General features: G+C 43.9%; 1 protein-coding gene and 2 long non-coding RNA genes across 3 annotated transcripts; all 3 read left to right on the top strand.

The window, feature by feature from the left end:
• Positions 1-31364: 31364 nt before the first annotated feature.
• LOC117560055 lies at positions 31365-35455 on the top strand. Its single transcript, XR_004571109.1, has 2 exons — positions 31365-31638; positions 34812-35455. It is a non-coding gene; the product is annotated as an uncharacterized LOC117560055 (long non-coding RNA).
• Positions 31692-32178, top strand: LOC117560054. Its single transcript, XR_004571108.1, has 2 exons — positions 31692-31747; positions 31838-32178. It is a non-coding gene; the product is annotated as an uncharacterized LOC117560054 (long non-coding RNA).
• Positions 35456-46786: 11331 nt separating the features above from the next.
• On the top strand, positions 46787-112089 carry LOC117560058 (next to BRCA1 gene 1 protein-like). The gene is given in 24 exon segments (XM_034236808.1): positions 46787-46997; positions 58384-58446; positions 60705-60723; positions 60812-60834; positions 61867-62055; positions 64946-64990; positions 64992-65024; positions 65105-65352; positions 68950-69075; positions 75988-76194; positions 76702-76861; positions 77485-77568; positions 77655-77840; positions 77977-78090; positions 80670-80745; positions 81005-81115; positions 83604-83780; positions 84912-85190; positions 93524-93710; positions 94489-94740; positions 96278-96363; positions 103417-103489; positions 107896-107989; positions 110651-112089. Coding segments are annotated over 24 exon segments (3108 nt in total). The 5' UTR covers positions 46787-46895; the 3' UTR covers positions 110825-112089.
• Positions 112090-144179: the final 32090 nt, after the last annotated feature.

Here is a 144179-nt window from a genome sequence, read left to right as displayed (position 1 = left end):
TGATCTGGCTTGAAGTGTGTGTTTTGCTTCGTTCACTGCTGCATCACAGCGGGAGGAGCTGCAGGTGAGCAGAGCTGCGTTTCTCCGTCCTGTCAGATTAGACTTCACTCGCATTTATGTCCATATCGAGAAAAAGATAAATAATCTGAATTCAGTGTGCAGTTTACTTTGACGCTGGGGTGAGCAGCAGAGGCGGGGCTATTGCGTCATCATTATCAGAAAATGATCGTATAGGGCATAATAACGGAAACGTTGGACCCCCCAGAGCGCTGCGTATGCCGGTCTATCCACCTCGGGACCAGTTATGGTTACCGTAGTCGTTTACTGCCATATTCTGTCATCCTAGTGTGGCCGAACGGTCTATATGACACAAAACTGTAACGGAAACTACCGTATGCGTCCTCGTGGGGCCGGCGCCTATAACTAAACTCAGCAATGACAGACATGATTTTGCTATGCTTAGGAATAAAGTGGTGAATAAAATAAGAAAAGCAAAGGAACATTTTCTCTTGACCATAATACAAAAAACAATAGGTTATTCTAAAAAAACTACTTTTAAATTAAATGGAAGGCTCAAAGAAGACTGCCTTCCGTCTTTCCAGGGGTGTCAATGATCAATCCAGGGACCATTGCTATTTTCATTATAAATCAATGATCTCTTCTGACATTCCCCAAATACCTCTATATTATTCTGTAATCTAAGTGTTCTTTATTACTGTTCTTGTATTGGTATATTTCAATTTTTCACAAATAGTTTGACTTGGTTGAAACCGTTTTGCATTTCTGCTGTCATTCCTGACTGACCCGTAACTGTCACGGTCACATCGAAAGTAACAAACATTCTCCCCACCCACACACAAGCCACCCTGAGGCAAGCTGTTATAGATCACAACTTGACACACTGGTGCAACTTGTTTCCATCACGGTTTCTGGAGCACAGGCAGTATCAGACAAATAAAGAGCTTTTTGTACATTAAAGAATGGAAACATTAGAAGACACAGTAGAAGCACACAATCTGAATATTAACCTGAACATGAGCAGAATATGTCCTTTTTAACTTCTTACTATATATTTATATTCTGTAAAAAACGTCTCAATGTATGGAATCAACTAGGGATGTGTCACAGTGTTATTTATTAATTAGGACATGTCTTTTTGAACATGAAGACATCTATGGAATTTGACAATACATAGGTTTGAAATTTGTTTTCTTAAAAATATGTTTTTTTCTCTGATTCTAGTTTCATTTGATATCATCTATATTCTGAAGATCTTGGAACCGAAGGGATTTTTCGCATCTCATTCACAGTTTGATTTACAGAGCATGTTATTCATGATAAAGACCTGAATACAATCATTTTTCCGTTGGCCGTTGACACCAGCTATCACTGTCACTGGAAACGTACGTTTTATGGGCTTTTTTTTAACAATGTCATCACATGATTCCTTCTGATATTATTGCAGATCTACTGTAAGCTAGCTAGCTAATGTAGCTAACCTAGTCATCTGAAATATACTGACAAACACTTACAGTTATGAAACAGACTAACTCTGCCAACAGAGACAGTTGGCTAATTATAATCCTGAACGTCATCAAGCACTCCGGTCCCAGCTGTGTGCGTCACTTTTTAAGTCTGTTGTGTTTAGGCTTCTTGCAGCATTTATTTTTTATTTGCCGCGTTTTTTTCATGCAGAACTTTTAGTAAACGATGCGCGTGCTTTGTTAAATTGGTGAATGTTTTCTAAAATATGTGCATATGTTTTGAAATTGGTGAAGGTGTTTCTTAATTTGCATGTGTTTTGGAACATCGTTTTTTTAATGGCATCTTTTTAAAAGTTTCTCCTAATGGAAGTGTTTTGGTTCAATGTAACGTGTCAGTAACCATAGGCAAGGCAAGGCAAGTTTATTTATATAGCACCTTTCAACACAAGGCAATTCAAAGTGCTTTACAAAAATGAAAGACATTAAGAAAATGGCATTTAAAATCAGTCATTAAAAAGCAAAGATAATAAAATAATCAGCGCTAACATTTATACGTTCTGCCTTGGCTCCAAAAACCATTACCTCAGTTCAATCAGGAGAGACGTGATGTATGAGTACATGTTTATTATCGGGACACATGATATGCGGGAATAGTGATTGACGTATTACAACAAGTAACTGTAATGATGTTTTGGCGATTAGGCCCCGGGTTTGCAGGATGATCATTCAGGAGGGAAAGAACCGCTCTGATGAACCCCCCGGGGTCTAGACACTGGTGGTGGTGATAGTAGTTCAGTCCGATCTGAAGAGAGAAGGTTTAGCTTGGCCCTGTATTTAGGAGACAGGAGGCGAAGGGGTGGAGGAGGGTTGTGCGTTGACACCTGAAATGACAACTGACAGGAAGGGGAGAGCAGATTTAAAGAGGTTAGCAGGTGCAATGATTGGCTAGCCGGGGCGTAATGCCCCTGATCACTTATTGAAATAACGTGTGACACCCGATGATGTTGTCTTCCTGATTGAACTTACGCTGAGCTACATTTCAATCAGGAGAGACGTGATGTATGAGTACATGTTTATTATCGGGACACATGATATGCGGGAATAGTGATTGACGTATTACAACAAGTAACTGTAATGATGTTTTGGCGATTAGGCCCCGGGTTTGCAGGATGAAAATTCAGGAGGGAAAGAACCGCTCTGATGAACCCCCAAAAGAAGTGAAGTATGAAGTACGGAGCTGTGAGCAATCCTTACCTTGCGGCTGGCTGCGGAGATCTATGGATGAAAAGAGAGATTAACATGGGGACATGATGAGCGCCGGAATCGCTTCCGGGTTGCGGGGTTAGACATGCGCGGGCCCACTGGCCGCAACCTGCACTGCGGGGTTAACATGACGCAGACCCACTGGCCGCAACCTGCCCTTGCAGTGTTAAACCTAAGCGCGGACCTGTGTCCGCAACCTGCGCCCGCAGGGTTAAACCTAAGCGCGGACCTGTGTCCGCAACCTGCGCCCGCAGGGTTAAACCTAAACGCGGACCTGTGTCCGCAACCTGCACCCGCAGGGTTAAACCTAAGCGCGGACCTGTGTCCGCAACCTGCACCCGCAGGGTTAAACCTAAGCGCGGACCTGTGTCTGCAACCTGCACCCGCAGGGTTAAACCTAAGCGCGGACCTGTGTCCGCAACCTGCACCCGCAGGGTTAAACCTAAGCGCGGACCTGTGTCCGCAACCTGCGCCCGCAGGGTTAAACCTAAGCGCGGACCTGTGTCCGCAACCTGCGCCCGCAGGCTTAAACCTAAGCGCGGACCTGTGTCCGCAACCTGCACCCGCAGGGTTAAACCTAAGCGCGGACCTGTGTCCGCAACCTGCACCCGCAGGGTTAAACCTAAGCGCGGACCTGTGTCCGCAACGTGACTCGGACCCACGTTCGCAACCTGCACTTGCAGGATTAGCATACGCAGATCCGGAGTCATAGCCTGACAGATACGGAACCGTAGACACGTATACATGCTGACGTGTTACCACCACCAGTTATAGGTATATTTACCATCTTTTAGTGTTTGAGGGACCTTTGGATAGCCAGCACGGCACTGATGTCCGGGCGGATGTAGGATGTAAAGGCAGAGGAGGACCATCGTCCGAGTTGTTGCAGGGATGAGGATGAGACGCCTTGATTAGCAGCGGAGGTAGCTGCGCCTATCCTGAACGAATGCCCCGAGAATAATTGGGGCGATAGCCGGATCTAATGAGAACTTGCTTTAAATAGATATTGAACTGTCGTTGAGTTAAAGGACAATTCCCTGAGATAAGGAATAATGGTGAGAGAGGATTAGAGGTAAGTCTAGGCTGTAGAAATTTGATCATGGATTTATAAGGGCAGAACTGGGAGTCGATGCGGGCGGCGATGACGGACAGCGCCGCCGCATTTGAAATGTTTAAGATATAAGCTAAAGTGGCTAGCGTGAAAGGATATGTCAGAAAAGCTGACGTCTCGATTGGAATCGAATGTAAGGGAAGCTGTGGTAAATTCACCTGGTCTGAGAAAGGCATAAAAGCTAGGAGAAATAAAGCGTCGAGTAGCGCATTGATATAAGGGGAGAATAACCCACTTCTAAGTTTGGAGAGCATGAGGCGTAAAGTGGAGAGTGTAATAGGGCGTCTCCGGTCTAAGACGGGGGTAGAAGTTCTAATGAGACCTTTGAGGATGAGTTTGACTGACTGGTTTGCGAACAGGCTGGGAAAGCCGGGATCGGAAAACGTTAAACTGCACTCCTGCTAAGAGGCCCCGGATGCTTTTTAGATTGACTTCTTCTTTCGAGGTGTTAGATCCAGCGAGTGTGATAATAAATGTGTAGAAATAGTGGAAATCTGAGTGTGCCGCTATGCGGATGATCTCATGCAGATGTCCCCCCCAAAACGGAGGATGTGCGGTGCACGTCCTTAAGTCGGGGAAAACGCGGTCGTCGTGAGGCCGACTGACGCCACGTCCAGGAAACGGGAGATGATGGCGTGCCGAAGAATATCCGCATGTGAAGTACGGTTGCCCGATGAGGAAGAGCAACTGTCGTTGAAGACGTTTATGTGGATGCACGCAGTTTGGTTAGAGGAACGTTAATACCATGAGCTTGATGTGATGCCTAGGAACTCCAAGTGTGTGACTGGGCCTATAGTTCCTCATGATTAGGAACGCTGTGCTCCTGGAGGATTATCTTCTTCTTTCTTCTTCTCTTTTCCCAGTTGAGCGGAGTTATAGGTTAGTAATGTTGTATTTGAACACTAGATGCGTAAAGGCAACGTATTTTCTCCATTCCTGTTCATGTGTCTTCTCGCAATTATCACTGGCCCCGTGTATCTCGTAATCGATATAACCGGCTTGCTCTCATCTATCCCACATGCTCCACTGAGATCCAACATCTAGTTTCAGGTGGCCTGTGGAACTGCCAGTCAGCTGTTCCTAAGGCTGACTACATCTCTGGCTACGCCTCCCTGCAGTCTCTGGATTTCCTTGCTCTCACTGAGACCTGGATTACTCCATCCAACACATCCACCCCAGCAGCTCTCTCCACAGCATATTCCTTCTCCCATACACCCAGAACAACTGGCAGAGGAGGTGGCACTGGTCTCCTGCTCTCTCCCAAATGGAGCTTTCCCCTCTTCAAGCTACCTAACTTCACTCCTTCCACCTTTGAATTCCATGCCGTCACAGTAACCCATCCTATACAGCTAACCATTGTTGTTCTCTACCGTCCACCAGGCGCCTTGGGGGACTTCTTGGAGGAATTAGATAATCTCCTCTCACACATCCCTGAAACTGGCCCTCCCGCTGTACTTCTCGGAGACTTCAACCTCCAGACGGGGAAGATAGACGAACTAACCTCTCTGTTAACCGCCTTTGCTTTCTCACTGTCTCCGTCCCCACCGACTCATAAAGCTGGCAATGTCCTTGATCTCATATTCTCAAGGAACTGCGCTACTTCTAACCTCTCTGTAAACCCGCTCCACACATCCGATAACTTCTTCATTTCATTCTCTCTATCCCTTTTTAAACATAACAAACTAATCTCTTCTCATCCTGCACTTGTCCGCCGTAACCTTCGCTCCCTCTCCCCCTCTACCTTTGCCTCGTCGGTGCTCTCAGCCCTCCCTTCCTCTGACTCGTTCCAACTCCTGCCTCCAAACTCTGCTGCAGAAACTCTCCTCTCTACTCTCTCATCCACTCTGGACTCGCTCTGTCCTCTCACATCTCGGCAGGCTCGTCAGTCCCCTCCTGCTCCCTGGCTAAATGATGCACTGCGTGCTAATAGAACCGTCCTTAGGGCAGCAGAGCGGAAATGGTGGAAATCCAAACACCGTGACGACCTCCTAACCTATCAAGCTCTCCTCTCCTCTTTCTCTGCTTCGATCTCTCAGGCAAAAAGCACTTTCTTTCAAGATAAGATCCAATCTTCCTATTCCAATCCCAAAAAACTATTTTCCATCTTCTCCACCCTCTTGGACCCTCCAAAAGCTCCTCCCCCCTCCTCACTTCTGTCAAGCGACTTTGTTACCCACTTTGAAAAAAAGGTTGATGATATTCGCTCTTCTTTTTCTGACTCACCTTTACTCACCGCTGGGTCACCAGACCCTCCTTCCACCAACACACTTACCTCCTTTTCCCCTCTCTCTCCAAGTGAGGTTCTTACCCTCATTACCTCTGCCCGCCCTACCACCTGTCCTCTGGACCCTATCCCTTCAAACCTCCTTCAGACTATCGCTCCTGATATTCTACCGTTTCTCACCCATTTCATCAACACTTCTCTAACTTCTGGTCACTTTCCAAACAGTCTCAAGGAGGCAAGAGTAAACCCTCTCCTAAAGAAACCCACTCTCAACCCGTCTGATGTTATAAACTACAGGCCTGTCTCTCTCCTCCCGTTCCTGTCTAAATCACTTGAACGCGCTGTCTTTAAACAACTCTCCTGTTATCTCAATCAGAACAACCTTCTGGATCCGCACCAGTCTTGTTTCAAGGCAGGTCACTCCACAGAAACTGCTCTCATTGCTGTCACGGAGGAACTGCACACTGCCAAAACTGCATCCCTCTCTTCTGTCATCATCCTGTTGGACCTGTCTGCTGCATTCGACACGGTGAATCATCAGATCCTCCTTCGCACTCTCCAAAAACTTGGAGTTTCAGGCTCTGCACTTTCCCTCCTCACCTCATACCTGAAAGACCGTACCTACAGGGTGACTTGGAGAGGGTCTGAGTCTGACCCTTGTCAATTAACTACGGGGGTCCCTCAGGGCTCTGTTCTTGGTCCCCTCCTCTTCTCCCTGTACACAAACTCGCTCGGATCAGTCATTAGCCCGCATGGTTTTTCTTACCACTGCTACGCTGATGACACCCAATTAATTCTGTCCTTTCCCCGCTCAGAGACCCAGGTCGTCGCACGCATCTCTGCTTGTCTAGCTGACATCTCTCAGTGGATGTCTGGTCACCACCTCAAGCTCAACCTTGACAAGACTGAGTTGCTCTTCCTTCCGGGAAAAGATTGTCCCACTCTTGACCTAACAATCAACATCGGCACCTCAGTTGTTTCCCCGACTCAGACTGCAAGGAATCTGGGTGTGACCCTAGATAACAACCTGTCCTTCACTGCAAACATCGCTGCTACAACCCGTTGCTGCAGATACACGCTTTACAACATCAGGAAGATACGTCCCCAGCTGACACAGAAAGCGACTCAGGTTCTGGTCCAGGCTCTCGTCATCTCACGCCTAGACTACTGCAACTCCCTCCTGGCTGGTCTACCTGCATGTGCCATCCGACCTCTGCAGCTCATCCAGAATGCAGCGGCTCGTCTGGTCTTCAACCTTCCTAAATGTTCCCACACTACTCCGCTCCTACGCTCGCTTCACTGGCTTCCGGTAAATGCTAGAATCCACTTCAAGACACTGGTACTTGCTTACCATGCTGCGAATGGATCTGGCCCTTCGTACATCCAGGACATGGTTAAACCGTACACCCCAGCGCGTGCACTCCGCTCTGCATCAGCCAAACGACTCGCTGCGCCCTCGCTGCGAGGGGGACCCAAGTTCCCAACGGCGAAAACACGTGGGTTTGCTGTCCTGGCTCCAGGATGGTGGAATGAGCTCCCCATTGACATCAGGACGGCAGATAGCTTGCACATCTTCCGGCGCAAACTGAAAACTCATCTCTTTCGACTCCACTTCGAGCGATAGAACTATTAACGAAGCACTTTTATACTAATAAAGGACTGGCTTTTCTAAAGCCAGTTGAGTAGCACTTGAAATGTTTTTGCTCTATGAAACCTGATGTACTTATATGATTCTGTTTTCTTCAAGTTGTATTTTGTTGGACGAACGCACTTATTGTAAGTCGCTTTGGATAAAAGCGTCAGCTAAATGCAATGTAATGTAATGTAGTGTAATGAGGAGATCTCCCTGAGCAGTGGGTGATTTGAACTGGGGAGAGACAGCTATTAATATTATTTACCCGAATAGCCGGTGCACACGTAGTTTCTCCTTACTTGGCTGCCGCTTAAGGCTGAAGAGTTCCGCTGAACGATGATGGGAACTTTAAAGCGCGTCGTTAATATCTGCTTTGAAGAGCCAGCCTTGGCCTGCACACTATTAAGATTACATTATCTCCGTGTGTAGACAGGGGGAAACATTGACCTTTGTCATCGAGATTGCCCTGAGCCTTTAACAAAACGTATTAAATAATCTGATGACAGACTGTAAACAGAATAGCTGAAATTTTAACAAACTAAATAACTCAGTTACCTCTAATCATTAACCCATGTTTGTATAATGTAGTTAACTCCGTGTGTTGCTGCTAGCATACATAACACCTGACGTGGAAACGTTACTCGTGGATGGGGCTACAGAGCTGCTAAAAAGACGGTCGAATCCGGTACATTCCTCCGTCTGCATGCGGTGCACTTTTGCTAAATGTTTAGACAAATTGCTCGTGCGCCCTTACATGCTGAACTCTTATTGCACTTATGGTAACAAGTATTCTCCACATCGGAGCGCGTTCTCTCCGCCATCTCCGCAGTGTGCTCCGCTGCATGTAGCAGCTGCGTGTGTGTAAACTGCCCCGCCCCCTCGCACACAGACGGGGGAGAGATCTCGTCTGATCGAAAATACATCATAGACGCATTTGTTGTCTTGCATATTAGAAACGAGTTGGCGACACTAAGACTGCGATATAATGTTTTTTTAGCAATAATACATGACATATTTTATAAATGTCTCCGGTACCGATAAAAGCCCAATACGTTGGAATTTAACGGCGCGTAAAACACACGTGATGACGTCACCAATGAATCGACGACTGAAAGAGTTGGTAACTAATTTGGTAATCGATTAAGTCGATTAGTTGTTGCACCCCTACTGCCGAGGAGATGTTGTTGTCGCAAATCCAGCCGTTGGTGCAACGGGAAACGGAATATTTCTTAGTGGAGAAGAAAGAGAGAAAAAATACGATCATTCAGTCAATAATCATTAAATTAATATTGGGAGTGAATTCCTAATTTATTTAGTATCTGGTCGTGTCATAAACAGGATAATGTGCAGCGACTTGGTCATTGAGGAAAAGAAGCCCTACGAAACGCCATTTATTTCAGGTAACACTGTGTTGAAGCTTGAAACTGCGTTAGTTACTGAGCATTGTAATGGGTAGTAATTACCCGAACTGCATTAGTAATGCAAGTAATACGTTACTGAACTCCATACTGTAACACTTTACACCCAACGCTGCCTGCTGGGACTTACCTAACCCTGAACTAAAGGTAGCAATGCATAGTGTTGAATTTCCTGTCGGCTCCCAGACCGTAGTCGAGGAAACGGGGGGGATGACTCTCTGTCGTCTCCCAGGGCAGAAGCAACACGCTTCGGGTTCAATAACCCATTTATCGGAGATACTGGAGAGAGGCGAGCTCTTCTTGGGAGGTCGTTGCATTTATTTAGCTCTTCTGTTTCGCAAGATCACAGACCTTCCTTTTTCTGCTGCCTCGTTATTTCTAGAAAACATGTATCCCGCTCGCTCTACCATACCATGCCCGCGCACACAGGCACGCGCCACACCCCTCTCTTAAAGGGGTAGCGATCTCACTCTGGATGACCCGAATGTCATAACGATATACGAAACATCTCGTGAATTTGTTGCAACTGCCTCTTGCCAGCGCTACCCTGACGCCTGTTTTAGAGGTGAGGCGCAGGAGGAGGAAGTAGCTTCAATGAGATGTAGCTTACGCCCTGCCTGCCTGCAGGAGGGGTTGTGGTTGAAGCCGATGGGTAAAGCTTCGCATGCGATGAGGACCCGTTCCGCGTGAAGCCGGAAGTGCCGCATTTGAGCGGCCCTGATGCCGGTGATGCCCTTTTGAGAGACTGAAGGCGTGCGTCAATTGTTTGCGTGAAGTAGCCCATTTCCATTAGCCGGAGGAACTTCCGTGGAGCCCGATTTTCTTGTCTTTTCCTCCCGCGTCCGGGTTTGCGGGGCGGCCGGCTGAAACCGCTAGCCGACTGGGGGACGCCGCCTGTAGTTTAATCCGCAAGACTGCGGAGCTGATGAATAATGCCTGGAGCTGGGACGAAGCCCTGCTGCTGCTTGTGCGTTGACACCTGAAATGACAACTGACAGGAAGGGGAGAGCAGATTTAAAGAGGTTAGCAGGTGCAATGATTGGCTAGCCGGGGCGTAATGCCCCTGATCACTTATTGAAATAACGTGTGACACCCGATGATGTTGTCTTCCTGATTGAACTTACACTGAGCTACATTTTTATCTTTGTTTAATTGGAGAAAGTTCTGACACATCCAGTCATTGATTTGTTCAATGCACTTACTCAGTGTTTGAATTGGAGAATAGTCTCCTGCTGAAATGGTTATGTAAATGTGTGTGTCATCCGCATAGCTATGGTAACTTATTTTGTAGTTTTTCATTATCTGAGCCAGTGGTAGCATGTAGATGTTAAAGAGAAGAGGCCCCAAGATGGAGCCTTGAGGTACCCCACATGTCATATTTCTCAACTCAGATGTGTATTTACCTATAGAAACAAAGTTTCCGAAAGTCCCACCCAGTTTTCTAGTCGGTCGAGTAATATGTTGTGGTCAAGAGTGTGAAACGCAGCACTGAGATCTAATAATACTAGCACTAAAGTTCTGCCACTGTCTGTGTTTAAGTGGATGTCATTGAATACCTTTACAAGAGCAGTCTCAGTGCTGTGGTTTGGACAAAAGCCTGACTGGAACACATCCAAACAGTTATTTAAATGCAATAAATTACTCAACTGTTGAAAAACAACTTTTTCAATAATTGTACCTAGAAATGGCAGGCTTGATATGGGCCTGTATATCACGATCTGTCTGTGTTTTATTTTTGTCCTGTGTAGATCTGTCTTTTTGGTTTTCTGTTTTAGTTTGAAAAGTGTTCAACCCCTGTCTTGTCTGTTGCTTCCTGTCTCTGTGTTCCCTCCTGCCTGATTACCCGATTGTGTTCACCTTGTGCTCCTGTGTGTTCTCCTCCCTCCTCACCTGTGTCTTGTTTGTTTGATTAGTCCTGTGTGCATTCAGGTTCTGCTTTTTCTGGTAGTTGTTGTGAGATCCTTGTTGTTGTTGACTGTGTTCACGTGGGAGAGAGTTCTGGGGGGTATACTACGAAGCAGGATTTTCGCTTAGCCGGCTAAATTCAGGGAAAACTCCGGCTTTCCGATCCTACGAAGCTGGTTCTCTTTTTAGCAGGCTAGATCTCCATGGTAACTTATGCTTAGCGGGTAACCTGGTCGGGACCAGGTTAGGTTGCAGGCTAAGAGCTCAACTCAGTGAAAGCACTGCCTGCTGACCAATCAGAGCTCAATGTGCTGAGTTTAAAGCGATCAAGTCATATTACAGGAGAAAGGAAATACAGAAAAGCTGCCGTCGCAGGAAAGACGGCCGGCAAAAATCACCGACTGTGTGAACGTGAACATTAATAGATATCACCTCCCATCTTCAGAGCAATCTGACTATTATAACATTAGCGTTAAGAAAGCTTACTTAAATATCTGCCACAACATAAGTAACCGGATCAGAGTGACATTAAGTACAGTCCGCGGCATATCACTTCATAATGTATCATATATTTCCTTATCTGAGTCAGCTGAGCCGTATCTGGCCGTGCAACACTCACAGTGTCACATACTGTATGCAGAAGTATTATTTTAAGCAACACATTAAGTTGACGAAACACTCGAGACAAATGTAATTAAAGTCAGATCGTGTTTTAGACGGGGCAGTGATATCATAAACCTGTTCATGTACGCATTCAAATGCTTTTTCTTTTGCCAGCTGTATTCACCTTGCAGGTGCACACTATGTGGCTTTTATCCTAGATAAAGTGTTTAAGTCATGGATGTTTAAAGTGTAACTTCTTCATTTTTGACTAGTATTAAAGTTCACTTTTCATTCAGGAAGTATGACGCTGCGCTGTCAGTGCGCTTCTCCATGTTTGTGATTGGTCGAATGCTCCAAATACCACCCCTTTCATGTGAACGTGCACCTAACTAGATAGGACACGGCTGGCTTGAGCGATCTACTTGATAACCAGCGTCGTAGTACAGTTTAGCGAGAGCGCGTATGTTTTGGATTAGGCCAACCGGCTAACTCAAACATATCCAGGTTAGGTTGAACCAGCTTCGTAGTATAGGCCCCTGCTCTGTATGTTACTTGTAGCCTTAAAATAAAGGTATTTTCTGTTAGACCTGCATTTGGGTCCTGCCTGCTTCGCTCAACCCTGACACTGTAATTGTTCATTACTGAAGCATCTAGATTATTCTTTTTTAAGAGCGGCTTAATGACTGCAGTTTCCAGGGCCTGTGGAAAAACACCTGAGTGAAGAGACTTGTTTACTATATGAAGTAGATTAGGGCCCTGTACTACGAAGCCGGTTCAACATAACCTGGATATGTTTAAGTTAGCCGGTTGGCCTAATCCAAAACATACGCGCTCTCGCTAAACGGTCCTACGATGCAGGTTATCAAGTGGATCGCTCAAGCCAGCCATGCCCTATCTAGTTAGGTGCGCGTTCACATGAAAGGGGTGGTATTTGAAGCATTCGACCAATCACAAACATGGAGAAGCGCACTGACAGCGCAGCGTCATACTTCCTGAATGAAAAGTGAACTTTTATATTTCAATCAGGAGAGACGTAATGTATGGGATACATGTTTATTATCGGTCACATTATATAAATGAAACATAATGATGACAGTTTATAACAAGGGAATGAAATGGTGTTTGGCGATTAGGCCCAGGTTTTGTAGGATATCATTCGGGAAGGGAAAGAACCGTTTCCGATGAACCCCCCTGGGTCTAGACACTGGTGATGGTGATAAGTGGTTAGGTCCGGTTGGAAGGGAGGAGGTTAAGCTTGGCCCTGAGTTAAAAGCAGGAGGCGAAGGGGTGGAGGAGGGTTGCGCGTTGGCACCTGAAAGACAGCTGATAGAAAAGGGGAGAGCATCTATATAGAGGGATTAACAGGTGCAATAATTAGGCTTGTGAATGGAGGGAAGTGATAGGTTGGCTAAGGAGTGGCGCTCCCTGTCATCTAGTGAAGGGAGCGAGTATTGCCATGACGTGCAATACGGAGTGATAGGTCTTCCTGTCTGAACTTGCGCTGAGCTTCATTTCAATCAGGAGAGACGTAATGTATGGGATACATGTTTATTATCGGTCACATTATATAAATGAAACATAATAATGACAGTTTATAACAAGGGAATTAAATGGTGTTTGGCGATTAGGCCCAGGTTTTGTAGGATATCATTCGGGAAGGGAAAGAACCGTTTCCGATGAACCCCCAAAAGAAGTGAAGTATGAAGTACTGAACGTGAAGAAATCTTACTGTGTGGGATGCAGTGGAAATCTATGGATGAAATGAGAGGTTAATACATGTGGGGATTTAGGCGTACTGATGCCTCCCAGGCATCCTTCCTGGACGTACAGGGCTTCCTGGATGTACAGGGCATCCTGGACATACAGGGCGTCCCGGACATACAGGGCTTCCCGTTGTGCAGGAATATCATTCGGGAAGGGAGAACCGATCCGATGAATCCCCAAAAGAATGAAATATAATGAAATGAGATGTACTGGGTTTCTTACCTTACGAGCTAGCTGCGGTGGTTTATGGATATAATTAGAGAATTATACGGGGACAGAGAAGACATGATATTGCCTAGCGAAGGACTAAGAGCGGGATAATGCATGGATGGACTTGTCCTGGCTCACGCGAGCCTCAGACCCTTCCGGTCAAACATGAAAATAAAATGCGTGGATGTCACATCCTGGCTCACAAGCCTGAGACCCTTCCGGCCAAACATGAAAAGTAAAAACCCTTCCGGTCAAACATGAAATAAAAATGCGTGGATGTGTAATCCTGGCTCACAAGCCTGGGACCCTTCCGGTCAAACATGAAAATAAAATGCGTGGATGTCACATCCTGGCTCACAAGCCTGGGACCCTTCCGGTCAAACATGATAAAATGCGTGGATGTCACATCCTGGCTCACAAACCTGGGACCCTTCCGGTCAAACATGAAAATAAAATGCGTGGTAGTCATGTCCTGGCTCACTCAAGCCGGAGACCCTTCGGTCAGAACACGTGGAACGTGACTTGAAATAACCATGTAACAGGACAGGACCTGTAATGTAAACGTGCCCGTGATCTTAGATTGATGATGCAATAGAATCCAGATAGAAACATGACGATGATATGTGAGCTGATATGCTAATGACACCACCACCAGTTATATGCATGATTACCAAAGTTTATTATTTATTTTTAATTTTTTTTATAATATCATATGCATTTTGTATCTATTTTTTTTTATTGATTAATAAAAAAAAAAAAAAATAAGAATGTGTTTGAAGCCCAAAGGGGAGATAGTTCTAAGAGCACGGGATCCGGGTGAGTAGATGAGATGCTGCTAAGCGAGTGATGTTAGGGAGTGGAGGGGTGAATGATCAGAAGAAACTCCCGCCATGTGGTTTCTGAAGCAGGGCGGGGATTTTAGGCCGGCTGCGCCTGGGACATACGGACCTCGGATGAGCATCGTTGCAGGCGCTGCAGATATGGAGGAAATAGCAGTTTGGGTAAGTGCAGACATTTTCGTTGAAGTTACTGCATATCTGCTTGTCTTGCCAGCGCTGCCCCTGACTGCCTTGTCTATTATCTGAAGTCTGAAAAGTGTGGGGGGGGGTGGGCTCTGCATGCGGAGAGAGGCACTGAAGGGCAGAATTGGGCGAGGTGGCCCTGAGCACCGCAGCTGTTGCACGACATGACTTGGTGGCCGCCTGTGGACATGACGAGCAGCTCCGTGTCCAGTATGGACCAGTCCAGGCGGATGTTGGAGTGTGCAATGTGAAGCGCTGCTTTACATGAGAAGCTCTTGTGGTAGGAGTAAAATACGTTTTTTCCGTATTTCAGAAAAAGGTCGCCGATCAGAGCAAGATAGGCATTGAGCTCTTGCCTTCTTTCCGGGTAGACGGAGCATATGACGTAACGGTATAGGCCGAAAGCAACGGGGGTCTGCTGCCTTGAATACGGCGGTGATGCTTCCCCCTGTGGCGATGGATTTATCGCACTCCGGGGACGGCAGGATGAGGCTAACTAGGTTAATGTCCTTCCCGTCGAGTATTTTTGCCCGAAGCCGGGGGGAAATATTCGCCGTTTGGGGAATGTAAGACCTACCGGAAAGAGTGACTGGGAGGGCGGAAGCCAGGGAATGAGGGGAGGCTACACTGTGAGGGGATGTAGGGGCTTGGACCGGCATTAACCCCGGCGGCGCCATGGCAGGAAGCGTAGCCCTGTGAGTTGATGAAGTGGAGGCTCTGGCTGCTGCCCTTTCCATAGACTGAAGGCGAGCGTCGATTTGTTGCATGGATTTGGCCAGGGATTGCAGGGTGTTGGCCAAGCTGGTACTGTATCTATGGGCCCAGGCTGGTTTAAGGTGCTTCCGGGCTGGTCAGCGATGGGGCGAGCCTGGGAGGAAGTTATTTTTTTGGACGGATGAGCTCCTGGGGGGGGGCGACTTCCTTGTCCTTTTACCCCCGCGGCCGCGCCCAGGTCTGTCGGAGGGGCCGACTGGAGCTGCTGGCGTGAGCTGGGGAACGGCGCCTGCTACTTGGTCTGAGAGCTCGCGAAGCTGGGATAGAGTAAGACCTGGGGCTGGGGAAATGCCCTTCTGCTGCAGTTGAAGAGTGAGGAGATCTGCCTCTGCTGTATGTGAGCTGCTGCTGGAACCCGCACGGGTGCTCGAGCGCCGGTAGCTTGAGGAAGGGGAAGCTGCCTCGGGCGGAGCGTCAGGGCTGGGATTGAGATCCTCCTGGAAGAGTTCGTCCTCGGAATCGTCCGAATTGGACATCTTTGAGGTTAGATTTATCGTACGCGGAGGTTTGTTTGCACTACCATTGCGCGTTGGCACCTGAAAGACAGCTGATAGAAAAGGGGAGAGCATATATAGAGGGATTAACAGGTGCAATAATTAGGCTTGTGAATGGAGGGAAGTGATAGGTTGGCTAAGGAGTGGCGCTCCCTGTCATCTAGTGAAGGGAGCGAGTATTGCCATGATGTGCAATACGGAGTGATAGGTCTTCCTGTCTGAACTTGCGCTGAGCTACATTAGTCAAATATGAAGACGTTAAACTTTAAACATCCATGACTTAAACACTTTATCCAGGATCAAAGCCACATAGCTGCACCTGCAAGGTGAATACAGCTGGTAAAAGAAAAAGCGTTTGAATGCGTTCATTAACAGGTTTATGATATCACTGCCCCATCTAAGACACGATCTGACTTTAATTACATTTTACTCGAGTGTTTCGTCAACTTAATGTGTTGCTTAAAATAATACTTCTGTATACAGTATGTGACACTGTGAGTGTTGCACGGCCAGATACGGCTCAAGAAGCTGACTCAGATAAGGAAATATATGATACATTATGATGTGATATGATATGATATGAATGATAATGGGACACATCGACGTCTGCACTCACAGTGCCGCGGACTGTACTTAATGTTACTCTGATCCGGTTACTTATGTTGTGGCAGATATTTAAGTAAGCTTTCTTAACGCTAATGTTATAATAGTCAGATTGCTCTGAAGATGGGAGGGGATATTCTATTAATTTTCACGTTCACACAGTCAGTTGATTTTTACCGGCCGTCTTTCCAGCAACGGCAGTTTTTCTGTATTTCCTCTATCCTGTAATATGACTTGATCGCTTTAAACTCCGCACACGGAGCTCTGATTGGTCAGCAGGCGGTGCTTTCACTGAGTTGATCTCTTAGCCTGCAACCTAACCTGCTCCGGAGCAGGTTAGCTGCTCAGCATAAGTTACCATGGAGATCTAGCCCGCTAAAAAGAGAACCAGCGTCGTAGGACCGGAAACCCCGAGTTTTCCCTGAAGTTAGCCGGCTAAGCGAAAATCCTGCTTCGTAGTACAGGCCTCTGAGGCCATGCAATGAAAAACATTTTTGAAAAAGCCTGTTGGTATAATATCAAGGCAGCAGGAAGAGGATTTCAGAAGTTGAATAATGTCCTCCAGGTCTTTATCATTAATCTGATGGAATTGTGTCATGGTGTTTGAATTGATTTGAAATGGACATAGGAACAACACATTTGCTGTTCCTGATGCAGAGGCCCTGGCTGCTTGTCTGATTTTCTGAATTGAAGAAGGAGGCAAAGTCATTGCATGCCCTGGTGGATAGAAGTTCAGAGGTCTTAGTTAGTCTGTCAACGGTAGCAAACAAGGCACGTGCGTTGTTTTTGGTAATGATGTCAAAGAAGAAAGACTGTCGGGCATTTTTCAATTCCAAATTATAAAGGCCAAGTCTCTCTTTATAAATGTCAAAGTGAACCTGGAGATTTGTTTCTCGCCACCTGCGTTCAGCTTTTCGACATTCTCTTTTTTCTGTTTTCACGGTCATGGCCTTTCTCCATGGAGATATTTTCTTCCCAGTCACTTCCTTTACCTTAGTTGGAGCAATGGCATCTATAACATTTTTATTTTTTGAATTCAAATGATCTACTAGCTCATTTACTGAGATGTTAGCAGGGGCAAGTGTGGAAGAAAAATTATGAGTAAACATTTCCCTAGTATTTTCAGTTAAATATCGCTTTGTGGTTACCTCTTTTTGAACATTTTTGTGAACAGAAATAGAGCTCTCAAAGAAAACACAGGAATGGTCAGAGAGTGCAACATCAGTCACCACAACCTTAGAGATATTCAGACCCTTTGAGATAATTAAGTCCAGAGTGTGCCCCTTATTGTGCGTGGGCTCCATCACATGCTGAGTCAGTCCATAGCTATCAAGAACACAAAACAGTTATTTAGCCCCTCTGTCCTGGGGGTTGTCAACATGGATGTTAAAATCACCAACAATGACTAGACGGCCTTACGTCTTTCCAGGGGTGTCAAGGATCAATCCAGGGACCATTGCTATTTTCATTATAAATCAATGATCTGTTCTGACATTCCCAAATACCTCTATATTATTCTGTAATCTAAGTGTTCTTTATTACTGTTCTTGTATTGGTATATTTCAATTTTTCACAAATAGTTTGACTTGGTTGAAACCGTTTTGCATTTCTGCTGTCATTCCTGACTGACCCGTAACTGTCACGGTCACATCGAAAGTAACAAACATTCTCCCCACCCACACACAAGCCACCCTGAGGCAAGCTGTTATAAATCACAACTTGACACACAGGTGCAACTTGTTTCCATCACGGTTTCTGGAGCACAGGCAGTATCAGACAAATAAAGAGCTTTTTGTACATTAAAGAATGGAAACATTAGAAGACACAGTAGAAGCACACAATCTGAATATTAACCTGAACATGAGCAGAATATGTCCTTTTTAACTTCTTACTATATATTTATATTCTGTAAAAAACGTCTCAATGTATGGAATCAACTAGGGATGTGTCACAGTGTTATTTATTAATTAGGACATGTCTTTTTGAACATGAAGACATCTATGGAATTTGACAATACATAGGTTTGAAATTTGTTTTCTTAAAAATATGTTTTTTTCTCTGATTCTAGTTTCATTTGATATCATCTATATTCTGAAGATCTTGGAACCGAAGGGATTTTTCGCATCTCATTCACAGTTTGATTTACAGAGCATGTTATTCATGATAAAGACCTGAATACAATCATTTTTCCGTTGGCCGTTGACACCAGCTATCACTGTCACTGGAAACGTACGTTTTATGGGCTTTTTTTTTAACAATGTCTGTCATCACATGATTCCTTCTGATATTATTGCAGATCTACTGTAAGCTAGCTAGCTAATGTAGCTAACCTAGTCATCTGAAATATACTGACAAACAATTACAGTTATGAAACAGACTAACTCTGCCAACAGAGACAGTTGGCTAATTATAATCCTGAACGTCATCAAGCACTCCGGTCCCAGCTGTGTGCGTCACTTTTTAAGTCTGTTGTGTTTAGGCTTCTTGCAGCATTTATTTTTTATTTGCCGCGTTTTTTTTATGCAGAAAGTTTAGTAAACGCTGCACGTGCTTCGGTAAATTACATTACATTACATTGTATTTAGCTGACGCTTTTATCCAAAACGATTTACAATAAGTGCATTCGACCAAGAAGATACACATTTGAAGAAAACAGAATCATATACAGTTGCAAGAAAAAGTATGTGAACCCTTTGGAATTACCTGGATTTCTGCATAAGTTGGTCATAAAATGTGTTCTGATCTTCAACTAAGTCACAACAATAGACAAACACAGTCTGCTTAAACTAATACCACACCAACAATTATATGTTTTCATGTTTTTATTGAACACACCATATAAACATTCACAGTGCAGGGTGGAAAAAGTATGTGAACCCCTAGGCTAAAGACTTCTTCAAGAGCTCATTGGAGTCAGGAGTCAGCCAACCTGGAGTCCAATCAATGAGACGAGATTGGAGGTGTTGGTTAAAGCTGCCCTGCCCTATAAAAAATACACACCAGTTTTGAATTTGCTATTCTTAAGAAGCATTGCCAGATGTGAACCATGCCTCGCACAAAAGAGCTCTCAGAAGACCTACGATTAAGAATTGTTGACTTGCATAAAGCTGGAAAGGGTTACAAAAGTATCTCTAAAAGCCTTGATGTTCATCAGTCAGTAAGACAAATTGTCTATATATGGAGAAAGTTCAGCACTGTTGCTACTCTCCCTAGGAGTGGCCGTCCTGTAAAGATGACTGCAAGAGCACAGCGCAGAATGCTCAATGAGGTGAAGAAGAATCCTAGAGTGTCAGCTAGAGACTTAAAGAAATCTCTGGCACATGCTAACATCTCTGTTGACGAATCTACGATACGTAAAACACTGAACAAGAATGGAGTTCATGGGAGGACACCACGGAGGAAGCCACTGCTGTACAGAAAAAACATTGCTGCACCTTTGAAGTTTGCAGAAGAGCACCTGGGTGCAGAGTCCTGCATCGGGTCGGGTACCCGCTTTTTTCCGGGTTCGGTTCTGGGTAAAACAAAGATGATGCGGGTCGGGTCGTGGGTATTGCATAATAAATATATTAAAATAATAATAATTTAGTTTAATGTTTAAATCCTCAGACCTCTCCCCCGCGGGACCGCGCATAATCATAACCTCTGCAGCGCATCAATCTGCTGCTGTGCACGCCACATTCTAAATGGCTGAGGTGAAGCTCTCTAGCGGAGAATACAGCATTTTCAATAACACTTCCTCAAGAGCGAAATGCAACGTCTGGAGGCTTTTGATTCCTAGATGGAGAAAATAACCAACATCCCACGCTTTTTGAGACAAATATGCAACTGCGTGTGTTAATAATTGCACGTTTTCACTGCTCATATATATGCGGGTTTGGGTCGGGTTGCGGATCTTGTGCCGACGGGTCGGGTCGGGTTGCAGAACTAATTGGCAATATGTGCGGGTAGCGGGGCGGGTTCGGTATTGCACGTCGCGGGTGCGGGGCGGGAGCGGGTCTTGAAAATCAGACCCGTGCAGGACTCTGCCTGGGTGTTCCACAGCACTACATTACATTACATTACATTGCATTTAGCTGACGCTTTTATCCAAAGCGACTTACAATAAGTGCATTCGACCAGGAAGACACAACCTTGAAGAAAACAGAATCATATAAGTACATCAGGTTTCATAGAGCCAAACATTTCAAGTGCTACTCAACTGGCTTTAGATAAGCCAGTCCTTTATTAGTATAAAAGTGCTTCGTTAATAGTTCTATCGCTCGAAGTGGAGTCGAAAGAGATGAGTTTTCAGTTTGCGCCGGAAGATGTGCAAGCTATCTGCCGTCCTGATGTCAATGGGGAGCTCATTCCACCATCCTGGAGCCAGGACAGCAAACCCACGTGTTTTCGCCGATGGGAACTTGGGTCCCCCTCGCAGTGAGGGTGCAGCGAGTCGTTTGGCTGATGCAGAGCGTAGTGCACGCGCTGGGGTGTACGGTTTAACCATGTCCTGGATGTACGAAGGGCCAGATCCATTCGCAGCATGGTAAGCAAGTACCAGTGTCTTGAAGTGGATTCTAGCAGTTACCGGAAGCCAGTGAAGGGAGCGGAGGAGCGGAGTGGTGTGGGAAAATTTAGGAAGGTTGAAGACCAGACGAGCCGCTGCATTCTGGATGAGCTGCAGAGGTCGGATGGCACATGCAGGTAGACCAGCCAGGAGGGAGTTGCAGTAGTCTAGGCGTGAGATGACGAGAGCCTGGACCAGAACCTGAGTCGCTTTCTGTGTCAGCTGGGGACGTATCTTCCTGATGTTGTAAAGCGTGTATCTGCAGCAATGGGTTGTAGCAGCGATGTTTGCAGTGAAGGACAGGTTGTTATCTAGGGTCACACCCAGATTCCTTGCAGTCTGAGTCGGGGAAACAACTGAGGTGCCGATGTTGATTGTTAGGTAAAGAGTGGGACAATCTTTTCCCGGAAGGAAGAGCAGCTCAGTCTTGTCAAGGTTGAGCTTGAGGTGATGAGCAGACATCCACTGAGAGATGTCAGCTAGACAAGCAGAGATGCGTGCGACGACCTGGGTCTCTGAGCGGGGAAAGGACAGAATTAATTGGGTGTCGTCAGCGTAGCAGTGGTAAGAAAAACCATGTGGGCTAATGACAGATCCGAGCGAGTTTGTGTACAGGGAGAAGAGGAGGGGACCAAGAACAGAGCCCTGAGGGACCCCTGTAGTTAATTGACAAGGGTCGGACTCAGACCCTCTCCAAGTCACCCTGTAGGTACGGTCTTTCAGGTATGAGGTGAGGAGGGAAAGTGCAGAGCCTGAAACTCCAAGTTTTTGGAGAGTGCGAAGGAGGATCTGATGATTCACCGTGTCGAATTCAGCAGACAGGTCCAACAGGATGATGACAGAGGAGAGGGATGCAGTTTTGGCAGTGTGCAGTTCCTCCGTGACAGCAATGAGAGCAGTTTCTGTGGAGTGACCTGCCTTGAAACCAGACTGGTGCGGATCCAGAAGGTTGTTCTGATTGAGATAACAGGAGAGTTGTTTAAAGACAGCGCGTTCAAGTGATTTAGACAGGAACGGGAGGAGAGAGACAGGCCTGTAGTTTATAACATCAGACGGGTTGAGAGTGGGTTTCTTTAGGAGAGGGTTTACTCTTGCCTCCTTGAGACTGTTTGCAAAGTGACCAGAAGTTAGAGAAGTGTTGATGAAATGGGAGAGAAACGGTAGAATATCAGGAGCGATAGTCTGAATGAGGTTTGAAGGGATAGGGTCCAGAGGACAGGTGGTAGGGCGGGCAGAGGTAATGAGGGTAAGAACCTCACTTGGAGAGAGAGGGGAAAAGGAGGTAAGTGTGTCGGTGGAAGGAGGGTCTGGTGACCCAGCGGTGAGTAAAGGTGAGTCAGAAAAAGAAGAGCGAATATCATCAACCTTTTTTTCAAAGTGGGTAACAAAGTCACTTGACAGAAGTGAGGAGGGGGGAGGGGCTTTTGGAGGGTCCAAGAGGGTGGAGAAGATGGAAAATAGTTTTTTAGGATTGGAATAGGAAGATTGGATCTTATCTTGAAAGAAAGTGCTTTTTGCCTGAGAGATTGAAGCAGAGAAAGAGGAGAGGAGAGCCTGATAGGTTAGGAGGTCGTCACGGTGTTTGGATTTCCACCGTTTCCGCTCTGCTGCCCTAAGGACGGTTCTATTAGCACGCAGTGCATCATTTAGCCAGGGAGCAGGAGGGGACTGACGAGCCTGCCTCCTCCTATCACAATAAGAGGCAGCTGCAAGGTCATACACAGTTCAGAGCCACACATGATATCAGTGCATTAAAACAACCCAAAGAGTGGAGAAAACAGTATTTCTCCAACATATCCCTCCTGTTTATACTACGGAATAACATAGAACTTGGAAAAATACAAATGATTATAAAAGATAACAAATTCATAAACAAAAGTACCCAAACGGCTGAGGTAGGTAGATTGTATAGGCACATGTTTTAATGTAATCCGAATGGATGCCATGGCCTAATTATTTCTCTGTACATCGTCAGTTTCTATCACTCAGACCCGTTACTGTTTCCCTGGTCTTTAAATTCTACTGGGTTCTGTTGGTTTCTTCACTGGTTTGAGACAAGTGCCCTTATTGGAATCACCTCCCTTTGTAGCCAGACTTCACCATAGTAGAGGCGAGTTTCTGTCTTTAGGTTTAAACAGCTTCACAGTCAGGTGTATCCAGGAGGCCACTCTAACTGCAGTCGGTGTAGACAGGAGTGCTTGGTAGGGACCCTCCCACTTGGGCGAGTGCCAGCTCTTCCTCTTTATCGCTCTGGTGAACACTCACTCTCCTGGTTTCACTGTCTGTGTAGAGTCAGGTACTTCCTGTGCAGAGAGGACAATAACATTTGTGATCTATTTTCTTCTCAAAATGTTTGCCATATATTCTGCTGTGTTTTCACTCATACACTCGTCCTCTCTTACAAATGGTTTTAACTCAGGCAGATAATATGGTCTTCCATATAACATTTCAAAAGGTGATAGCCCTCTAGCACTAGGTAGGATGTGCATGCTTAGCATCACTGGTGCTAAGCATCTCATCCATGTTTTCCCTGTCTCGGCCATCATCTTCTTCAGTTTAGCTTTTACTGTACCATTATTTATTTCTATCAACCCTGCTGATTGTGGATGATAAGAACAATGTCGTTTTAATTGTATTCCAAATACAGCTGTCAAATCCTGAATTATTTAATTTACAAAGTGTGTGCCATTATCACTATAGATCTTTTCCGGAATTCCAAAACGTGGGATTATGTGATTTGTCAAAAAAAAACTTCAATCCATTTTGAGTACATGTCAATGATTGTTAGACAATATTTCATTCCCTCATATTTATTTAGTTCAATAAAGTCCATGCAAATGTGCTGAAACGGATACTGGCTCCGGTATGTTACCTCTCTTTGGTTTGAACTGTCCCTGAGGGTTATACTGTGCACACACAGAACAAGCTAAAGAAAATGTTTAGAGTAGTTTGTAAAGCCATAGGCTGTGAATATCTTCTGTATTTCTTCCACCATCCCCACTGTTGAGCCGTGGTCCAACCCATGGCTCAATATAGCTGCATATCGAAATAAGCTATTTGGTAATACAAATTTGCCTTCTGTACTTTCCCACAACCCCTCTTTATTCTGTGTACACAACTTCTTCTTCCAGTATATATTTTCTTTGTCGGGTGCATTCACTTGCATGTCTTTTAGGATGTCATGATCAATGTGTTCCATATTTTCCCTATATTCCCTGTGGAAATTGGGTCCGTCCCTGTAGTGTGTGCTGCACATTTACAGACCGCCACTCTCTTAGGGAGTTGTACTGCATCCAAAAGTGATAGGATCAAATATTTATGTGTAATAGGTTTGTTTGTGGATGTTACCATCCCCCTATTTTTCCATTGTTGTGCAAACACATGTATACATGAATAAGCATAGTTGCTGACTGTATACATGTTAACTGTCTTCCCTTTACCCAGCTTGCATGCCTCTGTTAGTGTGATTAGTTCTGCTGCCTGTGCTGATAAGTGAGACGGCAATGTTGCGCCCTTGAGCAGTTTCGTCTGTGTCACTACAGCATAACCTGTTGCATTAGTTCCATCAAGATTCCTCTTTCATGAACCGTCAACATACATCGTTATGTCTGCATCGGGGAAGGGAATGTCCGTCAGGTCTGTCCTTGGTAACACTCTGTTCTCAGTTTCTGCGATACAGTCATGTGGCTCCCCATCTATCTCTACTGGCAGTAGTGTAGCTGGATTTAAAGTAGTACATCTCTCGATAGTAAGATTTGGTTGTGATAACAATGTAGCCATGCATGCTAAATGTCTAGCTGGTGACATATAGGTTTGTTTATTTTGTAACAATAGTACGGACACTGCGTGAGTTACTTTTAGAGTCAAGGATCTAAAAAGCACTATTGTTGCAGATGCCTGTACTGCCATGGAGGCTGCTATTACTGCTTGTAAACAAATGGGCATTGCTCGAGCTATGGTGTCCAACTGTGAGGAGTAAAATGCCACTGGTCTATTTTACCCCCCATGTAGTTGAGTGAGTACTGACGTCATAAATCCATTCTTACAATCTGCTGTCTGAAGAAACGGTTTTGCATAATCTGGTTACATCTATTCCCATTACTTTTAAGGTAACAATTGGTTTCTCTACGTGAGTCAGCATTAATTCAACTGTACCTAATTCTAAAATCTCCACTTCCTCATCGGATGAGCTGATAGACGCGTTATCTGAACTTGCTTCTGTGTCACCGTCAAGGTCTGAGTCATTTTGTCTTAGGTCATCTTGATTTGGGTTATCTTGTTTTGTAGTTGTTTCTGTTGTTTGACTTTCTACGTTAACCTTTTTCATCTGTTCAGGGTCTATGTTTGTGTGTGATAATACATGACCTGATTTTGCAGATGCACTTGGCTCTAGTCATGCCTTCTCCACCCAGTCCTCCGTTCCTTCCTGTGGCCTCTTTGCTCTGCAGTCGTTTTCCCAATGTCCTAATTTGCCACACAAAAAGCAACTTCCCACCGGGAATTTTCCTCCTCCCCGCCCTCCACCTCGTGCCCCACCTCGCCCTCCACCTCGTGCCCCACCTCGCCTTCCACCTCGTGCCCCACCTCGCCTTCCACCTCGTGCCCCACCTCGCCCTCCACCTCGTGCCCCACCTCGCCCTCCACCTCGTCCGTCCCTTCCGCCACGGCCCCGTCCACACCCTCTTTGATCACCTCGGAAAAGCAATTCAACAGAACATACATCAGAAGTGTAATCATCAGATTCATCCTGTGTTAAAAACACGGCAGTTTGCTTTTGTTTCTTTTGTTTCTTTGTTTGCCAATTTCACCCCATTCAGTTTAAATGCCCCCCTTAGAAAATCAGTCACATTCCCTGATATATTCATAACTGGCATAACGGGCATTCTGAATGTCTTACCTGACCGTGTGTTGCTGGGTTCCTCCCTCATGCCGGCTGTTCTCTGCGCGGGAGCATGAGGGTCGGTGTGTGGAAGTAGTTGGTAGGGCGGAGCGGGTGGCCAAGGCAGCGGAGTAGGTGGACGAGCAGCGGGGTGAGACGAGCAGGAGGCCACGGGTCCGAGGAGATCCCCGGGGTGTTGAGCTTGTAAATGGTTTTCATCTATCCATCGCTCCTGCATCACAGCAGGTCCCACAGGAGGGAGATACGGAGGAGGGGGCTGGCGGCGTCTGCATATCACTTGATCGTCAAGTTTCTCCAGTTTCTCGGAATAAGGGAGATTAGGATACAAGTTATACAAAACCTCATTTTCTGATTTCTTCTTTTCTGATTCTAATTTCTCTTTTTCTGATTTAGCTGTTTCCTCAGCATTTTCCCTTTCTCTTCCTTGCTTCGGCTAACCACATCATAGCCCCTAATAAATCCTCTTCTTCCTCCCTTTTTCCATTCCCATTACATTTGTTCTCGATGCTATCAATCATTTGTTGGCATTCCTCTACCACTAACCTCCATTGGAAGTCGTATTTATTTTGCCACTTTTTAATCTCTTCACACTCATTCTATGCGATCATCTGCATCCATTTAGCATCTCCTGATAAGATGACTATGTCTGTTTCTATCTTCTTCCCACGGGTCTTGCTGCAGCATGAACCCATGATTAGACTTCTATAGTTTTCCCCAAAACTAAGTAAAAATCACAACGGTTTTAGCAAAACCCAGAAAACTAAACTGTCAAAGTTTTCCCCAAAACTAGGTAAAATGCTCATAGCTGTACCTCGTACTATAAGCTCACAATAGTTGTTAGCAAAACTAAGAAAACTAAACTGTCCTAGTTTTCCCCAAAACTAAGAAAATACCCATAGCCGTACTTAGTCACCCACTATAAAATAGCCGTACCTTGTATCCAGGGCCGCCCCTGGCCAACTTTGTAAGATGAGGCCCCCCCCCCCCCCTCCCAACCGACAGGAGTGAAAAAAAAATGTTTGGAAACAAAGTAGGCTACTTTGTAAATATAATTCCTGTTTATTATTATTATCAACACAATTACTTTTTTATACAGTGAGGTAAATGGTAAATGTGCATGTATATCGTTCAGTATTTGTTTAGAGGTGACTACGTCTGCATTTCCTGCCAAATACTAGCCTCAAACAGATTAAAATATAATGAATGCAAATAAACTACTTCTACTAATAATAATAATAATAATCAAAATATATTCAATAATATAAATATATTATTTTATTATAATATCGTTGTAATATAGTCAAGATAAAACATGCTTATGACATGCTCAAAACTGATATTTCTTAAATCTGTATTCAAATGTAGTTCCCTCTGTCAGCAATGTATCAACAACTACACACACATTTCTATCAGTATTTCTCTGTGTTGTGGTTGACATGATGATGACGACTGTTAGGAGTTAAGGGGAGAGGCTAAGCGTCACCATGAAATGTGCAAATTGACATAAAAATGAATAAAAGGGGAAAAAATGCTCCATGTATTTTAGGCTGTAAACTTTAACTGTTACATAAGCCAACTAGACAGACAGTGTATCACTCTTCCTCCTGTACATTAGCAGATAAAAGGCATAACATACTTGAATGAATGGTAAATAAAGAATGCTGGAAATAACTGCATCTCCATTAGCCTATATGCTCTGCAGAGACTGCCTTCTTCATGTCCTGAATTGCAGCTGATGTTTTAATATGGCAATTGGCAATTTGACTTATACAACATTCGCAAGTTGTACATTTGACTCATACAATAACCCACCTTCGAGTGATGCTCTAGTTTCTTCATGTTTTGTGCGCCGGACAGAAACTGTCTTTTCACCGACATCTCTTCACCTGCACTAGTGGCCGTATCAAAGCCGTGATTGGTCAGATGTGGATTCATTGCAACGGTGTCGGGTTACAGACGTGCTCCCCTTGTCCCCTCTCACTCTCACTCTCGCGGGGGGTGCACGGAGAACTGAGCAGAGAACTGCACACAGCAGCTGAGGCCCTCTGGTCGGGGCCCCCTGCGCAAGGCGGGGCCCCATGCAGCCTGCGTGATTGGCCTGTAGGGAGGGGCGGCCCTGCTTGTATCCTACTATAAAGTCACACAATAGTTTTAGTAAAACTAAGAAAATGTGCCCTATAGTCCACCCACGAACTATAAGATCCTTTAGTTTTTTAAGAAACTAAAAAAACTGGCCTCATAGTTTGAACCACAAACTACTTATACCCAAGGCCTCTAGTTTGAAACCACAAACCATTTAAAAGTACTTTAGATAAGTTTACCTGTGTCTTTCTAGGACTTTTTTGGTATCCTTCCGTGAACCAAGGGGTTGAAACCAAAACGGTGCCTGTATTGACTTTCTCTCCTGTGTCGGTAGTTCAAGGATCCGTCACTCCTCTCCTCTCCAGCGTAACCTGGCCCCCCTATTTACTAAATTGTTTCTTTGTAAAGGAAACAAGGTAGGGGTCTTTTCTAAGAGTCTCTTGACTCCCTGTGCACAGTGTCAGGCTCGTTTGCCCGGAGAAAAAAGGAGATCTTGGATCCGGCTCGAAGGACCAATATGTTAGAAAAAATATCACTCGACACCAGGTTGAGAATCAATGATCAGGTAACTAATTTATTCTTGCAAGAAGGAGCAGAGTTAAATCACATACAAAGGATATGGGTTAACTCATATAGTCCAAAACACAGGAGATAACAACAAAGTCGTAAATCGAGGTGGCGCTAATATCAGCCGCGGGTGTCAGAAAGTCGGGTCATCTGCGATGGGTCATCTGTGACGTCTTCTGGAAAGAGTCACACACTTCCTTCACGCTTCATAGAAATGAGATATTTAGGGGACAGCAAGTCTGTCTTCTCATAAATATCAACAACCTGAAATGCCCTGCCTCCTCCTATCACAAGAAGAGGCAGCTGCAAGGTCATACACAGTTCAGAGCCACACATGATATCAGTGCATTAAAACAACCCAAAGAGTGGACAAAACAGTATTTCTCCAACACAGGCTGAAGCAGACTCTGTGAGGGCCCTTTATAAACAGAACCTAGTCCAAACCATTCAACTGAATGAGCTACTCATTAAAAAAACAAAGTTGGAGGTGGACAAATTTGACAGAGAAAGACAGGTAATTTTGTAACATTCGGTAATTTATTTTCAAGTCAAATGAAAGGTGCATAATAGGGGTGTAACGCAAGGCCGGACTGGGACAATAAGTCAGGCTGGGAATTATACACCCAGCCAGGCCACTACCAGTTTTTTGTGCCATTTTGCTGGATTTATTCGTCAACTTTTACAGCGTTCCTGCCCATAGTGATAGCCCTCTAAATCTACTACCCAAAAATAAACATATGGACATGGGTTACTATTTTTAAAAATGTGCAAATTTATTTAGGAACCTATGTGAACATATTTTAAGTGGGGGTGGACCTCAAATCCTATAGGGGGGTCCGGGGGCATTCTCCTCGGTAAGATTTTTTTTTTAATGTTGGACTTAAATGCATCAATCTGGTGCATTTTGAGGGGGAAATAAAGAGAGAGACTACACCCATATGAAACAGAACTGTATACATTTAAATAATCATAAAATCATAAGTACATGGCCATAACCAATAACATACTATATCCAATATGAAAAAACATTGAAACTTGTTTATTTATTTGTTTTTGGTTCATTTATAGTTGTGAGTGTGTCTGTGCTCCTGAACCAGCCTCTCCTGTCTCCCTCCTCTGCCCCTGCTCCTCTTTGAGGCAGCAGCAAAGACTAGTTTTAGCTCTCAACAAGTTTTAATAGTTTATCTTACCTTTTTTCACCTAGTTAACGTTTTTATTTTTATTATTCATGCATATTTTACTAATCACTCCCCCCTCAAATGGAAATATGTGTTACATAAATGGTGACCAAACCGTTTGAGACCCACTGAGATAACTTAGACTAAGTTAACTATCTAAGCACTCAGAGAATCCTTTACCTCACCTGAGCTGAAGTTATCAGTCTCTCAGTCTGACAGCAGAGGACTCTCCCTCCACCTTGTTGTTGAAAAAGCTCCTTATATACGTTAGCGCAGCTAGCTAGCACCAGATGCTAACAACAACAATACACGTAACCGGTGCGTGCGCTTTATCTCACTCGCTCGCGCCACACATACACTAACACACACCCTCCCGAGCTTGAATGACACACAGAGACCAATCAAGGGCATTAGTATGATCTGTATGAAAGTGGCTATGTCGGCAGGCCACATCATGTAGACAGCCAGTCACCCTCTGTGAGGCAGAGTCAGACCCACATTTGCGCAGCGTTGCGTTCACAATACATACATAAAAAAAAAAAATCCTCAAGCCAGCAGGCCACTTAGCAGGCCAGGCCATCGGGAAACCTCCCGGTCCTCCCGATGGCCAGTCCGGGCCTGGTGTAACGGTATCCGTATTCGTCCCATACCGTCGCGGTTCGGACGTCACGGTTCGGCACATGCAGTCACACGGCGAATGCGCCTTTTTTTACGAGTGGGAAAAAAGTCTGTCACTCAGGGCAGTATTACACTAGATATAATCCAGGGGGCGGTATTGCGCCTAAAAGCCAGCCGCCCGTAAATAACAAATGAAGAACAAGAACAAAACACAACAAAACGAACACAATACATGAAGAAGAAAAGTTAGTGGCTAATATGGCGAGTTCACACAACACACAGGAGCTAGAAGACCCACCTGCTTCTTTTAAATCAGGTGTGTGGGAACATTTCGGATTCCCTGTGGACTACATTGAAACTGGTTTGTGGCCCTTGTAGGATACGGGGTCATCAGGAAAGGCTGGCAGGCATAACCCCTGTCCCCGAGCAGCACTCCACTGAAGAGCCGTGAAGATAAAGGAACATTTCCATGAGTATACTGTTAGAGTTTATTGAAGGATAAAAATGTGTTTTCATAAACTGTGTTTTCATAATGTATTCTCATTTGCTGTGTTACAAAATGTGTTGATGGAGGAACAAAGCATAGTCTGTTTAAAATGACACACATACACACACACACAGATTCACATGACTGAGAGACACAAGATCCACACGAACAAATAAGGCGTTGGTCAAGACCACATGATTGTCTCATGTTACTGTATTGTTGAAATAAAAGGACTGCACTGAGAGGAGGCGAGTGGGAGTCGGTTAGAGAGTTGGTTCTCCTAGCTGAGAGTTGGTTCTCCTAGCTGAGGGCCGATTCTCCTAGCTGGGAGTTGGTTAAGGAGTGGACATGGCATATGTCACTCGCCGATTCTCCTAGCTGGGAGTTGGTTAAGGAGTTGACATGACATGTCCCTCGCTGATTCTCCTTGCAGCAAGTAAACTGGAAACATGAGTCCTGTTATCTTTGTTCACTGGGTTTTGGTATATTTGAACCGAGATGGGGTTTACTCTTACAAAGTAATATAGATACCCCACATTAATTGGTCCTTCGAGCCGGATTCCAATACATCGTGACGGGAAGGAGGAGGGAAAAGACACGCCGCAAGTCTGTCGACAGCCGGGATCATCAGCCGACCCCGAGAAAGACCCGGGACGCAGAATTCGTGGCCGGGCCGGTGCTTATATGTCCAACCTCCCTCATCCTCGGCACGATTGACGGAATCCAACCGGACCAGTGACCACAGATAACGGGTAAGATAAAAGTTGATATACATGGTTTCTCCACCATTTAAGGAGGTAGAGAAGGCTTCTCCGCCATTTAAGGAGGATTGACGTGTCTTTGGGTACACTTATGAGAAAGGTTTCTCCGCCGTTAAGGAGGTTGATAAAACGTTGATTGAGAAAGGTTTCTCCGCCGTTAACGAGGTTGATAAAACGTTGATTGAGAAAGGTTTCTCCGCCGTTAAGGAGGTTGATAAAACGTTGATTGAGAAAGGTTTCTCCGCCGTTAAGGAGGTTGATAAAACGTTGATAGAGAAAGGCTACTCCGCCGTTAAGGAGGTTGATAAAACGTTGATAGAGAAAGGCTACTCCGCCTAGGAGGAGGATCGACGTGCCTTTGGGTACACTTATGAATGATTGAGTGAAAGCAGTGTGTAAAAGTGTCACCAAGTGGAATCAGCGCACAGAGTGGAAACCTAACGGTGATAACAAAAACTCTGTGGTCTGTTGAAGTACACTAGTGGTGAATTAGGAATTAGGTTCTGACCGGCACGTTGTCCAGTAGGAACACCAAGCAGTAAGAGAATTAAGCGACAAATTGAGAGCGATAGTGGAAGAACACAAAGCGCAGGAACAAAGAATAAAAAGAAAGCCCTCCTTTTTTCTTCACAGCTTTCCTCTAATTGCTGAAGCAGCAGTATGACTGCTTGTGCTTCTTCTCAAAATGCCTCAAAAATGGCTGCTGAGCATTGAATTTAAAACAAGGAGTGAATAATCAACGACTGGTCTGAAGTTGGAGTGAATAACATTGAAAATTAATAGATCAATGTGTCGTAGATATTTAAATAAATAAGAAACTATAATTTGTCATTTTTAGCATAGTTTTTGTGGGATGCAGTTACGTCACATTGTGGTTTTCATGAGAAGTTTTGAGAACTGATTGTTACTATTGCATTGCATTGTGAATTTTGTGGTATTTGTCATTAGGTAGTTTTTGTAATATCATTAGTAGACATTAATTGTGTTTATGAAGAAAGTGTAAGTAAACAGGAGGGATCTGTTCATGTTTAAACATGACAGAGGTGCTGCACGAGGCTAAAAGCACACTGTTGGCTAAACACAGAGAGGTGATTGATGAGAGAAGCTTGTGCAGGAGCAGCTGCAGGGCACAGAGAGAGAGAGACAGGAGAAGTAGATGTTTTGAAGAGTTCAGAGAGAGTACAACTTATATAAAGTGAACTACTAGTCTGAAGAATGTTATATTGTTTTGTGAGTAAAACATGAAGTAAAAATATATCTACTAGATATAAGGACAACATGCAGCAACCCAGATCAAAGAAAAAAATACATAAGAAAGCGTCAGCATCAGCTTTCTTCATAGGAGAAGATGGGGAAGAAAATCAGATTTTCTTTGTGGGACCAGGACAGGGGAGAGGCGGGTTTAACAGAGGACGAGGGAATGGTAGAGGAACAGGCAGAGGCAGAGGAGGAGGCAGAAACGCAGAAGGAAAATTCCTCTGCTACAGGTGCGGAAAGGAGGGGCACATGGCGAGGGACTGTGAGGAACAGATACCACAGAACAAAGAAGGGGGACAAAAGGGACAGTACAAAGACGAAAGACATGGCCCCCCCCCCCTTCACATAACCTACATAGTTATGACAACTGACTAGACGTAGAAAAGGAAGAAGAGGACGTCCACACACATCACATTGACCTTTCTGAAGTATTACTGAATCTGTCAGACAACAGTATTAAACCTACCAGGACAATCGAAATAAATGGGGAAAAATTAGAATTCTTATGTGACAGCGGTGCAGACTCATCAGTAGTGAACAAAGAAGTCCAAAGAATGTGGCCACCAACTGGCACTATGTTTGTAAAATCAGCAAATGGACACATAAATCAGAGGTCGATTTCAAAGCCACTTTTTATGGAAGATAGAAGGTCAGGCCTCCAGGCATCCCTTAAATTTGTGTTCATCTCAAACTGCCCTGTCAATTTGCTAGGGAGAGACGGCATGGAAATGTTAAAAATCAGTGTAGTACCAGTCAAAGGGGGAATGCGAGCAGTAGGGCCCGGAGAAAAGGTGGAAGACCAGGTCTTCCTTCAAAAATCCATAAACACCCCCAACTACTACTGGTCACTAGACATGCCACAACCTGACGTGACAAACACAGGTGAACACCTGTTAACACTATTCACCCCACAACATGGCCAAGAAGTAATGAAACCTGACGCATTGCACGTTACACTAAAGTACAAGAACACCCCTGGTCCAGACAAAGACTATGATGTGCTCGTGCATCGACTGACACCACAGAGGGTAGTGTTCCACTCGATGTATGCAAACCAACACGGGGATGTTGTAATTGACGCTAGGGTCCCATCAACCACTGCCTTGATAATGGAACCAGGTTCCACGCCACACATATCAGTAGCTAGGGGCCCAGGGACTTCATGGAGAGACTTAGGTTTATTAGTGGCTAGAGGTAACAGGATAACAAAATGGACAGATGACAAAAACGGTTGGCAAACTGGAGGCGGGTTAAAGCGCAAACTCTAGGGTTTACCCTAGTGATGACACCACGCGCCCACCTAGACGACCCTGAACAACAATGATGTATGCTAAGTGAAGAGGCCTTAGAGGTCCTGAAAACGGTGCCGCCATGCGTATGGTCACAAGGAAAATGTGATGTAGGTCGCATGGTGAACGCAAAACCTGTACATGTTAGACCAAAAACTAACCACAGACCCTGAGGGAACATTCAGAATAAACAACAAGATAGTACTCCCTGTTAGTCTCTACAAAACAGCAGCTCATTTGAGTCATGGGCCGTGCCATGTGTCAACAGGAGGGGATGGTGACAATAATAAATTAACACTTTCATACATACAACTACATTACATTTTCTAAAAACTTTTGTAGAGCCTGTGTAGTATGTTGCAGACACAATGCTCAAGGCAATGAGCGACCACAGAGAGGAAAGTAGAAACATGCATGAGAATCACACCCACGGCAAAAGGGTTGTCTCCCTTTGAGATCATAACAGGAAGGCAATTCAGATTACCAATCACAGACGAGGTGAGGGAGGAGGATGATGCTGAGGCAGAGACTACATTAGCTGAATGGATGAGCAGACTCTTCAGAAGTAATGAGATAGCTCGAACAAATAACCTGCCAGACATTTCTACTCCCTTGCAGGACACTCGAGTGCAGACTGGTGACCAGGTCCTCGTGAAAGTGATTAAGAGGAAGCATTGGCACTGTCCACGGTGGGACGGTCCCTACACGGTACTGCTGACAACACCGACTGCACTAAAAATCGCCGAAAGAACTACGTGGATACATCAGAGCCACTGCAAAAAGATAATACCTCTCCAACTTAACGACGGATAAGTGGTGGAAGTCCGGCTACAAAGGGCGGTGTTTCATTAGGAAATACTGGTCTCAACCCCGGTGAAGAAAACAACAGAACCACTATCACAACTAGACTTTGTTGGGAAAGGTGTTGTGTGTAGTGACCCTGCTGGGTCTGACGCTAATGACTATAAAGACACTGTAACCAGCTAGTAATTATGAAAAACAGGAGGGAATGTTAGAGTTTATTGAAGGATAAAAATGTGTTTTCATAAACTGTGTTTTCATAATGTATTCTCATTTGCTGTGTTACAAAATGTGTTGATGGAGGAACAAAGCATAGTCTGTTTAAAATGACACACATACACACACACACAGATTCACATGACTGAGAGACACAAGATCCACACGAACAAATAAGGCGTTGGTCAAGACCACATGATTGTCTCATGTTACTGTATTGTTGAAATAAAAGGACTGCACTGAGAGGAGGCGAGTGGGAGTCGGTTAGAGAGTTGGTTCTCCTAGCTGAGAGTTGGTTCTCCTAGCTGAGGGCCGATTCTCCTAGCTGGCAGTTGGTTAAGGAGTTGACATGACATGTCACTCGCTGATTCTCCTTGCAGCAAGTAAACTGGAAACATGAGTCCTGTTATCTTTGTTCACTGGGTTTTGGTATATTTGAACCGAGATGGGGTTTACTCTTACAAAGTAATATAGATACCCCACAATACACAAAAGGCAGTTTAAGAAGCACAAAACAATAAGAATGTACAGTTGCCATACCCTGCTCGAGTTTGTGACACAGTGAAGACTCAGAGAAGATCCTCGAGTCATGGACTGACCCAGGCCACTTTGCCTCAAGGCTGGTGATGAGACACCCAGACTTCAATGTGTGTTCTAGTGAATGTGCAAGATTTACCTGAATGTTGAGGCTGTGGAATGATTTGCGATTCACATAGTCGCCTTCATTTTCTCCCAGGGACGCAGAGATCGGTATGTGTGTGCAGTCGATACAGCCAAGCACCCTGGGCAACCCTATGAAATAGTAGGCTGTATTTATTATACAACAGTGTACGTCATAGGAATAACTATGCCGTCATGTGGCACTGTAAGGACACAACTCCGATATGTGGCATTAGCAATATATGGCTCGAGGAGCTGACACAGATAAGTCAGTCCTTCTGAAGAGAACCTGTATATTTCATACAAATACTCTTCGGAGAAAGCCAAAGGGTTTAATCTTTCCCAAAAAATCCTCTCCCGCCTGAGAGCGCCTCTCACAATCTGAGCTCCGAGCTCCACAGTGTCATTCACAAATGGCAACGTCATTTTCACAGAGATTTCATTGGTCGATAGCCGGAGCTTTTATAGACTGATCTCTTAGCCTGCAACCGGGGGACCAGGTAACGTAAGCACATTACGTCCGGGGAGGGGGTCAGATGCCCACTGACCCACAGCCCCCCTCTCCCTCCTCACCAGTTCTGTGTTGCCCCAGCAAGCACAGATGATGAAAAGGAGCCAGACATAAAACGTAATGAAGGGGCCTGGCGTTGACCAAGATGCCGCCGTGCATATGTCCTCCACACTCACGCCGTTAATAAGGCTGTTAACACAGCCATGGCTCGTGTAGAGTATGCACGGAACCCCGTGGGGACGGCTCTCCCCGCCTGTCCGTAGGCATGTGCAATAAGAGATGGGGTCGTTACTAATTTTTTTTAATATATTACATATTACTTTAAAAAAAAAGTAATATTACACTACTTCGTTACTCTCTACATAAAGTAACTTGTTACTTTACTCGTTACTTTACTCATTACTTTACTCGTCGAGCACGTACGAACTGCGCATGCGTGAGTGGCAATAACTCCATTCAAAACAGGCAACAACCGGAAGACAGAGAAGAAGAACAGACTACGTGATATAAACAAACAACAAATAGCGTGTGCGTTAGCTTCACCTTAGCATGTGTTCTTTGCAGGTGTGTGTTGAGGTTTGACGTGGTGTTTCCAGCAGTGGATAACAGCTTCTGGCCTGGACACAGTTTGCACCTCACCGTCACATTCCTGTCTATTCTTCGGACGAACTCAAAGTAATGGGCATACGGTATACCTCCACCCCTCGAAAGTTATCGCTGACTCAGCCATGTGTATGCAGCACTGCACGTTTCTTGGACAGAGCTTTTCCAATTACCCCACCCCCGAAGCACACAAACAGCTGTTCAGTGCGTCTAAAGGCCGCTACACACCAGCCCGATTTTGGGAGTCAGAGGCTGTCAAAGGCAGTCGGGCATTCGCGGCACCCTACTCAGGTTGGTGTGTCCCGCACCGTCGTCTCTTTACGACACATTTTCACACCTCCCGCGGCCAATTCAACATGTTGAATCGGCCGCGGGAGGTCAGAGAAAGTCGGGACGAAGAAATCACTCTGATTGGCTGTTCAGCTTAGCGAGAAGCGAAGCGGAAGTGAGGGACCAAAACAAACGATTAAGAAGGCACACACAGACGGTTAATCTTTTTCATTTTCATCTCACCTGGACGCAAGAGTTTCTTTTTTATGTTTACATGTTTTCGATTGACGAGAGAGAGTGCAAATGGAACCCAGACGCTATTTGTTGTTTGTTTATATCACGCAGCCTGTTCTTCTTCTCTCGGTGTATAGTCTGTCTTCCGGTTGTTGCCTCTTTTGAATGACGAATACACACTACCGCTGCCTGCTGGTAAGGACAGTTATTGCCACTCGTCAACTGAAGTCTTTGCGGTGTGTTCGTAGGCGGGCGGCGTAGCCGATGCAGGCGACGTAGCGGACGTAAAAGTCGGGACGCTTTCGGTACGCGTTCTTGGTGTCAGGTTGGTGTGTAGCGGCCTTAAGGGCAGCCGTGTGCTCCGCATAACATGCCAGCGCACGCACCGGGCAGAGGAGGTGTAATTTAGCCTCCCTCACCCCACTATGGGGTGGAGTTTAAAACCCCCCAACTGAATAGCCCTCGACCTGAACGCACTCCTTAGGCTCTTGGGCACAAAGGAGGGGTTCGGTCTGAGTGTCGCCCCGCTCTGGTCACCCCGGATTATTAAACAACTCGGGTGCCACGATAAAGCGGTTAACTCAAACACTATTTTGGCTGACGTTAAGGCAAGTAGCAATGCTGTCTTCCACGAAAGTGCTTTCACAGAGGAGAGCTCCAGAGGCTCAAATGGTCCTGTGACCAGAGCCTCGAGCACCAGCGGCAGGTCCCACTGCGGGGCGGAGGCGCGCACTACTGGGCGCAGCCTCCTGACCCCCCGCAAAAACCGCGACATTAGCGGTTGAGCAAAAACTATAGGTTACTTACGTAACCCCAGTTCTCAGAGTAACATGAAGTGAGATGTCTCACTATGGGATGCGCCTCATCGCGGAGCAAACAGAAGCATCAATCTCATTACGCCAATCCTAATTTGCTGGAGATCTTGACGTCAGCGTCAGGGAAATCACCCCCTATAAGTAGCTTGCGCCACAACGCATGCACCATTCAAAATAAGCACCTCTTCTCGCTTCACCATAGCAAGGAGGGCCGTCTGGTGAGACATCTCACTTCATGTTACTCTGAGAACTGGGGTTACGTAAGTAACCTATAGTTCTCATTCATAACACTCCGTTCGATGTCTCACTATGGGAAATTGTAGCTCCCGTATTGCCAGACGAGCTTATCTCGAAAATCACCAAACCAACCAGAACTTAACAGGTAGAGCTCTGACTCAACCAGGTGCCCAGCACTGCTTGAGTCACACTGGGAGCAGAACGTCCAGCCTGTTAGGAGGCAGACAAAAGTGAGCGGCGAGGACCAGCTCGCCGCTGCACCAATGTCTTTGATGGGAGACATCCTGGACAGAGTCCAGAATGCAGCCAGACTCTGAGTCGAAAGAGCTCGCGGACCCGAGGGTGCCTGCGAACTCTGACTCGTATGAGCCCCAAAGCAATTGCTTCCACAGACCAGTGGGAGAGCCGTTGCTTAGTAACAGGCTTGCCCTTATAAGGGTTAGCCCAGGACACAAGGGGTTGGTCATTATGACAAAGCACCCTTGATTTGTCCCTGTACGTGCGTGAAGCACGGGCTGGACACGGCAAATCCGGCCGCTGTTCCCCGGAGGAATACAGTGGCGGGGAGGATGCCTTAATGTCAAATGTGGTACCCGAACCGACCGCCTTAAGATAAAGGTAGGGTCAGGCTTCAACCACACTCTGTTTGCCCTGGGGCAAACTGAGTGCATGAAAACTGTACAGATAGTGCATGAGTGCCACTGGCTCGCTTGGCAGCTGCCAGGGTCAGCGTCATGTCACACTGTATTTAGATTGTACCACTCACGGGCCAGGCCCATAGAGCCAAGCGCTCTGGGTGTGGGTGAAAGATCGCCCCCCCCCGCTTGGGATAGTATGTCCCTGCGTAGTGGGAGCTGCCATGGCTGACCGCACAGCAGCTGATATATCTCCGCTAGCCAGTACATAGCTGGCCAGTGCGGAGCTATCAGGATAAGTGTGTGGCGTTGCTCTCTCACTCTGGCCAGAGTTGGGGGTATCAGAGCCAGGGGTGGGAACGCGTACAGAAGCCCCGGGGGCCAATTGTGCGCGAGTGCATCCACGCCTAACGGTGCATTTAGATCGCGCATCGAAAAGAACAGCTGACACTGAGCATTGTCTTTCGATGCGAACAGATCCACCGCGGCTCTGCCGTAACGCACCCACAGCTGACTCACAATCCTTGGATGTAGAGTCCAGTCTGCATAAAGTGGTATACCTCTGGACAGTAGATCTGCCCCGAGGTTCCTCACTCCCGGTACGTGCGTCGCTCTCAGAGAGAGGAGACGCCTACCGCTCCATAGGATAAGTTTGCGCGCCAGTGTGTGTAACTGGAGAGAACGCAAACCCCCTTGGCGGTTAATATACGATATTGTGGTCGTATTGTCTGTCCTCACGAGGACGTGATGTCCCCTGAGGAAAGGCAGAAAGCGTTTTAGGGTGAGAAACACCGCTAAAAGCTCCAGGTAATTTATGTGCGCCCGCTGGAGGTCTCTGCTCCAGAGACCCCTCACCGGGCGACCATCATAAATACCTCCCCAACCTGTCAGACATGCGTCCGTGGTGACCACTTTCCGTGAAAGGACAGCACCCATAGGCACACCTCGTACTAGAAAAGTCGGGTGCAGCCAGTGGCGCAGTGCCATTACGCATTTCACAGTAACCATCACTTTAGTTTAGTTTTAGGGCGGCCACCCAGCGCTGAAACTCCCTCATGTGTAAGCGTCCCAGTCGTACGACCAGGATGGCTGATGCCATGAGCCCCAGCAATCGCAGGCATGATCTGAAGAGAACATGTTTGCGCAGCTGGAAAAGAGCGAGACAAGCTCTGAAAGCTTTCACTCTATCCGCTGACAAGCAAGCTGAAAAGGGCACCGAGTTCAGGTGTAAACCCAGGAAGAGTATAGTCTGCGCGGGGCACAACATGCTCTTCTCTGTGTTTATTATGAAACCCAGGTTGAGCAGGTGCTTTACGAGGACATTCGTCTGCGTAACAGCCTCCTGCTCCGACTGTGCGAGAAGCAGCCAGTTGTCCAGGTAGGTCGCCAGGCGAATACCCTGTTGTCTTAACGGGGCTATCGCGGCTTCCGTACATCGTACAAACACCCTTGGACTGAGAGACAGACTGAAGGGGAGTACTCTGTATTCATAACAGATCCCCTGAAATGCGAATCTCAGATATTTCCTGTGTGGGTAATATACTGGGATGTGAAATTACGCATCTTTCAGGTCGACTGATGTAAACCAGTCGTCTTGTCGCACGAGCCGCAGCAGAGATGTGTGAGTGAGCATTCTGAACTTATATCTTCTTAGATATTTGTTCAGAGCCCTCAAATCAAGTATTGGCCGAATTCCGTTCCCTCCCCGTTTGGGAACGAGGGAGTACTTGGAATAGAAGCCGCCCTGACTCTGCTCGGCGGGTACAATAGATATAGCCCTCTTTTCTAGGAGAGAGAGAATCTCTTTCTCCAGAATATGGGCTGACTCTCCTCGGGCCTGCGAATGCAGAATGCCCGAGAAGCGAGGGGGGGTGACAGCGAATTGGAGTCTGTAGCCCCGTGTTACTGTCTTGAAAACCCAAGCAGATGATGTGAGCATCTTCCACTGCATGCTCCTTAGAGCCAGTGGAGATCTCTTCCCCTCTGAGTCTATATTTGTTGTGTTATGGGGCCCTCTAGTGTCTGAACACAGTGGTGCCCCCTTTCGACAATCCCCACCGACACTGCGCATGCGCATGACGGTGGTGCCTTCACGACCCCAGCCGGCACTGCGCATGCACGTGGCGGTGGTGCTTTTAAAAACCGCAGCCGGCACTGCGCATGCGCGTGACGGTGGTGCCTTCACAGACCCACCTGTAATCCGCCTTTTGAGAGATGCCGTAGCTGCTCTCAGAAGGGGAACAGTTGACGGGCTGTTTATTGTTTTTCTTTTCATTTTTCCGAGCTGCGCCCTTGGCTCGAAGCCTAGATGCGTCAGCGGAAAATGATTTGTGACAGAAAAATCAATAAGTGTGTGACATGTGTTTATGCGGACTTGAGGATGGTGTTGAGGCATCTCTCGAGGCGGCGGGAACACATTTAGAGCTGGGGAACCGTAGACTTCCAGCTCTGTCACAGAGGGGAGAAGGAGGGGCTGTCGCGCCGCTCGCTTCTTCTTCCTCGACTGCTGGCCGAAATTCTGGGTTGGCTGCGCCTGGGCTGCAGCCGGAACCGGAGATTTTCTAGGCCAGCTCGCCCTCGTCCCCTGCCTGGGCTGGGGACTCGGGGCGGACTGCGACCTCTGCGCTTTCGGTATTTTTAACCGAGCAGGGTTCGCAGCTTGGACGAAGGGCTGCCGCTGCGAAGGCAGCGGCTGGGCCCTTCGAGGGAGGCAGAGGTGGAGGGCCTCGTCCTCCTTCTTTTTTGACTCGCATCTGCTTTGCATGGAGGCAAGAGCGGAGCCGAAAATCCCCTCGGGAACGATGGGCATGTCAAGCACATCCTCCTTTTCCCGGTCTGGGAGATTGGTGAGGTTGAGCCATCTAGCTCTTTCCTGCACCACCATGATCCCCATTGTTTTGCCCGTGGCCTGGACGGCGCAGCGTTGGACACGGAGACAAATGTCTGTGACCGCGGCCAACTCGTCCAGAATGGCCAGTCCAGGATTACTCGACATATCCTCACAGAGCTCCGCTTGGTATGCGATTAGCAGTGAGGAAACGTTCAGAGCCCTGGCGGACAACGCTGCGGCTCTGTAGGACCGTTCCGTCATGGTTGACTGGAAACGGTCCACCTTCGCTGGCAGCGTTGGGTTCCTGCTTGGTGACGGGCCCATCCTCGATAGGAGGTGGGTTGCCACCAGCAGTTCCATCGGCGGTATGCGGAGCAGGCCGAGCCTCTCCATACCGTCGCAGTCTAGGGAGGAGGCACCCTGGATTGGGGCCTTGTTGGTAAAGGGTCGGTCCCTCCACGAGACCGACACCTCATCCAACATCTCCGGGAAGACCGGGAGGAGTTGCCTCCTTGTCCTCGTTGCTTGGGGAGAATGTTTCCCCTCGTAACGGGACCTGGCGGTCTCCTTGGCCCTTTCGGGCCACGGGATGTCTAGCCTGGACGCAGCGCGCTGACACGCGGCCTGCAGGTCCCTGCTCAGACAGGGCGAAGCTGGTGTGCTATCGCCCGGGAGAGCAGCCATCGCTCCCGGCTTTGCCGTTTGAGCCGATGACATGAAGATATATTCTTCTTGCTCATCCGAATCAGACAGGAGGGACTCAGAGGCGTCCTCTTTGTCCCCCATGTAGTCTAATTCCAGGACATTCCCCGCGGGTGAGACCATGGTGAGGTCTCGCCGGGAGCTCCCGCCTGGTGAGGCGTGGGGCTCCGTTCCCGCGTCTCTTGCCGCCACCGGGTCCCGGCCTGACACGGCGTGGGATCCCGGTTCCGCAGCTGCCGCTGTTAGTGAGCCCCAGACCGACATAGTGAGGGGCTCAGTCTCTGCAGAAGACGCCCCCGTGTCTTGATTGCCAAACGGCGAATCAGTGGACATGAGGGAGTCCTGTTCCAACAAGCTAGCTTGGTGTGCTAGCCGTCGGTGGAGGCTCTTTCGGATGAAAAGGGCGCAATGCCCGCACGAGCCGGGGTTGTCGATAGCCTCCTAAGCGTGTTTCAGCCCGAGGCAGGACGGGCAGACCTGGTGTGAGTCTGTGCCTGCTATCTTTAACCCGCAGCCGCAAGACCGAGCCTTCGAGTCCCTGACTCCTCTGGTGTGAGGGGGAGAGGCGTCCATCTTGTTCGCCTCGTGGCGTGGAGAGGACCCGCTCGTAACAGGTACGTCGTTGAGAGAAAAAGTGTTACCAACCCGTCCTTAATCCGGAGAAAAAGGGGACGGTGTGGGTCCTTTGTTCTCAAAGAATATTGACTGGTGTGTCAATATACTTCTAATCCTTTTCTCCTCCGTGAGAGAGAAAAATAAAAGCGTCCTCGCTACCGTGGTGTCGGTAGTAAGGGGAAGCTAGCTAGCAACGGGTGCGTAGCTAGCTTGAGAAAAATCAAAACCTTACCTTACTTTCCGGGGAAAGAACGGCGAGGTCGATTTTAATACTAACTGGCGTTAGTATTACCGTCTTCTTGCGAAGCAGAAGGAGTAGCCGGCGAGCGCCCGTCGACCGAAATGGTTATATTTGGGTTCAGTCTGTGGACCGTTAAGCTTGTCCGGCTACTATAGAGATGTGCTCTGAAGCGAGAAGAGGTGTTTGAATGGAGCATGCGTCGTGGCGCAAGCTACTTATAGGGGGTGATTTCCCTGACGCTGACGTCAAGATCTCCAGCCAATCAGGATTGGCGTAATGAGATTGATGCTTCTGTTTGCTCCGCGATGAGGCGCATCCCATAGTGAGACATCGAACGGAGTGTTATGAATGAGAACTGACCTGCAGCCAAATACCTTACCAAATACCAGTTTCCCCCACAGAAACATTTCAAGGATGATCAGTGGAAACGGGATGCACTTGAGCTCAATTTTCAGTGTCAAAGCAAAGGGTTTGAATACTTATGTACTTGTGATATTTCATTTAATTATTTTTAACACGTTTGCAAAAAACTATTTAAAAAAGTTTTCACTTTGTCATTATGGGGTATTGTGTATGGGATATTGAGAACAAAAATGAATTTAATCCATTTAGAAATATGGCTGGGACATAACAACATGTGAACAAAGTTAAGGGGTATGAATACTTTTACATCTGCATACATACATATATACAATAAGTATGTATGCAGATGTAAAAAAATCGATGTAGAAAAAGTGTATACATAAGAAGAAGACATAAAATATATAGACATAGAAATATGAACTGGAATAATTAATGTGTAAACATAATGAGAAGTTATAAAGATATAAACTTATATTTATAGAAATATGGTTTCTGTAGCTGAAAGTAGGCTGAATTATACATATTTACGAATTGACAAAAACATGAATAGAAAGACATTTATTTTTTTAAATCTAATATCATGTTTTTTTAAATAGCCTATTGCAGTATAACAAATTTGGCGGGTAGCGTCTCAAGTCATGAAAAGTTATCAAAATTGTAATTGTTCACCGCACGGCGTAGTCGTTAAGCGGCGCCCATTTTCACGTTAGCTCGATGCTAGGAGATCCCTCGCCATGGAACACAATGATGTCATAACTCCAACTGACATACTCTGAATGCCGCCAAACATCACATGATGGTTAACACTGCGGCCCTGAACAGCTCTACATCAAATCTGAGGTTTCATCATGTGGCGTTACCATGCAAACGCATCCCTCGTCATAAAACACGATGTCGCTGTAACTCCAATGGACACGGTCAGATCGTCCACCAAACTTCAGTTGTATATCACCGGTCCATGCCTCAACAGCTCTATGCCAAATCTGAGGTCTCATCATATGCCGTTTCCACGGAAACTCATCACTCGCCATAAAACACGATATTGTCGCAACTCAAAGGAAAATCGTACAAACGGCGCCAGACTTCAGATGATGGTTAATGGTCCGGACCTCAACATGTCTATGTGCCACATGTGAGTTTTCCTCAAAAGCCGGAAAAAAAACCCCGCATCCCTCAACGTTAAACACGATATTGCTATAACTCCTATGAAAATGGTCATAAACTGGTCAAACTTCACGTGTGCACATTTTTGAGATTTCGTCAAATGCCATTGCCATGGCAACACAATGCTCGCCATGAAACACGGTTTTTCTCATAACTGCAGTGAAAATGAACGGCCCAACATGAACGGCCCAAAACTTCACAAGTTTGATAACGAGGCAGACCTCAAGTCATCCAAGCCTATTATGGTGTGTCATCATATGCCGTCGCCATCCAACACGATGTTTATGTTAATGCTGTACCTCCCATACATTGTCCGATCGGCCTGAAATTTCCCACGTTTGCTAACGGCCGAGTCCGGAAAACATCTGAGCGACGTCGACATGCGGACCACAGCGGACCTGCGCGGATTGTCGAAGACCCGCTCGTCGCTTTAATTTATATTTATTTGCATTGCAGTTGATATTGAGGTCCAAAAGTAGTAGGAATAAATCAGGTCATATTACTGTTGTGAGACTCAGATTAGGTTGATAATTACATTTTTTAACTATAAAATTGTAAGAGAATATATTTATAAAGTAACCGTCTCAACCCTGTTTATATATATTCCACCATTATCTATCTTCCACTTGACATGGTGATGGGACCAAGAGGGGGTGTAGATATACAAACAATCCAGTAGATGGCGGTACCTGACCAATGATATCCCTCAATGCTGAATGAAGAGCAAAATAGCAATGGCTCTAAAACAGATTGTTTTAGTGACAGGAATAATTGCAACACATGCAAATAAAAGGGCAAAATTATTTCACATAGCATAAATAACATATTTTGAATGCGATGGGAAACAAGTGCCTGAAATAGCAGACTTAAAGGGGCCCTATTGTGCTGATGTTCAGGATCATATCAGTATTTAGTGTCTCTACTGTGACATGTCTCCATGCTTTAATGTTCAAAAAGCTCTTCATTGTTCTCATACTGCCTATGCTGCAGCACCTATTTTCACCCTCTGTCTGAAACCAGAGCCCAGTCTGCTCTGATTGGTTAGCTGGCCAGCTCTGTTGTAATTGGTCAACCGCTTAGAAATGTCCCGCCCTTACGATACAAAAGTGTGCCCATACAATTGAGCATGAAAAAACCGGCAAATTTACAAATTACATCAACAGTTAAATTATAATGGTCTTCAGAGAGTTGGTGGGAACAGAAGCACATTTATGAATATATGAATAACATATGGGCTGTTTTCCTCAAATTGAAATCATGATATCTTCTTACAAAAATATATTATCCTACAAATGTCCCTAGTGTTCTCATGGCTTGAAATATCGTCTTTAAATCAAAAATAGTATTATTATTATGTTAAAACATCTATACAATTATAATAATTATTATTAATTTCTTGTTTATTAAGACATGTTTCACTTCATGCGTTTTATCGTTTATTCTCTTGTTTATTTTCTTTATTCTTATGCAAATAATTTAGTTTGATAATTGCTCTATACATAGCATGTATTATTATTATGTATTTGTATTGTTATTAATTTTTTGTTGTTGATTATATTAAAGTTTTGTTAATTATAATTAGCTTACATTTTCTTTAATACAAAATAAATAAGCTCGACATCGAAAGTGTCGCTCTGAGTTCCGGGCACATGATGCAAGGTGGGCGTGGCCGGGACACTGATGTAAACACAGAATACGCCTCATCCCCCGTCGGATCAGTCACGGTGGAGCGGACAGGGCGAGATTACCCCGAGCAGCCTCCGTTGGGCCGTGTCGTCGTGAGTAATATGCGGTAAGGTGCAGACATGGACTTCTACATCAACCTGAAGGTGAATTTCAGAGGAAATTCCAAAAATTTCCTCCTGTCGGGATCCGAAACCAAGAGCTGGGAGTCGATGGAGGCCATGGTAAGAGAGGGAGATGCCCGGGCCGCTGTCACACACACCGAGCCTCACACACACCGAGGCTTGAGCCTCACACACATCGAGCCTCACACACTCACACCACCTGGGATGGTGACCGCTGTGTAGGGAACAGCTGCACATATGAGAGAGATGTAGCACTGTAGCAGTACCGTCATGCATATCAGCGTGTCCCTGACATCAGGGACCAGTATCACAGAGGACAGGGAGGATGCACTAGTCCTTACAGTGTTATTATGGTGAACTGTCGTCATGGTAACACTGTTTACCATCACACATTTAACATGTATTCAGTGTCAGGTATGTGGACTGGCATGGACACACAGGTGATGGAGTTGTGCATTACACAACAGCATCACTGCCACAGACACTGATCAATCAGGGACTGGAATATGATTAATGCATTATGAAGGTGGGCCTAACCCCATCGTGCATTAGTCTATTTATATCATTTTTATTATATGTTTCCTGGTTCCTGACCTGTCCCTGTTTTTATATTCTGTTAATGCAAACTCAGCAGCTCCGTGTTTACTTGCTGTCAGACTCCATCAGTACAAAATAAATCCTCTTTTAATTAAAAAGACAACTCCTCCCCTCATCCCCTGTAAGATATACGAATACTAAAATCCCTGATTCATCAGCAGTGCACAGTTAGCAATGGTTTTATTACGCATCTGACTCTTCATATATATCTTCATACATGTCTAAAAGGAGACTCAAAGCAACCACAAAGAGATGCAAAGAAGAGACGTAAAATGACTACAGTGACAGATAATCCTTCCTTTTTCACACATTTTCTATAAATTAATTTACATTTCTTCTGATATTTGTATAGACTTTTTATATATATTTGTAGATATTTATTTTTTTAATGTTTGGGGGAATAGTTCTGATTACATGATATCCCCCGTCAGATATGCTGAATACTACATTTCCTCTGCTTAGTATTTCACTAATGTAACAATGCTTCATCATTAGCAGCAGTAAGCAATGGTATTATTATGCATCTGGATAATTAGCATGACTTTTCATATTCACGCATGACTGCAAGGAGACTCAGAGCAACCACAAAGAGATGCAATTTGACCCCAATAAACGCACAAGGACTACAGAGTGACTGATTAATAACAGTAATAATGTACTAAGTAGGAAGTATTTTCAATCACAACTCAAAGGATGACAGCTTGCATTTTGTCAGACGTTTTTCACTTACTATCATTTTTTTTCTCTCACATTTTTGTGAGTTTCTTATACATGTTGTTGTTTTGTTTTTTCTGAATGCATTAGTTTTTTAGGTTATTTTTTTGTACACCTTTTTCAATATGTAACTGTTTGAGGTGAAAAGTTTACATGACATGTCATTTAGCAGACGCTTTTATTGAAGGTGACTTACAAACACTTCAGGACCGTAGACATGCCTATGGGAGCAATGTGGGGTTAAGTGTCCTGCCCAAGGTGAACGCTGTTAACTCCACTTGACTGGTTGGTCGCTGCAGAGGACCAGGATTAAAAACAATGAAACATTACACTGTTACTATCCTATGGGAGAGGATTAGTATTTACTTCATCTTTTTAGATCTGACCAAAAGTGCAATTTTTTTCTGATTAGAGATCAGATTAGATTAAATGTGTGTCTGTGGCTGCTGAGTCACCATGGACAACACAACCCTAACCCTAACCCTTACATGTATATGGTCCTTGAGAAATAACAACAAAAAGTTTTATTATTGGCCAATTTCAGCATCAGATAGAACAGGGGTCTCTAACACGTCGATCGCGAGCTACCGGTAGCTCGCAAGCCCTCAATAAGTAGCTCGCCAAGCAAATCCAAAATGTAAAAAATACAGACCAAAAAAAAGGAAATGTAGTTCAAAGAATCTACCCTATGCATAAACGAAATCTCAATCTACTTACTACAACTCTATATATATATATAACACCCCCCCACCCCCCACAATGAATATCGACCAATCACATTCTTGCTGGATTTGCGGGACCAGCGTTGCAGTCGGGAAGAAAAGCAATGTGGAGCAGCACCTCACCGCTTCATAAGGAGTGTGACCGTGATTTTCCTTCTCGCCGAATCTACACAACACATCAGCCCCATTGAAAAAAGCCTAGTCATGCCAGCCTATACAACACATGATGGGCAGAGTTTTAGTGTGTGTGTGTGTTGCAACTTGCATATTATATTTATTGCACTTGACGCACACACACGCATGGCGTAATTTCCACTGGGGACAGGGGGGACATCATAGGCGGCACGTGAGGCTCAGGTTTGGGAAGGCTAAATAACTTTTTTTACCTGACGCTGCCCGCCTCCGGCATCTATAGAAAAGAGATCAACTCAGTGAAAGCACCACCTGCTGATCGATCAGAGCTCAGTGTGCGGAGTTTAAATCTCTCAAGTCATATTACAGGATAAAGGAAATGCAGTTTAAACTGCCGTATGCAGAGAAGACGCCGACGTGTCGCACTTATCATTCATATCACATCATCAATCAGATCATCGATCATATCACATCATAATGTATCATATATTTCCTTATCTGAGTCAGCTTCTCGAGCCGTATCTGGCCGTGCAACACTTACAGTGTCACATACTGTATGCAGAAGTATTATTTTAAGCAACACATTAAGTTGAGGAAACACTTGAGTCAAATGTAATTAAAATCAGATCCACTTGTGTCTTAGACGGGGCAGTGATTTCAAACACTGTAGTTTATTTATTTTTTAACGAGTTGTTCTGTATTCTCCTTGCAGGTGCAACTCTGTGGCTTGTATCCTGGATTATATGTTTAAGTCATCATGGATGTTTAAAGTTCATATTTGTCTAATATTAGTTTACTTTTCATTAATGAAGTATGATATTGCGCTGTCAGTACACTTGTCCCTATTTGTGATTGGTCAAATGTAGCTAACCCCGCCCCTTTCACGTGAACGCGTTCTCAGCTGGAGAGAGAAACCCTGGCTTGATTTACCGAGTTAATAACCAGCGCCGTAGGACCGTTTAGCGAGATCTTGTTTGTTAGGGTTAGTTAAGATAACTCAAGCATATCCAGGGTCTGTTGAACTGGCTTCGTGGTACAGGGCACAGGTGGCTGCATAGCAGCGCTAATGTCAAAGACATTATATTTTTATTTTACCAGGATGCAGTTACACAAATATTTGGGAAGGCTTAGCCTTCCCTAGCCTACAGTACCCGCCGCCCCTGGGGGACATGTCACCCCCACTTTTCGAAATCCCGTTTGTGTCCCCCCACTTTACAAATATGTTTATTATTATTTTTTAACGCAAGCCACCATCGCCACGGAGGAGCACACAGCCTCTGTGACTGAGCGAGCGAGACAGCGAGCGAGAGAGAGTACACCTATCTATTTAATATAGTTGTAAAAAATAAAGTAAGAAATCATTCCAATGTGTACTATAGGACAGTAAAAAACAGTTTAAAAGGGGAGTGATTAGTAAATATGCATAAATAAAAAGAAAGAATGCTAACTAGGTAACATAAGATAAGAATAAACAAGTATAAATGATTTGTTATTGGTTGTGATCATATTCTAAAGATGTTTGGAGTATTGAAAAGTATACAGCTGTCTTTCATCTGAGTGTTGAGAGCCGTATCCATACATTCATGTTGGGCTCAAAGTGCACCAGATTGATGCTTTTCACTTCAACATTTAAAAAAACATCTTCCCGGGGGAAGCATGCCCCCGGACCCCCCTAGAGGAGGTGAGGACCCCCCTAGAGGAGGTGAGGACCCCCCTAGAGGAGGTGAGGACCCCCCTAGAGGAGGTGAGGACCCCCCTAGAGGATGTGAGGTCCACCCTAGAGGAGGTGAGGCCCACTCCCAAATAAAGCATGTTAAAATAATTAAATTCAATACATGTTATTTTAGTAAACACTGAAAACGGGTCCCACAGACCCAAACAGCACACAAAGGTTAAAGGTCAGCATATCATAATGTTAAAATGTGCTAAATATATATACACTGCAAAAAAAGAAAAGAGGAGTAAAAGTAGCTCACGACTTGTTTTATTTTTTTAAAGTAGCCCTCATCCTGAAAAAGGTTGGAGACCCCTGAGATAGAGGAACACCATTTGAAAGCTGTCCTTCTTTCTGTCAGGATGTTGGGGTAAGGCAGGACCCAAATGCAGTAAAAAGACAAAAGGTCTAGTAACAAAAAGCGAGCTTTAATCAAAAAAGCTGATTTAGAAAGAAAAACAAGAAACAACTTAACATTAGCAAACCGGGGAGCACGAGACACAGCAACAAACTCACAGACAGGAACGGGACGAGAAAGACGACGACCGAACAAGGAGCACAAGGGAAGATAAGATTAAATACACAGAAGGGTAAACACAGGACAAGACACAGCTGGGGAGGGGAGGCAGAAACACAGGGGGGTGCAACAGGTGAACACAATGAGACAATCAGACACAGGAGGGCAAACACAGGAAGGAAGATCAGACACGGGGAGAACAGCATTTCTAAATAAAACCTAAACACACAAAACTAAAATCATGACACTTTCGAACACTTTCAATGAGACTGTCTTTGATAATTAACAAAAACATTGAACATTTTTGAAAATGAACACCCCCTCAATAATTACAGCACTAAATTCCTGCTCTTGAAGGTGTGTGTGTTGGGACTGGATGTCTCTTTGTGAATTGTCATGTCCATCAGGCGTGATAAGAACATTTCTCCCAGCATTCCTCTCTTATTGTCAGCAACTAGTTAGTTGTCTCATGCCGTGATATTTTCTTAGTATTCTAATACAGAAATAGGCGGCAAACGATCTATCTGGAAGAGTCAATGATGCCCTTATCCCCCCCCTTTTTTAATAGAATGCCCAAAGAGCCTGTAAGGAAATCCAGCGTCACATGTCAGGCAGCTTGAATTTAGTTGAGCTGTCACTAGGATCTCAGGAGCCAACTGTGTTTCAAACGGTGGAGAAAGATTGCAGATGGAGTCAGTCTGGGCTTTCATGTAGCTGCTATACAGATTACTAAACTGAGTTTTACTGTTTACGATCAATCTTCCATGAGACATTTAGTTACACCAGACGTCACAGGTGAAGATCAAGCCCCAGGAAGTGAGGCAGAAGTTAATGCGGTACAAACAACTTCCGTGTCAGTTTGTGACGTCATTGGGCCCAAAAACACTTTTTCCCTTCATGGATGTATTAAGAGAACTGGATACAGCGTCGGAGGCAGTCCCCGTTCATTCCCATGAGCAGTGGCACAGCAGCACCTACTGTCAACAGAAATTAATTCAAATAATAATTCCAAAACTATGTATAAAATATATGTTAAAATATATTTTAAGATCATGTTTAATCATCTGATTCGTCTCTACATTGCTGTTGTCTGCGTTCTTCTAATTAGTGTCCACAGTGTGCCTATTGAGCCGTGTTGAGCGATGTGGGGCAAGCCCCGATCTGCCCCCCTCTCTCTGTCAAAATGAATGGGTGCTGTAAAAACTACGCTGCGCATGCTCAGAGTCTTTTTGTATTCAATGTGTGCGGCAAAACAATAATCACAAGTGGGACAAAGTGCTGGCAACCCCTCCAAAACGTCATCTCATAATTCAGAGCTGATTGGCTATAAGTATGTGCCGCGAAAAGTGTAGATGTGAAGAGGAGACGAGAGAGAGCAGCGTATAGCCATTCAAATCAGTAAAACAGAAAGAAAATGAATGAAGTTGACCGTCTACTTCAGCTTTGGTAAGTTCATTTATGTCATATCTTTTGTTGATCTTCTGTGCTTTCCTTATATTTACAGTCTGGTGTTTTAATGCTGAAGCATTACGGTTGTTATTGTTAAGTATTGCTTTGTGATGGTTAGGCCTGTCGCGATAATCAATAAATTGACTTATCGTCCGATAAATAAAAATGGACTCGATAACTTTTCTGACCACGATAAATTGCCGTTTACATGCGTGTTTGTTTACATAAGGATGTGACCAGCATTTTAGCCAGGCGCGCTGTGAGGGATCTGTCTGCTCACACACAGCCAGGTCAGGACACTCCGCGTGCAGCAGTGTAGCAGACAAATGAATAATATAGAGACAAGCAGGAGACAACGTGTGGCTTACTCGAGGGGCATTTGAAGTTAAATGGAATTGGTTGCAAAACCTAACTCCATCTCCGGTGTGGGAATATTCTGGATTCAAGCCAAATCAACGAGGCGAACCTACGGACTTGAATGAGCCGGGCGGTGTGTCGCATTTGTTTTAAAAAGCTAGCAACAAAAGCTAGCAATACGACCAACCTTAAACTGCACCTGAAACACAACCACCCCATTCCGTGTTCCCAGCTGGGAGCAAACACGGCAGCTGGAGAAGGAGAGCCCCCACCTTCCCGACAGTTTACAATCAAAGACACATTTGCCCGACAATATGTTGCTGTTCCTTGCTTGAAAACTTTGAAATACAGATTTGGATATGGCCTGTTGAGGAATCTGGGTCTTTGTATGGACAGTGGACTGTACGCTTTACTGTTGTTTTAAGGAGGGTTGTTTTGCTTGTGAGACAATGTGTGCTCATATTTATTTATATATATATATATATTAGGGCCGGGACTCGATTAAAACAATTAATCTAATTAATTAGAGGCTTTGTAATTAATTAATCGAAATTAATCGCATTTTTAATCACATGTAAATATTTGACCTAAGAACAGTGAGAAGCAATTTTGTTCACATGGATTTTAGTATACCATTAGGCGCATTCACACCGCAGTACTTTTCCCACAAAGGTTCATGAGAATTTAGTTCATGAGAACTCTTTGAACCTGGGGGAGGATTAGGCAAATGAAGCCGCTGACGTCACTTCTTCTTCTTCTGCTTTGGGTTTACTGGCAGGCCGCAAACCACTTCACGGCGTATACTGCCGCCCAAAGTCCCCGGCCGGAAGTCCCCGGAGTTGGGGACTGGCTTCAGTAGAAGCTGCTGGGAGTCCCAGCAGCTTCTACTGAAGCCTTCCGAGTAAATCGCCAGAACGCCGACACCTCCTCATCTCCACCGCTCCCATGTTTTATTTTGTGTTGCCATAAGTTAGTCTCTCTGCGTTTATGCGCTGGGATAATGCTAATGCTAATAATGCTAATGCGAGGATAATAAAATGGCGGCTTCACAAAACTTTTTGGGAGTTTTACGGGGCGTGGTTTGCAATCCGCCCAGCCAATCAGAAATATAGCTATTTTCTCACAAGAGAGCCGTACGAAAGTCCCTGCTCTCTAGCAGCTCTCTGCTCTCTAGCAGGGACTTTCGTGGGGGTAAAAAGGTTCTCATGAACTCATTTTAGTACCGGCTCTTTTTGGTGTGAACGCGATAAAAGAGGCTAACGTCCACGCTAGCTGCTATATGTTTTGCATTGAGGTGATACTTGAGGCTTGATGTGCTGCGGTGATATGCAAATTCCTTTTTGCATAATTTGCACACAACCGTGCTCTTATCGACGCTTCCATCCGTCCGTTTTTTAAAACAACATTTCCCACTGTTGTTCACTGTGGTTTGTTGTTGTCTGAAGTCATGAACGTTAGTTGGTGCTCCAGTATAATCGGTACGCCTGAAACTCATCCAGTGAGAAACGTTCCGCGGTGCAAAAATAAGTGCGATTAAAATGCGTTAATTTTTTTAACGCGTTAATTTTTGTGTAATTAATTCATCTTAATTAACGCGTTAAAGTCCCGGCCCTAATATATATATACACTTTGTTTAAGTGTTTAAAAAAGCACCAGAAGCTTACATGTAAGTTCTTCGTGCCCCACCACTTTTGTACATATAAAAACGCCACTGCCCATGAGAGCTTGGCTTGAGCAGTGGCACAAGCCAAAATGGCCTTACACTCTCGAGAGCAAAACGTCACAAAGGACCTGTACATGGAGCATGCACAGTTTAGCTTTCCCTTAAACTCTCTCCGAGTGGCAAAATAACTCTGGATTCAGCTTTTAGCGCATTTTACAACTTTGAAACCCAATGATTTAAATAAGGGCAATACAAGTGTTTGTGGTGGGTAGTTTATTTAGCTAAAAAAAATGTATATCCGCTGTCTTTTTCCCAATGTAAATACATTTAGTGTAAAATAAATATTTTTTTAATTCGTAAGCGCTAACGTGGCTCAGCCTGGGATAACTCATCTGTGTGAGTGCTGCTGAGTCACAGAGCCAGAGACGTGCACACATAGACTCTAGGTAGTGCTTGAGCACCTGCCCGTTTTGCCCTCTGGACAGCAATGTGCCCTTTTGAAAGTTCGTTTTTTACAGTTTTTTATTTTATTTTTGTACAGTGTACTGTATGTGGCTCATGGTAACATCGATCAATTCTGGATTAAAAGCTTCTAATATATACAACAATGCCCCAAATGCGCGTTGTAATTTTGTTAGACATCCCCACACGTGCCCCGCGGCACTCCCGTACGTGCCCTGGCTGCAGCCCCTCCCTTCCCTGCTCTCAACGTGAACGCGCATCGCATCGCGCAGAGCAGTCACTCAGTCAGACAGGCCACGGCGGGTGTGTGGTGCAGCAGCACGCAGCAACACGATTAAAAGTGCCCTAGTGACGACCAAGTAAGTAACCACCAGGTAACAAATACGAGACAACGAGTGTATTGTTTAGTCCCCTAAATCAGATGCCAAACTAAACTAAAACTTTACTTCTTTTCTTGCATCCATCCATTTAGTCTCGTTGTGCACTTTTGAAAATAGCAGATCTACACGCTCACAATGCGTCATTATGCTAGGGCTGAAGTGATTAAATGTATGTTTTGTAATAATCTTAATCAAAATCTACATAGTAACTAGTAACTAAAGTTTTCAAATAATTGTAGTGGAGTAAAAGTAGAATATTTGCATCTGAGATGTAGTGGAGTAGAAGTAAATGTATTGAAAATGGGAAATACTCAAGTAAAGTAAAAATGCCTCAAAAAGTACAATATAAGTAGTAGTAACCTTATAGGTTTACATTAATGCTGCTGTTAAATGTTTCTAGGAGATTAACCCTTAATTATCATGCACAGCAGAGCAGTACATTGATTTAGCTCATTTGCATTTACCACTTGTAGAATAATGCCAAGAAGAGACAGGATAAGAAAAGAAAAACAAAGAGAGCTACAGCAAGCAGCTCTCTGCTCTCCTGGGTAAAGCAGCCTGAGCCTACCAGCAAGGAAGATGAGGATGCAGATGTGCCTGATGAACCCTTACCCATCATCAATGATTAAGATGAAGAAGAAAGGTCAGAGTCAATACCAGAGTCATGTTAAGGGACAAACTGTCTGTCTAGAGCCCTTTCATGCTCAGATTTGAACTGTGATAATAATAGTAGTAATAATAATATAATTGTATTGAGAGGCCCACAATTTATTTTAACCACACTAAGTGATAAATCAGACATGAAGCTACTTGCCAAATGACAAAAAAACAACAACTATGTGGTAGGGTGTTGAATTTTGGCCATGACAGTTACAGTCTGGTGAGTCTTAATGTTATCATGCATTGCATTGCCTTACCCAAATAATTGAAATAAACATCATATTCTATATTGTTTGTATTCTAGGCAGCTACAGCAGGCTCAGGGAAGCAGCCCCCTGCTGTCCTGCAATAGTCCATCTAAGATGAGGGAGACAAATCCATAGAAAATATCTCTGAGTCAGACACAGATGAAGCAGAAATGTCAGAGTCCAGAGCAGCAACATGTTCAGAAACAGTGCTCTCTGATGATGACCAAAATGAGGGAGAGATGGAAGGAGTAACCAAAAACCGAAAAGAAACTAACAAAATCCGCCATTATCCGGCAAATTTTCGCGCACAATTTCGCGCGCGGGCGAACGCCAGACCGCCACGACGACTCAGAAGGTGCCCTTTTTTTTTCTCTTGAGCACCTGCCCCTATAAATGTCTGTGCACGCCACTGCACAGAGCTCAGACCTCAACTCTGAGTTGTTGTTTTATCAATGGGGGGGGGGGGGGGCAGGGGCAGGTGGGTGCACGTTTACTATCAGCTGTTTCACTTCTGTCGATGAAGGATCCTTTCAACAGGAGCTTTTATTGGTTCCTGTTGAAGCACAATAAAGGGAAAGCGCTAATCATCAGTAAAGAGTAAGAGTGGAAAAAGAGCCTTTACTTAAAGGGGACCTATCATGCAAAATGCACTTGTGTACGTCTTGTATACATGAATATGTGTCCCCGGTGTGTCAGGAACTCACCAAGTGTCAGAAAACACAACCCTCTCTCTTTTCTTCCATACCCAAATCTCTAAAAACGGGGCTGCAACGGATCTGATACAGATTTGAATATTTTCTGACGTCAGGAACGAGGAGCTCCGCCTATATGGGCAACTCTCCACCTATCAGGAGGAGACAGCCACGGCCATTGCCGTTCGAAAGTGCTGGAGACGCTGTAGTACATATGCCAGGCCTGTAGGTGGCGATGTAGTCTGCCACAAAAGCAGCGAAGAAGACTTCTCACAGATTCAGCCCCTGCAAAAACAGGGCTAAAAAAGAGCAAATAGAGCGAAATGAGGCATGGCTAACATGCATGATCTGTTTGGTATTTTGAAAAACAACTTCACAGATATGTTTTATATAGGTATGGCCCTACAATACATTATTCAAATGTAGCATGATAGGTCCACTTTAAATAAAGCAGTAATACCACAGTCTACCAACACTCCAAGTGCTGAGTTCAAATTTTTTTCCAAGTATAATTATTATCTGAAAAAGTACTCAAGAGTAAAAGTACTCATTATGCAAAATGGCGCTTTTAAACCTTTTTTTCCTGTTTTAATCCCGAACAAAAAAGTGTCATATTTTAAATGTGGAGTATTGTGTATACTTTATATATTAATTACATTAGTACATACATAATGTAATGTAGTTTATGTAACAAAACTAACTAGTAACTACAAGTTACCTATAGATGTAGTCGAGTAGAAGTATAACGCAGCAAAATGGAAATACTCCAGTAGAATACTAGTTCATTATACTTCATTACAGTACTTGAGTCAATGTACTTAAATACTTTCCAACACTGGTAAAGAGCAAGTAGGAGTTAGAATGGAGCTCACTTCCTGAACACATTTTCGACACGCACACACACCCATACACACTCAAACACAAACACACACACACATAGTGTGAGCCATGCTAATTGAAATGACAGTTAGAAATTGTGACTTTTGTCTTTTCTGTATGAGCTCTCATCTTTTGTCCTGATCCTGTGTGTGTGTGTGTGTGTGTGTGTGTGTGTGTGTGTGTGTGTGTGTGTGTGTGTGTGTGTGTGTGTGTGTGTGTGTGTGTGTGTGTGTGTGTGTGTGTGTGTGTGTGTGTGTGTGTGTGTGTGTGTGTGTGTGTGTGTGCGTGCACGTGTGCAGGTGAAGCGTTCCTTTGGCCTGTGCAGTCTCCAGCTGACATATTTTGATGAGGAGAACGAGGAGGTGAGAGAATCTACTTTGAATCACTCTGGTTTGTCTTCTTGCTGTCCCTATAATCTACCCATCATCATTTATTGTCAAATGTACCTGATGATAATCTCTGTCGTAACGGCTAAACTCTTATTATTCTTTATATTTATTTATATTCAACAATAAACAGAAAATCGTGTATTGTCACTAAGAAATATTTATTTTATACATTCAGTAAAAAAGCACACGTTAAATATGCTACAGTACATTGCTGATACTATGTTACTGTAAAAATGCATGTCATGAATAGATCTGAATAACACTTCAGTTATTTGTTTCCGTCAAATGTATTAGGGTCAGGATTATTTTACCTAACCCTTGTCAAATATTTATGTAAGCTTTATTCTCCACACAATAAAGACGTATTTACAGCTCCTGGGCTAGCTAGCTTCAGAGCTAACCCTGTCAGTGTTTTTAGTGAACACCTCTTTTGTTCTGTGTAATATTTTTCAATTCTGAGTCATTGTGCATCCCTACTTTACAGAACTGTTAAAGGGACACCCCAAAAAAAATAGCAATAGATAATAATAATTGTCAGAGGTGCTGCAACAGAGACGGGGATTCCTTTTTAATTTAAATTATTTAAATCCTGTTAAATGTCTTCGTGTTTTGAACTCCAAACCCTCAATTTACTGGGCTTTGTCTGCACCCGCTAACAGGGGCGCTGCACCCTCTTACTCTCGCCATGCGCCCTCATTCCAAAATGCTGATTATTCCTGTAAAATGTTGAAGTGATGCCAGAAAACAATATTTCTGTTCGTCAAAAACTGTATAATTACATTACATGTCACTTGTTAGACGTTTTTATTCAAAGCTCTTACATACTCGATACTGTGGGCAATCCCCACAGGAGCAATTTGGGGTGAAGTGTCTCAGGGACACAACGACATGCTGACTGCAGTGGGGTTCGAACTTGCTATCCTCTGAGTCGAAGATCAGCGCACTGATCCACTGAGCCACAGCCTCCCTAATTACTCCAGAAATATGAAATGGCATCAAATAGAGCATCATACGGCAGAGACAGCTTTGTTTTTATCGTAGGGCTGTCAAACGATTACAATTTTTAATCAGATTAATCACAGTTTACAAATTAATTAATCATGATTAATCACCATTCGAACTATGTCCAAAATATGCCATTTCTTTATGTATATTGTTGTGGGAATGGAAAGATAAATGAAAGAAGGCGGATATATCCATTTAACATACAATATGTATGTTTATTATAACATTTTTCTGTGTGTCAAAATGAAAGACAGCCCACACACCTATCAATCATCAAACCGTGGGGTCTTAATTCATTACGTGTTGATTTCTATCAACGGGGGAGTACTTCAGGAAAGTCGACGGAGGGGCGCGCTAGTGGAGTACTTCGTGACCACAGAGCGTGAACGTTGTGATCAGCTGTTTTAGCGCAGTTCTCCAGTGAAGGGGGGAGTCTCCCTCCGCAGCCGGTTGGCGTAGTTTTGGCACAATTCCGTTGTACAGACCGACGTTAACAGCAGCCCTGTCTGTGCACACGGAGACCGACTCTGTCGTCCGGTGATCTAACCGCCTTCTGGAAAAGCTTCACAAGTACGTCGGTACGCAAATGCGCTTTGTGACACAAGTGACCCTACGCATTTCAGATTACGCACATAACCTGCGTACCAGTTATGTGCACCCCTGTACTACAGCAAAAGTATTCTCCGTCGGGACTTCCTGCAACAACACCACGCCGTTATCTTGATTCTGATTGGCCAGCCCAGAAGACATTATCAAAGATGTTCTATTGAGAAGACGATCACTAGGCCTACGTGACAAACGTTTTCAAAACCGTTTCTGGTCTTCGGTATTTCCAGACAAGCGGCTACTGAAATCAATCTTACTAACTGCTGTCTGTGCAATTTACTCTGCGCGAGTTGGCGGACTTTATTTTGCTTACTTTAACATCATTTTTCATGGTGGGGCTAAGCCATTTCTTAGTAGGCTATGGGTGTAGCCTACCCCAGCCATACCCTGGCGCTGCCACTGGTGGGATGTATGGGGCGGGCCATTCTGCACATGCGTTAAATGCGTTACATATTTTAACGCAATTAATTCAAAAAATTAATTACCGCCGTTAACGCGATAATTTTGACAGCATTAATTTTATGGAGCTCTGACAGCACGTTGTTGTTTACGTCCACTCCACCAATAATCTTCATATTCTTACATATTTACACAAATAATCTCCCTTTTTCTTCTTGCAGGTGTCCATTAACAGCCAAGGTAAGCAACAAAACGATACAATCTATGAGATAGAAACATGTGTTGCATAAATAATTTGTGTTCATAATTGTTTCTGTATTTATTGCAGGTGACTATGAGGAGGCGTTGAAGGTAAGAAGCTTCAGCGTCCAATTGCTACTCACATTATGTACTTATGGGGACATAAACAGTGCTGTACATTACATCTGAGCGGATTCATGTATTAAATATGACCCTTCATTATCGGCCACTTGGTTTGGTTATTTTCCAATCCAAATTAAGAAATTCTCCACTTGACAAATAGTCTACATCCATGCATTACATGAGCTCAAAGTAGCTTCTTAAACTAATGGTCTGTACAGTGGATGGAAAAAGGGAACCTTCAATTCTCAGGTTTTGAAGTGTTGATTTAATCAGGCTTCAAAGAGAGAGGTTCAGTTTCAGAACACTACAAAGAAACAGAGGGGGCAGTCATGACATCTTTTTGTAAGGATACCCTAAGGTTAGCACAGCAAGTCATTTTATTTCTGAAAATAATCTCTGTGGCAAACACACGTTTATGAAACGTTCAGCAGGATAATCTCCAAATATTACCACCACTTTATGATTTTTAAAGCGGAGATGCAATCGCCAGAAGTACAAAGTTATCGTTAGGCTATAACTACATCCTACCGCTAAGCTAAAGGTGGCTGATGTTCCCCCATGATGGCATTAGGTAATCTAGTTTAGACACTTGTTAAACCGCAGTTTTTAAGACACATAGAAGCTTCAGACATTCAGTAGTGGGGTATTTACGTAAGTCATTTATGTCGTAAAACAAAACGTGAAACTCTCTTCAGCTTGTGTTAACAACAGACCTTTTTTCAACATTTTGGGAACAATGTCATTGCAATTGCTAACATGCTAACTAATTTCCGGGTTGAATGACTAATTCCTGCATCAAGTCTGCCAAGCAACCCCTGTCATATCATGTTGACATTGGTCAGCTAATATCTTTAATTACGACTGATTTGAATTGCTCCTTAGTTTTCTATCTCCAAAGGTGCTAATGCTTCAGGAGATTGCTTTACCAAAGGGTTTTTCTTGTTTTCAGGACAAAGAGAGATGTATCCAATATGTCGTGTATGTTAGCAGGTGAGACTAACCGGTGTGTATATTTCCCAGAGTGCAGCGAGGCAGGGCAACCGGCTCCATATGAACGTGTACGAGACCCGGGGCCAGCCGGCGAGGGTCCCCACCACCAAGTCCAGCAGCACGGAGCCAAAGAGGGGCTTCAGACCCCCCCAGCACTGCCCCGCTCTGACCCAGGTGGTCAGCCGCAAAGTGCAGGCTGCGGTGCCGGAGCAGGGCATGGTGAGACCCCCCCTCCCCCCCACAGCCGCTCACACTGGACACTGGGCGTTTCATAGCAGTCATAACCCCTCAGCTGCCAATCACTGGATTAAAAAAAAAAATTACATTATATTTGCGGGGGGGGGGGGGGGGTGCTGTACTCAAGGGTTTTGCCTGTAGCAAAGGGTTGAGTCATTTCTACCCTTAGATTACTTAATGCAAACTACATTTTCTTATACACAAAATAACTCAATAAATCACAAACTATAATAAAAAAGGCATTCGGTTCTCGATACCCCAACGTTTCCAAGGATTCAAAGGTCTTATTGTCATGCAAAAATGTATAATTCAAAGTCACATGGTCTGCCAGCAGTGCAGCATCCAATAAACTAAGGACATTAAGAATAAGGGAGGGAAAATAGTGCAAGTGAAATGCAGGCATACAAATGCAATGTAAAATAGATTAAGATAAAACAGTCTAAAATGAAATACTGTATACTGAAATAAAATATAAATATGTGGATTTGTGGAATAAACAAATAGTCGTAGGTTTTTCTTGTAATAACGGGGATTAGAAAGGACAAGTTGTCTTTTAAATTCAACAGTAATCTGTGTCCATGGAAGCTCTTCGAAGGACTATTGATTAATATTTCTTGAAGTTGACCTCAGCTCAGTCTCACAGCATTGATCTGTGCGTGTCTAGAAGTGTAGAACGTACCAAGACAGAGCAAAGCCAGTCACACTGATGCAGGAAACAGTAAAGAGACAGACATCGGTTGTTGTTTGTTGGATTGTTTGCTCTTGCTCATTGCTGTAACATCACGACGACAGTTCCACTCTCTAAAAGACATAACCAGAGTTCTGCCATTGCGCTCAGAGACAACACCACATTTATACTTTACTTCATTATAAAATCACTAGAATTCTAACATAACTCTTAAGCGTCATTCACATGATACGTGATTTTGTCTTTGGTCACCGCAATGTTTTCAGCCGGAGCCTTTCAGTGTTAACAGCCAGTTGAGTTTAGTTTCTATGGTTACGTCCTCCGCTAGCTTGCACCGCTACATACAGCTGTCATCTGATGGTTGCATGTCGAAAGGTCAGCGATAACTTGGTCCAAATTAAAACAATTTGAACTTTGAGCGGTGACGCCGAATGTAGCTTTTACCATGCATAATGTGAATGCAGCTTTAATGACCTCACCATATCTCCACTATAGCGCTACATGAAAACACTACTATAGCTAACAGTGGCATGTCTTACTGTCTTCCACAGCTCTCAGGACAAACCCAGTTCCTGCTGTTGGTTTGTTTGCTCTCTCTCATCGCTGTAACCAGTGACATTTTTACATGTACAAAACTGGTGGGGCACGAATAACTTAGATGTTTATATAAGCTTCTGGTGCTTTTTTAAACACGTAAACAAATAGCTGTAGGCTATCCATGGTTCCGATAGAGAGAGGGGGGGGGAAGCCGTGAATGAAGAACATGGAGCAACACTGTGTGTGCATACATTTACGTACACAGCGTGGGGATGTCCTATTGTAATGCACCTTAATACATGCAGTAAAGGGCACCATCACAAAGCAATACTTAACAATAACAACAACCGTAATGCTTCAGCATTAAAACACCAGACTGTAAATATAAGGAAAGCACAGACACTCATCACCGAGGTGACGTCACAATATCAATCGATCCAGCAGAGCAATAGACTATAGGCAAAACACAGAAGATCAACTAAAGATATGACATAAATGAACTTACCAAAGCTGAAGTAGACGGTCAACTTCATTCATTTTCTTTCTGTTTTACTGATTTTAATCGCTATACGCTGCTCTCTCTCGTCTCCTCTTCACATCTACACTTTTCCGCGGCACACATACTTACAGCCAATCAGCTCTGAATTATGAGATGACGTTTTGGAGGGGTTGCCAGCACTTTGCCCCACTTGTGATTATTATGTTGCCGCACACATTGAATACAAAAAGACTCTGAGCATGCGCAGCGTAGTTTTCACAGTACACGTTCATTTTGACAGAGAGAGGGGGGCAGATCGGGGCTTGCCCCACATCGCAGAACCCGGCTCAATAGGCACACTGTGGACACTAATTAGAAGAACGCAGACTAAAACAGCAATGTAGAGACGACTCAGACGACTAACCATGATCTGAAAATATATTTTAACATATATTTTATACATATTTTTGGAATTATTATTTGAATTAATTTCTGCTGACAGTAGGTGGGGCTGTGCCTGCCCCTAATGACGAGTCGCCACTGGCTGTAACATCAGTGCCTGACGTTGATTGGCTCTGCACTGCCAGAGATGAAAGATGTACATTTCTACACTGAGAGAGAGTGTGACGTCGCTGTTTTACAAAGTAGAAATGTAGTTTTCTGAGTGATAGATGTGGATAAATCAAAATACATTCAGGTGTCATAATATATTCTGCAAAACCTGAAAGGTTGACTTAATGTATTATGTCAACATAACTGTATTAGGTTAGTTGAAAGCAATAATATTAAGTTTAAATAAGGGTTAAGTATTACAAAATACTTAACTTAATACAGTTATGTGAAATTTGTTAACACAATATATTTAATGAAAGTCAATGTTTCAGTTTTTTCACTGTAGTTAAATATAGAGGATTTTTTTTGTTAGATACTGTATTTGAAAAAAACGTTTTCCTTAAATGGCAGTTTGTGGCTTAATGTTAATAATTTCTGACTTCAGAATATTACAGACAAATAAAATCTGTGGAAACAAATGTCTCTACGCCACTTTAGGATATTTGAAGCGTAAATGCAATCTACTGAAAAAGAGCAGGCTGCAGGTTAATGTCAATGATGTACCAAAGATGTTGATGTGAGTCATCCACTAGATCTCATATTCTCCTTCTGATCAGATGATCCTGAAAGAAGTGAAGGGAACCAAAGAAGAAGACAAGACCCCCCCCAGCCTGGTTCACCTTGTACATGGAGAAGGTAGGAACAAGCAGATGGAGCACATGTCAGCTGTTAGATTAACAGAGGCAAAATAAGAGCGCTCTCCTCCATTCTCTCAGTTTAAGGACCAGGTGGTGCGCGAGGCAGTGGAGAAGATCTGCCGTGAGTTCTCGGGACAGTGCTGCATTCACAAGCCCCTGGGAGGGGGGGCAGGAGGTGGGGGAGGTAGAGGGGAGGCTGCTGGTGGAGCGGAGGCCCAGCAGGTCCCCGAGGTCTCCTCCTCCACCCTGCCCGGAGCTCCATCCTCCTCCACCCCTCCCTGCTCCTCCTGCCGGGGGCAGACCACCGGAGGGGGCTACCAGTGCAGGTACGAGCTGTCAGCAGGCCGGGGTCAGTATGTGTTACAGCTCTATGGTCTGTTTGCCAGCTTAGTGACCCCGGAAATGTAGAGTACCCCAATGTTTTATGTTATAAATGTATAGTAGGGTCCCCAGCACATAGAGACTGCTGGATGCTAACTTGCATATGTTGGGCCATTTGCCCAATTGTGTTAATTAGCATTGATAAGCATATGCAGACAATAGCTTTAAAATGGCTTGGTCAATTTGGACACTGTTGGTGTGGTTTGGATGATTTTTGAGGATGTTTAATCAATTTCTGACATTTCCAGTATCAGAAATAGCAGTATTTAGTCCTCTAAAACTTTAAAATCAACCCAAAATTCACCAAACACGGTGTGTTGAGTTGCTGCCAAAGATGTCGATGTTGGTCTCATCCGACCACATCCTCTTCTCCCAAGCCTTCTCTGAATCATTCAGAGGTTCGTTGTCAAACTTCAGACGGCCTTTCATGTTGTTCTTGAGCAGGGGGAGGGGGGGCCGCAGGGTTTGATCCATTATGGTGTAGTGCAGGCATCCTCAAACTACGGACTCCGGTCCGGATCCGGACCGAACCACCACTGTCTCCGGACTCTGAGCAAATTATACTTTTCATATGTATTATCTCTCTGTATTATATGTGAGACATCGCCACAACGCATTCGCAACGAGTCAAAATTATCCGCTATGTCCACTGCAAACAGCACTCTGCATGTCTGACTGTTCCACTGTGTTCCACCTGTGTGTGTCAACGCTTTGGTCCAATCACATTCAGCATCCAGTCAGCGTTTTTTTCCCCCAAACAATCTGCGAATCAGAGGCACAGTAGGGCGGGTCTTCGCGGAATGCGGGTGGGAAAAATGTGCGTGTCTCTTTCAACCTGTCTAAGTCAGAGCGAGAATTTAAAATAAATAAATTCAGAGCGAGAGTTAACAGCTCATCTAGTTCCATCTGTACTGTAGCTAGTAGCCTAGTTTCACCTACCGGGGTGGCAACTGACACCCTAAAAATAGGCCTTGCCACCCCAGCTGCCACCCCAGTTGGCAGCTTTGTTTTGAAAGAAAAGTTGTGGCTCATCGGACATTTATGAGAGAAAGTCTCTAATGTCCGAGTGCAAGTGAATGCAGCACAAGATGCACGTCATGTAACCCCTCCCCCGGTCCTGGCGCGAGCGTGGACATACGATTGGCGGCGATTTCATTTTGAACTGGACGGCGCAAAACGAGAAGCATTCGGACCCAAGCACTGAAGGAATGAGGTATTTGCGGTCTACAATGACAGAGAAGAGACTGTCAGTGTGGCTGTACTCAGCATTGAATCAAAACGCACTAAAGCTGTTGATCTTAATACGTTTGTGAGGCGTTTTGCTGAACAAGATGGTAATCGCCGCATTCAGCTGTAATAGACATGTCAACTTGATGCTCTGCTCACGGATGAGCATACACAACTATTAAGATGATGACCTTACGTGTGTAAATATATTGTTTTCTTTGAGGGGGTCTGCCCCCAAAAAACTGTTTTAAGTCCTGAGAAAGTCAAATCAGACGGTGTGTAAAACTACACTGCCCAGCCAAAAAAAAGTAACCACTTTGATTGAACTAGGCCAGTAGGTAAGGACTTTCCACTGGATAATAACTGAAGTATAAAAGAATGCATGACTGAAGTGATGGAGACCATGTTGAAGCCAAACAAAAAGAGGAAATAACAGGTCAAATCAAGCAAATCCCCCTCTCAGATTCCACAGCAACCAGAAGAACATAAATACTGGCTGGTGATTTGATTAATCGGCTTTGTGATAGAATAAAAAATGCACAGTGCATTTCCTTAGCTGTGGGTGAGTCCACTGACACCACAATGCTCAGTTGCTGGTGTTTGTGAGTTTTTATGATGAGGCAAAGGGGGAGTTTGTTGAAGATGTGTTGGGCCTGACGAACCTCAGTGGACACACAAGAGGGCAAGACATTTATAAAGCAATAATGGGAATGCTGAATGAAAGAGGGTGCAGCTGCCTTTATTCATAACTGTGCAGCTCTTACACTGCGACTCTGAGGGGTCAAGCACAGACACAATAACAATGAAAACTGCTGCATACAGATTATTTTTGTTTTTGCAACCTCGTGTTAAGAATCTTGTTGCAATTGTTTAAAAGTTTGAATGACCGTGATAAACGGACCTTTGTCTTATTGAAACATTTATTTTGGACCTTTAAGATTTGTATTTGAGTACCCCTGGTGTAGTGTGTTACCACCAACAGTTTTCTTGGTGACTGTGCTCCCAGCTGCCTTGAGATCATTCACAAGTTCCTCCTGTGTAGTTCTTGGCTGACCCCTCATCTTTCTCCTGATCATTAAACCCCACGGGGCCAGATCTTGTGTGGAGCCCCAGACCGAGGACATTTTATTGTTCTTCTATTACCGAATAATGGCACCAACAGTTGTCTCCTACTCCCTGAGCTGCTCTCTGGTGGTCTTGTAGCCAGTCCCAGCCTGGTCTACAGTCTGGTCCCTGAGGTCCTTAGACAGCTCTGTAGTCTGGCCCATGGTGGAGAGGTTGGAATCTGATTGATTGATTCTGTGGACAGGTGTCTTTTATACAGGTAACAAGTTGATGTTAGGAGTACTTTCCTAAAGGAAGAGAACATATGTAACCGGTCTGTGGGAGCCAGAATCCTTGTTGGTTGCAAGAGGATCAAATACTTATTTCACACAATTAAATGCAAATCAATGTTTATCTTTTATATAATGTACATTTCTGGATTTTCTTTTTGACATTCTGTCTCTCATTAGTAAAAGAAACCATTAAAATGATAGACTGTTAATTTATTTGTAAGGGATCAAATACTTATTTCCTCCACTGTATATAAAATACATATGTTTGTGTTTTGAGTAATTCTAAAATATTTTAATACTATTAATATTTTTTTATTTTCATATGTATGATAATAATAAGATACATTATTATTATTATTATTAGAATTAATATTATTACTTTATCGATTGATTTTTTCTCCTCTGTTTGTTTGATTCTGGGCTATATTATAACCACACGTTTATATTTTCCTAGTTTTAAAGTTATTCACATTGTCCAACAAAATATATACCTATCTTCTCATCTCACGCTCAGAATAAAAGCAATTGTCTGAAATTATGAACTGTTCCTTTAACCTCTTGCTTTTGACTTTTCTTCATTATATTGCATAATTAACAAAGGAGATGTTTTATTTCTTGGTATTTTTTAAATGTTGGTACTGCAGATAATAATGACCAATATATGACTTCTAGTTTTAGTTGACATGCTGTCCCAGGGTTCGAAGTCTTGGTGAGGTTTATTCTAAGAAGGTAGAGATAATAATGCTTCATATAGACATAAAGAGGCGTGGTAACACAGTGTAGACACGACACTTGTGTTTCCTTTCCTTGATACCTGAAACTTAGAAAGTGAATCAGTTTCTGTTTGCCTGAACACTTTCTCTTTCTCCTGTTGAAATACACAACAGATGTCAGCTTGTTACAGTAGTTCCAGAACCCCCCTTCTCTCCTTCCCTTTCCTTTCTCTCCACCCTCCTTTATCTTGTCCTCTGTGCTCAGTGTGTGTACCTCGTGCACTCTGTGCGAGCCCTGCAGCTTCGCTCATGACCCCAGTCACAACCTGGTGAGAGCCCGGACCCCTCTGTCCATCCCAGAGCACGGATCCCCCGCTCCGGACCACAGCAGGTAGGACATCCACTCTAGTTGGATTCTCAGATTTTTATATCTCTTAAAAAATCCAGCTGGATGTTTACCAGACCCTGGATTCTCCACCTTCTGACACAATGGTATTTCATTTTCTGTTTTGATTTAGTCTTGTTCTATTTCAAATGTTTTATTTTTATTTTACTTTGCACTATTCGCTTTTAATGGTTTGTATTTCTTCTACACTATTTCTATTTATTTGTACGTTTCATTTGAAAAACTGCGCTGTAGCTATTGTGCTTGTGATTATAACATCTCTGAAATGTGGATCTTGAATCCACCTCTCTAATGGCACATTTCCACTGCAGCGGGGTAGCCACGTTTAAGCGTCCCTAAGCGTCCTCGCTCAGGCCTCGGGCTGCCTCGCTGGCCGTCCGAGGCCGTGGCGCATTTCCATTACAGTTTAGGACCTGGGGTAGCAACGCAGTGTAGGCGGGGCGATCGGCTTTGTTTTTGTTCACATTTTGAGTTGTTCCGTCGAGCTCCCGCTGGATTTGATCATCCCCAATGAGATGTAGGAACGTCGTCACCTCCTCGGTCGACCACGGTGTGCTTTTCTTTGACGTTGCCATTTTTGTAGCTCCTCCGTTTACAAAAATGCTGTGTATAAAAATGCTGCAAGCTTGCTTCTAAATATATATGCGAGGGATGATCTCGCGCGCGATCTTGTGACGATTCTCTCTGACCAATCAGCAGTCGAGAGTGTTGACGTCACTAGTTCAGCCCTGGCCCTGGCCTTATAGACCCACGATTTTATGGGGCCGGCAAAAGAGGGAAAAACTACCCACTAGCCGGTGCTACGCTATATGGAAAAGCCACCAAAAACTGGCCTGGCCGCTTGAGGACGATTTAAGGACGCTTAAACGGGGCTACCCGCTGCAGTGGAAATGCGCCATAAGGTAACAGTCGCAATACTGTAACTGAAAAGTTATTCTTTCTGCACCATAAAATATCACTCAGAGTCCTATTTATTTGTGCTTTTTGGGTTTCCCCTTTCCTGTATTGTGTTATATACAGGGCTGCACATAACTGGTGCGCAGGTGCGCATGCGAGTTGCATATTAACTGAGGGTCGGCCCGTAGCGCTGGCGTTATAGATGTTCGCCAAGGGCGCCAGATCTGGGGAGGCGCTGCGCTGACAGCTCTGGGAGGGAAAAAAACATTTGTAACCGTTGGCGCTCATCCTAATTTTTGGCCTTGATGTAACAATATTCATAATTAAGTAAATGTAACACCTTTTTCACCCCGGTTACACGTTTCATTTGCCCTGTACGATGGGCGCTGTAAGTGATGAAAATGGGGGATGTTGGCTTATCTGGCGCCCGCCGCTCACAGCCAAAGTGCGAGTGAGCGTGGGAAAGAGGGAGGGTTGTTAGGGCTGTTGTTATTAGAATCTGGTGCTAGCTAAGAAGAAGATGTTTCTACAATATTGTGGAGGGAGAGTCCTCTCCAGTCAGACTGAGAGGCTGATAACTACAGCTCAGTGAGGTTTAGTTTAGTTTAGTTTATTTATTTATTTATAGTGTCGTGGACAGTCCCCATCGATGTCACAAAAACAGTAAATGGTGCAGCTGGCTAAATGGCTAATTTCCAGCTGTTGTCCCCGGCCAGATGGTAATAGACACCCTTAAAATTACAATATATATCAACAGCATTAGTTATAAGAAAATATATAAAATAAAATAAAAAGGAGGAAAGAGGATAAAAGAGAACAATAAACAACACACGTTACTATATACAGTACATGTCACATAGAGCACATCACAATCACATAACAGAAACGAGGGGCAACATCCATGATCACAACATGTAACACAACATGTAACACTCACGCCATACTTAACACAGACTAGTGTGTGCAGGTGTAGTTCTCAGTGAACCATGTTTTTAAGTGAGCTGTGAAGGTGGTATGTGTATGTATGTCTTTGATTTGAGTGGGTAGAGAGTTCCAGTTTTGTATTGCTGTGACCGAGAATGATGACTGACCAAAAGTACTCTTCCTGAATGGGACTGATAGGTCGCCACGTGTGGAGCTTCTAGTGGTCAGTCTGGTGTTGTTACGTTGAGTAACCAATGAGTTAAGAGGTGGAGGGGCTGTATTGTGCAGGATTTTGTAAACCAGAACGATGTTCCTATACTTTATTAAATCTTCCCAACTCAGGATGTTATGCTTGTTGAGGATGGTACAGTGATGGGAGCGGTTAGGTTTCTGGTCCAGTACTTTGAGGGTTTATTTGTACAGGGTTGCTAGTGGCTTCAGTGTGGAGCTGTTAGTTTGCCCCCAGCTTGTGAGACAGTATGTTAGATGTGACATGATCATGGAATTCATGTATAATTTGGCAGAATTCAATGTCATTGTGTTTCTTATGTATTTAAAATTTGCTAGGCTAAACTTGACTCTTTGGGTCACTTTTTTGACTTGTGTTTTGAATGTTAAATTAGAGTCAATAATGATTCCAAGGTACTTAACCTGAGGCACAATGTTAATAATCTCACCTGAGATGCTTATATTTGACACAATGTTGCATTTTCTTTTTGTGAAAAACATTCCAACTGTTTTGTTGACATTAAGCTGAAGACAGGAGCGGTGTAGCTAGCTAGTGATCAGCACTAAAGCTGAGGTCAGTTTATCAGCAGCCTTTTGCTTTGTGTTGGCATGCACATATATCACAGTGTCATCGGCATATATCTGTGTTTCCACATCAGGACAGACAGATGGCAGGTCATTCATATATAGGGAAAAAATAAGTGGACCAAGTATTGAACCTTGTGGTACTCCGGTTCTTAAGTCTAGAGCTGGAGAGAGTCGATTATTGACGATAACATGCTGACGCCTACCAGTAAGGTGTGATTCAATCCAACTGAGTGTTAATGGAGAGCAGTTAAAAGCCCACAGTTTGGACAGAAGGACCTTATGGTTGATTGTATCAAAGGCTTTGCGTAGATCCAGAAATACTGCACCAACAACACCTCCTTTGTCAACCATTGCTTTGACCTTTTCTATAAAAAAGCAGTTGGCTGTTTCGGTTGAATAATTTGCCCTGAAGCCAAACTGCATGGGATGAAGTTGAAATGGACTGTTGTTTAAGAAGGTAAAGGGCTTTGAGTGTTTAGATAGTTCACTTTAGTCTAAGTTCAAACGGTTTGGTCACAATTTATGTAAACACATATTTCCAAGGCACTCCTTCATAATTATTGGGATAAACAGGTTTGAAATCATTCCAATGTATACTATAGGACAGTAACCAAAAATATCCTTTAAAACTGGAGAGATAAAAAAAAGATGCATAAATAAATAAATGTTAACTGGTAAATATGAATGAACACAAATAAAATAAGTTTCATTTGTTATTGGCTATGGTAGGTTATTGGTTCTGTTCACATACTTATTTGATTACATCCACTTGTCTAAGATGACAACACAGAGACTTTCGACCCAAACCCAGCTGTTGACTTGTGGATGCAAGCAGCTAATCACAGACTCAACCAGAGAGAAAGAAGTAGGCCTACATCATCAGCTACCATGTCTGACAGAGAGGAAGACAGTGAGGAGAACAGTCAGGAGGGTAGTGATGACAGCTTGTAGGATTACTGGTCGTGCTAATGTTGTCTTGTGTTCACCTCTGCATGTGTGTTCTGTGTTCACCTCTGCATGTGTGTTCAGCGCGTGTGTCTGGCAAATAAAGTCAAGACCCCCTCAAAAGTTACGGTTTATTTCATTTTAAGGATGAGCACCAAGCAACATCTCCAGGTGCTCCTTTGAGAACCAGGGTAAAAAAGTTATGTGCACCCCTGGTTATATAGGTTTTGGGCCAAGGTGCGTGTTTATGATAGGCTAAGGGGTGGGACATCTCTGAGCGGTTGACCAATCACAACAGAGCCAGCCTGCTAACCTGGAAAATGCTTTTAAAGCCAAAAACCCCCAAAAAGTGTGGGACACCATGAGAACCATGACAGGAATTACCTCTTCAGCTAAGCCTATTGTGACTATTTGTTTTGCTAACGAACTAAACACGTTCTTTACCCGTTTCGAGTCACTGGATAATTCTGCAAAGTGCACTGAAATGTTAGAAACCTGCTTCCTCTGACAAAATGACCATCAGTGTCGAAGAGGTCAGAAAAACATTTCAGTACACCAACACCAAGAAAGCGGCTGGGCCAGATAGGTGCAGCGGCTTTCTGCTGAAAACGTTGCTACTGAGCTGGCTCCAGTGTGGCAACCCATCTTTCAGGCTTCCATTGACACGCACACCATCCCTCTGTCATGGAAAACTTCCCACATCAAACCGCTGCCCAAAATTCCATGCCCAAAAGAACATAAGGACTACAGACCAATAGCCCTCACCTCAGTGATTATGAAATCACTAGAAATAATTCTGCTCCGATTTCTTATCAGTACAACACAAGACAAACTTGATCCATACCAATTTGCCTTTAAACAAGGGTGCGGTACGGAAGATGCTGTGGCCACTCTGGTTCACATCATCACTAAACATTTAGATAAACGCAACACCTATGCAAGAGCCCTCTTCCTAGACTTCTCATCAGCATTTAACACAATACAAGCAGACACCTTGGGGTCAAAAATGGCCAAAATGGAAGTAAATCCATGCCTGATTTACTGGTATGCTGCTTTCCTCACTAGTAGAGAGCAACTTGTGAAGGTTAACAAAACCCTGTCATCTGCCATCACAACCAATGTAGGTGCCCACCAGGGCTGCGTGAGTTCAGCTGTGCTCTTTACTCTACACACTGATGATTGTCGTAGCAACACACCAAATCAAGTCATCATGAAGTACTCTGATGATACTGCAATAATATCTCTGCTCAGTAACACAGACGACCCTGAGCTGCACCAACAGGCTGTACATCAGGTGGTGGAGTGGACTGATAGCAATGCTCTTGAGATCAACACCAAGAAAACTGAGGAAATCATTTTTGGCTCACCATCTGACTCCCATAAAGTCCCCATTGTCATCCATACAGATGAAATCAAGCAGGGAGTTTCATACAAATACTTGGGTGTAATGATTGACCACCTGCTGTCATGGAAGGATCACATTGAATATCTGAGCACAAGGACAAAACAAAGAATTGATTTTCTCCGCCGTCTTAGGTCTTTTGGGGCGAGCAGCGAAATTCTTCTGTTGTTCTTTACATCTGTGATCATGTCCATTCTGCAGTACTGCAATACTACCTGGTACAAATGTTTGTCAGCAGCTTTAAAATCAAAACTGCTCCACCTGTTAAAAATCTGCTCAAAGATTGCTGGTCCACCTGTCAGAGACTCTATGACTCAGCCTATCATAACAACTGAGGCTGTCCAACAACATCATCTCCGACCCAAACCATGTTCTGAACAGTGAATATGAACTGCTACCATCTGATCGGAGATACAGGGTCCCACCATTCAATAAGGTCAAACTGAAGCATCCTTTGTGCATCAGTCAGTCCTCTCAGTGAACACAGAGCTGATCCCAGATCAGATGCACGCTGAAGGCTCTTTGAGCATGTTTTCTCTCACTGATTGTGCTGTTATGTTAAATGTTTGTTGTTTGTGTTTCATGTATTGCGTCTGGATATTTGTCTGTTGATGTTGGACATGGAGCTGCTGTGACACAAGTCACATTTCAGACTTGGTCTGACTAATAAAGTAATATCGTATCGTATCGTATCGTAACCAATCAGAGCAGACTGGGCTCTGGTTTTAGACAGAGGGTGAAAAGCGGTGCAGCAGCACAGTATGAGAAAAATAAAGAGCTTTCTGAACATTAAAGCATGGAGACATGTCCCAGTAGAGACACTACATACTGATATGAACCTGACAATAAGTAGAATATGTCCTCTAAGTAAAAGTATGCAAGTATTATAAGCAGAGTGCACTTAGAGTTTTAAAAGAACTTGCAAAAAAGTGTATTCATATTATTTGATATTTATTACTCAGGCATTAGCGTAGGAAACAGTGTGTGGATTCAGTTGGCAGAGGATCAGGTATTGGAACTGTTTATATAACACTAGGACTTTCATCTGCATAATATTCTATCACTGTTTTTATATAAAACTGAAACTGTCAAATGACTAGTAGCTGAAACTGTCCCAGGCCTTTGTAGGAGCGCTAAGTGGAGCGGTTAAAATCCAACTCTGCTCCAAAAACAGACCTCATCTGGTCTGTCCCTCGGGTCAGAGACGAAGCAGCTCTGACGTGTTGACAGGCTAACAGCAGGATCCTGCTGCTGATGTATTTGGCTTTTCTTGTTTTGGATTTTTCAAATCTGCAGCACGTTTCTCCTAATGTCAACATCTGGGGGTATTGAAGCAAAGTTGTCTGTAGTCACTGTGGCTGCAGTTGAATAGTCATGAAATCAGGTCCTATGCCTTTCCTAACCCCTTTTCCTAACCTCAGTAAAAAATGTCATCGGGTTAAGGGAACATGTGAATTAGAGTTCATCAGGACTTAGGAATATGATTCAAACATTTCACTTCAAAGAAGCCTTTCTAAACAATCAAGACTGTATGAGGGAGGCTGTGGCGCAGTGGGTTAGTACGTTGGTGTTCTGATCAGGGGAGCACAGGTTCAAACCCTGCTGCAGTCAGCATGTCGTTGTGTTCCTGAGACACTTCACCCCAAATTGCTCCTGTGGGGATTGTCCACAGTATTGAGTATGTAAGTCGCTTTGGATAAAAGCGTCTAACAAGTGACATGTAATGTAATATGACTGCAACTCTCATTTTGTTCGTTGATTAATTCACGAAAAAAACGTTTAACGAAGCAAATGAAAAGCCTGCTAATGGCACTGATCCCAGCCAAGAGCTATGGGGGACAATTGGGTGCAATGATGGCACATTTCATAATTTAGTCATTTTATAGTGGCTCAAACCCTGCTGTCCTTCTCAGGTTCTACCGGCGAGGCGACCGCAGTTTCAGAAAGGCAGAAAAGCAACGTCTGAAGGCGGAGAAGCGCCTGCTGAAGGCCGAGGTCAAAGAGATCCGGAAACAGCTGAGGATGGAGAGGCGGGGCATACAGTGGAGCTCCTCCCACCGCGAGGGAAGCTCCTCCCCCGTCCTCCTTCAGCCTCGGGCCACTCAGCACAGCAGCCCCGAGTAAGATACTAAAAAAACTCAGTTTCTGGAGTCTAAATTAGCTAAAGTAATTTGAAACAAATGTCTTTTACTGTTCCAATAGAAATATATCTTCATACAGTGTCACTTTTAAGTATGTGTAAGCTAGTTGACAAACATACACATAAGTGGAATTCAACATAATGCTATAAGCAAATTACATCACAATCACATGACTTCATGTCCAATTTGCTAAGCTAAAGGCAGCTAATGTTGGACGTAATATATGTGTACAAAATGTGAATATCTTGTAAGCTAGTATAAAACACAGATCACATTTCAGGAATCATACCAAAAACCTGTGAGGACGGAGCCTAGTGATAAGAATGCTAACTCATGACCAGGTTCAAGACTCATTCCAGCTACACTTTCAATTATAGGTTTATTTACTTGGATGTGAAACAAATTACCACAGCTGGTCTGAACTTATGTGAACACATCTTTAAAAGAACATCTCAAGATCCATGCAGGACTTTATTTCTTTCCCAGGCGTCCAAAGCGTCCCTGTCCCCTGGTGGTTCCTACCATGACAGCCACTTTTCTGGATGAGAACCTTCCCGATGGAACCAGACTGCGACCAGGGACAAAGTTTATCAAGTACTGGAAGATGAGGAACACTGGGACAATCAGCTGGAGCGCTGATACGAAGGTAAGAGTTCATCCTCCTTTGAGGGTGTTAAGCACATTTCATTGGAATATGCCAAGTGTGTTAGAAGGCATCTTGTGCCATTGGAGAACAAAATATCTAAATTGGTAAGGGTTCTACATTTGGGGAGGATGAAAGGGCTCCGATCTGCCAACTTGATTTTAAAACCTTTTGTATATGTAAAGTGTACATAATGGAAATGATAGCCAGTAATGCTGGTCCAAAAGCTGGTCAGAGTAGCCCAAATAAATCTCCGGGAAACTTCTGGAAACCATGAATAACTTTTGATTAGATTAATAGAGCTTTTAAAAATATCCTACAGGATACAGGAACTACCGTTGATGAGGGAGCATTACTTCTATATGTTTACTTTTTTAAATGCTTTGATTTTTATTATATTGCCTCGTCTTTTTATTTTTTTTAACAGAAAAGCAAGTCAATATATGTAGCACATTTCAACACAAGGAAATGCAAAGGTTTAATAAACATTAAAAGCATTAAGATATAATGCAACAGAAACACATTCTAAAATGACATTTAAAAACAAGTATCTGCACTTTCTCCAGCGGTAACAATGAACGACTCTGAAGCATTTCTGACTCTTTCACTTGTTTTGCTTCCCCCAGCTGAAGTTCATGTGGGGGAACCTGGCGGTGGGTTCTGGGGATCGTTGGAGAGAAGTGTCCGTCCCCTTCCTCCAGCCAGGACAGGTGAGAGTCTGCATTAGATAATCATTGTAAATGCACCTCTAACTTGTTATTTATGTGGTAAGCATTTTCCTGCTGTGTGTGTGCAGGTTGGTATAGTGAGTGTAGCGCTGTGTGCCCCCGGGGTGGAGGGCTCCTACACTTCCCACTGGCGTCTGGCCCACGGCGGAGAGCAGTTTGGCCCCAGGGTTTGGTGCAGCATCGTGGTGGACCCTCTGGCCCCGGCCCCCATGATGGCTGACGGGATCCTGGTGTCCCCCTGTGTCACCCCGCAGGTACAACCAGGAAACAGGATTCTGATAAGACTGAATAAATGCATTGATATAAAATAGGAATGCACAGTGATGTATAAACACACACACATAGCGACACACTGCAGATAAGGGTGTGTAAGTATGAGCTTCTCTGCAGGGTAAGAACCCGGCGGCAAAGGATGGGAAGGCCTGTGCCGCTCCAGAGCAACCGTTGATGACCGTGGACCAAGAGGAGTACTACATCCCCTCTGTGGACCTGCTCACTGCTCAGGTAACACACCTGCACCCAGCACACTATTGGCTGCTGAATATTCAATGTAATGTTTAGTAGATTTGTAATAATGCATAATCCTCACCCTCATAACCACAGGCACACCTTCTAATTGTTGTCTCATATTTAACACACACAGGTGGGAAAGTACTCTGAGCACAGTGTAGTAATACTATAGTAAAAGTCCTGCATTCTGCATTGTAATCAAGTTAAAGCACAGATGTATTTTCAGTTAAATGTACTTAAAGTGCCAAAAATATAAAAATCATTATGTAGGATGGTCGAATTCAGGATAATATATATTTCATGGCTGAAGCTACAGTAGGTAGAAATAATGTTAACTACCTAAAATACTGTTGGGCAGAGGTAGTATTAAGTAAGTACTCGGATCTTGTACTTGAGTAAAAGTAGAAGTACCAGAGTGTAGAAAATACTCTGTTACAGTAAAAGTCCTGCATTCAAAATGTTCCTTAAGTGAAAGTAGAAAAGTATTCTCATCAAAATATAGTGAAAGTAACGACAGTAAAAGTAGTCGTTGTGCAGATTGGTCCATTTCAGAATAATATATATGATATGTTTTATAATGATTGATCATGAAAGTGTTCTCAAAGCTGGTAAAGGTGCAGCTAGTTTGAATGACTTTGTATACTGCAGGCAGGGTTGGGAGGGTTACTTTGTAAATGTAATCAGTTACTGATTACTGAATACATGGCTCTCAAAGTAATCTGAATACAGTTACAGTTACATGTCTTAAAAACCTATTCAGATTACTTTTAGATTACTTTTGGATTACTTTCTTTTTCCATCACAGATGGTATGTTTTGGTGAACAGGAGACACAAAAAGCAAAAGGAAACTGAACGTGTTTTTACTGTTTTAATGGCTTATCAAGAGCACAACTGAAACATCACATCTGAAACGATGTAACAACATAATAAACTTGTTGGGGATGCAGCTTGGGATGTGAGGAGTGAGGGACACGGCTTAGAACGGGCGTGTCGCCTTCTGTCCTGCCAGTGTTGGCAGGACATGAATTAAAATGAAAACAATAATAAACAAAAATAAAACATTTGATCTCAGGTTTCGGGTGTCAATTTCACTCTACTGCCACAGTGGCGATTTTGCTGTTATAGCGTAACAGGAGCTGCTCAAAGTGTTCATCGGTCATGCGAGTGCTTTTTGAGATTGGACGTGGAGTCCTTTGATGCAGACAGTGTATATTGATGGTTGGAAGACACAAGGTACACTGGACCGTGATATTCTTCCCATGGTCTTAAATTTGAAGTGGTGTCGATATCGCCACGATTTAAACGCAGACTTTAGTTCCTCCATGTTTCGTTGTTATTGTTTCACTGAGCGGACCCGCCCCCTTTTTTCAAACGCTCCCTTTTTTGGTCCATCTGCGGCGGTAATGGGTTTTGTGCGCTGTGATGATTCGGCTGTACCTTTAGTAATGAATATTAAATGTTGTGAGGAAATCTTTCCTCCAATAAGTAATCCAAAATGTATTCACTTCAGGTTTACGAAAGTAACTGTAATCAGATTACTCGTTTTTCAAATGTAACGCGAGCTGAATACAGTTACTTGATTTTTGTAGTCTGATTACGTAACGCCGTTACATGTATTCCGTTACAACCCAACCCTGACTGCAGGGTAGCTTGTGAATTTACTCCAGGTGGAACTAAAGCCTGATTTAAGACTTGATTAGATTTCACATCATTCATCCACATCTGTAAAGTAACTAAAGGTATTAAATACATGTAGTGGAGGAAAAGTACACAATTTACCTCTGAACTGTAGTGGAGTAGAAGTACAAAGTAGCATAAAATGAAAATACTCAAGTAAAGTACAAAATTGTACTTGAGTATATCTACTTAGTTACTTCCCACCTCTGCTGTTGGGTTCATGTATAATGCTGTTGTGTTAACTAGTAACTTAATCCTGAAAATAAATGTACTCCGTAGACATGTAACGCCTTTAAACTTTACATTTATTCTGCTGCTAGCACATGCAGTTGGTGGTGTAGGATTACTGCTGATCAGAAGCAGTCCTCCCACTGTGTCCACTCCATAGTTTAAAACACATATATCATTTTCAATTCCAACTTTAACTTTTGTTGTACAGTATGTAATAGTAATGTCAAGCAGGAAGGGGCATATTCAGGTCAATACGCCAAATGTAAGCTAGTGTGAAAATGAGCCTGTGTCCACATAGCTCCTTGCACCACTGACAGACTGGCTTTGCTCGCTTGGGTTTTATTATCTTTTTGGGCTACTTAATATGTATTTGACATTTGTTTTCAGCACCCACCGGAGGATGTTTGTTCTCACACAAAAGTAGAGTTTAACAAAAGCAGCACATTGTCACATTATAGAATCTTCCTTGATAAATGACTTAAAGGTCTAGGGATTTAGTGTGGTCTTTCACACTCACAAGTGACGGTCCAAATGGAAACAGCAGAGGCTGAAATCCTGACTTTTTATATGTAGTGTACGTCAAACTCCTAAAACTCTGCCTCCTACATCTCCCATAATGCCGTTCAGAGTGTTTACTAGCTATCTGTTGTTGCTGATCTCTCAGGATCTGCTGTCTTTTGAGCTGTTGGACATCAACATCGTGCAGGAGCTGGAGAGTGTCCCCAACAACACACCTGCTGGTAAGACCACTTCCTGTGTGTCCTCTGGTTGGTGTGTGTGTTCAAAGCTGATATTGATATTGTTTGAATCAACAATACAGACATATAATATTGTAGTGAAAAACCAACATTATCCTCTACTGAGGCGGATACAGTTGTGGTTTTTCAGTTTTTCGCTGAAGCTCTCATTGTGATTCTCAATGATTATAAATCAGTGCTACATGTCGGGGGGCCTGGCTGATAAACAGACTTCAGTCTCTGATGTCTTTTATCCGTTCAGACATGACCCCATGCATGTCCCCTCTGCCTCAAGATGGCCACCTGCAGGACAAAAGCAGTCCCTCTCTGGGTCTCACCCAGGAAGAGACTGAAGTCATCAATAGCATTATGGGTAAAGGAGTTTTCTATTCATATTTGCTCAAGGTTCTTGGTGGATCATTGAGGAAAGCATGCACAGCCTTAAATGCATGTGTGAACTGTTCAAATGAACATATTCACTCATACTTAATACAAAGAAAAATAAAATGTCCCCTGTCCAACATCTGCTCAGTGAAACAACAGACACCACAGAATACTATATATGGTCATCACTTCTCTTTGGAGTCCAGTACCCTCAATGTGGAGCTAGCTATTATAGCAACAGCAAAAGATAGAAAGCAGTTGTAGAAGAGATGTACTGAGGCATTTTAACCAATACAAATGATAGAGTTTAGTTATTGTCTTGATGCTTGTGGACTAGACTAAAGCTTTATATAGACCACAGTAATAGAGTGGTGCAGTGAAGGGCTCTCTGAACAAAAGCAATGGGATTTTTCAATTGGATTTTGGAATATTGCAGTGAATAAATTATTTGACAAACAAACGTTTATGGTACTTACATGTTTTCAGGCCCGCGCCTCCCTACACGCAGATCACGCAGACTGCATGGGGCCTCATCTTGCGGAGGGAGCACTGCGCAAATGCGGCGCACTTCAGCTTTTGCACACATGCGGTGCAATGAAGCGCGCCACAGTTTCGCCGCTGCAAGGCTCCGGCGCTCGCAGTTCACGCGCATGCTCCACTACATGCTCCACTACGTGCTCCATATCGCCTAAGTATTTGGCAGCATATGCAGAGTGGGGACGCAGGACCCGGTCCATGAGCCGCTGGAAGGTGGCTGGGGCCCCGAACAACCCGAAAGGAAGTGTGACAAATTGGTACAAACCATACGGAGTGGAGAAAGCCGTTTTTTCCGTGGACTCTTGTCATAGGGGAATCTGCCAACTTGGTTAAATCCAGTGTCGCGTAAAAGCGAGCTGTGCCTAGCCGATCCAGGATTTCGTCGACCCGGGGCATTGGGTAAGCATCGAATTTGGACATCTCATTAACCCTGCGGTAGTCCACACAGAACTGGATTGACCCGTCGGACTTACGTACCAGCACGACGGGTTAGCACCATTCACTGGTGGACTCTTCTATCACTCCCATTTCTAGCATGGCCTAAAGCTCCGCCTGAACAATTTTCTTTTTGTGTTCTGGCAACCGATAGGGCCGTGAACGAATGGGCATTTCTATGTGGTGGTGGATTAGAGAGTTGCGCCCTGCCAATGGGTGGAACACATCTGCAAACTGCCTTTGCAACGAGGCAACGTCTGCTCTCTGACCCGGTGAGAGATGGTCATCACAACAGACCGGTCACAACTCATCTCCCTCGATCACCGTGGTGGCCAGAGAAGCATGCGCCACCTCCCTCCATGCTTGAGGAGGTTAAGGTGGTAAATCTGTGTTGCTCCCCCCCTGTCAGGACGCACCACCTCATAATATACGTCCCCCACTCGCAGTGTGACCACGAAGGGCTCTTGCCACTTGGCGAGTAGTGTAGAGCTAGAGGATGGAGTAACACAAGCACTTTATCTCTTGGTGAAAATTGTCTCAGTCTCGACCCTCTGTTGTACAGGCGCTGCTGACGTTCCTGGGCCTGGAGCAAATTCTCATGTGATATCTTCCCCAGAGAATGAAGTTTTGCCCGCAGGTCCATCACATATTGAATTTAATTTTTACTGGTGTTCAGACAGTCCTCCCAGTTTTCCTTAATTAGGTCCAATACACCCCGTTGCTTCCGGACAAATAATAGCTCTAAGGGAGAAAATCCCATGGGGGACTGGGGCACCTCCCGCACTGCAAACAACAGAGGGTCTAACCATTTTTCCCAATTACGACTAACTTCGTGAATGAACTTACGAACCATGTTCTTTAGTGTTTTGTTAAACTGCTCCACCAGGCCGTCGGTCTGAGGATGGTAAACACTAGTCCGGATTGAGTGGACGCCAAAAAGTGTATACAGCTCCCGTAGTGTGCGTGACGTAAATGATGTGCCCTGGTCAGTCAGGATCTCTTTCGGGATCCCGACTCAGGAGATTATATGAAACAGATGAAACTATTCCCTGAGACAGCTTGGTGTCAAATGGTCCTCCTCTCAGGACCCAGCCTACTGCAAGAGAGACCAGAATCAGGTTATCAGCATGCTTTTTACTGAGAGCCTCATTACCTGATTCTGATCAGCTGTCTTGTCTCCGGCTGAGCCACTCCCATCACTCCAGCAGCCGGCGCTCTAACCACACCCCGCTGCCACAATGTCGTAGAACAAAACGTGAAGATCTTGTTGGCTTGTATTAACAGGAGTCTAACCAAAAAACTCTAGATTTTGAGACTAAGGGACCGGAAAATGCTACCTCTTTTTCGGATTCAGGACTCCATTGTAGCACTTCATTTTATGGAACCACAGAAACAAACTGATGAAATGAAATCATTGAGAGCATCCTATCACCCCAAAATAAATGCTTTTTTCAAATAGAAGCTGATTTGAAGACATAACATTTGTCCAACTTCCTGTTACTCAGATGTCCCTCATGGGGCGGGATCCGGAGCAGAAGGGGGAGGAGTCCCAGCTCAGGAGGAAGGGGAGGATGACATCAGCGGGACTGAGTTTGTTTGTGAGACTGTGATTCGCTCAATGACCCTGGAGGAGGCCCCCGACCACGCCCCTCCGAGAGGGCCCCGCCAGGGGACCGGTAAAGGTCAGTCAGCAGGGGCTGCTCTTCTGAAGCTGCAGACTCAATTATGTTGCCTTTAATCTGTCCTCAGATTAATTTCCAGTTTTTGATTGCTGCTTTTTTTTTTTATCAAAGTAAGGGCAGCAGAAATACGGTCAATAGATCAACCCTTATTTTTACTTTATTGACTTAGTTCGTCCAAACATGGAGTTTGTTCAAAATACAATCTCATGTTTATACATTTTAAATAGATATATAATATATGTTTCTAAAAAATATGTGTAACCAGCCTCCATTGATGCTGCTCTAGTGAACACATGCTATCCAGATAAAGTTATACTTATGTTGTTGCTATTTAAGCAACCTTCCACTAAACTAAAAAACAAGCCACCATTAGTTTAATAGGGATATTGAAGCAGTCTATAATGTTTGGTAATGCATTTGATCGTTTTTAGCTAACAGCGGCGATCGGCAGACGCCATGTGCAATGCGAAATGAAACTTCAGGGTCAAAACAGTATGCAAGTGTTCACAGAGCATGACAAGGCAGTGTAGGGGAGTATCTGCAGTGAGACACAACACAGGCTTTGAAAAAAAATGAAATGTTCCCCCTATTTACTATGCAGAATGTTTAGATGTTACGCTACGTTTTGAACGCATAAACCACACCGTCGTAGGGTCGCGCTCATGTCATTGGCTAAAAATCTGATTGACTACAAACAGTTTCCTGTTGAAAATAATGCATTTGTCAATCTGATGGCGTCGTCTCAAAAATCCACACACAAATGCAGAGAGATTCCTGCACAAAAAGCATTTTTTATATAAAGGTAATTACATTTAAATATGTTTTTAGATGGAAACATTAAACACTTTTAAATACATATATTTGTGGATTAATATTACGTTTATTTAAAAAAAAAAAAGAATGTATGGATCAGAAATATATTTGTGAAACGTATTTTTATATATGTGGATTTGTGTATACATTGACATTTTTTTAATATATATAAATTACATTTGTGAATCCTTCTGTGTGGATTCATTAATCTTGACACTAATCTAACCATATGTTCCCGTCTGCAGCTCTATGTGTTTGCATGTAAATAAAGAGTATCACAGTTCAGTGTCTAACAGTGGACTTCCTGTTTGCCCCCAGTGCTGCGTCCTGCTGCTCAGGGAGGCTCCTCCTCCTCCTCCTCCTCTTCCTCCTCCTGTGTGAAGAGTAAAACAGTGAGGACAGAGGAGAGCGCAGGCAGCAGCCCCAGCACCTCTAACCCCCCACTGTTGTGCCCCTCCACGCTGAAGGCTTCCCTCCCTCGCCCTATCAAAGCCTCGCTGCCTGCTCCCCTGGTTGTGGCCCCGGCTCCAGGACCCAGCTCAGCACCGACCCCACTCCTTGCTCCGCCCGGGGCCTCCACCCTGCACACAGCCACAGGTGATGCTCTAAAACACATTTTGATTGGACCCTTTTTTATGTTGAATGAGAAGCGTTTGCTAAACATGTGTCATCTAGAAAAACACCGCTTTGGCTTCAAGTTTTAATCCTTAAAGATCCGCTCTACTCAAAAATGTGTTTTTATTATGTTTATGTCCGTCCTTTAGATAATATTGTATATTAGTTTTAGTATCTTCTGTGTTTTGACTGCTGACATCAATCCTTGAGGTCACATATTCTTTCTAAAAGCCACACAAATGATTGCAGACTGAAAGTAGCGTTAATAATGTTATCAGGTTATTTAACCTTTTTGTAATTTAATATTGCTGACTGAATGTTTCCATAGTGTGCTTCAGCTCTTTGTTGCTGCTTCTTCGTAGTTCTCAGTGAATTGTAAACCACTTCAAAAGGGCGGCCCCATCAAAGTAAATGGACTGGTCATTGTGCTCTTAGAAGACTCAGATGTCCTTGGTCTGTTGGTCACCTTTCAGGCTTTTTTATGAGGACTTTTTTTCAAAGACTTGAGCACTTGTCTGTAAACACACTTTAAAGTTATGCTCCAGAGATTCTGAGAGACAACATTAACTGATTAACAGAATTGTAACATATAAAGCAACGACATCAACCTCTGAACAAGAGATATTAGAAAACTCTAGAAAATACTTGACTAAATGTATTAATTAATTTGTTCATTCACGCTTCTTTCCCATTATATGTTATGATAAGTTAATAAAAAAACGAATGTGCATCTCTATGGGATTAGTTTTGTGTCATAAAGATAAAGCAACACTTTCTCAGAATCAAGCAAAACTAAGAGTTTAAGAGAAAAAAAGTCAAACAAAATAAAATTAATTAAAAAAATAAAACTATAAATTGCAAACAAATCATGGTAAACTATGAGTCTTTTGTCTTTGTTTTAACAGGTTTTTGTTTGCAGTTCTTGTTTCTTCTTTCTCAATGATCAGACTTTTGCTCTCGCTGCAGCTCTTCTCGTTTGCGCTCCCTCATTTTTTGTTTGAGATTTTGACACAAACATCCCAGGTGGGCGGGACTTTCAGGGGTGCGTCCTCATTGGCTACTCAGTTTTTGAGTGACAGCCCACTACACCACAGATCATACTCAGACTCATGCAGCAAACTCCGGAGTCCACTCGGCCATGTTAGTGTTGGTGTCTCCTGGGGAGTTTTCATGAACATATCGGACTCATTTTATGGATTGCTGTGCATTATACTTGTGTAGTTTATACTTTATTCCAACTTTAAATATTTTAATACCTGCTGCTGTTAAATAATTACCCAATTTGGGATTGATAAAGTGTCTGTCTGTCTGTCTATTTATTTATTGTATAGATTAAAAAAACATCTATGTATTTTCAAGCTAAAGGTGATGCACAATATAAACTGTATACTATTTTTTTTCAAAAACATGTTACATTTCAAAAGCATATATTGCTATGTTTAGGACAAACAATTAAAGACTGCTTTAATTTTACAAATTCTACAATATAAAAGTGGCAGATTTGCTTTATGAAACAGACCAGACCTAGGCTGCATACCAACACAATTAGGAACATCCTCACATCTCACTATGTTGGTCTGAAGAGCTGAAGCATTCATACACAATGGATAAAAATGCTTCTCCCTTTCAAAAGGTGCCATCAAAACAAAAAACATCACAACATAAGACAACAAATACACGCAGCATACATACTTAGGAATAAGGAATACAGTGCAGTAATTATTTCCAGTGGTATAAAAAATAAAATCTAAAATGTAATAATAATAATAATAGTAGTTATGTATTTATAATAATAATGATATATGTATATACACTGAACAAAAATATAAATGCAACACTTTTGTTTTTGCTCCCATTTTTCATGAGATGAACTCAAAGATCTAAAACATTTTCTATATACACAAAATAACCATTTATCTCAAATATTGTTCACAAATCTGAAAAAATCTGTGATAGTGAACACTTCTCCTTTGCCGAGATAATCAATCCCACCTCACAGGTGTGGCATATCAAGATGCTGATTAGACAGCATGATTATTGCACAGGTGTGCCTTAGGCTGGCCACAATAAAAGGCCACTCTGAAACGTGCAGTTTTGCTTTATTGGGGGGGTCTGGGGGGGTAAATAAGTATTTGGTCAATAACAAAAGTTCATCTCAATACTTATTGAGATGACCCTCTCCAAGTTACCCTGTAGGTGTGGTCTTTGAGATATGAGGTGAGGAGGGAAAGTGCAGAGCCTGAAACTCCAAGTTCTTGGAGAGTGCGAAGGAGGATCTGATGGTTCACCGTGTCGAATGCAGCAGATAGGTCCAGACGGATGATGACAGAGGAGAGGGAGGCTGCTTTAGCCGTGTGCAGTTCCTCAGAGACAGCAAGGAGGGCAGTTTCTGTTGAGTGACCTGCCTTGAAACCAGACTGGTGCGGATCCAGAAGGTTGTTCTGATGGAGATAACAGGAGAGTTGTTTAAAGACAGCGCGTTCAAGTGATTTAGACAGGAACGGGAGGAGAGAGACAGGCCTGTAGTTTATAACATCAGACGGGTTGAGAGTGGGTTTCTTTAGGAGAGGGTTTACTCTTGCCTCCTTGAGACTGTTTGGAAAGTGACCAGAAGTTAGAGAAGTATTGATGAAATGGGTGAGAAACGGTAGAATATCAGGAGCGATAGTCTGAAGGAGGTTTGAAGGGATAGGGTCCAGAGGACAGGTGGTAGGGCGGGCAGAGGTAATGAGGGTAAGAACCTCACTTGGAGAGAGAGGGGAAAAGGAGGTTAGTGTGTTGGTGGAAGGAGGGTCTGGTGACCCAGCGGTGAGTAATGGTGAGTCAGAAAAAGAAGAGCGAATATCATCAACCTTTTTTTCAAAGTGGTTAACAAAGTCGCTTGACAGAAGGGAGGAGGGGGAAGGGGCTTTGGGGGGGTCCAAGAGGGTGGAGAAGATGGAAATAGTTTGTTGGGGTTAGAATATGAAGAATAGATCTTATCTTGAAAGAAAGTGCTTTTTGCCAGAGAGATGGAAGACGAGAAAGAGGAGAGGAGAGCCTGATAGGTTAGAAGGTCGTCATGGTGTTTGGATTTCCACCATTTCCGCTCTGCTGCCCGAAGGATGGTTCTATTAGCACGCAGTGCATCATTTAGCCAGGAGGGGACTGACGAGCCTGCCGAGATGTGAGAGGACAGAGAGCGTCCAGAGAGGATGAGAGAGTAGAGAGGAGAGTTTCTGCAGCAGAGTTTGGAGGCAGGAGTTGGAACGAGTCAGAGGAAGGGAGAGCTGAGAGCACCGATGAGGCAAAGGTAGAGGGGGAGAGGGAACGAAGGTTACGGCGGACAGGTGCAGAATTAGAAGAGATGAGTTTGTTATGTTTGGAAAGGGGTAGAGAGAATGAAATGAAGAAGTGATCGGATGTGTGGAGCGGGTTTACAGAGAGGTTAGAAGTAGAGCAGTTCCTTGAGAATATGAGATCAAGGACATTGCCAGCTTTATGAGTTGGTGGGGATGGAGACAGTGAGAAAGCAAAGGCGGTTAACAGAGATGTTAGTTCGTCTATCTTCCCTGTCTGGAAGTTGAAGTCTCCGAGAAGTACAGCGGGAGGGCCAGTTTCAGGGATGTGTGAGAGGAGATTATCTAATTCCTCCAAGAAGTCCCCCAAGGCGCCTGGTGGACGGTAAAGAACAACAATGGTTAATTGTATAGGATGGGTTACTGTGACGGCATGGAATTCAAAGGAGGAAGGAGTGAAGTTAGGTAGCTTGAAGAGGGAAAAGCTCCATTTGGGAGAGAGCAGGAGACCAGTGCCACCTCCTCTGCCAGTGGGTCTGGGTGTATGGGTGAAGGAATATGCTGCGGAGAGAGCTGCTGGGGTGGATTAGTTGGATGGAGTAATCCAGGTCTCAGTGAGAGCAAGGAAATCCAGAGACTGCAGGGAGGCGTAGCCAGAGATGAAGGCCCATTCCCAAACCGCCCCCTACACCCTACCCCTCCGTTTGCGCGTTCACGCGGAGGGTCCGCCATATTGAGGGCTGTTCCAAAGCAACGAGTGTGGAGGGGGAGTGGGCTATCAAGCCCTCAAACAGCGAGTCTGCAGCGGTGCTGACTTGAGACCGGTCTCTACCTGACCGGAGTCACGCTGTGTGTGTCCGTCAGGAAACACGCTGTTTACAAGTAGTTCCAGCAAACATCCACTGATAAATTGCGATGTTAACAACCTCATGATAACCTCATATGTTTTTAACTTAGGATCATACCTGTGTTTAGTCTAGAAAAAGGTAAAGGTGTGCATTTTATTATAAAGTTGTGTATATTTACAGACCGTTGCAAAAACTAAGAAGCTTATAAACATCAGGTTTAAAACTAAAAGAGCTTTGAAACACAATGAAAGATGTTTGGAGTTTTATTTGAGTTATTCATTTAAACGTTTTGTCTAAGAGATGCTGATTTGAAATCGTTGTTACATACAGTTACGGCATTTCCTGTTTCTGCCGGAGAGAGGGGAGGCTGTCCCAAAGCTTGCTGCTGTATTTACTCCCTCCATCTGACAGGAGGGAGCCTCGTTGAGCTGCGAGTGTGGCTACAGACGGAGTTCACTCCATCACGGAGGGGTAGGGTCGAGGGAGTGGTTTGGGATTGGGCCGAAGTCAGCCTTAGGAACAGCTGACTGGCAGTTCCACAGGCCGCCTGTAACTAGATGTTGGATCTCAGTGGAGCATGTGGGATAGACGAGAACAGGCCGGTTACAACGATTAGGAGATGCACAGGTCAGTAATAATTGCAAGAGGACACATAAACAGGAATGGAGAATATACACATGTTTTTAGCAAGAGTGGATATAAACACCAGCGATACTTAGCTCAATCAAAGTAGGGTTTGCCTCCTCTTTGCCTCCCTCGTGACTCCCGCAGGACTCCCGCAGTACTCCATTGTCTTCATCTGTCTGAAGCTGACGCTACAGGAAAGTGCTGCCTAAAATGGTCACCAGTCCTGATTGCTGAGTTGTCACAGCTGTGTGGTCACGCCCCTTTAACCTCTTCTACACCGCACCCCCGATACCGGGGGGGGGGAAAACGCGTCATCTGCAGATAACAGCGTCTGAGGGCATCTTAATATTCAATAAACTATGAATGTTTTATATCCATGTAACGGGAAGAAACTCAGCTAACTGATCTTTTTTTTTTTTTTTAAACCCACAAAGCTAGCGCTTAGCCTATGAATTAGCCACGAGCGAAAAATGCTAACGGAGTGTTGCACAGAAACTCACTCATAACACCCTTATTACTTATCGTAGCTGCACGTCCAACCCATCGATCTGATCGTGAGATGACACAGAATCGATGGGTACATACATCATCACTCCATGATAAGAACTTACGAAGCTATTAACAAGAACAGACATCAAAACATGGCGCTAGGCAGAGATGGAGTACTCGAGTCCTGGACTCGGACTCGAGTCGGACTCGCGCACTGATTGACGCGACTCGGACTCGTGAATTCTCGCGCACGATGACTTGGACTCGGACTCGTGAATTTTTCCCCCTACGATGACTCGGACTCGACTTGTACATTGACGCTCCGACTTGGACTCGAGCAAATTTTCTCTGGAGTCTGATGTCCTCTATCCTGGCGTGTGCACCTGCGAGGCGAGTTCACGTACTGGGCCCCGCTACTCCAGTCTAGAGATGTCTAGAGACACACCCCGCATCGTGCTGTATGCTTTCACACATTCTGCTTCCACATTGGAAAAGAGCAGCGCAAAATGCTCGTTATGTGGAAACAATATTGAAGAGAAGGCTCCGTAACACATTACTCTAAGGATTGAGTTCAGACATAGAGGCTGTCTTGAAAACTATCAGAGTAATGCGATCTAATCAATAAATAAAGATTCAGCTGATAACACGAAAGCACATGGCTACTTAACATGCAGAATGACGCTAAGTAGCCATGTGCTTTCTGGGGCTAAATCTTTATCAGTAAACCGATTTAACCGGTAAAAGTTCCTTCAAAATAAGAGTCCCGATCTTATTACTATCAAAATAAAAGTGCAAAACGAAAACTTTACCATAGGAAAATATTGGCATACAAATATAATCACTTCTTTAAAAGGTAACTCATTTTAAATATAGTTTATTTATATATAATAATACAAATATTAATATTAGAAATAAGCTTTATATTTGTATAGCACCTATTACAAGAATTGTAGCCAAACTCGCTTCACAGCAGTTCAATAGACAGATTAGTATAACATGACAGGATAAAAGCAATGTAGAGGAGCAGCTACATTTCAACACATATATCCACGAAGATTAATACATGAAGACTTGTGACTCGGACTTGACTTGGACTCTTCTTAGGTGACTCAGACTTGGACTCGGACTCTAACACAAGTAATGATGACTCGGACACTCCTTGGGTGACTCGGACTTGGACTCGGACTCGAACACAGGTAATGATGACTCGGACTCGACTCGGACACTCCTTGGGTGACTCGGACTTGGACTCGACTACGACTCTCCCTTGGTGACTCGGACTCGACTACGACTCTCCCTTGGTGACTCAGACTTGGACTCAGACTCGAACACAGGTAATGATGACTCGGACTCGACTCCTTGGGTGACTTGGACTCGGATTCGACTACGACTCTCCCTTGGTGACTCGGACTTGGACTCGAAGAGTGGTGACTCGAGAGTGACTTGGACTCGTGAATTGGTGACTTGACTACAACACTGGCGCTAGGTAGCTAAAAACGGCAACATAGCTCACCTTGGTCAAAAGTGGTCTTCAATGGCATTGAAACGATAAAAACGCTGCTGAAGTTAATCCATAGGTTAATCCAATGTGTCTGTGTCCCTTTGAAATGATTTCTGATAATCCATAAGCAATAAACCTGCTTTTCCGTTTCCAGATGTCAGAGCGGGAGATAGGTTCACTCTGATGCAAACCTGCATGCACAAAGCCCCCACCTTTTTTTTGTATTACCATGTGTGTGTATGGGGAAATTCCCCTTCGATTCTATTGGCTCTAACGTTCAAAAAGAGATGTCAATCACCAAAATCGACCAATGGGTTCCAGAGAAACGGTAAAACCCCCATTTCCACCCAAATCACCTCAGAGGTGGAGTTTTTTTTGCTAAACCTCTCTAAAAAGGTAACATGTCACTTGTTTTGCATCAATCTTGATACAGGGTACTTATTATATGTTGTACTTTGGATTCCTAAAGCTTTTAGTCTACCTTACCATCATTCAAGGGTAGTTTTCACTATAAGTAAAAAATAATATTTGGACGGACACTATCATTTACAGTTTTTTTACTATGTTCAATCTGAATTTTCTTTAAAATAAAAAACATCTATTGATTCTGAATTTTCTACATCTAACTCACAGGTTTATCATTACTTTGAGAAAAAAAATTATTGATTTAACCCTTTTAGAAGGGAAGATATGGTCATTTGTTCTGGGAATGTCATTTTCGAGCCTTAACAGGTTAATTAGTTAACTCTGCATTCTATGTAGAATGTGATTTCATCTGTTATATATTTGTGTCTTTGCGAGCTGGTTGAGTAGGCCGTTGCACTGTAAAGCGCGTCCTTAATTGATGACTGTGATGGTGGATGAAGTCGAGGGGGCACGCTCGTGAACTGTCAACACCCCTGCTGCACTGTACATTTTTTTGTTCCACGTCGGACTCCTTAAACCCAAGGTATTTCCAAACAGTGGAATTCGTTTTACCTTTCTTGTTTACGAGTTGCTCTTGTTCTGCCATCTTCGCTCGCGCTGAACTCACACAACTAATGTCACTCACAACCTGGCCGAGAGGGCTTTTAGGGAGGGGCGAAAGCGCACGCAGCAAAATTATCTTTTTATTTCAATTACGTTGTTTTCGTGATCGCTGCAAGCCAAAATATTGATTAACATACGATTAATTGCACAGCCCTAGGTTGTGTACATTAACAATGTATACAGGAGCTGTGTGGTCAGCAGCATTAGACTGGTTGCTTCAGCGGCCACCTGGTAAATGTGTGTTGCTTTTTACGTTTAACTTTTAGAGCAAAACACGTCTTTCTTTTCTTTCTGAAAGTGAGTTGTTAGGAGGGCGTTACAGCTGGGGTTTGGCATAAACTGTTCAAGTGGCTCCTAGTATACTGAGTCACAACTGAAGTAACAATATTAAATATGCCTTTTGGATCTTGACATTATTTCATATAGCCATAATCTTGTAAAAAGAGTTTTAAAAGTCTTGGGAGATTACAGTGCTGCAGAAAGTTGTAGCGCTGTATGGTAACTATAGTCTGAGACTGATCAGTTTTGTTAATCCCAACACAGCTGAAGCTGCGGAGGCCGACATGGAGTCCAGGGTGAAGGAGAGAGAGAAGGGGTCGGAGGAGGAGAAAGGAGAGGAGAAGAGAGAGGGGAGGAGGAGCCGCTCCTCCTCTACCTCCTCAGAGGACTACATCATCATCCTCCCTGACTGCTTTGACACCAGCCGGCCCCTGGGGGAGTCCATGTACAGGTACCGGTCCCTTTGCACTTCAGAAACAGGATGTGTAAATATTAAATATTAGGGCCATCAGCGTTAAGGCTCGCCATTCATCTGGAAACCTAGTTCAACCCAAAATCCCTACCATAATTATTGAGTGGACCGCACGTTTACAAGTAATTACAAGTAATAGTAGTTATAAATCATGCTTAATCACAGATTGTTATTGTGATTAACTTGATTAAAAAAGGTTTTAGCAATTGACAAAACTTGTTAATATAAGAACCATGTTATTTGACCCTAAATGGGCAATCACATATTGGTTGGTATTTTCTTCATTGCACTCATATTACGCATAAAAATAGTCCTAATACAGCTACCTGTATTACACTGTTAGTATTCATTATTATACCGGAAGTACTGCCTTATTACATCCATAGTACTCCCTGGGTGCTGTACAATAGCTGCCCACTGCTCCTAGAACTAGGATGGGTTAAATGCAGAGGTGAAATTGCTGTGTGTGCCGTTTGCATGTATGTTTGACCATTAAAGAGGGTTTCATCTTCCGATTGTATCTATTGCACCCATATTACATATAATCATACCATATTACACTGGCATTACACCCCTATTACATCGTAATTACACCCATTTTACACATGTACACAGCCTGTCAAATGACTGTATCTCCCAGGATACACAAACCATTTAAGGGTTCAAATGTTATTTTAGTAGACAAGGACTTCCAGTGGCAACCTCGGTCTGCATGTTGTCACATTCTGTTTAATTCTTTGTTTCTGTTTCATTGCAGTTCAGCCTTGTCCCAGCCTGGTGACATCACAGCTAAGACCCCCACAGACCCAGAAACTCCATCGCCCGACCAACCGGGCCCCTCCGCCCCAGAGGGGGAGCTGGGGGGGCTAGGGGAGGTAGATGAGGCTGCGGCGGCCTCAGTGTCGGGGAACAGCAGCGCCAACGACATGCTCTGCACGTCCCAGACGCTGGACGACGAGCCGCTGACGCCTGAAGTGGTGGCCCCCCCCCTGACCACCGTCACCCCGAGGTCAGTCTGAGGGGTGTGGTACAAACACAGCTGCTTAATGTGCTGCATTTGGAAAAGGCTTAGATCAGGGGTCGGCTACCATTTTAATATGAAGTGCCATTACAAAGAAACATTTTTATCAGCGTGCCGACGATCGTGAATTATCAACGGGGGGAGGGTGAGGAGCTCAACGCTCGTGAACTGTCAACAGGAGGGTGGGGGGAGCCTCGCTGCGGGGAAGCAGTGTGTGGACCTGTCAGCGCAACTTACATGATGCCGAATTTAACAAACTAATTTTTATAATTGGTTTGAACGGCATAATAATAAGGACGATCGCCCGTTCCGCGATTCTCCAGAACACACATGTTATGATATTAGGGTCATGTGAAATGAGATCGCTGTCACTTTAAGAGAGAGAGAGGGGTGTGGCGTCTGCATGTGTGTGTGTGGATGGTAGAGCGAGAGTGAGCGAGCGTATGTATGTGAAACGAGGCAGCAGAAAAACAGAGGTCTGTGATGTATTTTGTGAAACAGAAGAACAACTAAATAAATGCAACGGGCCCCCAAGAAGAGCTCGCCTCTCTCCAGTCATTTCAACTAAAGTGGGTTATTGAACCTGAAGCTTGTTGCTTCTGCCCTGGGAGACGACAGAGAGTCATCCCCCCTGTTTCCTCGACTACGGTCTGGGAGCCGACAGGAAAGTTCAACACACAGAAGGCCAGTCCGCTCCTTTGTAGCATATTATTTCGATGAGCAGATCGCCACTGGGCTTTCAACTAAAAACACAGCCACGCAAAAACTGCGGCATTTGTACAGCTCCATATGGGTACTGCAATTTGTGAAGTGCTTTCCTCTGTGGGGAAACGATCAGCACTGCACCACGGAGGAAAGCGGCAGAAAGTCGCCTGGAGTTAAGAGCGGGGCTGCGTTGAGTGCATGGCTTCCTTCTGCAGGTAACAGGGAGACGCGCTCTGGCGGCGGTCTCGTTCAGGCTCCGAAAATACAATTTAAATATTTTCACACTTATTCCACTTATTCCTAGTGTGCCACTGGTTACGGTGCCACCATTGGCACGCGTGCCAGGGGTTGCCGACCCCTGGCTTAGATCAACCTTCGCCAAATATAAAAATATCATATGATAAACCATACCTGAGAACAAAAATACGCAACATCAATAATTTATTACATTTTACATAAGGGTTGAGATCAACTCCCCCCAAAATATAATTTGTTTTTTAGAAACTGCATTGTTATTCACTGTTGAAGTGTAGTGCTGAGGTCTGTTGTTACAATAATAATAATAATAATAATATATCATATTTTTATAGCGCCTACAAGCACTAATGTTAGCCATTATTGTTGACTATGTGGTTAAAGTTGACAATAGGTTTGCAGATTCATTATGTGCATTGGTATGTTCGATGTTCCAGTTCAGCTTTAGTTTGAAAATGTGCAGCATTTGTTTTTTTATTTTGTTTGAAAAATGTTTAAGGGTGACTTGGAGTTTGTTGCAGTTGATATAACCCTTTGAAAATGTGTTGCTCTTCATGCTGTGCAGTCCGGAGAACAGAGGAGAGACAGATGCTGAGCCAGCTGCTGCTGAGGGAGGAGCAGACGGCTCTGAACTGTACCGAACTGAGGGCGGTAAGCACATCCCTGTGTCTTCATGAAATAACAAGAAGGCCCCTCACACGAGCCCTGTCCGTCAGGAGTTTAAGTTAGATTTGAAACACAGGTGAGGAACCTTTCCCAGGCTACGGTCCGGATACACAGCGAAACCTGTTTCTGACCAAAAGACACAGACTTAGTGAGATCAAATTAGTCCATCATTCAGTTTGTTTGTAGTGGCAACTTATTTATTCCAAAAGTTGACTCTAAGGTACTCGAAAGGAGGGTCAGGCCGATTGTCGAACCTCAGATTGAGGAGGAACAATGCGGATTCCGTCCTGGTCGTGGAACGACGGATCAGCTTTTTACTCTCGCGAGGATCCTGGAGGGGGCCTGGGAGTACGCTTATCCGGTCTACATGTGTTTTGTAGACTTGGAGAAGGCGTATGACCGAATTCCCAGGGAGTTACTGTGGGAGGTGCTGCAGGAGTATGGGGTGAGGGGGTCTCTACTCAGGGCCATCCAATCTCTGTACTCCCAAAGCGAGAGCTGTGTCCGGGTCCTCGGCAGTAAGTCGGACGCATTTCCAGTGAGGGTTGGCCTCAGCCAGGGCTGCGCTTTGTCACCAAACCTGTTTGTAATATACATGGATAGGATTTTGAGGCGTAGTCGTGGGGTGGGGGGGGGGTCTGCAGTTCGGTGGACTAAGGATTGCAACCACACGCAGATGATGTAGTTCTAATGGCTTCATCGGTCTGCGACCTTCAGCACTCACTGGATCGGTTCGGTACTGCAGTCGCTTTACCGCACCGTTGTGACGAAAAGAGAGCTGAGCCAGAAGGCAAAGCTCTCTGTCTTCCTGGCCATTTTCGTTCCTACCCTCACCTATGGTCATGAAGGATGGGTCATGACCGAAAGAACAAGATCGCGGATACAAGCGGCCGAGATGGGTTTTCTCCGCAGGGTGGCTGGTGTCTCCCTTAGGGATAAGGTGAGAAGTTCAGTCATCCGGGAGGGACTCGGAGTTGAACCGCTCCTCCTTCGCGTCGAAAGGAGCCAGTTGAGGTGGTTTGGGCACCTAGGCAAGGCAAGGCAAGGCAAGGCAAGGCAAGTTTATTTATATAGCACTTTTCAACACAAGGCAATTCAAAGTGCTTTACAAAAAATGAAAGAGATTAAGAAAATGGCATTTAAAATCAGTCATTAAAAAGAAAAGCTAATAAAATAAACATTAAAAGAAAAAATACATGGATAAAAGTTACAGTGCAATTAAACATTAAAAGAAAAAAGTACATGGATAAAAGTTACAGTGCAGTCTAAGATATGAATAGTTCAATTAAAAGCAGCGACAAAAAGAAAAGTCTTCAGCCTGGATTTAAAAGTAGTAAGAGTTGCAGCGGACCTGCAGGTTTCTGGGAGTTTGTTCCAGATATTTGGAGCATAATAACTGAACGCTGCTTCTCCATGTTTAGTTCTGACTCTGGGGACAGAAAGCTGACCAGTCCCTGAAGACCTGAGAGATCTGGATGGTTCATAATTTAGCAGGAGGTCAGAAATATATTTTGGGCCTAAACCATTCAGTGCTTTATAAACCAGCAGCAGTATTTTGAAATCTATTCTGTGACACACAGGAAGCCAGTGTAAAGACTTCAGAACAGGAGTGATGTGATCCACTTTCTTAGTGTTAGTGAGGACTCGAGCAGCAGCGTTCTGAATTAGCTGCAGCTTCCTAATAGATTTTTTAGTGAGACCTGTGAAGACACCATTGCAGTAGTCGAGTCTACTGAAGATAAAAGCATGGACAAGTTTTTCCAAATCCTGCTGTGACATTAGTCTTTTAATCCTAGATATATTCTTTAGGTGATAGTAGGCTGATTTAGTAACAGTTTTAATGTGACTGTTGAAACTCAGGTCAGAGTCCATGACTACACCTAGATTTCTGGCTTTATCTGTTATTTTGAACATTGCACACTGAAGCTCAGCGCTAACTTTTATACGTTCTGCCTTGGCTCCAAAAACCATTACCTCAGTTTTATCTTTGTTTAATTGGAGAAAGTTCTGACACATCCAGTCATTGATTTGTTCAATGCACTTACTCAGTGTTTGAATTGGAGCATAGTCTCCTGGTGAAATTGTTACGTAAATTTGTGTGTCATCTGCATAGCTATGGTAACTTATTTTGTTGTTCTTCATTATCTGAGCCAGTGGTAGCATGTAGATGTTAAAGAGAAGAGGCCCCAAGATGGAGCCTTGAGGAACCCCACATGTCATATTTGTCAACTCAGATGTGTATTTACCTATAGAAACAAAGTTGTTTCTGTCCTTTAAGTAGGATTCAAACCAATTCAGAACTGTTTCCGAAAGTCCCACCCAGTTCTCCAGTCGGTCTAGTAATATGCTGTGGTCAACAGTGTCAAACGCAGCACTGAGATCTAATAATACTAACACTGAAGTTCTGCCACTGTCTGTGTTTAAGTGGATGTCATTAAAGACCTTTACAAGAGCAGTCTCAGTGCTGTGGTTTGGACGAAAGCCTGACTGGAACACATCAAAACAGTTATTTAAATGCAAGAAATTACTCAACTGTTGAAAAACAACTTTTTCAATGATTTTACCTAGAAATGGGAGGTTTGATATGGGCCTGTAATTGTTCATTACTGAAGCATCTAGATTATTCTTTTTTAAGAGCGGTTTAATGACTGCAGTTTTCAGGGCCTGTGGAAAAATACCTGAGTGAAGAGATTTGTTTACTATATGAAGTAGATCTGAGGCCATGCAAGGCAAAACATCTTTGAAAAATCCTGTTGGAATAATATCAAGGCAGCAAGAGGAGGATTTCAGAAGTTGAATAATGTCCTCTAGGTTTTTATCATTAATCTGATGGAATTGTGTCATGATGTCTGAATTGATGTTAAGTGGAGATAGGGACAACACATTTGCTGTTCCTGATGCAGAGGCACTGACTGCTTGTCTGATTTTCTGAATTTTGTCAGTGAAAAAGGAGGCAAAATCATTGCACGCCCTGGTGGATAGAAATTCAGAGGCTACTGACACTGGGGGGTTAGTTAGTCTGTCGACGGTAGCAAACAAGGCACGTGCGTTGTTTTTGTTTTTGGTAATGATGTCAGAGAAGAACGATTGTCGTGCGTTTTTCAATTCCAAATTATAAAGGCCAAGTCTCTCTTTATAGATTTCAAAGTGAACCTGGAGATTTGTTTTTCGCCACCTGCGTTCAGCTTTTCGACATTCTCTTTTTTCTGTTTTCACGCTCATGGCCTTTCTCCATGGAGATATCTTCTTGCCAGACACTTCCTTTACCTTAGTTGGAGCAATGGCATCTATAACATTTTGAATTTTTGAATTAAATGATCTACTAGCTCATTTACTGAGATGTTGGCAGGGGCAAGTGTGGAAGAGAAATTCTGAGTAAACATTTCCCTAGTATTTTCAGTTAAATATCGCTTTGTGGTTACCTCTTTTTGAACATTTTTGTGAACAGAAATAGAGCTCTCAAAGAAAACACAGGAATGGTCAGAGAGTGCAACATCAGTCACCACAACCTTAGAGATATTCAGACCCTTTGAGATAATTAAGTCCAGAGTGTGCCCCTTATTGTGCGTGGGCTCCGTCACATGCTGAGTCAGTCCATAGCTATCAAGAACACAAAACAGTTCTTTAGCCCCTCTGTCCTGGGGGTTGTCAACATGGATGTTCAAATCACCAACAATGACTAGACGGTCAAAGTCAATACACACTATAGACAGCAGTTCAGTAAAGTCATCAAAAAAGCTTGCACAGTATTTGGGTGGTCTATAGATATTTAGGAACAGAGCTCGAGAGGAGCATTTCAGCCGAAGGGCCACATATTCAAAAGAATCAAAGTTTCCATAAGATGTCTTCCTGCATTGAAGGGAATTATTGAACAGAATAGCAACTCCACCCCCTTTCTTATGCATTCTTTCCTGACTCATAAAACTAAAGTTGGGAGGGGTTGATTCGATAAGAACAGCTGCACTGTTATTTTGTTCAATCCAAGTTTCTGTTAAAAACATAAAATCGAGATTGTGCTCAGTGATAAAATCATTGATTAAAAATGTTTTTCCTGCCAAAGACCTGACATTTAATAAAGCTAGTTTAAGTTTGTTAAACACACTATCAGTCATGTTTTTTGTAACAAGCTGTGGCTGACATGGAATCACTGCTAAATTAGATACACTCACACAAACGTTTGAGCGCTTCCTGTTTCTATGATTCACCGCTCTTAATCTATTACCTATCAACACAGATATCGGCAAAGCTACTGGCAGGCAGGGCCCCGACATGTCCTGGAAAGAGTTGAGAGTGCCATACGCCCTTGAGCCTGGACCCATCACATATCAGTAAGAGTTTGTTGTGTTTTGTACACACACATCCTTATCAGGCTTCGGAGACTGCAGAAGCCCCCTCGAAGGGAGGGGAGGTGGTCGACGTAGGCACGGTGATGGAGACGGGCTAGATGGTGCGGGGGTAGAGGACATGCTGCCAGGGGGGGGAGGTGGTTGACGTAGGCGCGGTGATGAGAACGGGGGAGATGGTGCGCGTCTCCGCGGTGATTTTGGTGGGCGTCGTTGAGGAGCGGGGGTAAAGGACATGGTGCCGGCCCTGCGTATCGCCTTCGTTTGGTCTTTGAACTCCAGGAAGGAATCGGTGCCAACCCTCTGTATCTCCTTTGTGTGTTCATCGATCTCCAGGAGGGTGGGCGAGGGTGAAAGGGTGAACGGAGTATCCTCAACGGCGTTGACAGGGGGGGGGGGAAGTGGAGACTCCTCCATGTGTCTCATATGTCTCCCATAATCAGAACATTCCTCAGGCGGGTGCAGTGATAATTCTTCAGGGTTTTCTGCATGATGTGTTGTGTCTTTCTCGTGTTTTGATTCCTCTTGCCGCTTGTCCTTGGCAGAGGGAACAGATTGATGACGCAGGCAGTTGAATATGTTAGAGATAAACAATTTCACTCCTGACTTGTTCAGGCAAACTCCATTTGCCTTGAAAAGATGTCTGCGATCCCAGAAAAAGTTAAAATTGTCAATAAAATGAACAGAATGGTCAGTACAGACAGTTGAAAGCCAGGTATTCAGTGCAAACAATCTGCTGAATCTCTCCACTCCTCTTCTGACTGGCGGTAGAGGGCCACTGATGAACACCTCTGCATTTAGAGAGCTGGCAGTTTCCAACAAACATTTAAAGTCTTCTTTCAGCACTGCTGACTGTTGTTTCACAACATCATTTGTTCCAATGTGCAGTACCACATTCTTCACAGTCGGATGTTCAGCCCCAATATGCAGGATCTTCTCAGCCAAGTCAGAGACCACATCCTTGGGAAAACAGAGTACTTTGGTGTTGTTCTTATTACACAGACCTTTTACATCTCTTACAGCAGAGTCACCCACAATCAGAGTTTCAGGCCCAGTCGTTAGCTTTCCCTCTAGCCTTTTACTTTTAGAGTAGCTATTGGTCCTTACCCTGCTGCGTGAAGAGGACAGGTTATCCAGGTCATCAGATCTCCGGTTCTCGGTCAGCGGAGCGTATCTGTTCTGGATTGGCACACTTGGTGGTTTAGGAGGATTGTTTGTAATTCTCCCTTTAGCAGCTGTCCACTGCTGTTTCCTAGTATGAATAGGGGTTGAAGAGGCGCTCTTCCTGGGTGATAACAATGCAGGCCAGCCGGTCGCATCACAGATTTCGGAGCTCTGGGCTCTGCCTGTTATCCGTCCTCCCAAATCCCATGGAAGTGATTTACTCTTAGGCTTTGCACCCAGAGAGTTCCAGGGAGGACTATCACTTGTAGATTTATTACCCGGTACACCAGCCCTCCTGTTCCTTGGAATCCTTGTAGCTGCTAACTAGCTGTGAGTTAGCATACCCTTCTCCATTACTTTGCAACACTGGTAAAGTCGTGTCATTCCCACGACATAGTCCATTCACTTCCACGTTAACTTCCAACCGTTGCATTTTCATTTCCAACACAGCCATCTTCTGTATAAGTTTCTGGAAGTCATCTGTAGAGAACGGAGGCATTTTGCTACCAACTAGCTTAAGCTAAATAGCAGTAGCCTACCAGGCTTTAGCTGTTGCTAGGCCACGCTATTGTAAGACTGACGTCGTCGTAAAAATGTTGAAATATGGCTGAAACCCTCCGTCTATTTACAAAGATGAACTGTCCCAGTGATAAGTTAATGTCCAGGAGCCGCTGCTCGAAGTTTTCAGAGAATAAGAATAGGAAAATCAGCATAAAAAGTAAGCAGAGGCAAGAGCAAGCAGAAAAGCGTCTGCACTGTAAGAAAGATAAGGACCAGGACCTAGTAAGGATGCTACCTGGGCGCCTCCCTGGGGAGGTGTTCCAGGCACGTCCAGCTGGGAAGAGACCAAGGGGTAGACCTAGGACCAGGTGGAGGGATTATATCTCTTCGCTGCCTGGGAGCGCCTTGGGATCCCCCAGTCAGAGCTGGTTGATGTGGCCAGGGAAAAGAAAGTTTGGGGCTCTCTGCTGGAACTGCTACCCCCACGACCCGACCACGGATAAGCAGGAGAAGATGGATGGATGGATGGTTTAGACCCAGACCATTTACATGTGCCTTTAGCTGGTTAAAAATATGAAAACAAGGAGACATGTTTAAATGACATTGTGATATTGTGATATTGTAAATATATCACAAAAAATTCCAAAGGTTTAGATGAATTTCACATGATATTAATGCCACATGAAGATCAATAATCTGCGATAACGGGCAGTGGTAGTAGAGAGGTCTTTAAATAATATTATACGTCCAACAAATGAGTCTTTCCATTCATTTTGCTATATTCATTCATCATCTCACAGAAGCCTACTCGCCTGTCAGTCCCTGGCTACAGATGGATATATAAAGTAGAGTTTTACAGTGAGCTCGCATATTTGTAATAAGAAACCAGATCCAATGTACGACCTGGTTGTTCACAATGAAAGGTGTGAAAGGTCCTGCTCTGACCACATGTCGAAATTTTGAGAGATATGCTGTAAATGAGAACATGTATGCTATATTTTTGATAATATGATGTATTGTTGTGCCATAGCATCCGGTCCTGAACAGACTGATGATACTGAAGCTACTGGAGACACCGAGGAGGACAACCCTGAGGACCCCAGGTCTCACACACACACACACACACACACACACACACACCACACCACACACCACACACCACACACCACACACCACACACCACACACACACACTAAAGCAAGCATATATACTAAGTATCAGCAGTTTGAATAATGCTGGTTGCATCAAGGCCCTGAGCTTACATGAAGTCATTTCAGTGGGTGTACTGACCACCATACACACAGTTTATGAGCTGTGATATTTTCCTATTTGGACTCTGTTAACCCTTTTCCACCAAAGCAGTTCCAGGGCCAGTTTGGAGCTGCGCCGGCTCTCAACCATTGAAAATTGTTTTAACTCGGCCACCATTTATTTGCTCGACCACCAAAACATTTACATTTATGGGGAAATATGCATCAGGGGACCGGTCAAACAGTGAATTCATAATTTAAGCGGCAAAGGACGTGAGGAAACGTCAGTAGAACTAGAGCTGGGAGATATAGCCTAAAAATGATATCTCTATATGTTTAGGCTATATTGCGATACATGATATACACAGTATATCGCAATATTTTAAATCCCTTTCTATATAACACCAGTATGATGATTTTTCTATTAAAGTGGACCTATCATGCTATAATTGAAACATATATTGTAGGGCCATACCTATATAAAGTATATAAATATTAGGGCCGGGACTTTAACGCGTTAATTAAGATTAATTAATTACACAAAAATTAACGCGTTAAAAAAATTAACGCATTTTAATCGCACTTATTTTTGCACCGCGGAACGTTTCTCACTGGATGAGTTTCAGGCGTACCGATTATACTGGAGCACCAACTAACGTTCATGACTTCAGACAACAACAAACCACAGTGAACAACAGTGGGAAATGTTGTTTTAAAAAACGGACGGATGGAAGCGTCGATAAGAGCACGGTTGTGTGCAAATTATGCAAAAAGGAATTCGCATATCATCGCAGCACATCAAGCCTCAAGTATCACCTCAATGCAAAACATATAGCAGCTAACGTGGAAGCTAGCGTGGACGTTAGCCTCTTTTATCGCGTTCACACCAAAAAGAGCCGGTACTAAAATGAGTTCATGAGAACCTTTTTACCCCCACGAAAGTCCCTGCTAGAGAGCAGAGAGCTGCTAGAGAACAGGGACTTTTGTACGGCTCTCTTGTGAGAAAATAGCTATATTTCTGATTGGCTGGGCGGATTGCAAACCACGCCCCGTAAAACTCCCAAAAAGTGTTGTGAAGCCGCCATTTTATTATCCTCGCATTAGCATTATTAGCATTAGCCCAGCGCAGAAACGCAGAGAGACTAACTTATGGCAACACAAAATAAACCATGGGAGCGGTGGAGATGAGGAAGTGTCGGCGTTCTGGCGATTTACTCGGAAGGCTTCAGTAGAAGCTGCTGGGACTCCCAGCAGCTTCTACTGAAGCCAGTCCCTAACTCCGGGGACTTCCGGCCGGGGACTTTGGGTGGCAGTATACGCCGTGAAGTGGTTTGCGGCCTGCCAGTAAACCCAAAGCAGAAGAAGAAGATGTGACGTCAGCGGCTTCATTTGCCTAATCCACCCTCAGGTTCAAAGAGTTCTCATGAACTAAATTCTCATGAACCTTTGTGGGAAAAGTACTGCGGTGCGCCTAATGGTATACTAAAATCCATGTGAAAAAAATTGCTTCTCACTGTTCTCAGGTCAAATATGTATATGTGATTAAAAATGCGATTAATTTCGATTAATTAATTACAAAGCCTCTAATTAATTAGATTAATTTTTTTAATCGAGTCCCGGCCCTAATAAATATATATATTTTTTCAAAATACCAAACAGATCCTGCATTTTAGCCATGCGTCATTTCGCACCTAATAACAGCCATGCCTCATTTCGCACCTAATAACAGCCATGCCTAATTTCGCGTCGGGCTCCTGATCAGCTGTCAGTGTTCTTTTCCCCATAATGACCGCGTCGCTGCACAATATCCCTTACATATGATTATATAGAGTCATTATTCATTTGTTTTAAAGCAGGAGGCGCAAACACTTGCCTCTGAGAGGGAGAAAAAGAGCCACAGCGGAGAATAAACAGAAGGGCAACCATGCAAGGGAAGTCTTCTTCGCTGCTTTTGTGGCAGACTACAGCGCCACTTACAGGCCTGGCATATGTACTACAGCGTCTCCAGCGCTTTCGAGCAGCAATGGCCGGCCGTGGCCCAACCTCTCATTCCCCTGATAGGTGGAGAATTGACCAATAGCCGTAGCGCCACCGTCCTGACGTCAGGACAGTGTTCAAATCTGTATCAGTCTGTATCAGATCCGTTGCAGCCCCTTTTTTAGAGATTTGGGTATGGAGGAAAATAGAGATGGTTGTGTTTTCTGACACTTGGTGAGTTCCCTGGAACACATGTTCATGTATAAAAGACGTACAAAAGTGCATTTTGCATGATAGGTCCCCTTTAAGATAAGTAGGGCTATTCATGATGCCCAGGCGTATCCCCACCACTCCCATTTATCTGTTTCAAATATAACATTTATAGAATAGTTCAATTAAACTTGGATTAATTTACATCTTGATATTGAGATATTATACACACATATTTTCAAATATTGAAATCTTTCCGTGACTTTTTACAAACTAGCTTAAGGAAAGTGAAACGCATCTACATGTGGATCCGCTGAATACACATTCCTGCATGGTTCTGTCTGAAATGACCATTACAATAATTTGTACATAGGCATCATGATTATTACGATTATTCATTAATGTAAATGAAAAAGCAATGAGCCACATAATTCTGGAGAACAGTATAACGTTTGAGAAGTTGTGCTTGCGATTAAGGCGAGACACCCCAGGTGAATAGGGTACTTTTTTTTAACTTAAAGGTATCAGCTAGACATTTCTCCAGTTAATTACTTACAATAAGGCAATTGTCTTTTGTATTACAAGTTTTCTGAAATAGCATGTTTAAATATGCAAATTACCCATTATCTCATGAAATATGCACATATTTTAACACATTTCAGGAATCGAAATCTGAACTTTGGATAAAGCCAGATTCAAAATTCTTGTTTCATTTTGTAGTCATATTAGTATCTAAGGCTTTTACAGATGGGATATTGGATATCTCTTTTTATCACTCCACAAATCAGAAAATACTGTCAACAGCCCTAAAATATCAATTTTCGCCATGTTTTTAGGTATACAATGTTGTATAATTCAGGCTATGAATTATATATGAACAAACCCTTCTGTAAAAGCCTTCATAATATTTATAGGAGTATAACTGGAAGGTTTGGTGTCTCTACGTGCTACTGAAGTTGAAATTTTGAACTCAGAGTAGGAGAAAAAACTCATTTTGAGAAAACGACCTTTAAAGATTGCAGTGAGGCGCTAGCTAAACCCTCCTGTTCTTTGGATGATAGCTTGTGCATCGACGCACTCCGTGAAGGTATTTCATGTTCGGGGTCATTTGTTTTTTGTATAACCTTGCTTCGTGCAAGTGACAATTGTTGGCGTCTTCTCTGTGAACTTTTTTTTCGCCGTTCTTTTGCCATTTTGAGATTTCAATTTATAGCGGAAAGCTAACCAGGAAGTGTTTTAGCACACCACGTGACGCATCTGAACGAATCACGTTGTCAGAAATTGACACCAGCCAATGAGATTTTGTTTCTTGGTTTAAGACCCCTTTGTGCTTTCACGATTGGTTGCTGATACAAAGGAAATGACCATATTTGGATCTGATGAGATTGTGCAGGAGAGACACAGCTTTCCAACGATATCTCTGTTGACATGGTGCACACAGCGGTCGCGGTACTTTATGTTACGTTAGAATGCTAACTTTTGGTGAATTTAGGAGAAATCTACAGACGCAAATAGACAAACTATAGTAAAATAAACACTTAAATGTGTATTTTGTACGTTTTCCTTCCAAAAGCCTGAAAGAAAACATGTTATGGAATCAAAATAGCACAAAATCTCAAAATTGACCAGTACTTGAAAAAGATGTTTTTGCCTGCCGTGTCTCGCCTTAAATCTGGTTTTGTAGGTCAAAGAGCAACATGAGCCCAGTCCAAAAAGAGTCCACCATCATTGTTCTTGTGACAGAAACTCCTGTGGGCATTGCAGCCACATAAGCAGTGACATCATGACGTGGCTCCTCTTGGCTCTGGTTGGTGCAGCAGCAAACTGGTTCTTAAGTGTTCTGCATGTTGAACCAACTGCGATCCAAACCAGCCCCAACAGGGAAATAGAACGCAGCTCGTTTCAGTGGAAAAGGGGGTGTCAGTTCTCTTATAAGACCTGTCCAGTCACGATAGCTGCTTTTCTAGTTAAATACATCATTGTTTTCTGTAGGAAGGCTGGTTGAAGTTGTTGCCATGGCTGTCAGAAGGGAGTCACGTTTTGGACATAACCTCTTCATTGTCCCCTCTCAGGCACCCAGGCATCACCAGCGGCCTGGTGAAGGGAGCGCTGTCCGTCGCTGCCTCTGCCTACAAAGCTCTGTTCACTGGACAAGGCCCCACACAGGTCAGATTACACCAGGCATCTGATGTCATACCTCATGTTGTTGAGAAGTCCCTAAAGTCCTAAACTAGGAGTGGTCATGATCCCTATCCAAGTCCTTCAGTATCAGATATCTGCCAATACAAAAAGGCCAATCCGGTACTTTTTGAAAACCTTTTTTTCATTTCCTGTTTCTGTAAATTATTGATAAACTATGCACATCACATTAGACAACATTGGCTGCAGAGAGACACTCATTTATTTTATTGGCACTTTAGCAGATATAATTCATGCTGTCTCAATTCAGATAATTCCCACTGTAGCCTATGTCATACACTATTGCAGTGCTAGTGATCCTGTAGTGTTGTTTCAAACGGCTGCTGTGCCATCACAGGAAGTGACAATCTAGCAATGAAGAGCTAGCTAGCTAGCTAGTTAGCAACGTTAGCGGTGACAAATCATTACAAACTGCTCAATTACCCAAAACAATTAAAAGTGGCTTCTTCTAAACACGTGTCGCTGCTAAATTACTTAAACAATAAATACAAACACATGTATAACTTATACAGTGGGGCAAAAAAGTATTTAGTCAGCCACCAATTGTGCAAGTTCTCCCACTTAAAAAGATGAGAGGCCTGTAATTTTCATCCAAGGTACACTTCAACTATGAGAGACAGAATGGGGGGAAAGAATCCAGGAAATCACATTGTAGGATTTTTAATGAATTAATTGGTAAATTCCTCGGTAAAATAAGTATTTGGTCACCTACAAACGAACAAGATTTCTGGCTCTCACAGACCTGTAACTTCTTTAAGAGCCTCCTCTGTCCTCCACTTGTTAACTGTATTAATGGCACCTGTTTGAACTCATTATCAGTATAAAAGACACCTGTCCACAACCTCAAACAGTCACACTCCAAACTCCACTATGGCCAAGACCAAAGAGCTGTCAAAGGACACCAGAAACAAAATTGTAGACCTGCACCAGGCTGGGAAGACTAAATCTGCAATAGGTAAGCAGCTTGGTGTGAAGAAATCAACTGTGGGAGCAATTATTAGAAAATGGAAGACCTACAAAACCACTGATAATCTCCCTCGATCTGGGGCTCCACGCAAGATCTCACCCCGTGGGGTCAAAATGATCACAAGAACGGTGAGCAAAAATCCCAGAACCACACGGGGGGACCTAGTCAATGACCTGCAGAGAGCTGGGACCAAAGTAACAAAGGCTACCATCAGTAACACACTACGCCGCCAGGGACTCAAATCCTGCAGTTGCCAGACGTGTCCCCCTGCTTAAGCCAGTACATGTCCAGGCCCGTCTGAAGTTTGCTAGAGAGCATTTAGATGATCCAGAAGAGGATTGGGGAGAATGTCATATGGTCAGATGAAACCAAAATAGAACTTTTTGGTAAAACCTCAACTAGACGTGTTTGGAGAAGAAAGAATGCTGAGTTGCATCCAAAGAACACCATACCTACTGTGAAACATGGGGGTGGAAACATCATGCTTTGGGGCTGTTTTCTGCAAAGGGACCAGGGACGACTGATCCGTGTAAAGGAAAGAATGAATGGGGGCCATGTATCGTGAGATTTTGAGTGACAACCTCCTTCCATCAGCAAGGGCATTGAAGATGAAACGTGGCTGGGTCTTTCAGCATGACAATGATCCCAAACACACCGCCCGGGCAACGAAGGAGTGGCTTCGTAAGAAGCATTTCAAGGTCCTGGAGTGGCCTAGCCAGTCTCCAGATCTCAACCCCATAGAAAATCTTTGGAGGGAGTTGAAAGTCCGTGTTGCCCAGCGACAGCCCCAAAACATCACTGCTCTAGAGGAGATCTGCATGGAGGAATGGGCCAAAATACCAGCAACAGTGTGTGAAAACCTTGTGAAGACTTACAGAAAATGTTTGACCTCTGTCATTGCCAACAAAGGGTATATAACAAAGTATTGAGATGAACTTTTGTTATTGACCAAATACTTATTTCCCACCATAATTTGCAAATAAATTCTTTAAAAATCAGACAATGTGATTTTCTGGATTTTTCTTTTCTCCTTTTGTCTCTCATAGTTGAGGTATACCTAGGATGACAATTACAGGCCTCTCTCATCTTTTTAAATGGGAGAACTTGCACAATTGGTGGCTGACTAAATACTTTTTTTCCCCACTGTATTTATATAGTTCTGTGATTTCCATAGCAACAGCAACTGAACACGCTACTTCGGCTACATAGCTAAGATGTGTTATGAGTACACAGTGCGTTTTTCCATCCTTCACATTCTCTCTGTAATTTCAGAAGTCTGCAATTTGAGACACAACATATGTCTTTAAAACTAGTGGCTGGTGTAGTATTGACACGATAATAGAAAAATAGAGCATTACTGAGCAGCTAATGTTAGCCTAAACTTAATTTTAAAAGATTAAACAGTACACCCGACAGCCTTTCAGACAGTGGCATAACACAACACATCACAGTGGATATGCTTGTGGAAAGCAGGATTTATTTGATATAATAATCAATATTTTTGGTTTAGAAGAGTTTAAAGTAGAGCCACACAGTTGGAACACTCGGCATCAACATGTGGAAAAAACCCAAAGCTTGAATGGTTCCTTTTTTTCTTTGTATGTTTATGGGAGATTTGGTTTCATATAACCAGTAGAAGCATTCCTCTTGTTTCTCTGCAGCCTCCTGTGGATGCGAACACCCAGGAAACCATGATGGCCGTGCTGGTGGAGATGGGTTTCGGGGACAGGCCACTGAACCAGAGGCTGTTAAAGAAATACAACTTCGTCCTGCTGGACGTGGTGAACGAGCTGGTGCAGATGACTGACAATGACTGGTACTCTACACGCTACTGACAGGAGAGAGAGAGGAAGAGGAGAGGAGATGACACCAGAAATGATGGATGAAGAGAGATTAGAGGAAAGACTGGAGGAGAGGATTTATTTCCGCTCATCTCCCTTTTTGCCTTCCTCTTTCTACACATCTCTCTTCTGATTGGTCCAGTTGGAGACATTCCAGCAAACTCTCTGGGATATCGTAGGGCATCAAACACTGTCTGTGGAGATATGTTTATCTTAGGCTGCTTTGCACTGGAATTTTAGAGATAAGAGATGTGTTCTTACAGTTTCAAAGGAGCTATGTGTAGCATTTAGTATTTCTTAAAATCAAGCCCACCTTTCCCATGAGCCTCACTGCAGCCTGCAACGAAACCGTTGGTCTATTTGTTTTTGAAAAGCAACCAGAACTACAAAGTTGGTAAAAGCCTTCAGGAGCTGAAAATATGTACTTTAATGTGACACAATATGCTAACAGGTTCAAATACGAAACAGTTCCATGCTATAAAATATTGTAACAGATTTTAGATTAAATCTAAGATGCAATTTAGTGGTACATATTCCCAAATTGTTAATTAAAATGCTACACATAGCATATTCCTGCTTTGCCGTTTTACCTGGGACATTGATGAAGTACAAAGCAGAGAGATAACCTTTGGTGTGGATGTTCACAGCACGGTTCCTTTGGTACCAGTAGTCACATGATAGATGGTCACAGACTGAATATCCACATTGAAGTCATTGAAGCTTTTTCCGTGCACCAAACAGCTCAGAGCACTGATCTACTTCCTTTCACAATGTGCTGTGTTAACATGGTGGCTCCTGTGTTGGGTACCTTCTCTAAAATGCTAACAGGTCGGATAAGTTGCTTTTTTGCAAACATTCAACATCGTCTTTATGTCACATTTATTTGTTTACGTTGTGCAAAATCCAGAGTCACCCATGTCTATTTTCCAAGGATAAATTGGACCTTATCTGCCATAGAGTTAATGAAATAAATAACCTGGTTCCGGGCAACACAACACTAGGTCCACGTTGCTTAATATAGGGTTATGGTCATTTCATACTTAAAGGTCCCATGTCTTGTCCAATGCCATTGTTGAGGTCTACTAGAATAGATTTACATTGTTCAATCTTCCAAACTCACATTGGTTTCTCATACAGCATCTCTGTATAGTATGTGTATTCACTCTCTGTCCTACACACCTTGTTGGAGCTCCTGCCCCCCCCCCTCCCTGTGAGCCCAGTGTGCTCTGATTGGTCAGCTCGCCCACTCTGTTGTGATTAGTCAACCACCGTTACAGCTGAACATCAGTGTGTATGTTTTACAATGGCGTTGGCAACCAGAAAATGACACCAGTAATGACAAACAGATGAGAATGCTGCGTGGGGTCTGGGTGCCGTGTTGGCGGGGCGTTGCGGGGCTCGCTGCTCCGCCCATTGGGGCTCGAGGAGCGGACAGTGTGAGGTGGATTACTGGTGTCGTTTCCTGGTTGCTGTGTGGGGTCTGAGCAGAGAAAAGATAAGGGTGTGTGTGTGTGTGTGTGTGTGTGTGTGTGTGTGTGTGTGTGTGTGTGTGTGTGTGTGTGTGTGTGTGTGTGTGTGTGTGTGTGTGTGTGTGTGTGTGTGTGTGTGTGTGTGTGTGTGTGTGTGGTGTGTGTGTAGCTCCGCGGATTGGTGCATTTAGACCAGGGATTGGCAAATGACGGCCCGGGGCCCCCCCCACCTCCTCTTTATGCAGCCCTCAGATTAATTTATAAACAACGTAATTAATTAAAAAAAATATATATATATATATATTTTGTATTGTTTTACTTGTAGTACTGATACCGTCCACTAGACTCCTAGTTACGTCGCGAGCAGCGTAGCTACATGATTTTGTTCGGCAGCCAAATAGCGCAAAATAATCTCTGACACGTTTGTGTGTATTGTGTTTGTTTCCCGGGGAAACACTCACAAGAAACACCGGCTGTTGTTATGCCTGCTGTGACGTTAAGTTGCCGCTTGTAATTATGCCTTTACAAGCTTAAAGATTGTATTTATCATCTGAATTTGGCGAAACAAGTTTAATATTCTTAAAACCAAGACTTTGTTTATTTGGAATCAGATGAAAACAAACTGTCACGGACCCTGCCGTGTTATCTATGATTACTACGCTTTTCATTCATAATTTCAGCGGGAGGGAGGGGGAGCGGTGCTGAGGAATAGCAGAGACAGGCTACAAGTGTCTTAGGTTCAAGTTAGACAACTAATGTCTGGATTAGTGTTCATGACTTCATGTTTATGTCATCTTAATGCACACACATTTTCCGTGCTTTCCAATAGTTTAAAATAGTTGTATTCCACTGTTAAATAACCTTTTCAATACAAACATGCCACTTGTGAAAATTAAATAAAATGTCTGTGAACTGATATTTGTTTAGTGAGCTTATTAGGGTGCATTCAGACCTAATAGTCCGCTCTCTGGTGCGCACCAGACCACAGTTTGTTACATTGTTTCATTTTTCAGAAGGTTCGGTTTGCGTTCACACGGGCAAAACTCAAACGGACTATAAACTTTAAACACAAGTCATGTGCACATGCTGTTCAACCATTGGTCAGACATTAAGGGGGTAAAAACGCAAATCCCGGCAATTTCTACCGGAGCCTCCGCCATGGAGCATCGGCACTTTCGGCAGGTTATTCTCATGCTGCTGTTAATCTGGAGATCAACAGACACTAGCGGCCCGCGCATATGATTATATAATCAGACAACGTCCGTTAAAAAACATTACAACACATATAATGAGAGATGTTCTGCAGTAAGGAGGGGCGTTTCACCGACAACAGGTGTTCTTACTTTTATGTAGCTGACTGAGCATTTTTACTTTACACGACACTGTTCAACACTTCATTCTGCTTCACTCTTTAACTAAACAACCGCGGATGTCTTGAAAGACTCTTTCGCTAAAGATTTTTGAAGAGATCCGCGTTCTTGTGACACGTAAATACTAGCTTCCTATGTTTTGGTGTGGACTGCGTTCACACCAGCAATGAACTGCTCCAGAGTTTGTAAGCAAGCGTTCCGAGACCACCTATTTTAGCGGACCAGAGTCCGGTTGTTTAGTTCTCTTAAGAAGTCTCGGACTGTGTTCACACCGACCAAAATGAACCGCACCAAGCGGCTAAACGCACCAGGGTTCGATTCAACCGGACTATAAAAGGCTGGTGTGAATGCACCCTTAGAGGATGTTCCCGGAAAGATTGTAAAATGTCAATGAAGATGTCGGACTTAGTATATTTGTTCATTATTACATAAAATAGGCCGACATGGAATTTGTGTGTGTTCCAAGTGAATCTGCGGCCCCCTGGTGGCCAGTACATCAATTATGTGGCCCCCACCACCATCCAAGTTGTCCATCCCTGATTTAGACCAATTGGTCCATTTGGACTTATACCCCATTTACACGGGAACATTTGCGTTTACGCACCGTATGCGTTTTTAAAAAAGTATTCCGTTCACAGAGGGTGTTTCTCAATCGCGAGGATGCTGGCTTGGTAGTCGCGTACTTCCAAGTCACTTCCTTCAGAAACGAAGCAAGTATGCTTCCACGCCACGGCTTCGGAAAACAAAGAAGAATGGAACAGGCTAACAAGTGTGCCACTCTCTCTAACGGTTTCAACATAAACTGTACCGAAAATAAATACCTCACGATGTCTATCTAATTATGAACTTGCTTTACTTTCAAATAAACACATTTTTGGTCATAACAAACAAATCTAACAAAGTAACATATTTACCAACACATGTTCTACGCCACTACTTACATTTAAATGTGTGCTGCGTCGGTTCAGCCATTCTCCGCAAGGGTTTTTTAAATTGGTCCGTGTGCAAAGCATTGTGGGGATTTTAAGGACGAGAAGTCTACCCATGTGCAGCCTCGAAATGTCCCCAAACCAAGGACGCGGCCTCGTGGAATTCCAAGTATGCTGGAGATTGGAACAGTCCTTCGGCGGCACTCGATGACGTAGCATCCTTGAAATATTGGCTTAGAAGCCAGAATCCTCGAGATTGAGAAACGGCCATGCATTCGATTCATTTAACCTGTCCGTTCACACGAGACCGCTGGCAATGCTGGAAACGCTGTAGTACATATGCCAGGCCTGTAAGTGGCGCTGCTGCCGCCACAAAATACACCAAAATCAGCGAAGACCCCGGAGCATGGTTGCCATGGTTGCCCTTCTGTTTATTCTCCGCGGTGGACGGCGTGTTCTCCTGCTGTATATCTCTCAGGTAGACCACCAGCAGATGAAAAACACCCACCTCTCCGCCTCTTCCAAGGGACGAGGGGACCGTGCGGCAGAGTTTCCGTTAACATTTTTTTTCGCCGGTCAACATGTCCGTTAAAGTTTAAATCTTCCATACAAAATTTGAAAAGTGCAGGTCAAAGGTCTTCTTTGTTATTTATTGAGCTTTAAAACAAATTGATAATGACTCTGTATAATAATATAAGAATAATAAACGGAGCCTCTCTTTTCCTCCCCCTCTTCTGACAGCCCAGCAGCTGATCTCTGAGCAGGAGACGTGGGGAGAGGGAGACGTGGGGAGAGGGAGGCGGGGCTATTTCATCGTTATCAGAAAATGATCGTATAGAGGCGATTACACAGAGCCGTTTGACCCCCCAGAGCGTTCCGTTTGCAGATCTATCCACCTTGGGACCCGTTATCGTTTGCGGGGTCCATTTCTATCGTTTTGTTACGGCCTCGTGTAAACGAAAGGGCTATACGCAAGAGAAACTATGCGGATACAACCCGTTTCGTCCTCGTGTAAATGGGGTCTTAGTGACGTCAACCTGCCCCGGAAGGGGGGGGTTCAGGTTTCAGCTTTAGGCCTGTGTATTACTTCATGTAAACTCTTGAAGATTTACTAAGTACAATCAGGGTTTGGGAACATATGCATCATGTATAAGGATGTCACTGGACAAGCAAAAATCATTTTAGCTTTAGAGAATTTGTCAAACAATTTTCCAAAAGTGTTATTAGAAATCCCCAGATGTCCAGATTGTGATATAGAATTACATTTAGTCTGGAGCACTGGAGCCACCTGCCTATCAGTCCTGTTGGTAAAGAGCAGGTTTTTTTATGAGCTTGGTATTAAGTGAATACATGTGCTCACTAAGGTGCAAGTATCTAAGAGTATAGATAGATAGATAGATAGATAGATAGATAGGTACTTTATTGATCCCAATTTGGGAAATGTTTGCATATGGCTGCATTATTGTCATTCATTTATTGATTTTATCTCACTGTACTGTGCATGAACTACTGAAGCTGATTGGAAGAACATCCCCCTTTAGACTCTGGATTTGGTGTTTTTACTTAAAAGCTACGGGACACAGATACCGTTCAGTAAACAGTCTTTTTAAATAAAGTTTGCCTTTCACACACATTCCCTGGACGTGTTAGCTGGCTAAGGATCCCAGACTGAAGGTCTTATTCTTCAAATAAACTATTTGTCTGACGTGCATCATGCAGGAAGTTACAAACAAACACAATTACACAATTTGTTCTTATTTTTTCAGAGCCGATTGATATATGGGATTCACCAATGATTTATTTTAGCTCTTTCTTTAGGTAAGAGAGAATTTTACTAGTGGGCGAGAGCAGAATACATCTTCACTGTCCACAAATTGTTTGTCTAATTAAAAAAAAAAATGGTTTTAAAACTTGAGGAACATAAAATAACTGTTAAAATATGCATAACGTTTAATGTTTGAATACAATACAATTTATGTATATATTTATAGATATGGATCAGCTCCAAAATGACTGAACACACGTGACGCAGATCTCACCTGATCAGTCAGATTGGGATTAGCTACGTCGGGTGGAATCCCCTCCGCAGTGTGTTCTTATCATTGAGCTTCTTTTCTTCAAAGTGGACCGGTGTCCAGGCTTATATCCTAAACCTAAAGGATGTGTACATTACAACTCTCCAAACTTAAACTGGAATCAGTGTGAAAAGGTGTTTGTTTCCCTTCACAAATGTAAGAATATGTACAGAAGTCTGTAGTTGGAAGCTATGACTATCAGCTGAATCTTTAGTTTCAAATTGTTTAGGGTGCTTTTGCTTGGAATGCCTGAAGACTGTTTGGTGATGATGTTGTATTTAAGGCTTATTGGATTGATTGGATTTCTGCCGTGTGTTAGTGTTTCCTTTTGTAAAAATGTTACCAAGTGGATTGGAGAAGATTTGGGGTTGGAGTTGAAGACATCCTTTAATAAAAAGCTTGTAGGATTATAATTTTGTTCATATGTTATATATAATGTAAATCAGTGGTTTAAAAAACCTTGATATGATAATTCAGCTTTTTAGTTTTTGTCCTATAAAAGTCACTGTCTTTAGTGATCCATAAACACAAGAAAGTTAAAAGGAATAGTTCAACATTTAAGGAAATAGGCTAATTTGCGTTCCTGGACATTGAGTTGCTCCCAAAAGAATGATACATTGTGCATAAAGAAATGACCACATAACCCTATTCAAATATGTCTTGGTGAGAGATATTTGGAAATTCCTTGTGAAACATGGAGGGGTTATTTTTTGTTTTGGAGGTGCCCCTGAGTTCTCCTGGGGTAAACTTCAACTTATTCCAGAGTTTCTTGTTCATAATGCATCATGTATTCACTGAACTGACTCTGACCACAGTCCCTTTAAAAGACATGAAGTGGGTATTAATGAAACTTTGTTGCATGTGTCTGATCCAAACTCCTGCGAGGTGAACGCGGTTGAAATGTGCACTGGATAAAAGTGAAGAGATTCTTATGATGTACTGCAAGTCATTTTGCTTTAAATGAATGTGTATGTGTTCCACAAGCGATGGGCAAGGGAAGTATTTTCATATTGGGGTATGAATACATGTCAAGTATTTATGGAGGCTAAAACTGGATAATTTTTTCTTTTTTTTTCTGTGTTGCACTTTATGAACATGTACAAATCAATATGTCTCAAATTAAAGTCATTACACTGATGCAGTATGACTGTTTCCTGTTCCTGTTTAATGACATTAGTCTGCTAAAGGGAAGCATGTGTGACAAAAAGGAAGCTCAGCTACAGTACTGTGAAGAACCACCTTAACATACTGTACAAAACTACAACTATTACTTTTTATATATCTTTTAACATATTTTAATATGGCTTTTGTCAGGATGTGTTTGACGTACTATATTAGGATTTTTTTCAACATTATATACTTGAACTTTTCTGTATTTTTGGAAATATTGTACTTACTATGACTTTTTAATGATATTTTCAACAAAACATTTTTTAAACGCATTGTCCATAGAAGTAATAATTGTCAGCTTGTGCTTTCTATATCCAATGATCATGACATGGTAGTAAAAATCAGCCCCACCGGGAGTAAAAGAAAGCCACTTTCTGGTTAAAGCCATTTTTTATTCTGAAATTCAGCATCCTCAATAACCCCCAAAACCACTCCAAATGTGTCCAAATCGGCCAGGTCATTTTATGTTTGTTATTGTTCACATAGGCTTTAATCCCATTCATTTAAATTAACACCATTTATGCAAATTGTGCAAATTGCCCAACATATGCAAATTAGCATCCGGCAGTTTCTATGTGCTGGGGATCAATACGATACATTTCTTTGGGAAACTCAACAGTTCAGGGTTAACTCAGATGGTAACTACACAAACATATTGAATACACTTGATGAACCAGCCTTATTTAGAGACTAAGTGATGCCAAAGAGTTTTACTTTGAAAGGTGTGACAGGAAGTGTCAGTGTGTTGTGTTCAGGGCGGTGACACCATAGGGGTGACACTGTGGGAACTGTGTGACTCGTCCTCTGCCGTACTGCCAAACAGCAGACCGGAAGTAATCGAACAGGACAGGAACAGGACTGAGATGGAATCAGGCAGCTGTTAACATCTTCTCAGGCTCAGCCGCAGGTATGCTGTCAGCACAGAGGGTGTTTCTCAATTGCGAGTACGCTTGCTTGGTAGCACATGTCTGCCGAGCATCTTGCTTCAGAAGCGAGGCAATAATACTTCCTGGCATTCGGAAAACAAAGAGTGGAACAGGCTAGCAAGTGTGCAGGTGTGTGTCACATGAGAGGCACTGCCTTACATATTTCGCCACAGTTTTGGGGAAATTGGTCCGTGTGCAAAGCATTGTAGGGATTTTAAGACCGCGGAGTCTACACATGTGCAGCCTCGAAATGTCTCCTAACAAAGTACGCTGGACTCGGTAGATTTCCAAGTATGCTGGACATTGGAACAGTACTTCGGCAGCACTCGATGACGTAGTATGTTTGAAATAGTGGCTCTGCAGCAGCTTTACTCGACATTGAGAAACACCCAGAGACTTGATCTAACTACTGTGGCCGCAGCTCAAGTCAGTTATTTTCATTTCCTCGCTCCTCGCTCCTCGCTATCACCGGCAGTCGATTTGTCTGTGCCATCTTGAGTAGCGTCCCATGGCGCTTATTTCTGCCGGAGGATCGAGGAGCGATAATCGAGGAACTACCAGACCATCCTCCGATGAAATCCTCAGATACTCGCCCGCCCCCTTACTGTGTATCCAGGGGCGGATCTACCGGGGTGGCATGGGGTGGCAACTGCCACCCTAAACAATAGCCTTGCCACCCCAGCTGCCACCCCAGTTGGCATCTTTGTTTTGAAAGAAAAGTTGTTGCTCATCGGACATTTATGAGAGAAAGTCTCTAATGTCCGAGTGCAAGTGAATGCAGCACAAGATGCACGTCATGTAACCCCTCCCCCGGTCCTGGCGCGAGAGTGGAAATATGATTGGTGGCGAATTCATTTGAACGGGACGACGCAAAACGAGAAGCCTTTCGGAACCAAGCACTAAAGGAATGAGGTAGTTGCGGTCTACAATGACAGAGAAGAGAATGTCAAGTTTGGCTGTACTCAGCATTGAATCAAAACGCACTACAGCTGTTGATCTTAATAAGTTTGTGAGGCGTTTTGCTGAACAAAATAGTAATCGCCGCATTCAGCTGTAATAGACATGCCAACTTGATGCTCTGCTCACGGATGACTCGATGAGAATAACAAACTGTTAAGATGATGACCTTGTATGCGTGTATATATTTTTTTCTTTGAGGGGGTCTGCCCCCCAAAAACAATTGTAAGTCCTGAACAAGTAAAATAAGACGGTGTGTAAAACTACACTGCCCAGCCAACAGAAAGTAACCACTTTGATTTAACTAGGCCAGTAGGTAAGGACCTTCCACTGGATAATAACTGCAGCGATGTTTTAGCTGAATACACGTTTTTTAACCCTAACTGATGCAGTTAGTCACTTTTTTAATGTTTGTTCTTTCTGATGTAAAGTCAAGGTTGTAACTGTATATCAATAATGATATAATTACTTGTTTTTCAAATTTGAAGGAGGGTGAGCAAGCATCTTGATGAACATTCATCATTAACTCCTCCAAAAAATAAATATAGTTTATTCAATAATAAATGAATATGTGAATCATAAGTTATTCACTATATCTGTAAAGCGTCTTTGAGCACCTGTAAAAACGCTAACAAATTAAATCTATTATTATTATTATTTATTAACAGTGATTGACAGCTTATAGGAATAATATGATTGTTAATAGTATCATATTCATTCAGACAAACATCGATGAGACAGTTAATTAATGTACTTATTGCAGCAGTCTGCATAGATTTGGAACCCCTGCTGGTCTAAGAGTGAGACAAACTCATTCAGTTATTGTTCAGTTAAAATTCATTAAATTACGTCTGCCACCTTATATGTAAGGCTTTACTGATGTGCCACAATAATATCACCTATGTGATTGAGTTAAAATATTAATATTGTGGCTTTCCAAGTTAACATTGATTGTAGGGGTGTAACGGTTCACAAACATTTCGGTTCAGTACGTAACTCGTTTTTAGGTCACGGTTCGGTTCGGTACGTTTTCGGTACAGCAGAAAAAATTATCACAAAACATTAAAAACATTTTTTTAATTATTATTAAACTGTGACTAATGTATTCAAATAAATACAAAATATAGTCAAATAAACATTAAGGTGCAGCATTTCGATGAACTGAAATAATCTGTATTTGAACTGTACTAGTACCTAAGCAGCCAGCTTGACATTAGGACTTGCTTGTCATTGTATTTTCATGTTGTTTAAAGAAAGATTAACTTGTCCACATTGCTTGCTGAAATGGCAGATCTGCTGGCACTAACAATGTCTCCTGCTGTGGAGAACACCCTCTCTAGGGACAGAGGTAGCACAGCCAGGTAGCGCTTTGCTAACATGGCAACATAAGGATACTTGGCGTTTGTAATAGCTTTGGCTCGGTCTGAACTTTCTGCAAGTGGTGGAGGCTTAAATGCTAGTGGGAGTTGGGTTTGCACTTCAGTCTTTTTTCTTTTGGTACTGGCGATATTCACATTCGGGTGATGCCTTTTCAAATGAGTGTGATGTATTGCCAGCCGCGTAACCAATGTTAGTTGAACAATACCGACAAACAGCTTTGGTTCGGTCCACCTGTCTTTGTCCGTCATCCTTGTACGTAACTACGAAACCAAAATGTTCCCAAACCGGAGACTTCAATGATGCTGGAGGATTTTCAGCTCAACTTTATCTGCGTTCGCCATTTCGACAGTTCCTCAAATTACTGACTACATTTGAACGCATCCCTGTGACCAGCTCTCATAGTATGCCTCTCGTCCAATGAAATTACTTGGTCGCTCTATGATATATACCTGAGATTACTTCCAGAAAGTTGTTCATGTTCTCAATTTGTTTACGTTTAACGCTATATTCGTTCGGTACACACGTGTACCGAACCGAAGGGCCCGTACTGAATAATTTCAGTACGGGTACGTGTACCGTTACACCCCTAATTGATTGATATGATTGCGATTTAAATCAGCATATACTTCTGTCAGGGGATGCCACCCCTCAAAATCTCCTGCCACCCTCTTGCCACCCCATGAATATTTGTCTAGATCCGCCCCTGTGTGTATCCCTCACTGATTGGACGATGCAGCGCATGCACTGATCTGTTGCTTCTTGACATGAGAGCAGTTTCCCAGCGGAGTGAAGAAAACACATGAAGCTCACGGGCAGAGCCGGCCCGACCCATTAAGCAACATAAGCGGCCGCTTAGGGCCCCGCAGCCACTAAGGAACCCACTAGCAAAAAAAAAAAAATTTAAAAAAAACTTTGAGTCAATAATATAATACATTAACCGTGCTTTACCTGAACTTCATCATGACACTAGAGAGGACGGCAGGATTGTAATTTCCCGTGTTCAGTGAATGCAACAGAGGCAAGACACCAGACCAACCAGAGAGTTGAATGGAAATAAACATCTGTCTTATTGGCTGACAGGTACCTATCCTGTGAGCTGTGACAATGTTTAAAATAAACTGTCAGTCGGACTCAGAGTTTTTGAAGATGGACATAAGAACATTTTTTCTTAAAAAAGACGACAATTCTCAAGTGGTGGCTCACACAACAACCCCAGAGCCACCACTTGAGCCAGGTGAACAAGGTATGTAAATGTCAGTAAACTTCCAAGTTATGCGAACAAGCAAAGCATAAATTACAGCTACATTGACGTTACTTTGAATCGCGGGGGTAAGCTAAACCGTTAGCAAGTAGCTATAGCTAGCCAGATATATTAAATAAACACTTTGTCATACAATCTAAATGTAATGTTTTTTAGCGTTACCTGGTGATTTAAAAGAAAGCTCTCTGGGAAATGTTGACTTACTGTTCGACATGAAGCTAGAATAAGGTGACCAGATTTTCAAAAAAAAAATTCAAAAGTTTTGCGGTCAATATATCATTAACATATCCAATTTTCTTCACTGTTAAAGAAAAAAGGGGGACAATTCTGGTTCAATGTAATTCGAACATTTTAACTGTCGGATACAGACAGAAGGACGATAGCTCATATATGACACTTCAAAGGTCTTTAATTTTGAAACTGCACATCAGATTGTCCAGATACTCTCTGAGTGATTAGATGGGGTTTCCTGCTATCACCCTGAAGTGAAATAAGTATTTGATACTGGATAGTTTTTGTTTTATTCTTATCTAAAAATAGAGGGATGATAGCTCATATGAGATTTCAAAAGTATTTGATTTTGAAACTCTACATCAGATTGTCCTGATTCTCTCTGAGTGACTAGATGGGGTGTCCTGCTATCACCCTGAAGTGAAGTAAGTATTTTATTGACTTCGAATGACTCTTTGATTATGGACGGTTTCCATCCATCCATCCATCCATCCATCCATCCATCCATCCATCTTCTCCCGCTTATCTGTGGTCGGGTCGCGGGGGTAGCAGTTCCAGCAGAGAGCCCCAAACTTTCTTTTCCCTGGCGACATCAACCAGCTCTGACTGGGGGATCCCAAGGCGCTCCCAGGCCAGCGAAGAGATATAATCCCTCCACCTGGTCCTAGGTCTACCCCTTGGTCTCTTCCCAGCTGGACGTGCCTGGAACACCTCCCTAGGGAGGCGCCCAGGTGGCATCCTAACTAGGTGCCCGAACCACCTCAACTGGCTCCTTTCGACGCGAAGGAGGAGCGGCTCAACTCCGAGTCCCTCCCTGATGACCGAACTTCTCACCTTATCCCTAAGGGAGACACCAGCCACCCTGCGGAGAAAACCCATTTCGGCCGCTTGTATCCGCGATCTCGTTCTTTTGGTCATGATCCATCCTTCATGACCATAGGTGAGGGTAGGAACGAAAATGGCCCGGTAGACAGAGAGCTTTGCCTTCTGGCTCAGCTCCCTTTCCGTCACAACGGTGCGGTAAAGCGACTGCAGTACCGCTCCCGCTGCTCCGATTCTCCGGCCCATCTCACGCTCCATTGTTCCCTCACTCGAGAACAAGACCCCGAGATACTTGAACTCCTTCACTTGGGGTAAGGACTCATTCCCTACTTGATGTGGACAGTCCATCGGTTTCCTGCTGAGAACCATGGCCTCAGATTTGGAGGTGCTGATCCTCATCCCAGCCGCTTCACACTCGGTTGCGAACCGATCCAGTGAGTGCTGAAGGTCGCAGACCGACGAAGCCATTAGAACCACATCATCTGCAAAAAGCAGTGGTGCAATCCTTAGTCCACCGAACTGCAGACCCCCTCCCCCACGACTACGCCTCGAAATCCGATCCATGTATATTACAAACAGGATTAGTGACAAAGCGCAGCCCTGGCGGAGGCCAACCCTCACCGGAAATGGGTCCGACTTACTGCCGAGGACCCGGACATAGCTCTCGCTTTGGGAGTACAGAGATTGGATGGCCCTGAGTAGAGACCCCCCTCACCCCATACTCCCGCAGCACCTCCCACAGTAACTCCCTGGGAACTCGGTCATACGCCTTCTCCAAGTCTACAAAACACATGTAGACCGGATAAGCGTACTCCCAGGCCCCCTCCAGGATCCTTGCGAGAGTAAAAAGCTGATCCGTCGTTCCACAACCAGGACGGAATCCGCATTGTTCCTCCTCAATCTGAGGTTCGACAATTGGCCTGACCCTCCTTTCGAGTACCTTAGAGTAAACTTTCCCGGGGAGGCTGAGTAGTGTGATGCCTCTGTAATTGGCACACACCCTCTGATCCCCCTTTTTAAAAAGGGGAACCACCACCCCGGTCTGCCACTCCTTCGGTACTGTTTCCGACTTCCACGCAACGTTGATGAGACGTGTCAACCATGACAGTCCCTCAACACCCTGAGCCTTCAGCATTTCCGGGCGGATCTCATCCACCCCCGGGGCTTTGCCACTGTGGAGTTGTTTGACGACCTCAGTGACCTCCCCCCGGGAGATTGGTGTTGATCCCCCGTCATACTCCAGCTCTGCCTCTAACATAGAGGGCGGAGTTGTCGGGTTCAGGAGTTCCTCAAAGTTTTCCTTCCAACGCCCTAACACTCCATCAGTTGAGGTCAACAACGTCCCATCCTTACTGTACACAGCTTGGATGCTTCCCCCTCCTGAGGTGTCGGACAGTTTTCCAGAACAACTTTGGTGCCGCCCGAAAGTCCTTTTCCATGTCTTCTCCGAACTTTTCCCACACCCGCTGCTTTGCCTCGGCCACAGCTGAGGCTGCTGCCCTTCGGGCCTGTCGGTACCTTGCAACTGTCTCGGGAGTCCCCCGGGATAACAAATCCCTGAAGGCCTCCTTCTTCAGTTGGACGGCTTCCCTGACCACCGGTGTCCACCAGGAGGTTTGAGGGATACCGCCCCTTGAGACACCTAAGACCTTGAGACCACAGCTCCCTGCCGCGGCTTCGGCAATAGAGGCTTTGAACACCGACCACTCTGGTTCAATGTCCCCAACCTCCACAGGAATGCCCGAAAAGCTCCGCCGGAGGTGTGAGTTGAAGGCCTCCTGAACTTGGGCCTCCTCCAGACGTTCCCAGTTCACCCGAACTACACGTTTGGGCTTACCAGGTCTATCCAGAGGCTTCCCCCGCCACTCGACCCAACTCACCACCAGATGGTGATCAGTTGACAACTCCGCCCCTCTCTTTACCCGAGTGTCCAAAACATACGGCCTCAGGTCCGATGATACGATAACGAAATCGATCATGGACCTTCTGCCTAGGGTGCTCTGGTACCACGTACACTTATGAGCATCCTTATGTTCGAACATGGTGTTTGTTATGGCCAATCCATGACTAGCACAGAAGTCCAGTAACAAACCACCACTCCGGTTCAGATCAGGGGGGCCGTTCCTCCCAATCACGCCCCTCCAAGTGTCTCCATCATTGCCCACATGTGCGTTGAAGTCTCCCAGCAAGATTAAAGAGTCCCCTTCAGGAGCCCCATACAGGACTCTTTCCAGGGTCTCCAAGAAGGCCGTATACTCTGAACTGCTGTTGGGTGCATAAACACACACAACAGTCAGAGTTTTCCCCCCCATAACCCGCAGGCGTAGGGAGGCAACCCTCTCGTCCACTGGGGTAAACTCCAACAACGAAGCACCTAACCGGGGACTTGTGAGTATCCCCACACCCGCCCGGCGCCTCACACCTTGAGCAACTCCGGAGAAGAATAGAGTCCAACCCCTATCCAGAAGTAAGGTTCCAGAGCCGACGCTGTGCGTAGAGGTGAGCCCAACCAGATCCAACTGGTAACGCTCCACCTCCCGCACAAGCTCCGGCTCCTTCCCCCCCAGAGAGGTGACGTTCCACGTCCCCAAAGCCAGCTTCTGTCGCCCGGGTCTGGTCCGTCGAGACCCTCCGCTTTCACTGCCACCCTTCTGGCAGCGCACCCGACCCCATCGATGTTTCCCGTAGGTGGTGGGCCCGCGGGACGGAGAAGCGGAGGTGTTGACGGTTTCCATTAAATAATAATCAAAATATAGATGGACAATAGATCTAATTTGAGATTTTAAACCGCATACATTTGAAATTGTGCTCCAGAAAGTAATGTTATTTTAGGAGTGTTGTGAGATGGTGTCAACATCAATTGAATGAGTCACCCAGTGGAAATCTCAGATATGTCTTCATAACTGTATCTTTACATTTTACATTCACTCAGTTATAATGTAGTAGTTATATACGTAGTATGTTTTAAATTATTATTGATCACATTATATAGTACATATTTCTTAATTTAAGCTCCAGTATATATGGATATGTTTGGTGTGTTTTTTAGGTATATTTGTTTTTGGCCGAGTAAACGCTTTTATTTTGAAGGCAGTTTTTACAGGCCTCTACCGTAATGCATAGGATATTCGCGCACCGCAATCAGACCGCAATACAACGTGCGGGCTGGCTTGACTGTGTTTTCCGAAGTGGGGGCTGGCTTGACCACAGTCTGTTTACCCAGTGTTTCCTGACACGAAACGTTTTATTTCACGTTGCTATGTGTTTTTAACGTATATTAAAAAAACGGGGACATTTCCGGGGACAGTTTCAACCGGGGACAGGGCAATACAAACGGGGACTGTCCCCGGGAACGGGGACGTCTGGTCACCCTAAGCTAGAAGCTACCTTACAGTACACAGTTGATCCGGAGTCCTGTCAGTTAAAGTGTTTCATAGTTAGCTTAGCTAAGCATCAAACTAGCACTGACATATATGGATGCTATGTGACAGTATTTCTGAGAAAAAGTCAGCTGAAATGGTGGCATAGTTGCCACTGTGTGTCAACAGCATGTTTGAACGTATTTGCAGCAGTAAATGTGGCTGTTTGGCCACTGACGTTGCCATAACAACACCTGAATTTCAATTGAATTAAATTCAAAACCATTATTTATCCAGGTGAAATCCCATTGAGATCAATGATCTCTTTTTCAAGGGAGAACTGCAGCAGTAGGTTCCACATGAAGACATAACATAAACAACAGAACAACAAAAGGACATCATACAGAAACATTTACAGGGATTACAATTTACATATCTATCCACATGTACAGGTACCAACAGCATCTGATTGTGTAGCATCCAACCGAGCTTTAAAAACATGTAGTGGTACTAGCTTGGTAATTTTCCATTCTTTTTGCAGACTGTTCCAAGTTAGTGGAGCTGCACATCTAAAAGCTTTCTTCCCTAAGACAGTCCTAGCACTTGGCACATTTAATAAAACCACAGCATGCGATCTCAGGCAATAAGTACTTTCAATTCGCTGAGAGATCAGGGAGCAGATATAAGATGGTATCCAACATGGCTTTGGAAATTAAAATTTACCAGTGAGCCAAAAGTGGACAAAAATAATTTCATTCATTTTTTGGAAACATTATCCTGATAGCTTTTTTCGTTTTACATTTTTCATTTATTGTCATTTCCATTCAGTCAGTCATTAAGTGCTATTTAAAATGTTAATTTGCTACATATCCACACAAACAAACAAAGTGTGCAGTCCAATGAATGTTAATCTAACTGGGTTTTGATAGATAACATATCTATTTTTCTTCTCTCAATTATTTTATTTCTTTTGTGCACTCTAATCAATAATAATCTAACTATTGTTCGTTTATACATTTTAAGAATGGCGTTTATCTTTTTTGAGAATGAGTTCTTGTTTTATTTAATGTATTTGGGTCTACAACAGATGATACAAATGTGTATGTCAGTAAATGTGTACTAACAGAGGCGGGAGTGTTTGTGAAAACAACGGGGACAGAGCTGGCTGTCGATGTCACTACCCGATCTGTCCCCCTGCCCGATCTGTACTGCGCATGTGCGAGATGGTCCGCCATATTGGACAACTCCGGACGGCAACCCAAGATGGACACTTGACACAGTGGCTTTTGGCCAAGCTCGAAAAGAAAACTCGAGAGAGATGAGTTATTGTTATTACAACGTGACTTCACTATTATTTAACAACTCTTTTTATTGGGTTATTTTATTTGGGGTTAAGTATATTGTCAGAATAAGTGAGAAATGAATTTAACTTCTGTTAGACAGCTATCATACTGAATAAATATTTACTGTGAATGTGTGCAAAAATGTATGGCATATGGCTGTCTAACAAAAGTGAAATGCATGACATTCTTCTGGACGTGTTTCATTGTGGTGATAGTGAGGGTGAGTCAATCTGTTTGTTGGCAAGACAGTAGTTGAGTGATTACTGAGAGAAAATTATTCAAAGAGATAATTATTCAAAGTTTTTCAAAGTGTTGTTACTGACCTTTTTCTCTTTTATTTTCTTTACCTCACCTGTAACTCTGCTGAGACCTTGAGGAACATGCACACTGGACTGAGCTGCTCTGGCAACCTGATTTCCACTGTACGTATTTGGTTATGGTATATTATTTATATACATCAAAGGCACAATGCACCCCCCAGAGCTGCACCCCACATAGACACACTGAGTATTGAGTGTGATATTTTGCATAGGTCATTTGAAATCATCTTTACATACTTGAAAACTGTAGGAGCGGCAACTTGTTTTGAACATTTAATTTTTAATATCCGATAATAAAGTTGATCTGTTATCTTTATTCTTCTCTCTTCCCAGCTCCATCCATCACCATTCTCTGTTCCTGCAGGTCCTGCTTGCTAATCAATGCTCATATTTTTTTACACAATTACAAATAAAGTCAATGTATTGTATGACATGAAGTTGTGCTTCATTCTGAGTCAATAATAAATTAATTCTGCCTTCAACTGCACAATGATTGTGGACTGCACCGACATCCATGTAGCTGCCCCCCAGTAAGATGAACCAAGCAACGTTGACATACTCAACATACAGCTGTGCTCTTAAGTTTACATGAAGAATTTGTGAAATATTGGTAATTATTTGGAAAAAATGACTGATGATGCAGAAAACTTTTTTTTGTTATGTTGAATGTTAAAAGTGCTTCACAAGATAAATAGAAGAGTGCAGACTGTTTAAACTATGGGTAGGGGGACTATTTGGCAGGTTTAAATGATTATTAGTAATTAATTATATCATTTTCTCATTGTAGACGAGCAGACAGGGAGCCAGATGAGAAATGCAGAATATAAAGCTGCCATTTTCCACATGGAAAAGACAAAGGGCCAAGTTTATTTGAGTGGACAAAAGAGAAAGGGAGCTTAGCTGTAAATCAGTCCACCGACCACAGCTACACCAAAGCGCCTGAGTCTGCAGGCACTGACCCCGAACCCTCCAGCGTGCAGTCCACAGACGCCAAACCTGGACCCCCCAGCATGCAGTCCTCAGACGCCGAACCTGGACCCTCCAGCTTGCAGTCCAGTTGTTCCGAAGACCTGGCAGGGGATAATTGTAAGAGAATGGCAAAAATATTCAGCAGCAGGCTTACCTGATGATGTCATCTGAATGGAAACAGGGCTTCCTGATCAGGCCATGTTTAAAAGGGTGGCGGGGTTGGTGGAGCGCTTTGAGGGCTCCATTGTGTATTTCGCTGGATGGAAAGTGGAGGACATCCTGCTGGCAGACCCGGTCTTCATAATAAAAATATTTGATCAACAAAAAGTGCTATTTTTTATAAGTGGGGGGTGAACCGAACATCCTTTAGCGGGGTCGTCGCCTGCTCTCGGGGGGTCCGGGGGCATGCTCCCCCAGGAAGATTTTTTTTTAAATATTGAAGTTGAAAGCATCAATCTGGTGCACTTTGAGAGCAACATTAACCCTACCTTAATAACACCTTAAAGCGGACAAAAGGCACTGGAGAACACTCATTAACACCCTTTAATGAAGCAAACTAATGCCTTAACTCACTCAAATAGTCGTTTACTTATTAAGGTGAAACGAATGTGCGTAGAGTTTTAAAGGATGCGGATAGTCTCACCTTGATTCTGGCGCATTGCTTATCGTTTATAGATCTATTCTCATCCACCATCTTTGTTTGTGACGTAAAGAGTGTAAGAGTTACGTTTCTGAATCGGACACTGAGTGGATGCAGTCACAGCCAATCGGAGTCTGATTCAGAGGGTTGCCTGTCAGTTCTGTTGTTATGTGTACTGAAACGAGAGCCGGTTAACGTTACATCTTAGGATAATTGTTGTCATGTTCTGTATACATACTAACATAAGGGTATACTTAGTGTGGTTACTCCATGTTTACTAGCTATAACATTAACGTTACATCACTCTTTTTCACATCTTACTCAGTCAGCCAGAGTGCAGATATCAACATTAGATTAACAAACCTGAAACATCATCCATTTCTTGACTGCTGGTGATGACATTGTTGTCAGCTGCTGATACTGCGCCTGCTTCGATGACAAATAACTTTCTAATATCCATAACTGTATAGGCTATTAGCTTAAAACTCATCAGGCACTAGGAAGGATCACTTCTTCTTCAGGGCAGGCTACGCAGTACATAGGCTAATGTCCCACAGTGGCTGCCTCTCTGGTGGACTCTGGTACTGCACATTACTCCCGAGACGTTTTCAAAACAAAAAAAACATTTTTATTTTTTTTAAGTGAAACATCCGGGGCTTTTCAGAAAACATCCGGGGCTTGAGCCCAAGTAGCCACCCCCTAGCGCCGCCACTGGTCTATGGTCAGAAAGAATGCTTCTCGTTTTGAAATGAAATCGCCGTCAATCATATTTCCACGCTCGCGCCAGGACCGGGGGAGGGGTTACAAGACGTGCGTCTTGTGCTGCATTCAATTGCACTCGGACATTAGAGACTTTCTCTCATAAATGTCCGATGAGCCACAACTTTTCTTTCAAAACAAAGCTGCCAACTGGGGTGGCAAGGCCTATTTTTAGGGTGGCAGTTGCCACCCCATGCCACCCCGGTAGGTGAAACTATAGGCTACTAGCTACAGTACAAATGAAACTAGATGAGCTGTTAACTCTCGCTCTGACTCAGACAGGTTGAAAGAGACGACACACACATTTTTCCCACCGGCATTCCGCGAAGGCCCGCCCTACTGTGCCTTTGATTCGCAGACTGTTGGTGGGGGGAAAAAACGCTGACGGGATGCTGAATGTGATTGGACCAATGCGTGCCGTTGACAGACACACACAGACAGTGGACAGTCGGACATGCAGAGCGCTGTTTGCAGTGGACATAGCGGAGCATTTTGACTCGTTGCGTTGTGGCGATGTCTTGCCGATAACACAGATAATACAGATAATACATATGAAAAGTATAATTTGCTCAGAGTCCAGAGACAGTTGTGGTTCGGTCCGGATCCGGACCGGACTTTGAGGATGCCTGCAGTAGGCTATAGTCAGTCAATATAAAACTGACCGCTTCAATCTGAAGAGCAACTAAAACAAAACACGGGAGTGTACCTTGTTCTTGTAAACACTCACGGAGCGTCCACACTACAGCTTCAAAAAAAGTTTGGAGCTGGGAGTGTCTGAAGCTTGGGGATGTTATTCAAGCAACGCGACCAACAACCAATCACATGAATCTCCCGCCCCCGACATACAAAGCAAAAACCCCCGGGGATTTTATGGGAGCAATATATATATAAACTCCTCAAACAGGCGAAAACCTACCAGTTTCACCCACTGTCTCTGCCACCTCCCTCCATGCCTGGTTCCTCCGGTTTGTATCCGGGTAGGTGAAGAGGGTCTGGTCATACAAAACCGGGTGATTCGCTACGGCGATAATTAGTTTCTCCTCCATCTTTTTTTGAAATATAGAAATGAACGGCGGGATATCTCTCCCAGTTTAGACGCGGTTTGATTCGCTACGGCTTGAGCTGTCAGATTTTCCAAAACGGGATTTGATTGGCTGGCGCTGGCTACTCTGGCGGAGACGGACCGCTATGCTACCCATAATTCAGTTCGGCGGAAAAAAGCGGCAACGTGACGTCACCCCATTCAAAGTGAATGGGCAGATTGAAGCTGTCGACGCTGTCGACGCTGTAGTGTGGACGGGCCGTAATCTATCCACAGCATACACAGAGACCACGAAGTTCTTAACGAGAAAACTAGTTGCTAAAACAAAACACGTTAGTGTACCTTGTTAGCTAATGTTAGCTAGCTGACATTAATGTTACACATTGCACTCATATTACTCACCGAAACCTTGTAAAGCCGGTCCCGCATGCTGGCTCTTACAGAACCGACTAACTCCCCTTTCGTGTATGTACAGCTCTCAACATGCCCAGACTTGTAGTGATTTTTGCCTCGTTCTGAAAGAAAGAGGTGAAATGTGCTAACGTGACAGCCATCTCTATGTTGGTGACGCGTATTGTGCGAGACCAGAGACATTTAGTTTACTGAGCGGTTTCACACAAAAAATGTGTTACTCAACAGTTTTACGACACATTTTTTTTTTTTGACTTGCAACATTATCTTTTAAATTGACAAACATCATATGTGTAATTCGTGGCACAATTCAATCGGGATCGAAAGGTAATCTTTCTCTCTCCATTGACTTCAATACATATTTTTTCCGAAATAAGGTCCCATGGAGGTCCACCGGAAGGGTAGGGACTTCGCCTCTCTATTATTTTATTAACTGCTTTCATCGCAACCCGATGTTTACAGAGAGAACAGCTGTGAGGTCCGTGCAGAAAGCAGAGCAGCGTGTATAATATCACTTATTATAACAGGCCTAATCTCTTTATTTGCTGTAGTTTAGTAGATATCTACAAACAAAGAGTCGATATTTTTCCAAGACCATTTAGTGCTTCACATAATAAAATACACAACGGCTGTAGCCTGATTATGCTTTAGGAGCTGAAGGTGTGTGTGGTGCAGTGGCGTAGCCACCATAGGGCCAGGGTGGGCCCAGGCCCCTCCCAGTTTACTCATTGGCCCACCCTGAGAAAGCTTCGGTGTACAATTTAATTTTTTGATTTGTTATGTTTAAGTTTAGCACCCTCGAAGAAAAAGTACATTTCTGCCTACGCTACTGGTGTGGTGTAGGTGTGTGTTGTACAGTGCGTAGATGCGGCGGACAGACAGGTCTCAGTTGGTTTGGTGTCCTCTGCTTACTTTTAATACTTGTAAATAAAACTTTTGGCCCGTGTTGAGATCTTCATAGTATGTTGAATACTTAAAACGAAAGTTAGTTATAATTAAATATAATCAATTATATTCTTGTATAACCCACAATGAAAATGCTTCATATTTTAGGTTTTTCTATATTTACAGTATAAACAAAACCAAGTGGTTTGTTAAGTTGAGTGTAAGACCTATAATGATTTATGGGTGTCAGTGATAAAAGAGTAGGCAGTTTCTTCCGTCTCCTCTCACAGCAGTACACAGGGAGGAGGGCTCCGGACTTAAGGAGAAACACATTGAGGCCTCAAAAAGTGGGTTATGTCATAGCCATAGAATATGTCTGGTCATGTCCTTTTTTACACAAACATGGGAAGGTGTGTCTTATGCCATAGCCAATAGAATATGTCCAGTCCTGTACATCAGTGGCCATGCCCAGTTTTTTTTCATTGGTTGGGTATGGAGGAGGTGTTTTTGGTGTTTATATCCTGATTTTTCAGCATAAAGGGACTAGCTTTTTGGAGAGAGCGAGAGAGAGAGGGGGGTTCCTCTGGTATACTCTCTCCCGGTAGGCTCTGGCCCTCAGAGCTGGGTTAATAGCTCTCGGTAAGGTTCTCTCAGACTTGGTAAATATCTCTCAAATGTATTGGTTGAATGCTGAGTGGAATGATTTGATGGGAGATGTGTTTGTGAATATTAGTACCCGCCACCTGTGAGGATCTTCCTCCGAATTCATGCGGATAGGAATGGGTTTTTGAATGTTATTCCCGCCATCTGTGTCAGAAAATGTGTATGAATATTAGTACCCGCCACCTGTGAGGATCTTCCTCCGAATTCATGCGGATAGGAATGGGTTTTTGAATTTTATTCCCGCCGTCTGTGTCTGAAAAAAGGTATGAAATTGATGTGAATTGATTGGGTGAAAATGAAAGTTTGAATGTGCTTTTTTATGAGGAAATGCCTCTAAATTCTATCGGGAGATTTGGAAATCACAACTGAATTGGGCAGTTGAAATTACAATTTTGGTAATAAATGTAAGACTGTGAATTAAAGTTTCATATTTGAACATGATCACAGCATCATTTTGTTTAGTATGATTATAATGTTGTAACAAGAGAAGGTAAAAACCCTGTATTAGTTTGGACCTATTTTTCTTCAAATAAACTGATCACACCTTTTGGACTGGGACAACTTAAAAGACACCTGTGCTCTCCTCTCCTGCTTCAAAGGTAAGATTGCACACTGCCACACTCACACTTAGGTAGGAACACACCTCATTTACTGATATCAAAATCCTTCGGGATCGCTTAAACAGATTTAAGAGAGTTGTCTGAATTGAAACAGCAGTTCATTGAACCTGGTTCTTCGGGGAGTTAATAGAGGTGAGATCTTGCTGACGTTGGTGGATCTGAGCCAAGCAGTAAACTTACATAGACTCAATAACTTCGGTCAGGTCAATTAGTAGGTCTGAGTAATTTCCCGGAATAAATTATCAGGACCTGAACACCCGTCATTTATTTTCCTCATTGTAGCGACCAGAGGGGGGGGTGATATATCCAGTCTCTGATAGTGTTATGTTATGAGAGTGCTCACATACTTGTTTGATTTTGAAATTGTATATATTTATACAAATATATATATGTGTGTGGTGTGTGTGTGTGTGTGTGTGTGTGTGTGTGTGTGTGTGTGTGTGTGTGTGTGTGTGTGTGTGTGTGTGTGTGTGTGTGTGTGTGTGTGTGTGTGTGTGTGTGTCCGCATCTGTAGCCTGTTATTGTCTCATTATATCGCACTGTGAATGAATTAAAAGTAAATATATAAGTCATCATGAACACATCTGTCCATCAGACTGCTGCTGTGCCTCCTGTCATCATTAATGGACGTCTCTTTAAAATGACCGCTCAGAGGAGAGGAGTTCTCATTTCTCTAACCGCCTGCTGCTTCCCCTCCTCTCTCCTCGGTTCCCCTCGTCAGTCCTCCGCTCGCATCTCCTGTGGGCGGGACTAAGACACAAGGATAGGTGTCGAGGATAGGAGTTGAGGAAATGAGATACGGCCAGTGTGTCTCTGGAAGGGGGGCTGTAATTAGGGGCAGTTCATAAATCCATGTAAAAATGACCATTATTCAGTTAAAACGAGACGCTGCGTGCGCACCTCCTAAATCGGAAGCTCCGGTCAGCTAACCATTATAATCCGTTTATTGCGTTTATTATTTATAATTGTAATGATGGATCATCAGTAATCATTTTAAAGTTACACAGAGACATTGGATTAACCGTTTTTATGCCCTTGAACAAAACTTTTGATCACAAAACAGCAAAGGTAAGACATAATTATCATCATTGCTACGTAAAGTGAAGTTGTTTTCTTAATATTTCCTGGCTGCTAGTTCAGTGAGTTTTGGTCGTACAGTGATGAGACTTATACCAATGGAATATATGGAATCTCAGCTTTCATGTGATATGTTGTGCAGATAAAATGACTGTTACGTCCCCAGCTCGTTTAGGGTAAAAGGGAAGCAACACGAAACCAGATGTTCTTGGTAAGAGGTTGATTTTAATAATAAACTCAAATAAAAATGATATAAACAAAAGTATAGGCTCTTTAAACAAGGAGCTATCTATTTATAATATAAGTAAACAAAAGGAGGCCAAAGATTATCACAATCACAGAACAATATGGGCGCTAAGGCGTCTAGCACAAATTCAACGCCGTCATAAGTCTCAGAATATACACAAACATTTGGAGAGTAGAGTAGCGTGGCGTCCTGGCACAAATCCAGCGCCCCGAATGACAGCAGCGTCGCAGCTTAAATAACGTCATCCCGCGTCATCCAGCATCGTCCAGATCTCTTCCGGTGGGAGGAGCTAAACAACGTCACACCAACGCGGTAACCATAGTACCTAAAGGTAATCATATACACACACATATATATACACACACACAGAATGCTCACAGACCGGTTAATGCAGAAGGCAAGGCGACAGCCGTCACAATGACGCAGAAAATATAGCTTTTGCCAGTTATGTGCTAAAGTAGCCGTTAGCCCCGTTAGCGCATTTAGCTAGGAGTTGATTTAGACTCTTGGTGTTGGACTTCTGTTCCATGTAGGTAAAATGGTTAATATCGTCTGTTAGCTGAGGTTCTTCCTGTTAAGTGGGTATGCATCATTAATAGGTTGTTAAATGTTAAGAAGCCTTGAGACGCTGTTTCTAGCAAGATGTTGCGTCTGCCCCTATGGTCTGCCCCCGGGAGTCTCGCAATAATAAGAGCGCTGTTAGGAGAGATAACGAGTGGCATTCACAGTGGCTAATCAGAGAGGTACTCAAACCGGATACGTCACACGGGATGAGGGTTCCCAACCAACCAGAATTGTTTAAACTAAGGAAGTAGCGTAATTCATACCGATAGCAGCACCGTTTGTCCAGCGGCTTAACGGATCTGATGGATTTGGACATAAACACGAGTGAAGTATAACCGGACGCGAGAGAGAGAGATCAGCACCTGCAGCTCTGCCCGCTGTGAGGGACCGGTGAGCGGAGCAAAACACACCTTTAGACGTCAACTAACACATTTAGCTATGGCACTGTCATATATATATACATTGAATTATTCAATTTGATAATATGTGATCAACTTAGGCATCCCTCCCAAAAAAAAAAATAAAAAAATTCATAACTCATATTCGAATACATGAATAATTATTCGAATACCTGAATAATTTCGAATATTCGATTAATCGTTCCCATCCCTAGTACAAAATGCAACAAACTCTTACTGATATGTGCTGGGTCCAAGCTCAAGGGCGTATGGCACTCTCAACTATTTCCAGGACATGCCGGGGCCCTGCCTGCCAGTAGCTTTGCCGATATCTGTGTTGATAGGTAATAGATTAAGAGTGGTGAATCAGCATAGAAACAGGAAGTGCTCAAACGTTTGTGTGAGTTTATCAAATGTAGCAGTGATTCCATGTCAGCCACAGCTAGTCACAAAAAATATTACTGATAGTGTATCTAACAAACTTAAACTAGCTTTATTAAATGTCAGGTCTCTGGCAGGGAAAAACATTTTTAATCGATGATTTTATCACTGAGCACAATCTTGATTTTATGTTTTTAACAGAAACTTGGATTGAACAAAATAACAGTGCAGCTGTTCTTATCGAATCAACCCCTCCCAACTTTAGTTTTATGAGTCAGGAAAGAATGCATAAGAAAGGGGGTGGAGTTGCTATTTTGTTCAATGATTCCCTTCAATGCAGGAAGACATCTTATGGGAACTTTGCTTCTTTTGAATATGTGGCCCTTCAGCTGAAATGCTCCTCTCGAGCTCTGTTCCTAAATATCTATAGACCACCCAAATACTGTGCAAGCTTTTTTGATGACTTTACTGAACTGCTGTCTATAGTGTGCATTGACTTTGACCGTCTAGTCATTGTTGGTGATTTTAACATCCATGTTGACAACCCCCAGGACAGAGGGGCAAAATAACTGTTTTGTGTTCTTGATAGCTATGGACTGACTCAGCATGTGACGGAGCCCACGCACAGTAAGGGGCACACTGGACTTAATTATCTCAAAGGGTCTGAATATCTCTAAGGTTGTGGTGACTGATGTTGCACTCTCTGATCATTCCTGTGTGTTCTTTGAGAGCTCTATTTCTGTTCACACATTTTTTCAAAAAGAGGTAACGACAAAGCGATATTTAACTGAAAATACTAGGGAAATGTTTACTCAGAATTTTTCTTCCACTCTTACCCCTGCTAACATCTCAGTAAATGAGCTAGTAGATCATTTTAATTCAAAAATTAAAAATGTTATAGATGCCATTGCTCCAACTAAGGTAAAGGAAGTGACTGGGAAGAAAATATCTCCATGGAGAAAGGCCATGACCGTGAGAGCAGAAAAAAGAGAGTGTCAAAAAGCTGAACGTAGGTGGCGAAAAACAAATCTCCAGGTTCACTTTGAAATCAATAAAGAGAGACTTGGCCTTTATAATTTGGAATTGAAAAACGCACGACAGTCTTTCTTCTCTGACATCATTACCAAAAAAAACGGAGTTAATGGTTTTTGGAGCCAAGGCAGAACGTATAAAAGTTAGCGCTGAGCTTCAGTCTGCAATGTTCAAAAGAACAGATAAAGCCAGAAATCTAGGTGTAGTCATGGACTCTGACCTGAGTTTCAGCAGTCACATTAAAACAGTTACTAAATCAGCCTACTATCACCTAAAGAATATATCTAGGATTAAAAGACTAATGTCACAGCAGGATTTGGAAAAACTTGTCCATGCTTTTATCTTCAGTAGACTGGACTACTGTAATGGTGTCTTCACAGGTCTTACTAAAAAATCTATTAGAAAGCTGCAGCTAATTCAGAACGCTGCTGCTCGAGTCCTCACTAACACTAAGAAAGTGGATCAAATCACTCCTGTTCTGAAGTCTTTACACTGGCTTCCTGTGTGTCAAAGAATAGATTTCAAAATACTGCTGCTGGTTTATAAAGCTTTGAATGGTTTAGGCCCAAAATACATTTCTGACCTACTGCTAAATTTATGAACCAACCAGATCTCTCAGGTCTTCAGGGACTGGTCAGCTTTCTGTCCCCAGAGTCAGAACTAAACATGGTAAAGTAGCGTTCAGTTATTTTGCTCCAAATATCTGGAACAAACTCCCAGAAACCTGCAGGTCCGCTGCAACTCTGACTACTTTTAAATCCAGGCTGAAGACTTTTATTTTTGCCGCTGCTTTTAATTGAACTATTCACATCTTAAACTGCACTGTAACTTTTATCAATGTATTTTTTCTTTTATGTTTATTTTCTCATTATCTTTTCTTTTTAATGACTGATTTTAAATGCCATTTTCTTAATGTCTTTCGTTTTTTGTAAAGCACTTTTGATACGCAGAGTGAAGCAGGTAGGACCCAAACGCAGATAGCACTTGATAACACATTTATTTCAAGGACTTAATTATACTTGGACAGACAAAACACTCTACGGTGAACTAGGTCACAAACAAAAGAAGCACCAACACTGAACACAGTAAGAGACAAGACTAAATACAGGGAGGGGTAATCACAAGACGAGAAAAAGCCGGGCAGGGGAGGAGAAACACAAGGGCCACAGGTGAACACAATCAGACAATTAGACACACCAGGGAAACTAACGACAGGGAGGAAAAACACAGGGAAAGGGACCAGACAATACACAAGGAGGAAAACATGACAGAGAGAACAGCAAAAACACCCAAACCTAGACATAGAAATGTGACAACCCCCTCCTCAAGGGACGGATTCTAGACGTCCCTAAACACCAAAACAAAAATCCAACAACGTCCAGCAGGGTGGGTGGAGGGGGTCCGGAGGACGGGCCTTGGCTGACAGCCCAGGGCGAGGCAGAGTTCGAAGAGGGGGTCTCGGGCGGACGGCCTGGGGGCAAGGCAGAGTTCGAGGAGGGGCGAAGACCACAGCGGGCGAACTCAGGGGACCGGGCTCGAGGGTGAAGACCGGACAGCTCCGGAGGCCGGGCAGGAGCCGGTGTTGACCGGACAGGATCCGGAGCCGGTGGGACAGGTGTCGGCAAGATTCCCAACGGAAGAGGACACAGGGCCGGCAGGACCCCCGGCAGGAGAGCAGTCGGCGGAACCTCCAACGGCACAGGACACAGGGTTGGCAGGACCCCCGGCAGAAAAGTAGTCGGCGGGGCCTCCAACGGCACAGGACTTAGGGTTGGCAGGACCCCCGGCAGAAGAGTAGTCGGCGGGGCCTCCAACGGTACAGGACATAGAGTTGGCAGGACCCCCAGCGGAACCTCCAACGACACTTGAGTAGGGACTTGAGTGGGAACTCGAGAGAGAGGGCTTGAGAGGGAACTCGAGAGGAAACTTGAGAGTGGACTCGATAGGGAACTCGAGAGAGGGCTCGAGAGGGAACTCGAGAGGGAACTCGAGAGGTGACTCGAGAGGTGACTTGAGAGGGAACTCGAGAGGAGACTCGAGAGGTGACTCAAGAGGTGACTCGATAGGGAACTTGAGAGGTAACTCGAGCGGGGACTCGAGCGGGGACTTGAGAGGGAACTCGAGAGATGACTTGAGAGGGAACACGAGAGGAGACTTGAGAGGGGACTCGAAGGGGACTCGAGAGATGACTTGAGAGGGAACTCGAGAGGAGACTTGAGAGGGGACTCGAAAGGGGACTCGAGAGGGGACTCGAGAAGAGACTTGAGAGGGGACCTGAGAGGGAACTCGAGAGGAGACTTGAGAGGGAACTCGAGAGGGAACTTGAGAGGGGACTCGAGAGAGGACTCGAGATGGGACCTGAGAGGGGACTTGAGAGGGAACTTGAGAAGAGACTCGAGATGGGACCTGAGAGGGAACTTGAGAGGGAACTTGAGAAGAGACTCGAGATGGGACCTGAGAGGGGACTTGAGAGGGAACTTGAGAAGAGACTCGAGATGGGACCTGAGAAGTGTCTTGAGAGGGGACTTGAGAGAGGACTCGAGAGGGGACTCGAGAGGGGACTCGAGAAGAGACTCGAGAGGGGACCTGAGAGGGAACTCGAGGGGGGACTTGAGAGGGAACTTGAGAGGAGACTCGAAAGGGGACCTGAGAGGAAACTTGAGAGGGGACTCGGGTAGGAACTTGAGAGGAGACTCGAGAGGGGACTTGAGGGGTGACTTGAGAGGTGACTCGAGAGGTAGCTCGAGAGGAGACTCGAGAGGGAACTGGAGAGGAGACTTGAGAGGGGACTTGAAAAGGAACTTGAGAGGGAAGTCGAGAGGGGACTTGAGAGGGGACTTGAGATGGGTCTTGAGAAGGGTCTTGAGAAGGAACTTGTGTCGGTTGGTACGCCGACAGGACACGGGGAGCTGGCGTCGGCTGGGGAGCCAGCAGGAGACGAGGTGCTGGAGTCGGCCGGTACGCCGACAGGCCTCGGGGAGCTGGCGTTGGCCGGTACGCCGACAGGACTCGGGGAGCTGGCGTCGGCTGGAGAGCCAACAGGAGACGAGGTGCTGGAGTCGGCCGGTACGCTGACAGGACTCGGGGAGCTGGCGTCGGCTGGAGAGCCAACAGGAGACGAGATGCTGGAATCGGCCGGTACGCCGACAGGACTCGGGGAGCTGGCGTCGGCCGGTAAGCCAGTCCTGGAGCCGAAACTGGAGTCGGGACCATGGCTACTGGGGCCGGTACTGAAGCCGGAACCATGGCTGCTGGGACCGGAACCATGGCTGCTGGGGCCGGGGACTGGGGCTGGAACCATGGCTGTGTGGGCTGGTTCTGTAGCCGGAACCATGGCTGCTGGGCACGGAACCGGAACACGGATCCATGGCTGTGTGGGATGGTACTGGAGCACGGAACCATGGCTGTGTGGGCCGGTACTGGAGCATGGAGCCATGGCTGCTGGGGCTCGGGCTGCTAGCCTGGCCTTGCGACTCCTTCTCTTAGCAGCCGCCTGAATACTCCGTGGACCTCCATAAGCCAGACGAGTTCCAGAATACGACTCCTGGCCAGGAGCAGGAACTGGGGCAGAAGCATGGGTTGACTTCAGATGGAACCCACCGAGGCGTTTGGTACCAGGTTGGGAAATGGGAGCCAGGGAGCTAGCATGCCTGGGGCTAGCAGGCCGGGAATCACACACCGGGAGGATCTTTGAAATCCAGCCAGGTAAGAATTTCACCAAACCTGGTTTCTCTCTAGCCATCTGGCGCGCCTCTGAGAACACAGCCTCTCGCTGCTGAACTCCGGGTGCTCTCTTCCATCGATCCGAGCAGTTAGCCAAAAAAAAGGAAAAATTCAATAATTCCAGCTCGAACGGATCTGCTGGGCCCATTTCTTGGTTGGTGCTTTCTGATACGCAGAGTGAAGCAGATAGGACCCAAACGCAGATAGCACTTGATAACACCTTTATTTCAAGGACTTAATTATACTTGGACAGACAAAACACTACGGTGAACTAGGTCACAAACAAAAGAAGCACCAACACTGAACACAGGAAGAGACAAGACTAAATACAGGGAGGGGTAATCACAAGACGAGAAAAAGCCGGGCAGGGGAGGAGAAACACAAGGGCCACAGGTGAACACAATCAGATAACTAGACACACCAGGGAAACTAACGACAGGAGGAAAAACACAGGGAAAAGGACCAGACAATAACCCAGGAGGAAAACAAGACAGAGAGAACAGCAAAAACACCCAAACCTAGACATAGAAATGTGACATGACATGAGAATCGTGACAACTTTGAATTGCCTTGTGTTGAAAGGTGCTATATAAATAAACTTGCCTTGCCTTGCCTTGCCTTTGCTGTGCAGGAGCTGAAAAACATGCAAATAGTGATTTGAATGTAGAAAGTTGGAATACTATCATTTTTGTTGTATTTTATTGCAGAGCATCTGAGTTCTGTGGACGGATTGGTTATGTGCACAGCAATTATATCACAGATTAAAAACGTATGCTGCACACAGGAAGAACCAAGACTGTTGAGTCCACTTTGACTAAGTTTGTTCTCCTGGGATGTGATGTGTTTCTTGCTGTCAATGTGTATTTTACATCTGCATAATCAGTCTTAAACACGTATAGTTATCGTCATTAATCTTTTTTTGCAATCATCAGCTGTTTTTACCCTTCTTTCTCGGCAGTGACTACTGTAGGAAAGCTTCCCTGCCGGTCCACATTCTGTATCTGCACCTACAGTAAGTTTCCTCATGGTCACTGATATGTCAGAAAAATACCATTGGTTAGAGTATTGGTTCAGGGAGATTCTCTAAAGTAACTATAGCATTATAAAACCTTAGAATAAATTCCTTTTTTTTTAAAGGCCCTCAATTAGTATTAATATATCATTGATCAATCAATCAATCAATCAATGTTTATTTATATAGCCCAATATCACAAATGTTACATTTGTCTCAGTGGACTTCACAGTTTGTACAGAATATCAGTATGACAATACGACACCCTCTGTCCTTAGACCCTCACATCGTACAAGGAAAAACTTCCGAAGAAAACCCACAGTTTTAAAGGGAAAAATGGGAGAAACCTCAGGGAGAGCAACAGAGGAGGGATCCCTCTCCCAGGACGGACAGACGTGCAATAGATGCCATGTGTAAATTGAAAAGATAATACATTTGCAACATAGGTAGTCCAAATGTTTGGAAATGCATGTGTGTATAATAGGAAGATGAATCCACGAGGATATCCATCCAGGACCTATGATCCAGGACCACAGCCACGATTCAAGATCCAGGGCTCGCGATGCAGGACACAGGACCGCAGGATCATCCGTGACTCCGGATCCCAGCGTATATAGACACCAAAAAGAAATACATGTGGGGAGACTGGGTTATTCGGAACATGAGAGTACACAGGTATAGACAGAGAGAAGGAAGAAGTAAGATGTCCCCCGACAAACTAAGCCTATATCAGCAAAACTAGGGGCTGAATCTAATCAGCCCTAACTATAAGCTTTATCAAAAAGGAAGGTCTTAAGCGCACTCTTAAAAACGGATAGGGTGTCTGCCGCCCGAACACAAACTGGAAGCTGATTCCACAAATGTGGAGCTTGATAAGAAAAGGATCTGGCTCCCATTGTACTTTTAGAGACTCTAGGAACAACCAACAACCCTGCATTCTTGGAACGCAATGCCCTAATAGGACAGTAGGGTATAATGAGTTATTTAAGGTAAGATGGCGCCTGCCCATTAAGGGCTTTGTAGGCGAGAAGAATAATTTGAAATTATATCCTGCGTTCTATAGGGAGCCAGTGTAAGGCAGCCAGAACAGGAGTAATGTGGTCCCTTTTTCTAACTCTGGTTAGTACACGAGTTGCAGCATTTTGAATCAGCTGAAGCGACTTGACTGACTTTTTGGTACACCCTGATAATAAGGAGTTACAATAATCCAGCCTTGAAGTAACAAATGCATGGACTAGTTTATCTGCATCGTTTTGAGGCAAGATATGTCTGATTTTTGCAATGTTACGTAGATGGAAGTAGGCGGTCCTTGAG

Source organism: Gymnodraco acuticeps, unplaced genomic scaffold (genome assembly GCF_902827175.1).
Source record: "Gymnodraco acuticeps unplaced genomic scaffold, fGymAcu1.1, whole genome shotgun sequence".
Taxonomy (NCBI): Eukaryota; Metazoa; Chordata; class Actinopteri; order Perciformes; family Bathydraconidae; genus Gymnodraco; species Gymnodraco acuticeps.
This window is presented reverse-complemented; position numbering and strand designations above follow the sequence as displayed.